The 104,211-nt window shown below is 38.8% G+C and overlaps 1 protein-coding gene across 1 annotated transcript; it reads right to left on the minus strand.

The window, feature by feature from the left end:
• Nucleotides 1–1,393: 1,393 nt before the first annotated feature.
• Nucleotides 1,394–82,933, minus strand: xkr7b (XK, Kell blood group complex subunit-related family, member 7b). Its single transcript, XM_059527484.1, has 3 exons — nucleotides 82,386–82,933; nucleotides 29,036–29,235; nucleotides 1,394–3,165 (listed from the first exon to the last, which is right to left on the minus strand). The coding sequence occupies exons 1-3, from the start codon at nucleotides 82,859–82,861 to the stop codon at nucleotides 2,195–2,197; spliced, it is 1,647 nt and encodes a 548-aa protein (XP_059383467.1). The 5' UTR covers nucleotides 82,862–82,933; the 3' UTR covers nucleotides 1,394–2,194.
• Nucleotides 82,934–104,211: the final 21,278 nt, after the last annotated feature.

Genomic DNA, 104,211 nt, shown 5'->3' on the forward strand with positions numbered 1-104,211 from the left:
GCACTGTGGCAATTTCTATACAATTGCTTTCCGCTTCTTTAATTTTAAATTAACTAAATTAATTTTAGTTGTAAGTAAACTGCTTCCTTGTCAAATTACATTGACATTTAAATGTATTCCTTAACCAGGCGTTTTTATCCAGATACAATACAAGCTGAAGGAATCAATCCAAAATGCTAACACTACACAAGTAGTGCCACTATACCAACTTTCCATAAGTATCATAGTTAGAGAATATGTTAAAAGCTAGCTAGTAAAGTGCTCCTGGAAGAGGTTTACAGCCATTTTATGAATATTTAAATGGATTCTGCTTCTCGTGTGAAAACATCTTAGTTTACCAGTAATACATCTAATTTGTGATCGGGTCCAGTTGCATAAACATAGCCCCTAAGAACTAGTTTGAACAACTAGCAGTTAGCCAAGGGATAATTAGTCTTTTAGGATTCAAAATTAGACAGAGCTACTTTTTTGTAACTGACCTTAAAAAGCTATGACCAATCTTGAAAATTTTTTTAAGATTCGTCTAAGCAGTTTGTGCAACCGGCCCCTGATTTGAGCAAGGTGTGGAAACCACCATAGAGCAATGAACAGGCACTATGAACAAAAATACATTTACTCCATGACTTCCAACAATAAAATCCATGTATGTGTGAAGTTCCCATTATAGGGCAGCATGATTACAGCCCCCAAGCATCATTTGCTCTCCATCAGTGTCTTTAGACTGGACAGCAGGGTTCTTGTCATTGGCAATTACCCACCATGACTCTGGGTTTTTCTGCTTGGTTTTTAACCAGGCAATAGAATTTCCATGCATCAAGCAAGACCTCAAAGACCTCACAGAGGGAGTGAGAAAGACAGAGAGAAACACTTCAGCTAATGTCTTGTGATGGTTTTGTAATTGCAGTGATTTCTTTACAATTGCTGTTACTCAAAAAAGCATGGAAAAGGGCTGAGCAGGGTAAGCAGTTAAAACTAAAAAGAGGTATTAAGATTTTATGAGGTGACAAAAAAGTCTTTCTTTCTCTCAAGCACTCACACAAACATTGTTGTCCCAAATAGTCGGCAGCTTTTCATGGCCAAGTAGAGCATTCACTCTTGCCAAACCACAAAGCCCCCAAAAATTCAGAATCTAAACTCCTCATAACCACAGCAATGGCCGCCCCCTTCCAAATAACAAAATAATGAGTGCAATGAACACATACAGATGTAAAAGGGTTTTGAGGGTTGTGGACGGAGCAAACCAAGACTCACTGCTCTAGTTACCATAAAGGGAGTTCACATTCGGGATTAGAATTCACTGTCAATCTTTTTTTTTTTTTTCTGTGAAATGCAACTCAAACACGTTTGCAAGTTTTATGTTCCAAGTGGCTTCCAAAACCATTTTCATGAAACACTCAAACACACATAATAGTTTTTTTGTTTTTTACTTTTCAAGGCTGTCATCTGAATCTTTTTTTTTTTTTTTTTTTACAGTATTATTTTCATCCAACTACATTAGATCACAACTTTTTGTCTTACTATATGACATTTTTTCTTTATCTTTACAGATAAACAATGCAGCATGACCAGATAACCCAAAAAAACATTCATACCAACAGACTGGCACCATTCTATTGTAGATACATATAACAAAAGATAATATCTATTTATGAATATTCAATTAGAAGAATTATATCAAAGACATGGCCACAGAGTCATAAAAAATAAATCTAATAAATAAGTCAATAATTACAGAAAAACTCTTTTGAAGAAATGGATGATTGAACTTGCTAATCTCACCATTCACAGAAGCATATAATACACAATTTGTACCGTTTTCAGGTCACTGAACATTAAACAGACCAATACAGTAGCCAGGCTGGTCCTGAGGAATACTAATTGGTCAGTTCATCTATATTTTACAAATGTCCACTTCTTCTCTTCACTGTCATTTTTATATGTTCAGTGCGTAGGCAGAAAGGACCTTTCCTAGTTTCACTTCCCCTGCAGGTCATGTAAACACCACGTTACTTGCGTCCAGCCTGATGTGCACTTTCGGACCAGTCATGCGCTCCCAGGCATCTGAATGCCAAACGTAACGTGGTCCCTCCATATAGCACCATGCTGACCATCAAGGATCAGACCATAACCTCATGGCGGCTGAGTTCCACCTCTGCATAGAGATGTCATGTGGAAGGTGGAGGTATGAACAACACTACACTGTAGTCTCATACTCTGTCACTTCTTTGGGGTTGCTGAAGCTCTGGTACTGGATGCGAGGCGTCACGGGAGATGTATTCTCCAGCACCAGGATGGTCTTCCTCAGCCTTCGGTCAATAAAGTGGGCGTCCCATGCTGGGTACCTTTTTCTTGGCAGGTCGATGCGGATAACGGGACCTTCAGTTCTTGGTGGACGTGGGGAGGATGCTGGGGGAACACTTGGAGGTCTTACCTGAAACACAGGCAGGCAACTGTCTCTATCCCCAGCCCCTATCTCCCGATCCCCAGCAGTAGTTCTTTGGAGTGTTCTGGGGGGGCTAGTAACCGGTTGGGGCAAGGGGGTTCCCAAATCCCCAACGCCTCCCAGACCGATAACCACCATTTCCTCCTCCACACAGCTCCACTGAGCTCCTAGGATAGCTCCATCTGGGTGGAGCAGGCAATAATAGACAAACATAAAGAATGTTCCCAATGCATAGCTACACACCACCACACACACAATAATAAGGGCGTAGAAGTCAGAGGTGTGAGGTCCCCTGTGAATATACCAAGCGGCGGTGAGCGCAACGTTCTCAACCAAGGTCACGCAGTAGTACACACCCAGCCGAAAGCGGGCACGGCCTTCCTTGACATTGAACCAGCAAAAGATGTAGATGATCCCCACCACCATGTTGTAGATGATCTCCTCCCACTTGGACATGCAGAAGTCGGTCTCGCCCTGGATGATCCAGAAGGTCATGGCACACCAGTGGGCCACGATAAAGATCCCGAAGTAAAGCTGGAAGACTGAAGCAAAGAGGGCAAAGGCGATGGTTCGAGCACCGATGGTGAAGAGGTGCCAGAGCATCTGAACAATCACGGCCTTGTAGGACATGGGGAGCTTATCGTCACGAGAGTCGCGCAGAACCTTCTGGTATGATGCAATCATCCATGCGAGCGAAACCAATGAGGCAGATGCAGAGAGACCTAAGGAGATAGAGCAAGAAGAACAGGGAGACAGCATGAGTAATGTCGAGGAAAGTCAGATACCAACTTTACGAAAATATACAAAAACAGCTTGGCCAATGTGGCACTGCTCTTGTAATAAACTTTAGTACCCCATGGCTTTTGGAGTTATCTTTCAAATATCTGTGCTGTTAAACTGGATTTTCATTTGATCATGTAGCTGTTTAATTGTCCACAATTTAACTAACTCTTAAGTAACTTGATCAACAATATGCACTGTTGCTCCAACATGACAGTAGCTGACTTGAAAGAGAAAACTTGCAATCGAAAAAAACATAATCTAAACCATCTAAAATTAACAAAATGGAGACAAATTAATTTATCTTTGATAGATGGCATATTATAAAACGACATATTCACACACACAAAAAAATCTAAGAACCCTGGGACTAGCATAGGCATTATGTTCACCGAAGAGGGAGAGAGAGGGGGTGGGATCAGGAAAAGTCCTCAAGCCAGGATTTGAACTCAAGGACGCCCATTGTGCTACAGCACTGCATTTCAGCACCCTGCCCACTGGGCTATCGGTGCCGATCACTACATGGTTTTTCTGGTGATGCTGAATGAGGAAGGAAGTTTTGCTAGTTAGGCTCATCAAGAAGCTCAAGAGCACCAGCACACCAGGATCCCATGCTGGGGACTAGAAACCAAAGCAAAACATATGCTGGTGATCAGCTTTTTTCTTTTTCAGTAGGGAATGCCATTCACTGGCTCAGATTTCAGCAACACACCGGCACGAGAATTAGCACTATTTCGGTAAAAAGCGATTACAGAGAATGGTTAAATAAACTTAACTTAAAATCCTATATTTAAATGTTAAGAGTTTTATGTCTAAATTGCTTGTTAAATGAGTTAAAATGTATGTAATATTGTAAACTATGCTGTATTCACCCATGTATTTTGTCCATGTGTTCTTGCTTAATAATAGATGTTCATCTTTTGATTATTGCTGTTGCCTCTAGTAATTTTTTTCAGTCCATTTTAAGCCAGCAATATAATACTTTTTAAACAACATATGACTTAAAAAAAACAAAAAAAAAACATGTTTGGTAAAGACATTTCACCCAGCCAGCTGGGTCAAAATAACCCAGCATGTGTTCTGTCCAATATTTACCCTGTGCTGGGTTGTTTTTAATCCAGCATTTTTTAGAGTGTATATTGTGCAGTGTAGCGACGAAACTTGTAAACCAGACAACCTGACTTAGATTCAAGGATAAAATGCATTTAAAATGTTTTTAGTTCATGAGTTCGCACTTACATATAATATGATGTAGCAAATAGTAAGCATAATTGGTATGCTGTCTTGAAGGAGGGCTCTGAGCTTGGAGTATAGCCTGAACCATGAGAACCCCAATAATTATTGCAACAGCAATAATCAAAAGATGAACATCTATTATATATATATATATATATATACAGTACAGACCAAAAGTTTGGACACACCTTCTCATTCAAAGAGTTTTCTTTATTTTCATGACTATGAAAATTGTAGAGTCCCACTGAAGGCATCAAGGGCTATTTGACCAAGAAGGAGAGTGATGGGGTGCTGCGCCAGATGACCTGGCCTCCACAGTCACCGGACCTGAACCCAATCGAGATGGTTTAGGGGTGAGCTGGACCGCAGACTGAAGGCAAAAGGGCCAACAAGTGCTAAGCATCTCTCGGGGAACTCCTTCAAGACTGTTGGAAGACCATTTCAGGTGACTACCTCTTGAAGCTCATCAAGAGAATGCCAAGAGTGTGCAAAGCAGTAATCAAAGCAAAAGGTGGCTACTTTGAAGAACCTACAATATGACATATTTTCAGTTGTTTCAGACTTTTTTGTTGTGTATATAATTCCACATGTGTTAATTCATAGTTTTGATGCCTTCAGTGTGAATCTACAATTTTCATAGTCATGAAAATAAAGAAAACTGTTTGAATGAGAAGGTGTGTCCAAACTTTTGGTCTGTACTGTATATATATGCTAATTAAGCTGGTTGACTAGATGAGCTCCACCTGTGCTGAATTGGCTGATTATATGATTGTGCTCCTCCAGAACCTTTTTAATAAAACCTCATATGGTTCATGAAATGTTTGTGTTTTATTTCTTTATTTATTTTTGTGTTTTGCTTTGAGTGTTTATTTGGCCGTGAATGCTGCATCTGTGCAGCCTCTGTAGCTGGGGCCATTTAAATAGCCTGAAACGGTCAAGTGCTAAATATAAAACCTAATCAAAATCATTAAGAATAACTAAATTTCCACATTCTCAGAGTTCTGCCTTCAATATTTTATTAGATCTGATGTGATTCATTCCTAATTGAACATGTAATTGAATAATTAACTTTCAAAGCATGAATAATTCAGGCCCTAATTGATGTCTATCTGGACTCATAATATATGAATGTGCAAATATACCTTTTGTCATGAAAGACACAGTCTGAGGGATTAGATTCTGATGGGGCAAAGATGCAAAGCGATCTTAATTCCAGACATCACAGTGGCTCTTATGAAACACAAACTGATGTGAGCCGGCAAAGACGCACAAGCTGCTCTTTCAAGAGTGATGGCATGAAAAAAAAAGTTCAAAGTATTGTAACTGTTGATTTTTTTTTGTTTTCAAATAATATTTCTTAGAAGCTACACCACCTGCTGAGACAACAAATCACAGGGCTTGTTCCCCAATTGCCTGAGAAGATGTCTCTCTAGAGAAAGCGAGTGTGAGCGTATGTGTTTGACTTGCTGACAGGCGCATTATATTGTGTTTGTGAGTACCCTAGAGCACATGGTAGAGTGAAAAGGTGAAGAAGAGGTGTGTGTGAATGTGTGTGATTAAGAGATACGGAGTTATCTCAGGAGATGTTATCATGAGGATCAGCTCTTAAATAGATCTCACTGCATGTTTGTTTATCTGGTGGGTCCCGGCAGATTGGCTTTGTTCTGGTGTTTGTTTCCTCTCCTGTATCACTCCTCACACACACACACACACACACACACAAACACACACACACACACACACACACACACACACACACACACACACACACACACACACACACACACACACACACACACACACACACACACACGTGTGTTTTAGGGAACTACACTTGCATCTTCACCCCATTAAACACTTCGAAACCCTCCAGGCTGGCTTATCCAAGGTCAGTTTAAGGATATTTGGATGATCATGAAATGAAAAGAAGACAGCACGGGAAAAAGTTTATCCTGATATAAATTAGTGATCGACAGATATGGATTTTTTAATAGGTGATGTTGATATCTAAGAGAGCAGGGTGGCTGATGGCCAATATAAAGCTATTTATGGTATTGCATAAATAATTACATTTAGTAAATAACAGGGTGCAATGAATTTGTTTAATTTTCCAAATATTTAGTAAATACATACTTTTAAAATGAGTCAGTAGTAACTTGAAAAAGTAATGAAATAAATGTGATTTGATAGCAACTTGTTGATTCCCTATAATAGTATTTTTGACAAATAAAGAAGAATAAGAAAGGAAATACTGCAACCGGCAGTGCATTCAGCAGAGACTCGTAAGTGTCGTTTGTGTGCAAATGGGATAGTTTTTTCCAGAGGTGTAGGACTCGAGTCACATGACTTGACTCGAGTCTGACTCGAGTCACAATTTTCAGGACTTGCAACTTGCTTGATTAAAGTATGAAAATGACTTGACTTGACTTTGACTTGAGAACAAGTTACTTGAGACTTGACTTGAAGTGGAAGACTCGACAATGACTTGAATGTACAATAAACAATCAGCAATAAAAAAAAAAAAAATTGTGACATCAGCACCACTAATCAGCATCTGTGCCTTTAACGCTGCAAAATTAAACATGGTAGACATTAGTCGAGCTCCACAAATAGGACTTTGAAGTGGACCGTTCCGATAAAAAAAGATTTGCCAGATGCAAAATATGCAAAGCAAGAATATCCAACACGACAGCATCAAATTTCATTCGACATTTCAAGAACCACAAAGAAAGGTAGTATTAAAGTAATCTATTTATAGTTAGTTTCATTAAGATCTATAACCATTACTAATGTACGTTAATGAATTAATCTTTTATGTTTGTCATAATTTGGCCTTGGTTGCATATGTTTTATTACTTATTAGAAATGTGACCATTATCATTACTGATACATCTCATAAATAGATGTATTGGGGAATTTAGCTCTTACAGTGGCATAAGCTGAATTTTAATGCCGGACACGTCCGAAGGAAACAGTTCTCGGTTCAGTGTAATGATGATCCGAAAACCGATGCAACCGGATCTTGACTTGAGAACGAGTCAATCGTTCGTTCGTTATCTGGCTCGATGACTTGATGATTAAGACTTGAGACTTGCTTGGACTTGACCATGTGTGACTTGTCCCTCTTGGTATTTTCTCAAATAAAGACCATGCACTTAATGCTAATTTTAAATACACAGGGAATATGACATAACAGCCAACTACTGTAGATATAGTGCAACAGAGTTTGAAATCAAGGATTTAAAGTAAGGGTATGTTTATACATCAATGATGTGCTAAAAATTGAAATGTTTTTATTGTGTGTTTTTCATGTAAAGATTACAACATTGTCAAAACAATTCCCATTTATGGGGATCCCTGAAAATTACTCAAAATGCTGTATAATGCATGCCAGGCCAGTAGTTGGTGATGTCACTTTGTAAGGAAACACTACGTGAACATGTTACACACATGCACATGACATCACAATTTTCACCATTTTGCGGTTTTGTAGTTTACATGAAAATGATAATGGCATTGTTTTCGAAACTTGCACTTTAAAACCTGTTTTCAAAAATGCTCGTTTTCATGCTCCCAAAACGCTGTTGTCCAGAAAATGAACAGTCACAAACCATTTTTTTCCCCATTTTATTTGGAAACGATGTTGTGTAAATGCAAATTCACACTTCAAAGGATTTAACAGCTGATTTTTTTTTTCTTTTTGCTTTGTGGAATTAAAGGGATAGTGGTACACTCGTGAAAGGAAGTGGAGACTAACCTGGAAGATAAGAAATAGTTAAATATAGTCGTTCTTTTTGTTTTCTTTGTACGCAAAAAGTATTTTCGTAACTTCATAAAATTACATTTGAACCAATGATGTCACATGGACTGTTTAAAAATGTCCTTAATACTTTTCTGGACCTTTGCATTGCTGTCTACGCAGAGTCAGAAAGCTTTTGGATGTCATCAAAAGTATCCAAATTTGTGTTCTGAAGATGAACGAAGGTACATTATCCTTTTAAAACAGAAAAACTCATTGGCTGCTGCCGATGACCAAAAAACACCAAATATTGGCAAATATATTGGTCAAGTCGACCATTAGTATAAATATTTCAAGAGATACTCTTTCACTTCAAGGAAAGAGTACTCATACTCAGGATTTCTCTTTGCTCAAGCTTGACTCTCGCTGTTTATAGATTGTTTACTCTTTTTGAGTCTCTTTTGTACCAGCATTGCACTTTCTCTCCATCTCTCTCACATTTTCTGTTTCGGCTCTCATTCTGAGCAACTCATTTGGTCCAGATCCAGATTAAGTGAGATCTTAATTAGCAGAGATCCGAAATCATTAGTCTGCTTTTTCCCACTCCGCTTGCAGCCTGCCTGCATGCTCTCCACGTTTTCTCCTGGCCTCTATTCCAGAGGCCCTCATGGAGCAATGCGCTGGCCATCTTAATTAAATCAAACATCAGACACAGCGCAAGCCCACTGCCACAAAGACTGCCTCAGATTAGAATGCAGTTTAAAGAGAAAGAGATGAGACAAGTTAAAGCCTAGCGCTGCCAGTGCTAAGAGAGAGAAAGAGGGAAGTTTGAATTGCTTCTGCCAGATGATGTGGTGCAAGAAAGTACACAGGAGATGTTTGCATAATGCACTTTAATAACAGCATTTGTGCTTTTAGATTGTATGAAATGACGACGTGAGAGTTACAGTCAAAGAATAAAGACTCTCCACGAGACCTCAAAGACCTTAAAACACACAGTGTTGAATTCACAAAGAATTAATTGTGCCTGCTGATGGTGTTGTTAATTTGCATGCCATGTCTGTGTTGCTTCATTCCCTAAAATGCTCTTCTGGGAGTTCCTTTCTTATGGTAGTGATGAACCATCCTGCTTAAAAGCAGCCCAGGCCGCCATTACTGGTTTGAAAGCATCACCTACTGTCCAAGAAGTGTGGGAAAGTAATGCTTTTGAACTACAGTAGTAACAACTTGGTTTTAATTTTAAGTATTAGAGTTTCGTGTGAGAACAACATTTATGATTACTCAAGGCTGCTCTCATTTGATTACAGAATAAATTGAGTCACATCATTACAATATTTTAAGCTGGACTACAAATTATTTACAAGCCTTTTGACAATGTTTATTATATGATTTCAACAGTAAATCATGTATATGTATTTGTAAACCATCATTAAGATCAGACAGACCTAATGTAAGAAAGAATTAAGTAAAAACAATAAAAATCATTGGTAATACTTTAGTGTAAGTACCAATTCTCACTATTAACTAGTTATTTTTTTAGCATGTTTATTATTAACATATTGTCTGTATATTAGTACTTATAAAGCACATGTTCTGCATAATTATATTCTACATCCCTAATTCTACCAGCTAAACTTAACTACTTCTTTTCTAACTATTAATAAGAAGCAAATTAGGAGTCTACTGAAAAGTGTTAGTTAATGGTTTGTTAATAGCGTGAATTGGAGCCTAAAATAAAGTGTGACCAAGATATTTATTCTATTCATTCTAATCTATTATTTGAAGAATTAAAGATCTTTAAATATCCAATATTGACCTATAAATTTTTTTAACACTTGAAAAATGACAAACCAAGATTATGGAGATTTTGAGTCATTTCTGATTGATGGCACAAACAAATCATTAAAGAGTTTTGAATCTGTTACTCAAACAGAGAGACTGAATTGATTCACTCAAATGAATCAAACCTTTCAACTCTAACAGTGGTTTTGCTTCTGTAGTTTAAATCAGATGTATGTAAATTCATGTTTATTCAGATACTGTATAATAAAACTTCTCCGTGCTCTCAAACTTGCTAGTTAATTCATTAATTTGAAGTTATCATAATTATAAAGCTTTTTATAGTGTAGGAGACTGCACACTTCACAGTCCTCACTTCAAGTGCTCTGCTCTCCATATACAGATGCTCACTTAAAAAGATATGCTGACGCAATGTGAAGGTCAAATGTCTGAGTCAGACTGCCAGGCAGGGCTATGCAATCGGAAAACATAGGAAAAAAGCGAAAGAAGATAAGAAGAACAAGCAAAAGCTTTTCTGTGTGGCAGTTGGTAACCAAACCCATGACCCAGAATTAATCAGAACATCTCTGAGTCTATTAAGTCTTACAGCGTGTCCCACTGAGCTCTCTGTCTTGCTGTACGACTCGTCCTCCCTTTCCCTCCCTTTTTATCTCTCTTTCATTCCATCCTCTTGTTTTTTTCTTTTCTTGCTTAAGCTCAAGTTTTTGTCTCCTGAGTACCGTTTTCTTTCTCAGTGGCATGTGGTGGCCTTCTGAGGAAGCAGCCTCCTCTGGTTTAAATTTTTTTTTTTTTACTTTAATGATTTATACATAATTCAATCTCAATATTTATTAATTTTTAAGAAGATAGAAATAAATATTTTACACTGTTTTTAAAGGGGTCTTATTAGGTTTTTTACACTTGCTTTAGTGCATAATGTTTCTGTGTGAGCTTGAAAACGAGTCCATTGAGGGAGTTATTCTCTATAAGTGCTGTTTCTGAGCTCCCTCAACCACCTCGATTGTAGTCATGAGTTTTCTTTTGGAATTGTACACCTCACAGTGTCCCTCATTTAAATAATTCCCACCCCAAACCATGCGAGTGAGATCTGGTTGAGTTGCGTTAGTATTGTGTTGTTGCCATGTTAAAATGCTGTTTCATAGATCTAATGGTAACACTTTATTTAAGTGTCTCTTAACTAGTTGCTTATTAGCATGCATATTACTAGAAAACTACCTCACTAACTATTAATAAGCAGCAAATTAGGAATTTATTGAGGGAAAAGTCGTAGTTAATAGTGAATAAGTGTTCCCTATTCTAAAGTGTTACTGGTCTAATATACTGAAACAAATGCAATGTCTTCCCCAACTGTGTAAATACTAAGACATAACAAACATTATGTGAACTTGTGTGTTTTTTATGTGCTTTTGACATAACCTTGTGTGTATTTCACAGCTGATGCAAAAGAGAGTTTAATATTCAGACGGCTTCTTGTGTGCTCGCTCAGACAACATGGTCTCACTCCAACTCGTCACGTATTGACTCTTGGTCAGGACACTTTGGCATCGCTTTTTGACTCACAGGGTCCCCCCTTAGCATCTTTTTGTACAGGGTCCTCCATTGCTTTAAATAAGAAATCGTTAACGTCAATAAGCCGACGCAAAAGGCTTATCATCATGATTAAATTATATAATGGGCAATAATATTGCCATTATTGCATATAAATTAGGGTTTGATTTTTCAGTGTAAACAGTCACAACAGTTTTATTTATATTAAACTATTTACACATTTATGAGCTTGATCGCTGTCTCAGTCCGCCGTGAATCTCTTCCTGTGTGCTGCCTCTGTGCGTGAATTCAAAAAATGCCGCCAGAAGAAGCCTTATGTCAGCCATTGGCTCTTTTGTGTTTCGTGATCGGCTGCATCATGCTATGGTAGTATCTTTTTGAATTAGACGTGATGTGAGCGTGTTAACTGAGCAGGATCATTTTAAGCGATGAAACCTTATGTTTTACATAAAGGTATCGTATGGCTTCAGAAGACTTGGAATGCAACACAACATGTTTGTAATGCTTTTATACTGCTTGGTTTTTTTGCAATAAATACCTGTGACTGTACTTTTATTTGCCTGTTATGTCTTGTATTGTTCAGAAGTGGGTGGGTTTTGGGTAGGGGTGGGTTTATGTGCTCCAATGAAAGTATAAATTTATATAAAATCATTTCTATTTTATACAAATGCATGAAAACCATTAAAATAAGACAAACAACCAAAAACAATGGAGGACCCCGTGCTTCAAAAAATGATGCTAAAGGGGTACCTTGAGCATCAAAAAGCGACGCCAAGGTGACCTGACCAAGTGTCAATATGTGATGAGTTGGAGTGAGACTGTATTGGTTCAGAAAACTGTATATCATAGGTTTAAACTGATGAGGGTTTAAAATACATGCAGATTTTTATTTATTTATTTTTTTAGCAGAATATTTGCCCTCTTCTGGAAATGTGGGCTTGGAGAAGCAGTTCATCTGCATTTACAGAGACACCCAAGAAAACAGTGTTTTTGCTTCTACACTCTTACAAATAAAGGTGCTTAAAAGGTTCTTCACAGCGATGCCATAGAATAACCATTTTTGGTTCCACAAAGAACCATTCAGTCAAAGTTTCTTTAAAGAACCATCTCCTTCTTAACGTTTTAGAATCTAAAGAACTTTCTTTTGACCCACACAAGGAACCTTTTGTGAAAACAGAAAGTTCCTCTTCAGGAACTCGAGCTGCGTCGAACAACGCTTTGGGGAACGCGCTTAGCGTGACCGACTTTGAATATCATGTGTAATCAGTCCAATGGAAGAGCGTGACGTCACAGGCGGGGTGACGTAAGTGACCAGGAAGCTATAAAAGCACGTGCCGCGCAGCTGGCATCAGCTTCGCGTCTTTCAGCAAGCGCTGTTTGTGAATGTCACTTGTTTGTCTTGTGAGTCTTATTTACTGTTGTCTGTCCAGTTAGAGCTCCTAGACATGCCGAAGAGCAAGGCAAAATCAAAACATAGTGAAGGCGATTCCAAATCACGTTATAGGTTGTGTGTTCCTCCCTGTCCGCGATATATAACGGGTGGGGATACATACAGCTTATGCGTGGTTTGCCTGGGAGCGAAGCACGCTCAGTCAGCTCTCGAGGGGGGAGACTGTCCGCACTGTGAGCGTATGTCGGTGCGGCTGCTTCGTTCCCCGAGGGCCCTCTTCGAGGATGGGGCCTTCGCCAGCGTTTTCCGCGGTGCTGGTCCCGCTTCTGCCGAGGCAGAGCGGCGGCTGCACTCGTGGGGTTCGCAAGTGGATTTGGTGGAGGGAATGGAGACAGGCCAGTCCCTATTTCCTTTCACTTCCACCAGATCCGGCGCCCAATCTCTGGAGTCGGAAGCACGCTCTGTGGTTCCTTCCACCCAGGGAGAGGGATCGATGCTCCACCTCTCTTCCTCCGAGGAGGTAGATGTGGAGTGTCGACAGGGATTCGCCACCCCATTCGCCGCAATATGAGGAGCTCTTGGAGGTGGTTACTCGCGCGGTGGCCAAACTAAGCATTGAGTGGCCTGTCGAAAAAACGATGTGCCAAACCTGCCAGTGTTCCAGGGCGCAGCGGTCCCCAGCGAGCATCGGTCTCAGTATCTTCCGCCCGTGCGCGTAGCTCTGCGCCGCCAATATTCAACGGGGTCATCCCGAAGATAGTCGGCCCCAGGCAGGGTCTGGTTATGGAACAGGAAGTGAAAACCCTATTAGGGAAGGAGGCCATCGAGGTGGTCCCTCCTCAAGACAGGGAGTCCGGATTTTAGCCGGTATTTCATAGTTCCAAAGAAGGATGGGGGGTTGCGTCCGATTATAGACTTGAGGGTCATAAATCGTTCAGTTATGAGATTGAAGTTCAAAATGCTCACAATCAAGCATGTTGTAGCTCAGATCAGGTCCGAGGACGGGTTTGTCACAATTTTTTTTTTTTTTTTTTTTTTTTTTTTTTTTTTTCAAGCATACAGTGAAAAAGTGTACAGTATGTACAACATAAAACAATAATTGAAAAAACACTGATGATCCAACAAATAAAATTCACCGCTGCTTGAAAAAGGAGTGGGCTGAAGTTTAACACTTGTTAATTCCCACCCCTCTTTCAAACTCTTAATACATTAGTTTTTTTTTTTTTTTTTTTTTTACAAAACACAAACACATAAATCTTCATACATTTATACAAAATGTTAGCAACAGACATTCTGGCTTAACCAACTCAATTTCCTTCATTTTTATAACGTTCAAAAATCATTTCTTTAAATCTTTTCCTGAATTGTTTTATATTTGGACATTTCTTAAGCTTCTCATTTAGGTTATTCCACAGTTTCACCCCTTGTATGGAAACACAAAAACTTTTCTTCCTACTGTGTACCATTGGTAATATGAAATTTAGTTTTCCTCTCAACACATACCCTCCTTCTCTCCAAGTAAATAACTTTTGTACATTTTGAGGTAAATCATTACACTTTGCCCTATATAGAATTTGCACAGTCTGTAAATCCACCAAATCTTTAAATTTTAGTAATTTGGACTCCATAAAAAATATATTAGTATGTTCCCTATAACCCGCCCCGTGAATGATCCTTAAAGCTCTCTTCTGTAAAATGACAAGTGGCTGAACTGTTGTTGTATAATTATTTCCCCACATTTCTACACAATAAGTAAAGTATGGCAAAACTAATGAACAATAAAGCATACGTAAAGACTTCTGATTTAAAACTGGTCTTGCTCTGCCAATTATTGCTATACTCCTTGAAACCTTACTCCTAACATAACTAATGTGTGGTTTCCAGTTCGCTTTATTGTCAATGATAACTCCTAAAAATTTTATTTCATTAACCTTTTCAATGACCACTCCATCCATCATAATTTCAATTTGCAAATTATTTCGACCATTACCAAACATCATTAATTTTGTTTTCTTTAAATTTAGTGATAATTTGTTTGTATCAAACCATAATTTAATCTTCTCTAATTCCTTATTTGTCTCCTGCACTAGCAACTGTAGATCACTGCCTGAACAAAAAATATTAGTGTCATCAGCAAACAACACTAATTTCAATACATCTGACACTTGGCATAAATCATTGATGTAAATAAGAAACAATATCGGGCCTAACACTGCCCCCTGTGGGACTCCACAAGAAATTTCCAAGCATTCAGAAAAATAATCTCCCAGCTTCACAAACTGCTTTCGCTGAGTCAAATAACTTCTTATCCAGTTTAATACCTTTCCTCGGATCCCATATCGCTCTAATTTTCCTAACAAAATTTCATGATTGATGGTATCAAACGCCTTCTGTAAATCAACAAATATTCCAATAGTATGCATTTTGTTATCTACTGAACTTGATATTTCTTCTATAAAATCTAACAATGCAAGTGATGTTGCCCTTTTTGCTCTAAATCCATACTGACATTCATTAAATATATTATTTTTTTCCAAAAAGTTGTCTAGACGAGTGATAAAAAGTTTTTCCAGAATTTTTGAAAATTGTGGAAGCAGAGAAACCGGTCTATAGTTTGTAAATTGATGTTTGTCTCCTGATTTATAGAGTGGAATGACCTTTGCTATTTTCATTTGATTAGGGAATGTGCCAGATTGAAATGATGAGTTATAAATATAGGTAAGAGGTTTTGAAATGGCATCAATAACATTTCTCACCACCGTCATATCAACATTGTTACAATCATTTGAAGTTTTATTCTTACATTTTGAAACAATTTGAATTATCTCACTTTCCTCCACCGGAGAAAGGAACATTGAATTTACATTTCTTTCAATAGAGCAATAACCATATTGATCATTTCTGGGGTCAGGAATATTCTCTGCCAGCTCTTTCCCAATATTGACAAAAAATGTATTGAAAGTATTTGCCACCTCTATCATATTATAATTGTCTTTGTCTCCCATATTAAAATATTTAGGATAACTTAACTGGCCAGAAGATTTTTTTATTACTTTATTCAATATTTTCCACATTTCCCTCACATCAGATTTCTTAGTTTCTATTAATTTATTGTAATAATCTTTCTTAGTTTTCCTCAAGATATTAGTCAATTTATTTTTATATTTCTTGTACTTATTTTCCGCCTCTTTGGTTCTTTGTTTAAAAAACTCCTTATAAAGCAAGTTCTTCTTTTTGATTGCATTTTTCAATCCCTTTGTAATCCAGGGATGACCTTTTTTATTTGAAATTGTACATATTTTCTTCAATGGACAATTTTTGTCATATAGTTGTTTAAATATTCTCATAAACTCATCATAGGCATCATGTACATTGCTCTTGTCATATACACCGTCCCAATTTTGTACAAATAAATCATTCTTAAAAACATTCAAAGACTCTTCTGATCTTAATCTTTTGAATTTACTTAGTGGTTCCTGATGAGGCTTACAATCGCTATCAAACACTGTAAATACGGGCAAATGATCACTGATGTCACTTATTAATATTCCACTTATTGCATCATTAAAGATTTCATTTGTTAGAATATTATCAATTAGTGTAGCGCTATGGGTCGTTATCCTCGTAGGTCTAGTGATTTTAGGGTACAAATTCAAGCTATAGATTGTGCTAATGAAATTTTCTATCAATTTATGCTTATTTGGATTGAGCATATCTATGTTGAAGTCTCCACAAACAATGATTGTTTTACTAGCTTTTTTGATATACATTTCCTCCATATATTCACTAAATTTTTCAACACATGAGCCTGGTTTTCTATAAATACAACTTAGAATCACATTCTTCCTATGTTCTCTATGTAACTCAATTGTTAAACATTCAAATATATTTTCAACAATGAGACTCATATCCTCCACAACACTAAATCTCAAGTTAGTGTCCACAAATAATGCAACACCTCCTCCTGCTCCATGTTTTCGGTCCATGTGTACAAAATCATATCCATCCAACTCAAAATTTTCTTTTTTCTCCTTATGCATCCATGTTTCAGATAAAGCAATTATACTAAATGGTTGTGCCAAACCATGCAAATAGTTCTTAATATTTTCAAAGTTTGCATAGAGACTTCTACTGTTTATATGTATAACGGAGAGTCTGCCATCTTTATTAATTTGATTGTGCATTTCATCTGTATAGTAGCCACAGTTTTTATTGGCACAAGTAAAAAAGTTCTTGTCCGGATCAATATCATATTCCATATCAAAACTTATGTAATCAGTATGTTCAAATATTTGCAACTCCAGACTGGTTGTATCTTCTGCTTCAGATGAGTGTCTTATTTGAGTATGTATGTCAGTCAGCTTACCTCGTATTCCAGTAGCCTGACAACCTTGTTTACTCATACTCAGTCAGCTCTTCCAAACCCCTCACCACCAATACCTTCGCATCTTCTGGGCTTCCATTTAGTTTTATAAACACTTTACAGTTGGCAGTCCATGTATGTTGTATTTTCTTCATTTTTCTCAGGTACCTGGCTTTCTTTGCGATATCTGCATTGTGCTTTGTGAGGTGCTCATTGATATAAACGTTTGTTCCTTTGAGCTTTTTTCCTTCCTTCAAAATCGCAATCTTGTGTTTTCTGTTTGCAAATCTCATGATGACAGTAGATTTATCGCTGGCTTTCCTCCTCGGCAACACATGGCAAGCCTCAACATTATTGCAATCCAGATCAATTCCTTTTGATTGTAAAAAGCTCGCCACTTGTTGCTCTGTCGAGCTGGTATCAATCTCCGCTGCTGGATCTCTGATGTTTACGTCCACCGCGCGAGCATACGATCGGGGTTTCACCGTGAACCCGGTTATTATGATGTCGTTCATCCTCGAATTTTGTTCGAGGTCTGCAACCCGATTCTCCAGCTGCACTATTTTCATGTCTTTCTCCGCGTTCTGGATGCGAAGAGACTGGACCTCCTTCACCAAATCCAAAATACGGATCTGTTGCTCCTTTACCTCCGTGAGCTGTGTTTTGAGGAAGTCCAACGTGACTTTAATGTCATCGATTTCCTCAGCCACATCACTTAACTTCTTCGGCGGCATTTTCACTCTTTGAACTTTGGACTTTGAATACAAATTTCTCTGCTTTTACTTTTGTTGCTATTTTGCTAGTCAGCTCTCGACTTGAAGTCATTCATTGTATGCACAAATTCAAAGCATCATGTCTCCATTTAGGAATTTATAAGAAAGTAAAAAGAAGAAATAAGTTGAAAGCTTAACAGCTCAACTGTAGGTGTTAATTGTTGTGCAGGCTGACATGTTAATTAGCGTCTATAGCTATTTGTACTAAGTGTAAATAGCATCCATAATAGATCTCAAAGATGCATACTTCCACATATCCATCCTTCCACAACACAGGAAGTTTCTGAGGTTCGCTTTCGGGGGCGAAGCTTACCAATATTGAGTACTTCCCTTCGTCCTTGCACTCTCACCCCGCACGTTCACAAAATGTGTAAGCGCGGCTCTGGTCCCCCTGCGCATGCAGGGCATCCGCATTCTCAACTATATCGACGATTGGTTGATTTTAGCTCAGTCAGAGCAGGTTGCGGCTCGGCATCGAGATGTCGTTCTTGCACATATGGGGGAGCTGGGTTTGAGACTGAATGCCATGAAGAGTATACTTTCTCCGGTTCAGAGAACCACCAATCTAGGCGTAGTATGGGATTCGACCGCGATGCAGGCATGATTGTCCCCTGCTCGTATCGAGTCGATCCTCATCTCAATCGAGAGAGTCAGAGAAGGCCAGTCACTTACTGTCAAACAATTTCAGAGATTGTTGGGTCTGATGGCAGCTGCGTCCAACGTGATACCTCTTGGCCTGCTGTACATGAGACCCCTACAGTGGTGGCTCAAGACCAAGGGATTTTCCCCGAGGGGCAATCTACTTCGCACTATCAAGGTCACGCAAACTCCTCTCATTAAGAGCAGTATATATTCCTGGGAAACTAAATGTGGGAGCAGACATACTGTCGAGGCAGGGGCCGAGGCCCGGGGAATGGAGGCTTCACCCAGATGTGGTGAAGCAGATATGGAGAGTATTTGGCAGGGCTCAAGTAGACCTTTTTGCGACTCAAGAGACATCTCAATGTCCCCTTTGGTTCTCTCTAGTTCATCCAGCTCCTCGGGGTCCGTCTGTCATTAGTAGCCCCGTTCTGGCCGGGCCGAGTATGGTTCACAGACCTGGCCTTGCTCCTCGACGGCTCTCCATGGGAGATACCGATCAGGACAGACCTAATCTCACAGGCGCAGGGCACTATAATTCACCCTCGCCCGGAGTTGTGTAAGCTGTGGGTGTGGCCCCTGAGGGGGCACAACTATTAGCAGCTGGTCTCTCAACCGAGGTTGTTGAGACCCTCCTCCAATCCAGAGCTCCCTCAACGAGGAAACTGTACGCCCTGAGGGGGAAACTCTTCACCTCATGGTGCAGAGACCGCCAGCTAGACCCAGCAAACTGCCCAGTTGGTACAGTTCTGGAGTTTCTACAGGCCAGGCTCTCTGCAGGGTTGACCCACTCCACGCTGAAGGTTTACGTGGCGGCCATTGCGGCCTACCACGCCCTTCTCGATGGCCAGTCTTTGGGAAGACACCCCCTAGTTACACGTTTCCTCCGCGGTGCGCTGAGGCTGAGACCTCCAGTATGGTCCCGTATTCCCCCGTGGGACTTGGTTGTGGTGTTAGAGGCAATGTGCAAACCCCCGTTTGAACCCATTCAAGATATTTCAGAAAGACATCTTACGCTTAAAACCTCCTTTCTGTTGGCTATCACCTCTCTGCGGAGAGTAGGAGATCTTCAGACCCTCTCTGTGGCCCCCACTTATCTCGAGTTTGCACCTGGCATGACCAAAGCGTTCATATACCCTCGAGCGGGATATGTTCCTAAGGTTCCCTCTGTTACACCACGAACTGTAGTGCTGCAGGCCTTCTGTCCTCCTCCCTTTCGGGAGCCCGACCAAGCGAAGCTAAATTGTATGTGTCCAGTTCGAGCGCTGGACGCATACGTCCACAGAGCTGCCCTTTGGAGAAAAACTGACCAATTGCTTGTATGCTACGGTCCCCCCAAGAGGGGTTCTCCTGCTTCTAAGCAGACTATTACGAGGCTATCAACGCCACCTATGAGTCCTCTGGTCGGGAGCCAAGGCTCACTCTACTCAGGGTATGGTGGCCTCCAAGGCCTTCCTAACGGGTGTATCCATGCTGGACATCTGCAATGTTGCGGGGAGGTCCACGCCCTCTACGTTTGTTAAATTCTATGGCCTAGACATGCCAGTCACTCCAGGCGCTTCTGTCCTCTCGTCCTAAGCTGTGCTCTTCGGATACACACTAGGCAGGGGTTTGGTAGTCTGGCGGCATTGGTACTCGTTCCCCAAAGCGTTGTTCGACGCAGCTCGAGTTCATGAAGAGGAACGTCTCTAGGTTACGTATGTAACCCTAGTTCCTCGAGGGAATGAGACGCTGCGTCTCGGAGCCATACCCCCGGCACCCCTGCCGGCGCTTGCTGCTACTCGAAGCTGACGCCAGCTGCGCGGCACGTGCTTTTATAGCTTCCTGGTCACTTACTTCACCCCGCCTGTGACGTCACGCTCTTCCATTGGACTGATTACACACGATATTCAGAGTCGCTCACGCTAAGCGCGTTCCCCAAAGCATTGTTCGACGCAGCGTCTCGTTCCCTCGAGGAACTAGGGTTACATAACCTAGAGACGGTACGTAACCTAGAGACTGTAATTTAGATGTTAAAGATTCTTTATGGGACCATTTAGACAAAAAGGTTCTTCTATGGCATCATGAAGCACCTTTATTTTTAAAGGTCCCCTGAAGTGCCTAGAAACATGCAGCATTATTTTATGAAACCGAAACAGGAAGAGAGGGCGGGACATATTGAGTAGCCAATAGTGTTTTATTTATATCTGCTCGGGCTAGAGCCATTGAGCTTGGTAAAGTCGCATTTGACATCCACAGTTTAATAGATTACCCCCTAGATTCAATATGAAACTAAAACTGTAAAAGTTTTCAATATATGCCGACTGCATATGATCGCTCCGTGCGATCGCGTCTCTGGACCGGAGCCAAAGTCCGGATCAGACTGTGAGCGCTGCTGCGGTTCTCGTGAAACAACATGAAAGCAGACCTCTTTTGCACCAATCAAAAACTCATTTACACTGTCTGAATCGTTCCCTATCACCTACACTGTGCACTACGAGCCATTTACTGTACAGAAAATACTACACTCTGTGAACAAGTGACCGATCTCAGCCTGCACTTCAGCGTCTATACGTATATAGTGCAGAGGGCGGGCACTTCAGATTCTAGAGCGTATTTTATTGGTCAGAAGATTTGATGAGAAGATGAAGTATAATGTGACGTCAAAACATTTGTTGAGCCGTTTTGGCAGAAGAGATGAACTGCAAGATTTGAATGCTTATGTCTTCTAATTGCGAATTTTGTCACTGTTTTGTAGCACACTGCCTTACAGATAAACTTAAAGGGCTAGTTCATCGAAAAACGTACTCGGTTACTAGCGTAACCTCGGTTCCCTGAGATGAGGGAACGAGTACTGCGTAAGCTAGCTTACGCTATGGGAAAAGGTCCCCTTTTCTCGAGAATATGAAGCCAAAAATTATCCTTAATTTTTAAATAATGTAAAACGCAGTGCTGCAGCACAGCAGACCCAAGCGAAGCGGCAACTGCAGCAACCTATGGTGAGGCGGCGGAGAGGAACGAACCAATGGGGGCGCTTCGCGCCCATTGGACGTCAGAGCGCGCCAAAATAGGCGTGGCTGGAACTATATAAGCCACCGCTTCACCATAGGGATCAGGTTTTAAATCGACTGAAGCGATCACCCGGTCCGAGCACATAGCACGGCAGGTTACGCAGTACTCGTTCCCTCATCTCAGGGAACCGAGGTTATGCTAGTAACCGAGTACGTTCCCTTTCGAGAGTACTCTCGTACTGCGTAAGCTAGCTTACACTTTGGGAACACAATGTAAAACGCCGTGCGTGCTCGGGAACTTCGACCTGTCACAGCCCAAGGCGAGAGCCCGGGGCTTTATAGCAGGAGAAATCCCAGTCCCAACAGCCAACCTTAGTGAGCTTTATATAGAGAACGAAAAAAGGGGGACGTGATAAGGCTTAGCACGTCTATATAGAAAGTACCCTGGCCTGCAGGGCAGGGACTTGCAGATTATAGAATCTAATAAATGTGGACGGAGAGGCCCAGCCTGCCGCCGCACAGATATCATCCAGTGGTATCCCGCAGGACCACGCCCATGACGAGGCCATACCTCGGGTGGAATGGGCTCTGATGCCGAACGGGCAGTGAAGGCCTTTAGATTTGTAAGCCAGCGAGATAGTGTCTACTATCCATCGCGATAGGCTTTGCTTCGTGGTGGCGAGACCTCGGGTGCGCCCACCAAAGCATATGAAGAGCTGGTCCGACCTCCTGAATAAGGCGGAGCGCGCAATATAGGTTTTGAGAGCCCTGACGGGGCAGATGAAGCTCGCGTTGCTTTCGTCGCTTTGCGAGGAAAGGGCTGACAGCGAGATGACCTGCGCTCTGAACGGTGTTGAGAGCACCTTGGGGACATAGCCGTGTCTTGGTCTGAGAATGACTCTGGAGTCATTAGGCCCAAACTCGAGACAGTCAGCGCTTACAGATAGCGCATGTAAATCCCCCACTCGCTTGACTGAGGCCAGAGCCAGTAGAAAAGCGGTTTTGAACGAAAGAAGCTTCATATCAACAGACTGAAGCGGTTCAAAAGGGGGGCCCTTTAAGGCCTCTAGGACCGTAGAAAGGTCCCAGGAAGGGATTGAAGGGGGTCGGGGAGGGTTCATCCGACGAGCTCCCTTAAGGAAACGAATGACCAGTTCGTTTTTTCCCAGTGATAGGCCGGCCACCGGAGCATGAGAAGCTGCAATGGCTGCCACATACACTTTGAGCGTAGACGGGGATCTGCCCGCATCTAAACGCTCCTGTAGGAAGGAGAGTATCTCCGTCACGTCACATAAGTGAGGGTCTAGGTTCCGTGTCCCGCACCAGGTGGAGAACACTGACCATTTCTGCGCGCACAGGCGCCTGGTTGAGGGCGCTCTGGCTTCCGTAATGGTCTTTAACACTCCCTCAGGGAGGTTCCCGGGTACCCGTTGAGGGGCCATACATGAAGGGCCCAAAGTTCGGGGTGGGGATGCCAGAGCGCGCCCTTCAGCTGCGTGAGGAGATCTTTCCGCAGCGGTATTGGCCATGGGGCTGTACTGGACAGCTGCATCAGCTCGGAGAACCAAGGTTGGGTCGTCCAGAGTGGGGCTACTAGCAGCATAGCACATCTGCTCTTCCTGACCCGATCGATGACCTGCGGTAGCATCGCGACCAGTGGGAAGGCATAAAGCGGGCGTCTGGGCCAATCGAGGGCCAGCGCGTCCCTGCTCTTTGAAAAATATATTGGGCAATGAGCGTTGTCTTCTGAGGCGAAGAGGTCGACCTCTGCCCTGCCGAAGATGCTCCACATCAACTGAACCGTTTGTGGGTGAAGAGACCACTCCCCAGGGGGAACATTCGCCCTGGAAAGCATGTCCGGGCCCCGGTTCAGGATGCCAGGTACATGCGCTGCCTTTAGCGAGCGCAGATTGTAATGTGCCCATGTCAGAAGACGTTCGGTCAGGGTGTGCAAGGTTTCTGACCTGACACCACCCTGGCGATTTATGTAGGCCACCACTGACATGCTGTCTGATCTGACCAGAACGTGGTGGCCCTTTAAAAATGGGAGGAAAGCTTTCAGGGATAGTTCGACCGCTATCATCTCCAGACAGTTTATGTGTAACAGTCGCTCCGGGCTCGACCAGAGGCCGGAGGCAGACCTGCCCTCGTACAGGGCGCCCCAACCGAGGTTGGATGCATCTGTCGAGACTACTTTCCATTTCGAGACAGCGCCCGTGCTTACGCCTAACTGATACCAGTTGGCTATTTTCCAAGGGGCCAGAGCTGTGATGCAGCCGTGGGTCACCCTGATGCGCGGCCGGAAATCCAGGCGCGCGCTGGAACACGGTCTCTCAGCCAGCGCTGTAGTGGGCGCATGCGCAGCAGGCCCAGTTTGAGAACCGCAGAGGCTGATGCCATCAGACCTAGCATTTCCTGAAATCGTTTGAGCGGGTAAAGAGACCCGGCTTTGAACGACACGGCTAGATGCTGAATAGTGAGAGCGCGCTGTGACGTCAGACGCGCTGTACATGTCACAGAGTCTATGTCTATCCCCAAAAAGGAAATCCTCTGGCTGGGAGACAAAGCGCTCTTGACAGTGTTGATCGTGAGACCCAGGCATTCTAAATGGCTGAGGATCCAGGATCTGTGTGTCGTCAGTAGTTCCTCGGAATGGGCTAAAACTAGCCAGTCGTCGAGGTAGTTCAATACTCGCACTCCCCGCATTCTCAGGGGTGCGAGAGCGGCATCCATGCACCGTGTAAACGTACGGGGCGCTACGGAGATGGGGTGCTATTTGAATGTGAAAGTAAGCGTCTTTCAGATCCACTGAGAAAAACCAATCCCTGGGGCGAATTTGCGCGAGTATTTGTTTGGTAGTTAACATTTTGAACGATCGCGTCATAAGCGCTTTGTTCAAATGTCTGAGATCTAGGATGGGTCTGAGACCGCCATCCTTTTTTGGTACGAGGAAGTAGCGGCTGTAAAAGCCTGACTCGCGCTGCGCAGGGGGGACAGTTTCTATCGCCCCTTTTGCAAGAAGGTTTATCAGTTCGGCGCGAAGGACGTGTGTCATTTCGCTTTTCACTTTCGTTTCGACCACGGCGCGAAAGCGCGGCGGTCTGCGAGCGAACTGGAGCGAGTAACCTCGTTTTATTATATTCAAAACCCAATTTGATATGCCGGGGATGGCCTGCCATGCAGCGGCTCGTGCGGCTATGGGTTGAATGTGCTTCGGGCACTGGCCGCCTGTTATGAGGGGACCAGTAGCTCGAGTATGCTGTGCTTGGGACACTGTGGTGACAGCGCTTATTTGTAGGGTTGCGCACTGAGAAGTGGGCACGCGCGCTACATTTAGAGCACCTCCGGCGCGAGCGGGAAGGTGGGCATGAAAGGAGACCCGATTGTGTCTTTGTGACACTTGGGGGAGTGTGTATACATGTAGGGGTGCGTATTGTGTAGTGGGCACACTGCCTACATAGAAAAAGCTCTTTTTGTGCTTTATTGAGGTCGCCGTGAAAACGGCGTTTGTGTGCAGGCGTGCGTGCATTGTAACAGGCTCGTTTACTGCAGTATAGACATCTCCAACCGCCTTTAGTGAGGGGATTGGAGGAAGCATGTGAGGTTTCTTGTGTGGTGGTCCGGCCGCAGCGGGACTTAACCACGGTCTTTTCAGCCCGAAGGTCAGGAGGGCTTCGGAGGCTCGGGGTTCAGCACAATCCTGGGCCGAGGTCCCCGTCTCTCTGGCGGTTTGCGGCTCGTAGAGCGAGAGCGGTGCTGGGTTTTGGTCGCTGGGCGAGACTGTAAGTCTGGCTGCGATGGCTTCGAGGTCTGAGGGGGCGGCGCATTTCTACGGCGTCCCGCAGCAGAGCTAGGGCGTTTCGGCAGGAAGTGTCTCATTGCCTGTGACGTTTTCTGAGCCTCAGTGAAGCGTTCAGCGAAACCCTTAACCGACTGGCCAAAGAGGCCGGAAGGCGAGATAGGAGAGTCAAGAAAGGCGGATTTGTCGGCGTCTTTCATCTCCGTGAGCGTGAGCCAGAGGTGTCGCTCTAAAACAGCGAGGCTTGCCATGCTTCGGCCGATCGCTTGTGCTGTGGTCTTTGTCGCACGCAGGGCTAGATCAGTAGCGCTGCGGAGATCTTTAAAGTCATAGGTATCTGGGGCAGACTCGTCCAGGTTACGGAGAAGTCTGGCCTGAAAAACCTGCAGCACAGCCATGGTGTGTAGAGCCGAAGCAGCTTGACCAGCGGAGGTGTAAGCTCGGCCAGCGAGAGCTGAGGTGGTGCGGCACGGCTTGGATGGATGCACAGGCTTCGACCGCCATCCTGCGGCTGAGGGCGGGCAGAGGTGTGCAGCAATAGCCTCCTCGAGAGGGGGGAGGCTCTCGTAACCGTGGTCTCGGGCGCCGTCGACAGAGGAGAGCGCTGACGAGACAGAAGTCTTCAAGCGTGCGGAGAATGGGGCTTTCCACGACTTCGTGAGTTCATCGTGAACTTCCGGGAAGAAGGGGGCGTTTCTTTGCGGAGGGGCCGAAGGGCGCCCCTGCAAGAACCATTCGTCCAGCCTGCTTTTAGCGGGCTCGTCTGGAGGAGACCAGTCGAGCTGAAGGTCGCTGACAGCCCTTGTAAGCACGCGAGTAAGCTCCGCGTCGATATCAGCGCGTTGTCCGGTGCAGCTGGATGCTGTAGGGGGGGGGGGGGGGGGGGTCCGCAATGGAGCCCGACCATTCCTCACTACTGGACGCGGCGAGAGAAAGGCTGTCGTGTCTGTCCTCTTCCGCCTCAGGCGCTCCGAAGGAGAAGGGGGCGCTGGTGAGCAGGGACTGGCGCTGCTCGTCCACGAAGAGGACAGGCGAATGAGAGAGAGCGGGCGAGGCACGCAGGGAGTGTTCCGGCGTGAGCTCGCGTGTAGCAGTGTGCTCAGGCATTCTCTGATCGCGGCGTTTCTTACGCGGCACTTGAGAGAGAAGAGGCGGAGCGGGTGGAGCATCGTGGCTGGTTTGAGCTAATCGAGCCCGCAGGGTCGATATAGCCATGTTGTCGCACTCAGGGCAGCCGCCCTTGGAGAGTGCGCTCTCAGCATGCTCGCGGCCCAGGCAGGAGACACAGATGATGTGGCGGTCCTCGCTGGGCAGAGGGCCTCGGCAGGAAGCGCAGGCCCGAGGCATTTGAAACAATGCCTCGAATTCTGGAGAAAAAAGTGTGATGCAGCGGCAAACACACTAGCTTTGTAAAGGATATAGTCACGCCGGATGGCGCAGCAGGAAGCGAGTGCTGAAGGCGGCGTCGAGATGAAGCACGAGCCGGCGTCCTCAGATCTGCGTTGCAGTGCTATCCCGCTGAGAGGCTTTTCGACGGCGTGTAGAGGCTTCTCCGGAGAAGACAGCGAAGTGCAGGTGAGATCGCTGAAGGAGATGAAATCTGATCCCTATGGTGAAGCGGTGGCTTATATAGTTCCAGCCACGCCTATTTTGGCGCGCTCTGACGTCCAATGGGCGCGAAGCGCCCCCATTGGTTCGTTCCTCTCCGCCGCTTCACCATAGGTTGCTGCAGTTGCCGCAGCACAGCCAATAAGCGCGCAAGCCGCTTCGCTTGGGTCTGCTGTGCTGCAGCACTGCGTTTTACATTATTTAAAAATTAAGGATAATTTTTGGCTTCATATTCTCGAGAAAAGGGGACCTTTTCCCATAGCGTAAGCTAGCTTACGCAGTACGAGAGTACTCTCGAAAGGGAACCAAAATTATGTTATTAATAACTCACCCTCATGTCGTTCCAAACCCGTGAGACCTCCTTTTATTTTTGGAACACAGTTTAAAATATCTTAGATTTAGTCCGAGAGCTCTCAGTCCCTCCATTGAAACTGTGTGTATGGTATACTGTCCATGTCCAGAAAGGTAAGAAAAACATCATCAAAGTAGTCCATGTGACATCAGAGGGTCAGTTACAATTTATTTTTGAAGCATCAAAAATACATTTTGGTCCAAAAATAGCAAAAACTATGACTTTATTCAGCATTGTCTTCTCTTCCGTGTCTGTTGTGAGAGAGTTCAAAACAAAGAAGTTTGGGATATCCGGTTCGCGAACGAATCATCCGATGTAACCGGATCTTTTTGAACCAGTTCACCAAATCGAACTGAATCTTTTTAAACGGTTCGCGTCTCCAATATGCATTAATCCACAAATGACTTAAGCTGTTAACTTTTTTAATGTGGCTGACACAATATCCCGGAGTAATTAATTTACTCAAACAGTACACTGACTGAACTGCTGTGAAGAGAGAACTGAAGATGAACACCGAGCCGAGCCAGATAACGAACAAAAGTGTACCCAAGAAGGGTCATTTACATGGCATAATAAATGAGCTGTAATATATTTTGAGCACTACAACTCATTCTTACACCTGTAAAATGTATATCTTGTAAAAGGGGCACAATAGGACTCCTTTTAAGAAAAAATATATATATATTTTATGATCATCAAGGCTGCATTTCTTTAAAAAGTAAAAACAGCAATAATTATGAAATATTATTACAATTTAATTGAAATGTTTGGTTTTTGAATATATTTTAAAATAGATTTATTTATTTATTTTTCTGTGATGTGAAACTGAATTTTCAGCATTATTCCTTCGGTCTTCAGTGTCCCATGATTCTTCAGAAATCATTCTTATGCTGATTTCCTGCTAAAGAAACATTTCTTATTATCAGTGTTGAAAATTTATATCGTTGTTATATATACAATATTTTTGTGGAAACTGTGAGCAGCATTTATTTGAAAGGTTTTTTTTTGTATCAATGTTAAAAAAGCTGTCACTTTTCATCAATTTTATGCATCCTTGTTGAAAGGATGAAAAAAAAATAAAAATAAATAAATATATATATATTTATTTATTAACCACAAACTTTTTTCAATGGAAGTGTATATTTGATTAATATTATGAATAATAATAATAATAATAATTATAATTATAATAATAAAAATTACATACATATACATATATATATACATATATAGATAGATAGATAGATAGATAGATAGATAGATAGATAGATTATAGCATTAGTTATTCTTATTCTTTTTATTTTCATATAATATACTACTGTCTTTTTCCCATGTTTGTAGCTGAGTCATGTCATATGTCATCGCACAGAGAGAAGCGTGTTAAATATTTTGTTTAATTCATCACAACTAAACGTCTTCTCCATGGCCGTATGAATAAGTCATGACGATCACGGCACAATCACACAAGCGTTCTGTCCTCTCTCTCTTTCTCAACACTCCTCATTAAGTATGCCCAACTAAAAGCATCTCATGTGCCCACCTGGGAAACCTCTGCATGTGTGTGTGTTGTCTCACCCTGTAGGGGCAGTATGTGGTTGCTGTGGATCATGATGCTGAGCTGCAGCACTAGCTGAGGAGCGCTCTTCAGGAAAGCCTCCAGCAGCCGCAGCATGTTGATGTCAGCGCTCTCGAACATCAGACGCCAGTAGAAATGACGCTGACTCGGGCCGCCATGCCAACGGTTTTGCAATCCCAGGCACAAGGTGTGGACATACCTGGAGACACACAGAGGAGAAATGTCAAGTGGTTATTTAGGTTCAGTAATTAAAGGTCAAATGATGGTACATGGGAATATATATTCTCTCTTTAGCCACTGATTGCAAATATACATTAACAGTTAATGATATCTTCATCTTCTATGACGGCCCAACAAAGCACATCAATTGTTTACTGTATGTACTGATATTACTAATAACTGCATAAGCCCAGCAATGTGCATACAGTACTTACAACATGACAAATTAACAATTTTGTAAATGCATAAACAACAACAGAAGTTTGATTTACCAGGCAAACACGTGGAACAAACACTGAGCTAATTATTGTGTTTGTATTAGCAACATGACAGATGAATTTAATAGAGTTTGATTAGATGCTCAGCCTTTCTCAAAATATATTTTTGCAGTCTCAACTGTGCATGATTATAATTATTTTAATTATTTTGAATTTACCTCACCACTGCTTTTTTCCCCCTTTCTTCCTGTTGTCAGTTGGTAATATTATACCACTCTCTACTGTGTAATTAACCATAGGGATAAACTGATTTTAAGGTCAATTCTAACAGGGCAATTATTTTTTTGTTTTTAAATGTAGAATTCCAATTAATTCATCGAAATATTTGACTAACTGGACAACGTGCTGTCTTATATGGTTTCAAAAAGATGACTTAAAAAAGTAAAAAGTTAAAAAGCTAAAGCTAAAAACCAGTGGAGGAAATTCAGTTTAAAATTTAGTTCAAGTTCTTATTAGCACATTCATGAGGTTTTAAACATCGAATGGGCAAGAACAGGATGCAGCCTGTTTGAATACCTCGCTTGTGCATATGCAGAAACATCGCTACATACATCTCTTAAGGTTGTATTATATCTCCTGAAATGTACCACAAAATTAATACTGCCTTTATTATTTTAGTTAATGCATTTGTCGTCACTGTTTTTGACATTTTTTACTTTTTCCCCTCGAACGCTGAAACTAAACACAGTGACTTGTCACAAAGTGCATGAATATTTAATGAGGTGAGCATTAAACGTTGGTACATTTGCTGTTTGGTGTTTTTGAGAGGAGTGTTTTTGCTCTCTTTGGCCAGTCAACATTTTTCTACAAATATATAAACCCTCTAACTACTGTGGGGGAATCCTGGTGTAAACCTGGTTGAATAGTGAGTTGGTGAGATAGATCTAGTACCTAAACTATCAGAAAACAAGCTTTGGCTGAGCTGAGCGTCTGAGCTGAACTGACTGTCAAAGTGCCCATCACAATATGACACCAGCAGAGTGGCACTGAGGGCCTTTCACCTGTCAGCAGCTTTTGGCAGGAGAAGAAAAGGACACAACCTGATACCATACACACACTCACACACACACACATGCATGGTCAATGCGGCGACCTCACCCCATCCTTTACCTAAACTATCAGAGAAGATGCACTTAATGTTTGCTTTTATGATAAATTAATGATCAAAAACATTTTCAATTGATTCAAACGATTCAAAATGTGACTGAGTCAACTGAAGGATAGTGACAATTCAGTTGAATGTCACTAAATAACTGAATGCTATTTTATTACACAGCTTATCATATTTTGCTGGATGATATCCAATACTTGTTTATTACTAATTTTGGGGTGCTGATTCCAAAAATAGTGCTTGTTTGACAAAATATGATGTGCATTTCAGTGCATTTTTGCTTTAGACAACCATTTGTAGAAGAAGTGATCACTAGAAAAAAACGTCCATAAAGACATGATTCCTACTTCTGTCTTCCCAGTTCGTTTGATTCTCAGCTAATTTAGTCCTGTATGAATGATTATGAAGACATTCTTTTTTATTTAATATTTTATTTAATCCTGATTTCAAGGTTAGAACTGTGGTAAGTGACAGAAGAAAATGAAAACATGACCTGATGTTTTCTGTGGGTGTTTTACTACATTCAAACAGCAACAGAAAATCACAGATTTTGTGAACAAGGTACACTTGTGTTTATGTAAAGTTCCTTGGCATTAAATAGAGTATTTGAAATGATTCCACTACTTTGCAGATTGGAAGCCAAATTCTTCCTTTTGAAAATTCATATTTTGTGAAAAACTATATGTGACAGAACGTTTTTAGTGAAATATTTAAACGCAGCATAATCAAATGAGGAAGTGTTAGGCTTTCTTGCACATCAGAAATACTTTTCCAAAATGCAGCGCTGTTGTCTATTTAATCTTCTTCATCTTTCTGCTCCTTTTGATTCAATCAAAGAGCTCTCAAACTCAAATGAAACTTTTCCAAGTTAATTTGATTCAAATAAATAAATATTCCATTTAATATATCTCATTGTGATGCTTTTTCAAACTGAATTCTAAAATAGAACTTATTCAATTGAAGAAACCTCTAATTCATCTGAATCGCTTCCTCTCAACCCTGTTCTCTTTCTAACTCTCTCCTTTTCTCTCTCATCGCAGCTCTAACCAGCTTCAGGCCAGCTGCATTATCTAAAGGCTGCAGAAGAGTACTTTATCCCGAGCTCTACACTTTCAGCCTGCAACGGGAGGGATTTTTTCATGCTTAACTCTGATAGGCAGTGAGGGCCAAAGATGGTATTTCATGCTTCTCTCTGATAGGCTAAAGGTTTTAAGAGAACTGAGCCTGCATGGCACTTTGGGAGATTTCGAGATGATCCAATGCCAAGCACTCCATGTGAAGCAAATGTGAATATTTTTTCCAATCGCCAAGAGAGAGTAAAAGAGAAATAAAAGCATTGGAAGCAAAGACATGCCAAATACCAAATAAAATCAAACACATTATGCTACAGTTTCTGCTGTGCGTGTGGTGTCTCATACATTTAGCTAGTATGTGCACTCCAACACATCCATTATCACAAGAATGAATTAATCTTGAGGTCTCCAGTGCACTGGAGTGGTTTGGAGTGACGAAATCTGCGAAAAATGAGAGAACCACCACAGACCTGAATCACAAGAAAGCATGTTTTTTATTTTTTACATCTAGGCTATATTTCAGATGAATGTCTTTATGAGGCTGATGCAGTTCAGCTGTCATTGAACTGTTGCAGTGAGGCTGATATAAAAGGACAGGTAGCAGTGAAAAACACCTGAGAACCTGAGAGTAGAGACTGAAGCGGTTGAGCTTTACAGTTTGAAGGACTTTAATTACATTGCGCATTGATTCCGGCATAATGAACCTTGATTACTTTATACACAAGACCTGAAGGAGAGCAGAGAGTTCCAACTAAGAAAATATACTGAGAGACAGAGAGAGAGAGAAACTGAGCATGTATGTGTGTGGCTAATTTATCCTCTGCAGTAATTAGCACCCCTGTCCCTGTTGAGACCGCCAAGCTGTATTGTTGTCTAACACGCTTACAGTCAACACTGTTTAACACAGTTTGCATTTCAGCAATAAGCAGCATTATTATCGGGTGTCTATTAGCAGATGTGCCATCTGCTGTGTCTGAAAAGAAACGTGTGATTCAACTGAAGAATTCTCAAATTTAAATTCATCTCTTACATTTGCTCTCTTGCATTACATTCTTTACTTTTATTCAAGATAATTCCTTAGTTGTGCAAACTGAATGTGACGATCCTTCAATTGAACCAGCTGATTTCTTTTGAATCTGCATTCATGTTGAAATCAACCAAAGATTTTTTAAAGAGTGGAATTCAATTGATTCTACCAAAGAACTTCTCAAAAGCACTGGATTCAAATCTAGAATTCTAATGTTTAAAAGTCCATGGATGAGAACAGATTAAGAGTGAGGAGTTGGGATGTCAGAAAACTGTTGTAGAATAGATGTAAGTAGGCTGTGTGTATATACGAATTGTGGTATAATTAGCTAAACTGATTACACCTGTGCCAAATTAGTTGATTATCTGATTGTGCTCCTCCTGAACCTTGTTAATAAAACATAATTTCATTGAAAAGATCCATGGATGGAATCAAGATGTGGGCGTCACACTCAAAAATAATTGGAGAGGGTTTAAGCAGACTACTGTAAATGAAAAATGAAAAGTAAAACAAACATGAATTCACAATAACATTTGAAACAGGCAGTTATAAAACAGATTTTGAACACTGTACAATAAACTCATTCTGTGTGTACCGTAACTAGTAATTACATGCATTACCTACACTAAGCATTGTATATATTAGAATTAGCTATACTCTCCTTCCCTTCTAATGCCTTCTTTATCCATAATTTGACTTTACTCTTCTTGTTCCCTCTCTCCAGGTGTATGTGGAGTTTACTGAGAGGCAGAACTGAAGGTAATGTATCTGTGAGATGTTCTCTCTTCCGCTCTCGTAGTGTGATATTTGTCATGTCTGGAACCACAACATCAATATTCGACTCTGTTTCTCCTCAAACTGCCCCAGCAGACCTGCAGGTCAAACTCCTATACTCTGAAGATAACAGTGCTGAAACTATGTCTAGAGATTTAAAGTTATACATAACCCCATATTTTGATGGAGTCTGACTGTTGAATCACTTTGCACCCCTTTGCAGTTTGAGATGTGATACATATATTAGTTGTCTACAAATGTGAGAGACCTTCACCTCAATAACACTCCTTTTCAAAACCTTTATGTTAACACACACACACACACACACACACACACACACACACACACACACACACACACACACACACACACACACACACACACACCTGTTTCATTTAGCCTGGTCAAAGTGTACAACCTTCAAGCCTCTATACATTTCACCTTAAGCACAAAGTGTATTTCGGTATACTTTGTTATGCTTAGGTTTTTACAACAAACTCCTGAAAGTGGATGAAAACTGTGTAGATAAAACACCAACTGTGTTCACATGCTGTTAAATGGAGTGCATGTGAGAGGCTGCTGGCAGAAAACTGAAGAATACTTTAAGAAATCTTCTTTATTTAAACTTCAAATCCTCAAAGGAATTCAATGAGTCTTTAATTATTTTTTTTTTTAATCAAAATACCATACAAACCTGTTGACCAAGACCCAAGACCAGAGAGACAATAGGCTTAAATCTTCATAAAGGCACTAGTATTGAAAAACACTAAACACTGAATCATTATTCAAAAGTTATTCTAATATCATTATTTCTAATGAAAGCTTTCAATTCCATTTCCACTTAAGATCTCACATAGTTTCAGATGAACTTCCAGAGAGCTGGACAGAGCAAAGATGGTACATTTGTGGTTGACCATTTTCTAATCTAAACCACTTGAGTATAAGGGTACAGTATATTATGGACCTTTGTGGTCCTGGGGCTCTAGACTCCCTTCCACTTACAACTATGAGATGTAATGTTCACTTGCTATAACATATCCAAACTGCACCAGAGATGTGTTAAATAAAGTGTTTATGTTGAACAGTTGCACTACAAATCTGTTTTATATGTAATTCGCTGCATGCAAAAGTGACAACAATGCACTGTAAAAAGTGTACAACATCAGAGCTGCGAAGAGATATGATTTCTTGTTCCTTCACTTATTTCACACTGTGGTGATACTGGCACACATATCAGGTGCTCTTCACTGATCTATATCAATAGTACATTTGCAGTGTCTTGTTTCCAGGAGTCTGGAGGCCCCTGACAGCCAGAGACCCCGGGGCACTGGCCCCATTGGCTTGGCCCATAATCCATCCTTGTTTAAACTGGTATGACCTGGTTTTTTCAGTAGGCAGGGGGATGAGAGCTGTGTGAGTATTGAGGGTGAATGAGTAAAAACTCTCTTCTCAGATATGTGGATTTACCATATAAAAGATGAAAAAATAAAAGATCTTTAAAATAAAAGACAGTGTGCATCTCTAGAAAATGAGTTGTTAAAACTGAAAAAAGGAGATTTAATGAATTCAAGATGGTATATGCTGTTGTTGAAAAGATTTAATGTTTTAAAAAACGTCTCTTAAGCTCTCCAAGGCTGCATTTATATGATCAAAAATACATTTAAAATAGCAATATCGGAAATATCAAATGAGAGTTTTCTATTTTAATATTTTTAAATTGTAATCTATCCTTCTGATGGCAAAGCTGAATTATCAGGAATTTTCTCATCCTTCAGAAATCAATCTAATATGCTAATTCGCTGCTTAAGAACATTATTTATTATTAATTTAAAAACGTTAATAATAATAATTTCATAAAAAACCTCAAATGCTGACCTCAAACTTTTAAATGGCAGTGTACATGTATATGTTTAATCAATACTTTCTAGCCTAAACTCAATAAAAACATGATGTTACACATCAAAAAATGTCCTGAAGCAGCCTGAAGTTCATGAGTTTTAATGTAAATATTATATTTTTTATCTTTAGTGGTCTACACATACTTGTGGCTTACTTTACCGTCATGATCTGCGCAAGTAAATGAATCAATTTTAGAGTGAGTCAAGGCTGGGAAAAACTAAATGCTCTTCTGCTTTTACTCAGTAGGAGCCACATGCTAATTCGAAGGCTGAAATTAAGTTCCCTGAGACTCCATTTGCATTGCAAAGCGATGAGCAGCGTGACTAACATCTCCTGTCTATCAGTCGGTCCCCACCTTAGTCCTCCACCATCCCAGCAGCCCCTGGGGTAGAGCTGCTGTAATTAGCGTGATTAATGCTCACATTGAGTGTGAATGAGGCATGGGAGGTTGTCCCAGCCAGAACACACACACACACACACACATGTATACACACACAAACGGAGTCTGTCATAGGTAGTCATAGGTGGTCTTTCTCCTTCTGAGTTCCTCTAAAAACAAGTATCCAGGACGGAGGGGAAACTCATTAACTCAGGCAAATACAGCTAATTACACTAAACGAGGCTTAGAGTGCATAAAATACAGAAGCAGGGAAGATGCAGCTGGCGCGCAGGGTTCGAGGTGAAGAGCCTCTCTCTCTCTCTCGCTCTCATTCACATTCATACACTTATCAGCACATACATACATAAAACAGCTGCCACCACATTAAAGCCTGACTGAAAGACTTGACAAGATATTCAATGATATTATGGCTTCTTTGAAATAAGGAATCAGCCAATTATTCAACAACCGTAACATTGAAGAGCGATGAAAGAAATCTGTCCAGATTTGAAAAGGAACGTGTTTAACTACAGCAAGAAGCAAATACAATCCTTCTCACAAGGAAATGAAGCTCTTTTTAATCACCTGTCTGCTAGGCTTCTTGTTTGTCATAAACTGCTTTGGCTTTGATGGCAGACATATATTTATGATATCTAAACTTAACCGAAACCTTTCTGCAATAAAACGTAATTTTTTTCATTCTCGTTGAAGTGAATTCTTCTGTCATTACTTAAAGATCTATGTTTCCATTCATTTAACTTATCACGATAAATTCTGTAATTTCTACTCGCTTTTATGAGTTTCATAGTTTCTCAAAATGAAGCCTATTTTACAGCCTATTTTTCAATAACAGATTCTTGGAAAGGTTTCTGCAAAGTTCTTGTAAATGTTAGTTTCAGTTGGTTTTGAAAAACATTGACCATTTCAAGAAAAGTTTAATTCAGAAATGGCAGTGTAACCAAGTCAAAAAAACAAAACAAGACATATTTTCCTTACACCTTTGATAAAGTACACAAGAGTTTACACATCTTGTGTATTTAAACAATATTTTAAAGCTTATAGTAGTGTTTTAATTCATTAATTTCCTTCATGATGATAGGAAAAAGAGGAATTGAAATTATATTTTAGTTCTTTTTTTAGTTTAGGTCTGTTTAAGTCTTGATATGTGTGAACTGCATTTTTAATATATTAATAATAATAATCAGTTTCATGATTCTTATAAAACTCTGCTTAAACGGATAACCTGAAATCATTTGCTCAACCTCAGAGTTATAAGTCTTGATTCTTTCCCCTTAGTTCTCATCATTGTAATGCAGAAAAAAAGGCAGAAATTTGAATCGGAAAACCTATACAGGATTTTAATACATAAAGTATTGCTTGTAATTTAGGCTGATTTTAATCTTTGTCTCTGCGAAGTTGACATTATGTTGGGACTATCTTGTGTGTTTGGACCAATTTGAACACTTTCATAATTTGAAGTGGAAAGTTCTCTGTAAGGATGCTTTATACGGCTGCAATAACTTTTATTGGAAGACATAAAGTCCTCAGAGAGAGGAAGAAAGAAAGAAACCAAGCTGCATGTGCTTTAACTAAATGAGGGTAATTATCCCATTTGAATGGAGAGAGTCCAGTTTAAACCATGGATTATACACTAAACCCAGGTGAGTGACTGTCTGAATGACTCTACTTAAACTGTAAATTAAACCCACTAAGCAATTAGAGTACAAAGACATCATCAATATTTAGTATGTGTACTTAGCTATAGTTTAGGAACAAAACTGCCCTCAGAAGTGACAAAGCCTTTCTCTTCTGACAAAAAATTATTCATAAATAATATCAGTGTCAGTAAAAACAACAGAAGTCAGAGGAAATTTACCTCAATTATAGAAAAACATAAGCGTGTATGCTTTCTGTGTGGATGGATGGATGAGTAAGAAGCAGATGATGAGATGACATCCATAGGAGGAAGTTCTTCACTGCATTGAATACATTATTTCATAAACCGGAGTGCCGTAAATCCCTCTCTGTCATGCGGAAAGCAGGCAGCGGAGTCGGAAAAGTGCCCAGCCCTCCTGCGGTACAGTAAGTGCATACAAGCTCAAACCTGCACAGCTCCATGAATTACAACACTACTCCAAACCACATGCTTTTTTCCTTTACTGTCTTTCTTCAAAAATATTCTGTTATTTTGTATCTGACAGAGTAATGACTGTCATTCATCTCTACCAGCATATTGACATTTCTCTATTATAGCCAGGGCTGTCTGTGCGACCAATGAAAATGAGCTGAATGACAAATAGTCCAAAAGATTCTTTCATTTGTGAGTTACAGCATTAAACATTTGTGAAGTTTAAATACTATCCAACCATTAAAAAAAAGTCTTGTCAAGAGATGTACTGTTTTTAAAGCAAATGCGGTACATTTATACTAATATAAGGCAGGACAGGCTTTAAGGGAGTAATATAAATCCATAAAATCTGTCTGCATTAATTCATATTTAAATCAGTCGCATGTTATTTCTAGAAATATTTCACCCGTGCAGTTCTAGTTTAAATTATTACATTTAAAATTTTAGTTTTATGATAATACATTTTATATATAGCAGTATTTGAATTTGAATATTTTTAAATGAATAAAAAACATTTTTAATAATTATTATACTTTTTAAATGTTTAAAAAGGTCGCAAAAACAAATCTGAAAAGTAGTCAATATTTTAATGCACGTTTTGTAAAATGTTACATGCAAATCAAATTTTATGCAGTGTGTCAAACTTTCAAGCTGTGCAAAATTTTTTTAAATAAATAAAATAAATGAATAAATAACAAGCTTGATTATAGCCCACTAGACAGGCCATTAGACAAATGCGAGACAAGGTAACTTTGTTTTTCTCAGTTAAATGTATTTTTATCAAGATAATTAAAATTCATTATTAAAACACACTAAACCAGCCAGAGGCAAAGTTCTTCTAATCAGAGAAATCCCATGAGTCACATGACACAGCCAATCACACACAATGGAACTAACTGGACAAAAACGATGCAGCCAATCACAATCATTAAACCCTGCAGTAGCTCTTTTAACTCCACTGGAAACACACACACACACACACACACACACACACACACACACACACACACACACACACACACACACACACACACACACACACACACACACACACACACTTTCTCTAGCTGACTGTGTGACTGTCTCTTTCTCTCTCATCCAGCGCTGGTCAGCAGCAGTCAACACTGTCAAAATTGCAGAGAGATAAAGATTGAGACTCTGCCTCTCTCTTTACAATAAGTCTAGTATCTGATTGACAGCTGTCCTGTCCCATGAGGCTTTAAAGAACACTTTTATAAAGTTGTGCGCTCCGGAGAGATAAGCCTCTGCAATACCAGTGCTATTTTTGAAGGTTTATTTTTTGCATAAACGGGAAAATATAAACGCTACATTTTCCATTTTCTCCAACAAAGCGAAATCAGCAGTGGAAAATAGGAGTGAGTTTGGTACGAAAACTATTTCTGACACGAACGACGGGGTAAAAAAAAATCACTTTAAAATTTTCAGTGCTGTTATAAACCTACAGTAATACACTATCTAATGCTCTTTTTATACTGTATTTCCTGCTGAATAATTTTGGGATTGTTTCGCTGTCCTTCTTCCTCCTTGTATTCAGCGAAGACAGCAAAGACGCAAAACTCAGCAGAACAAAGAGCTGGAGAGCGATAGAGACAGAGAAAAAGACACTACAGAGAAAAATCATGTCAAACTATGTAAAGCTAAAATGACTCAATCTTCAAAATGATCGACTAGAACGAATCTTCATTTTTCTGTTGTCTTCTTCACTTGTCACTTTCCTGGATGTTTGAGAGAAATGAACAAAGACCAACTTCGTGAAACAATCCCACTCATGCCCACAATCTGTCCATCTCTGCCTTCTCTCACTCCGCTTGCCTGCCAATCAAAAGCGCTGATCATTATCGCCATGGAGACAGAAGGCTTGGTGACGTCATCAAACAAGCTTTCAGAACAGCGGGTTATCAGAAAGTGACTCACTGGCAGAAAGAGAATTTACTTCACTTCTAAAGTTAACTTAGAACTCTATTGAGTCAAGGTCAAGGGACGGGCTGGTTTTAAAATGGTATGATTCTCTCTCCTTATTAGTTTATCTAGTTCTCTCTCAGACAGAGCAAATCTTTCCAATTAGTGAGGCCAGTGGTCTGGAACAAAGAGACGCACAACATGTCTTTACGGGATTAGTCAGTGTTTTTCTCCCACCCTGGCTCTTCTCTCATTAAAATGCACCGGGAATGCAAAATGGTACACATCAAAAATGAACTTAAATGAGAACGTGCCATGGACATTTGTTATTACACAAAATGTATATTAACTATTCCTAATTAACTTAAGAACTTAATTTAATACACACATTCCATGCGACAGCCGTTTGTTCTCAGAAAACCATATATCAGAAGTTTAAACTAATCTGGTTTAAAACGAATGATAGACATAATAATCAAAGCCAAACAGATGTTTTGGAAGAGTATCTGAGGTGCAGCCCTATTCTGGAAAAGGGGGCGTGGAGAAGCAACTCATTTGCATTTAAAGAGACATGCACAAAAACGGTTTTCTGCTTCCGCTCAAAATAGGCATTTTTTTAAAATTATATAATAAATGATCTGTGGGGAATTTTGAGGTGAAACTTCACAGGCACATTTTGGGGAAATCTGAGACGTATATTACACGTTGTAAAAAGTGGCATAATAGGTCTCCTTTAATTACTTTGTGTATGTTTTAGTAGTAGAGTTATATTTTAAATAACGTCTAAAAATTATGAGCAATTATGAATACATCTCTAAATGTGTAATGCATTTGAGACACATATGTTATATATAATTTCAATAAAAAAATAATTAAAATAAAATAAAATAAATTTACACCCACATATACATACATACAGGTATAAAATATATCTAAATTGTTTAAATATATATATATTTTTTGACATTTAACACTTTTATAAGAATTCTATTCATTAAACATATGTGACCTAAATGTATCTCTCTTTAGGGACATCTCGGGACAAAAATATATAAAATAGAAAAATAAAAAAATATATGTATATTAATAGAGTTAACTCACACACACACACACACACACACACACACACACACACACACACACACACACACACACACACACACACCCACCCACCCACACACAAAGTAATCAGTATTCTATAAGGAGGCATTAATCATAAAAAAAGGTTTTACACGGTTAAGTAAATATTTAAAAATAACTATTATATCTAGTCTGCATGTTAAATATAAACATATAAATGGTAAATAAATATGTTTAAAGTGTGACTGCTAAATGTAAAAGCAAGTCTAACGCTAAATTAGTGAGCATGCAAATGTATGTCGCCTTCAGGTAACATCAACCAGTGGCGCACAAAGTTGAACTAATATGATGAACTAGTGCTACAGGCAGCAGCAGAGGAATCAGGCGAAATGTCGACTCCAAGCTAAACATCTTCAGTGAGCTGTGTAACGGCACACTGCGGCTAGTTGGAATCTAGTTTCTAAGTATTTAACTTGACCTGTTGCACAGTCAATGCCTAACTTTCACTGCTAAAATGGATAACCTGAAATCATTTACTCAACCTCAGCATTGTTTTTGAACACTTTAAACTTTTTTTTTTTAACTGTATCTTATGTTGTATTCAAAGTAAGTCATACCGGTTTGGAATGACATGAGGGTGAAATGCTTGTTTTGGGTGAACAAACTGTTAAGCTGTCAATGGATTTTAACTTGTAGATTTATTAAAAGCTAAATCAGATAAAAAGCAGCACCATATTAGCATATGCCATGTAATTCTACAGTGAGAAGTCTTTATAATGCACTCTCAAAGCCATCAGAGCCTTAAAGAGAAAGAGTATTGAGTGACAGCATTCCCTGTCTTGATCAGACTGAACTGGTTTGGCTTTCCTCTGTGGGATTGGACAAACTTGGTTTAGCAATCGAGCACAGACATATGAACTGCCAAAGTCCTCTTTCTCTGTCTTGATCTGTGTCTCCGTGTCTTGCTCTCTCTCCCTCTTATTCCTTCTGTCTGCCACTTGATGTCCTCCGCTACCATGACCCCTGCTGTTTCCATGGAGATGTGAGAGTAGTGCCATGCTCGCTCTTTTAATAATTAACATGTCTGGCAAACGGAGCTGTTCCAGAGGAGCTGTTCAGGTATATTGCTGTGTTTCAAACATACCGCAGGTTCTCCTCATTGCAGTGTCCCTGCTCATCACTCACACAATCATCCACCAACTGGCCGAAAGAAACCTCAACAATGTTTCAATGGTCCATATAAAGTAATATGGTGATATGGCACGGTGATTATATCAGATAGAAATGCCATGGCACTTTGATATGTGCCATGACACTGAATAATGCCATATTCAAGTACATTAGAATCTGCCACTGTGCTTTAAAGGTACAGGGCATCTTGCAGCTAAGTAAGATATGATATATGTGACCCTGGACCACAAAACAATTTTTTGAAATTGAGATTTATACATCATCTGAAAGCTGAATAAAAATGGAATCTGAGGGTGCAAAAAAATCTAAATACTGTGAAAATCTCCTTTAAAGTTGTCCAAATGAATTTCTTAGCAATGCAAATTACTAATCAAAAATTAAGTTTTGATATATTTACACTAGGAAATTTACTAAATATCTTTATGGAACATGAGTTTTACTTAAAGGCAGGGTAGGTAAAAAATGTATAAAAAACTTTTTTTCCAAATTTGTTTAAACTTTATTTATATATCAATACATAATTAAAATGTAAGTACTCTGAAAAAGAAAGTATAAAAATCGAGTGTCTGTAGACCTCTCACGACTGTTTTAAAGACAGCTCATTATTTCCATTCACTCCACCCCCTCCCTTCTGGGCTCCTTCCAAAGCCTCTACTACCAGTGTTGGGAAAGTTCACTTTCTACATGAACTAGTTCAAAGTTCAATTCACAAATTTTAAAATGAACTAGTTCAGTTCATAGTTCAAACTACAAAATTTTGAACTAAAGTTCACAGTTGACAGTTCACAGTTGAACTAGTGAACTATGAACTAGTTCATAGTTCTTTTTTTCCATATGTTGCTGCAAGCAATTATTTTTCAAAATTATTGCCACAGCCCATATAGAATCACAGACAGCAATTATTTTATCAGTTTTAACAATGAAGCTATGCATAAGATTTCATCTTTATATCCAATTTTGAATCCTTATCCAACCAGGGTTTACATTAGCATTGAGGGGACAGCATTTCCCCATTGTTGCTTTAATGCTTTGTCTCCCATTCTCACCGACCTTGTCATAAACATCATAAAATTCTTTTAAATGATCATACGCCTTCTTGCTACATGCTGCGGTCATTTGCTGTTTTTTTTTGATGACGCGTCACGCATGCGGCGGACGGCTGGTGTTGCCAGATTGGGTGTTTTTCCGCTACATATTAAGACCTGTTTACGGTGTGTTTTAGCCGGATTTTCGCATGGAAGGCTCTATAGAAATCTGGCACCCTATTGAACGAAGTTAACCTGAGAGAGCGTGCCGTTCACAGACACCAGAATAAACGAGTTCACAGTAACGTTCATCAGGCATTAATACAGCACGTTCAGTTCACGTTCGCCCAAAATATGAACGAGTTCATGAACTATCATTCAATGAACGCGTTCAGGCACAACACTGTCTACTACGGCTCGCTAAGTAATGTTATGTTAGCTATATTACGCAGCTACGTGTGCTAATGACACATGCTTCATGAAAAAATAAACAAAAAAATATGTATGATCAAAATACAAAAAGAAAGATTTACCTGTCCAGCAGAAATAAAGCCATCAAGGAGTCACTTTTCAGCCCCTTGAGTTCCCTCAGTTCTCGCCATCGCTGGAAAGCCACGCCGATATTAACTCATGTTTTATTTCTTTGTTTATCCAAGGACTTTTTGTTTATTGCCTTTTCTTGTACTGTTACTGTCTTCCTTTTTTTGCCTGGTTCGCCTTCACTAACTGCATAGGCCGGTACTGTGAATTTTGCTTGCTGTTTTTCTGCCATTGTTTTGGTATTCCTAGGATCCGTGCCTGTTGAATTCCTCAAATCAAACATGCGCGCGCAAGTGGGCAGGTCATGTGTGGCAAAAGGGTGGTTGCCATGGTTGCGAGAGAGTGACAGTCGCCTAAACCAATCCTATGTTTCGTCCCGATTGGAAATAATGAGCTGTGTTTAATACAGATTTATCGGTCTAAAGTTACTCGATTTTTATACTCTTTTCATCAGAGTACTTACATTCTAATTATGCATTGATATATATAGAAAGTTTAAACAAATTTGGAAGAAAGTTGTTTATAAATGTATTACCTACCCTGCCTTTAATATCCTATTTTTTTTTTTTTTTTTGGCATAATTTTTTTTTATCATTTTGACACATACAATTATTATTATTATTATTATTATTATTATTATTATTATTATTATTATGTTTTTTTTTTGGAGACTGGTTTTGTGGTCCAGGGTCACAGATAAGAGTATGTGTGTTTCAATATATGAACATGACCATTGAACATTTGAGGTCGGTACAATTTTTTATATGAAAGAAATTAATACTTTCATTAATACTATTCAGCATGGATGCATTAAATTGATCAAAAGACAGTAAAGACATTTACATATGTTACAAAAGACTTCTATTTCAAATAAAGATGTTCTTTAAACTGTTTTTAAACTTGCTATTTCCAAAAGCAGGATAACTGTTTTCAACATGGACAACAAAAACTAAGAAATATTTCTTCAGCAGCAAATAAATATATTAGAATGATTTGAAGTATCATCTGACACTGACGACTAATGTAATGAGGCTGAAAATTCAGCCTTGCTAATATATATAACATATTTTTAAATATTTAAAAATACAATTTCTTTAAACTTTAGTAATATTGCACAATACTTTTATATATTTTTTATCTAATTAATGCAAAATTCTTTAAAAAACATTACAAAATCTTTCCAAACCGTTTCTTATGAATGGTCAAATATACTATAAAAAACCTCTGTGTGTGTGTGTGTGTGTGTGTGGGAGGGGGATTGGTTATAATATAATGTTTTAAGCAATTTAAGGCACAATCGATGTTAACTGAATTTCCAGTTTAAAGCTAATGATCTGTTGAAAGCATGACTTGATGGGACTGATCAAATTAGAAAAGTCTATTATTGATTTCAGCCAAATCATCTCTGGAGAAATTGTATGCCTAATTGTTAAACACATTTAGTTATATAATTAATAGACTTTTGGGATGGTAAAACATGATATTACTATTGAACGTGCAGACATATGAGGTAATTTACCATGTCAAATGAAATATCACTAAATAATACTGTACTTTGGAAGCTACCCAAAGGAAAAAAAAAAAAAATAAAAAGCTTTGTTTAAAATATGTTATTATCAATAAACTCAAAAAGTCAATAAAATCAAAAGTAACATTTAATAATTACTCTGATATATACCATTGTACTTAATATCATATGCATTTGCCATGGTGTTTACACTATACTTGTTACTTCAATAATAAGGATAAATGAGAAATGAGTGAGTGAGTGAGTGAGTGAGTGAGTGAGTGAGTGAGTGAGTGAGTGAGTAAGTGAGGGAGGGAAGCAATAAGCAAGAGCTTGAAACTCCAAAATCTGAAGCTTTGAGCAACTAGGCAACAAACCAACTAGTGTTTTTGTTATAGTAATCTTTTTTTTCTTTAGAAAACCCAAAGATTAATCCATCAAGAGGACATTAGAAAGAGGGAAAGTCAGAGAAAGAGCAAGCAGGAGAAATACAGAATGAGAAAGACAGGTATTTAAAGTGAGAGAGACACGGAGGATCGAGGGCAAGTGATCAATGTGTGCTGCCAACCTCTTCAGTTCTGATAGGATCTGTCTGTGAGCTGTACACATTCATTTGCAAGAGAAATGACATGAAACAAGAGCTGCACACATCCGATTAAATGCAATATGAATAATATATTCACGTTAAGCACATTGGTAATGGTCTTAGATTGGATGCTTGTATTAATGTGTGTGTGTCTTTGTCACAATTGTTTAAAAGTCAGACTGACACTTAGTGTGTAGCTGTCACAGTGTTGAATGGGCATATTCTGAAAAAGAAGTGAAGAGTAGGTCAGTCACAGACAAGATTGAAATCAATTCTCATTTAGGACTATAGTCACACACACACACATACACAAACACGTCCTTGAGATAAGACCAAAGAGTGCTGCTGAGTGAAAGTGTGCTCTCCCACTATAAACAAGCAAACTCACCTTTGTGTGTATGTAATAAAGTGAGTACTGTATAGAGTTATTTATCACACAGACAACATGTTGTTCTTCTGAATATCACCTGGTTGCAGACCAAGTGTCAGAGCTGATATTCAGACCAACAGCAGGACCGCACATGTGATGTGACAGCTTAATAAACAAGAAGTTAATATACAGTGACTTACATTTCTGACAACTTTTGCACAACAGAAAGATCCAAATAAAGTCAAAGCAGAAATAATAGTTGTATCTCAGAGCAACACACAGTAGAAGGCTGCGTTCAAAACCACATACCTCAACAGGTACTTATAACAACCATTAAAGCAATAACACTATTTTAGTTAGCCTAGTGATAACTAGATAATAATCCTGTTCTTACCCCTGATCTTATCCAGTTACCTTATATTTCCCAGTAGCTTATTAGGTAAGTAAACTGTAAGTACAAAAACAGTAAGTGTGTAACATAAGTGGGTAAAATAAAATAAAATAAAATACAAAAATTAAAACAAAATAAAAGAGTATGTTCTTTATTATGTTTCGTTGGTGAGTGTTTTTTAATTAAATTGATTTGGTTGGGTGAATTATTTACTGACTCATTCACACAGTCAGTTGTTTCGTTCTTGAATGAATCATTTAGTAAATCTTTGATTCGCTCACTTATAAAGACTCACTTATCACCATCACTGTTTTTTTTTTCTTTTTTCTTTGCGGTTTATTATCAGGTTAATATAACACAAAATCATATGAATGTATGATAAGTAATTATAAAAAAAGAAAGAAAATAAAAGTTTGTTAGAAAAAAAAAAATAATTATTGCAGGCTATGTTAATTATTGCAGAAATGTATCATCACAGTCTGTGAAAAAGGTTATTATCAGCATATTCTTAGACCACTGCTTAGCCAATCAAATTCAAGGACCAGAACTAACTATTAATGAGTGTATTATGAGTGTCATTACAAGCTTTTTCTAGACATAACCCTTCATCATCTCTTTATCTCACACTCTTTCCTTTGCAATTGCTTACAGTTTTTTCTGAATGCTTAAGCGCTAATCGTGATTCTTTTAGCACAATTTCTAAAACTATTAATACGTATAGCAAAACCACTCACTGAGTTTGCAAAACTAAAAGCACAAACACTGCTTTGTACTCAGTTTGCAATTTTGTAACACACACTTTGCAAAACTGTAGGCACAATTCACTGCACAACACTCTTTTTGCAGAACTTTAAACACAACTCACTGCTTACACTCAATTACCAAATTTCCAACACACTCCTAGCAAAATTATAGACATGTATGGCTATCATTAACACTATTTTGCCTGTCTGGCACACTTTCACATGTGAAAACTGTTTTAGATAATTAGTTCACTTTGCAATCAGCCTAAGCACTATAAATAAGCCACAGGTAAGCTGTCTGTGTGGAGTACAATGGAAGGAGCAGTAAGAGTGAGAAGAGTGAGAATCAGAGGAGGCCGAGGGAGAGGACGTGGAGGTGAAGAAGTTGGAGGAAGAGGACGTGGATTGCTAGACGTGGATTGCTAGACGTCCAGATGTTGGGGGCAGAGGAAGAATGTTCACTCCAGAGCAAGAGACCCATATAGTGAAAATGGTGATTGCCAATAATGCAATAAGACTGCGCGAAATACAGCAGCACATAATTGATAATGACACCATCTTTCAAAACTAAGACCTTTTTACGAAGGTGTGAAGAGTTAATTTAGCTGTGTTCGCTTTTGCAAGAGAACTACAATGTTTTGATAATTGGGTGAAAGGTTTTCTTATTTGTGTGCAGAGTTTTGCAAAAATAGCCAATAGTTACAAAAATGTGCTTAAGCAATCAGAAAAAACTGTAAACACTTGGCCATTTCTTTTTCTTTTACTCTGCTCTTCTCTTCTTTCTTCTGAAGCTCACAGTCTCTACTTTAAAGCATTCCTGTTGGTGCAGTAGTGTAAGCAGAGCTCAGTGGGCTTTTCTAATTTTCTCATTTATGGGAGCTAGACAGAAGTCTTGCACAGGGGATTGTGGGATTGACAGTGAAGCAGAATAAGTGATGAATTGAAATAAAGTTGGCATGATCTATAATAAAAACGTATATGAGTTTCACTGACTGTAATACTTGCTGTATATACAGACAAACCCCAAAGTGGCTAAAAGAAGACAGACCAGAACATTGTCTCAGTGCCTACAAGGATTAGGAGGAATAAAAATGTCCTGGTTCAGTGTGAAGAGCATGCCTGAAGTCCATAGCATGCAGTAGACTGTCATATAAAGTCCACCTATCAAAGAAAATGGGTCCCACTTTCTATTAGGTGGCCTTAACTATGTGCAGTCGTGGCCAAAAGTTTTGAGAATTACATAAATATTGGAAATTGGAAAAGTTGCTGCTTAAGTTTTTATAATGGCAATTTGCATATACTCCAGAATGTTATGAAGAGTGATCAGATGAATTGCATAGTCCTTCTTTGCCATGAAAATGAACTTAATCCCAAAAAAACCTTTCCACTGCATTTCATTGCTGTCATTAAAGGACCTGCTGAGATCATTTCAGTAATCGTCTTGTTAACTCAGGTGAGAATGTTGACGGGCACAAGGCTGGAGATCATTATGTCAGGCTGATTGGGTTAGAATGGCAGACTTGAAATGTTAAAAGGAGGGTGATGCTTGAAATCATTGTTCTTCCATTGTTAACCATGGTGACCTGCAAAGGAACACGTGCAGCCATCATTGCGTTGCATAAAAATGGCTTCACAGGCAAGGATATTGTGGCTACTAAGATTGCACCTAAATCAACAATTTATAGAATCATCAAGAACTTCAAGAAAAGAGGTTCAATTCTTGTAAAGAAGGCTTCAGGGCATCCAAGAAAGTCCAGCAAGCGCCAGGATCGTCTCCTAAAGAGGATTCAGCTGCGGGATCGGAGTGCCACCAGTGCAGAGCTTGCTCAGGAATGGCAGCAGGCAGGTGTGAGCGCATCTGCACGCACAGTGAGGCCATCTGCACGCACAGTGAGGCCAAGACTTTTGGAAGATGCCCTGGTGTCAAGAAGGGCAGCAAAGAAGCCACTTCTCTCCAAAAAAAACATCAGGGACAGATTGATCTTCTGCAGAAAGTATAGTGAATGGACTGCTGAGGATGGGGCAAAGTCATATTCTCCGATGAAGCTCCTTTCCGATTGTTTGGGGCATCTGGAAAAAGGCTTGTCTGGAGAAGAAAAGGTGAGCGCTAACATCAGTCCTGTGTCATGCCAACAGTAAAGCATCCTGACACCATTCATGTGTGGGGTTGCTTCTCATCCAAGGGAGTGGGCTCACTTACAATTCTGCCCTAAAACACAACCATGAATAAAGAATGGTACCAAATCACCCTCCAACAGCAACTTCTTACAACAATCCAACAACAGTTTGGTGAAGAACAATGCATTTTCCAGCACGATGGAGCACCGTGCCATAAGGCAAAAGTGATAACTAAATGGCTCGGGGACCAGAATGTTGAAATTTTGGGTCCATGGCCTGGAAACTCCCCAGATCTTAATCCCATTGAGAACTTGTGGTCAATCCTCAAGAGGCGGGTGGACAAACAAAAACTCACTAATTCTGACAAACTCCAAGAAGTGATTATGAAAGAATGGGTTGCTATCAGTCAGGATTTGGCCTCAGAAGATTGAGAGCATGCCCAGTCGAATTGCAGAGGTCCTGAAAAAGAAGGGCCAACACTGCAAATACTGACTCTTTGCATAAATGTCATGTAATTGTCGATAAAAGCCTTTGAAACGTATGAAGTGCTTGTAATTATATTTCAGTACATCACAGAAACAACTGAAACAAAGATCTAAAAGCAGTTTAGCAGCAAACTTTTTGAAAACTAATATTTATGTAATTCTCAAAACTTTTGGCCACGACTGTATTTACACCCAAAACAAAAGAAAAAAAGTAAAATGTACTAATTGTGTTCATATTGTATTGCAAAACACTTCTGCTGCTACTGAGGTGGGATATGGGTAAAGTTAAGGACAGGTTTGGTGGCTCCGTGTAGTAACAGCTGCTCTATGTGAAATCATGCACCTGAATGAATTTACCACTGATTAGACAACCAGCTTTACTGATGAGATGCGCATTAATCATTGGCCGATATATGTCTTGCACCCCTAGTGGTATGGGTAGGTTTAAGGGTGGGCTAAGGTGTAATGGATTCTCCAACAATGTAATAATAAATCTAATTACATAAATTATTTACTATGTGCTTTATAGTGGCAATAAACAGCCAGTATGCTAGTAATATGCATGCTAATAAGCAACTAGTTAGTATTGAATATTGCTCCCTAATCTAAAGTGTTACCAATCTTTGTTATGGAAAACACTTTGAATGTTCTTGTTTTCATTTTTTTTTTAAGATTTTCAAGATCTGAGGTAAATTATTTGTTGCTTCTTTTATTATGACTATTAGTTATGCAATAAGTACAAGTACATAGTGTGCACGTAGGCAGTGTTGGGGAAAGTTACTTTTAAAAGGAATGCAATACAATATTGTGTTAATTCCTAAAAATGTAACTAATTACGTTACTTAGTTACCTTTTATGGAAAGTGATGCATTACGTTACTTTTACTGGCGTTACTTATTTGAAAAAGTAACTAGGATATTTTCTTGTAAATTGAAAAGTAATGAGTTACTTTACTAGTTACAATAAAAGTAATCTGTTTATGTAACTCACGTTACCTGTTGTATTACAAGTTGTAATGCGTTACCCCCAACACTGCACGTACTGTAGGTACCTGAGATAATCATTGTGCCATTAGCAAGGACAAAGTAGAAAGAGAATTTAGAATTCTGTCGTTATATATTGCAGTCTTAGCTGGTTAGGATAAAAATTAACATTAATTAAAATGGAAGAGATACCTTTTGTCACAGCGTCGCATCGCATCTGGTTAGGACTTGGTGAAGACCCCATTACTGTGGAGTCTTGACTAATAGCTCTACTCACATTTTCTTCATTAATTACATTCTTTGTTTGGTTTCTTTCATTATCAAAGGCAAGTTCCTGAGATTTCAAAGTTTTGGTAATGGATAATTAATTTGTTTAGAGTTATTTTGTGAATTGTGAGAAAGAAGGGAACACAGCAATCTGCCAGTGGAAATGGTGCACACTTGAAGACCAAGTGATAAAAGAAATCATGTGAAATGCTCGATAACAGCTGAAGTCTTGACTGACCATAGCTATAGAATAGATCAGCTTCAGGACTAAAAGTGCTTTATTTGATTGGATTTTTATTATTATTATTATTATTATTATTCTACTGAATCTTGAAGTTGACATAGGGGAATAGGCTAAGCTAGCAGGCTAATCTGTTAACAGTGTCCTTAGCTAGTAGAGTGGTTGGCTTGTTAAATGTTGGCTAAGAAAATACTAAGTTTGTGTTTAATTTTGCTGATGCTGTACTTTATTTAGTGGGTGTAAAAGATAAATTCATGACAATGAGTTCTTTGAGAACTGGTCACTATCTGTTTCGGTTAGCAGACCGAGTCAGGTCTAGGGTTTTTTTATGGTTGGATTGAGCGATTGTGATATTACTGTCAGTCCATAGGAGGCATGTGCTGTAGTATGTGTCACTGTTTGTACTGGCCACCTGTCCCTCTGATTTTCCGTCTGTCTCTTTCTCGGAATGTCTGCCTGCTGTCTTGTTTATTCACTTGTCATCCTGTCCATTGTTACTTGTGTTCATTTGCCCTTCTGTCATCATGTTTTCCTTATCAGCTCTCTTTCATGATTTGCACGTATCTTACAAAGATACAAAGCAGACTTAAATGAAAGGAATTGAGGAAAATCCTTTATACTGTATGCAGGGGACATGACTCACAGTTTCCCTCTAATGGAAAATTATGTTATATACATTACATCATCTCTCAATTGATCAGTTATATATAAAAAAGTTTTGTAACTTAAATAACTCATGAAAAAAAATGAAAAGTGACTAAACCTAACCATCATTTTAGTTGCAGGAAATGGATTACAGATTATTATGCCACACATCATGCAACACATGACAATACTGCTTTGTATCATGGTTAGAAAATGAGCGAGACTATGTGTTTGTGTGGGTGGCTAGATGGATGGCTTTCATTGCAAGCCTTCTGGACTGGATGGATAAAGCCATAGAAAGTTTAACACCCCTACATGTGGTGTGTGCTCTGTTTGTGCATGTGTGTGCCGAGATGATAAAGGGTTCACTCTGAGGCTGCCATGGATACAGAAATCTCTGGCTGGCCGTATGGCAGCTCTGATCCCCAGGATGAGTAAATACATGCATCAAAGTAACCTACAAATCATACTCTGGTCAGCTTTCCATGCTTTAGCACATGTGTGTGAGTTCTTAGAGACTGTATATGCAATGTAAATATATATATATATATATATATATATATGCTACATACATACAGTATATCCTTTAAGATGCAGATAAAACTGTATTCAAAACCCATAAAACAATCAAGACCAAGCCCCTTTCTTGTATTTCAAATGGTGCTAGCTATGTCAAAGTCATGGGTTCAGTTCTGTTCACCTTGAATGCAATGTAAATGGCTTCAGATAAAATTGCATGCTAAATGCAGAAAAAAAAAACATGTCTATGTACAGTACATTTGCTTAAGAAAAAGGTGTGATTGTAAACCCTTCCTGTAGTTTAAAAAGTAGAGCATGGTTCTTGCAACACAAGGTTATGGTTTCAAGAACTGTGAAACGGTGAAAGAAAGCAAGAACTGTGTACCTTGAATGTAATGTTAGTCATTTTGGATAAAAATGACATTTAATCAAAAATATTTCAGTGGAGCATGTGGATTTTTTTTTTTTAGAATAAAGAGAAGGAATAAAATATGTTAGCTTACACATGAAGTTTTTTCTAAAGAACTTACATTAGAGAGGAGGTTTTTTACCAAATGTAATTCATTGTTTTCTGAACACAATGACTTTATGATCTTATTAAAACCAGTGTTTTTGTATGATGGAATGTGTCGATCCACTTTAACTTAAAACTTTAAAGGGTAGGTGATTTCAAAGAGGAAAGCAACAGAAAACTAGCTAAGAAAGCATAAGATCTCACCCTCTCTGCAAATAACTCTCCAAAGCCACGCCTCCTCCAAAACACATGAACGCGCTCCGGCAGACCAAAGGCTAACCAGCAATACCATGAGAGACGGTGTTGGAGGAGGGTTGAAAGCATTGCTGTAAGATTACCTCATGTCTCATTCACTGGCGAGAAAACGTTAATGTACAAAGCACATAATATTACAATAATAATGCCTTCATTCCCGTTCAGTCTGCAATAGTGTAACTCAACGAGCTGATGACATAACTGTCTGCGTGAACAGGGTGTACAGAGGAATGCAAATACATACAGTGACAGGCAGGTAGGACAATGTATCGTAAGGATGCAAATAATCGTAATGATTACTCGGACCGAATAATCTGATTGGTCAAACATTTTATGGTCCTATGCCTTCAATATAAATACATACAAATACATTTAGACCACTTAACTTACTGATTGCTATCGGGATGTGAAGAGGCTTTCAACCAGCATATCAAATATGTGTCTTGAACTAAGTTTAATCAAATAAATTGAAATTCAGTTATTGTTTTTTTTTTTTTTTGATGAGCTAAAGAAAAGGAAAACGCTGTTTAAAAATAAGTTTTCTTCCACTAACTTTTGAAAGTGTGTATCTGTTAAATAAGTAAAGGAGTAAATATAGTTTCATGATTCATGATTTGTCGTCGGTGACACAGTGTGTAAGTGTGTACACAGGTATATCTGAGCTGTTGAGATTACGTGCATGCATCTATAAATAGTTCTTCCTCCATTGCCACTCAGTATGAATCAGCTGTCTCTCCTGAAGCTGCTGGCCCATTTGCCCAGTCAACCACAGTGTGACTTCCCCTCTGACACACACATAGGTTTGGAAGCACGTGTTTGCACACACATACCTTTGTATTCACACACACTCAAGTACAGATACATAGTTAGCCGATAGCATCTCCCTTGGCTTCATTACTCTTTGTGTGAGTGCCCTTGGACACTCTCCACCTCTCTGGTGATCTTCTGCAATGCCTGCCTTTACTCAGAAGGCAGGCACCTAGTACTCACTTCTTATCACTGATAAAAGCTACTAGTCTCAGTGCTCTAATGCATACAATATCCGCTAACTAGGCTAACATATGCTAACATATGCTAACATATGCTAACATATGCTAAATGTGACTATATCGCAATAAGCAGTATTTAGCCCATAAACATTATATGATCATGTCTTCAAAAGTTGCTGTGTGGCCGCTATGCTAATATAGACTAAAAAATACTGTATGCTGCTAACATATAGTAACAGATATACAGCACTCACTCCTAACATTAGGATCATCAAGAGCCACAATACAAACCAACTGACATGGATCCATCAGTCACCTCCTCACAAATAATTATTCACTTTGCTCATTAGCTTTTTGATGGATGAAAGAGCAAATAATATCTTAGTGAACTGATACACTGAATGAGTATATCTTAATAGCTGCTATAGATTCAAAGTTCTGTCATTTAGTTTTTTAGTGTATTGTATGGAAATGGCTTGAAAAGCTTAGACTGATTGTAAGTGAAAAATATTTTCTCTGTACAGTTCTCTGTAAGTAAAGCCAGATCTTTCCCTTTTTACTCTGCAGAGCTCAGGCTGGAGTATATCGGCATTGATCAGCACAATTATTCACCTGAGCGCTATTAGAGCCCAGGAAATGAGGCTGTCTATGGCAGTGTCTGGTTTCACAGGTCCATTCGTTTCAGTTAGGGGCCGAGAGACAGCAGGCTCCCCTCCTTACCGCTGAGATCTTACTAAAGATGAACTTCTGTGGCTTGATTTGAGTCTCTGAGAGAGAGAGTTTCTGCATTAGCCCAACGTGCATGATGAATATAGAATATGTTAAAGAGATAGTTCACCCAACAATAATTCTGTTACCATTTACTCACCATCATATCACTTCAAATCTGTATGACTTGGAGCACAAAAGAAGAACTTTTCAAGAAAATACTGGTAGCTATTTTCAATGCAATATACAATTAATGGGAACTGGAGCTTTTAAAATTCAACAACATAAAAGGATTTCATATTTGCACAACATTCCAAGTCATCTGAAGTCAAATTATAGCTTGCTGTCATTACAATGAATTATGTTTTAGATGTTGTGTAACAATGATCTGTATCCAGAGTACTACTGTAAGTCAGCGAGTTGAATTTCAGAATTAGTTTGGTTCATGAATGAATGATTTAGACCTGTTTTGTAAACCAGATCAAACAACTTATTGATAAAATAAAATAAAATAACTATCCTCTTTTATAATATTTTTATGGTACACTTTGTCATGTTGGAGACTGAAAAAGTGAAAATGACATATAGTGACTCATAGTCAGAAATCGTGTTCTGCATTTATCCCAATCCAAAGTGCACACATACAGCAGTGCACACACACACAGTGAATACACATACACAGTGAACAAACGCCTGGAGCAGTGGGCAACCATTTATGCTGTGGCACCCGGGGAGCAGTTGGGGCTTTGGTGCCTTGCTCAAGGGCACCTCAGTCGTGGTATTCAGGGTGGAAGAGAGTGCTGTACATTCACTAGCCACACTTACAATTCCTGCTGGCCCAAGACTCAAACTCGCAACCTTTGGGTTAGGAGTCCAAATCTCTAACCATTAGGCAACGACTTCCCCTGTGTGCCGTGAATCTCTCTTTCATTACATTGCCCTTAATTACAATACTTGTACCAGTTACAAGGTACAGGTCATAAAACCACATGGCTAGAGAAGTTTCATTTATGGGTGAACATCCCTTTAAGAGCACACTTACCCAACCCATATATACACATTTGGTTATATTTATGAATTTTACAGCTTTATTCAACACAGTATTATTTGTCATTCTGATGAAATAGAAATGCAGTGTTCATAAAAAAGTCATCTCCACTGAAAGGAAACTGTTTACTTCTCATTGGGTGGAATATTACCTGCAAAAACAATATGTAAAACACAATTAAACCAATATAAGCCACATGTGATATGTACGAGGGAAAGAAATGAATTATAATAGTTCATATTTACATACAGACAGTGGCAAAAAGTTTGCTCTAACGATGTCCATTGTGCAATGCTATTCTTGGTTACATCTGAAGTGATTTGTTGTCGCAAAATGGTGTAATGTGCATTTTATTTATTGTCCATTTAAATTGTGCACTGTTAGAGAGAGTGGGGTGATGTGCTGAAGTAATTGACTCATCATGAAGAGCTATTTGTGCTTTCAGACACATCTTGGGAGCTGGGTAAAATAATTACCAGGGGAAGCAAAACATGGCGATCACTTCTCTGATTTATGATATATCATTATTGAGTTAATAGAGCAGAACAATATCAACAAGCTGGTACAGGGCCTACAGAGCAAACATTAGGAAAGTGTGTGTTTGAACCAAGCGCTAGGGGGGCTTCAAATTAGCTGGTAAATGAAACACATGGCTGAATGCCATTAGCTCGTCTGTGTTGCTGCAGGAGAGGGAAACTTTATATTTGCACTTTCCTCCTGTTAATCATGGGGTCCATATACGTAAACATTAACACCAACGTTTCTATATTCCCTTATACTTTTCACTTCCTTAACAACTTCACTTTGAATTTGTTATCTGGTGTCAGAAAATATATTCATGCAGGATCCTTGTTTATCTTGATAGTGTATGAGAATTCTAATTAGCTACAAAGTGCCAGATTGTGTGTCAAATTGATTAAATAGAGATACATACAGTACAGTCCTTCTTCATCCACTTTTAGACCATGAATATATTGCAAATTAATGAAACACTGTCTGCTAATAGTGAAATGTATGTACAGGTTAGCATACTTGTGTACAAATTTGTGTCAGTGTGTCCATTTGTGTTTTAACCAAACCCAGTGAAAATATTCAGACTATAAGCAGAAATAAAGTAATGAAAACAGCAAATTACACACAGTATCTCATCCTAAGATCGCAGCTATACATCATTCTCGAGAAACTAGACTAGACCCAGAGTAGCTTACACATACTGTCTTGAAACAGTTTGTATAGATTCTGTTAGCAGTATCATTGTTATTTTTAGCTGTTATGAACAAACCCCTGGACCCTAAGTATTTACATTTGCATTGTTTGTGTTACAGACATGATTCATACCTCAAATCATGTGGCTTGTTGGGGAAAGGTGTGCTATTATTTTTCTCAGTAATCAGACTTGTGATTTTCACCTGGTGGATGATAAACAGCAACAAAACAAAGTCGAAATACAGTGAAGGAAGGACCTTCGGAATGAGCTCTTTTGATTCAGGCCAGTGAGGAATGACCTGACAACTACACAGAACATAGTTGCATACAGACAGACTTTTGGACAAATGGCAAAAGTTCATATTATTGCATATTTTAGTTAAGAATCATGAAAAGTATATGCAGCGGAAAGAATAATACCTGAATTATTCCTGGTCTTAGCTCTTGGCTCTTCTCTTGATCCCATTTCCCTCTCTCTTCTATAATCAATTCCTGACAGTACTGCTCTCCTCAAGCCTTCCAATCAGTGAAATAAAGAAACACAATTAATCGATCGATTGGGTTTCTTTATTTTAATCAATCAATCACTCAATCACTCAATCAATCACTCAATCACTCAATCAATCAATCAAAATAAAAAAAAAGAAATAAAAGGCAAAGGAATTAAACAAATAAAAATAAATAAATAAACAAGAAAAATTGTTTATTATAAAATTGTAAATTCAACCGAAAGAAATAAAGAATAACATACAAACAAACTACCTGTAAATAAATCTACTCAAAGAAAAAAAATAGCAATTAAACAATTATAATAATAATAAACTCAAATATGAAAAAGAAACAAACAAACAGCCAAACGAAAACACAAAGAAAACAAACAAGAAAAACAATCAAACACCCAAGGAAAGAAAGGGGGGGGGGGTTTATTTAAAGTGACAAATCAGTTTATTTTGTTTTGTATTTTTGTGGGTTTATTTAACATAAATCTTTATTTTGCAATAATGGTACTCCCAATAAAGGTGTACACTATTAAGTACAGTACAGTAAGTACAGTGCAGAGAATAAATAAGTAGAGATTATGTAAATGACATGTCTAAGACACACGGAAGCAGGAAATACTGTTCTGCTAGCAGTATGGATATCTTCTATTTCAATGCCTCAAAAAATACAAATAAAATAAAATTCAAATGAAAAAATCTCTGAAAATCTTTCAGGTTTGGACTTTGGCATATCCAGTGATTATTTCACCCCTAAATGATTGGCAGATTGATTAAAAACAACTGTGACTGAGGCTTAGTACACACTTGCAATCGCAAAGCAAGAACTGCATGCTGTTTGTTTTGCAGTTTTAATGTGAGTGTGTGTTTCGAACTCTACATCTACAGCACATTATTAAAACACGTTTTCTAGAAGAAAGAGAGTGAGAGAATCTATAGGAAGTAGTGAAAAAAAAATTCACTTTTGCTAAAATAAAAAGATTGTACTGGGTGGTTGCCAAGTGTTTTGGTTAGTTTACTCATCTTTTATTAATCCTCAACTCAAGAGTGTAAAATAGCCTCTATGATACACAAACTTGCTGCGCACATATGACGAATTCATGAGTCAGCAACTGCGCACATGAATTATTGTAAAGTAAGCCAATGACTCCAGTATTAAGTGAACAAACTTTAATCATAGGTGCCTCAGACACAGAGGAAAGTAGAAAGTCAGCATTATAGAGCCAAATATAGAGCTTCTGTTGCTTTCTGTGCTCTGCTATTGTTTCTGTTCTATCTTTCAGTCGTCCGCTGTTGTCCAGAAACGCTCTGTGGGTCATATTATAGCTGCAATATTTCCATACCCCTTTAGAACTGGTTTCTCAACTGTGAAAAGCAACTTCTTGTGTATGGTTAAAACAAAATGAGACTGTGTTTGCATCTAAACATGCATAATGATGTGATTACCTCATCTACCTCAACTAAATGTGCAAACAGGGCTAGGTATCAGTAGGGCTTTGAATCATATAGTTTATGATTTTGATTTGATTCCAATTCTATATATTAATTATATTATATTAATATTAAATATATATACATTTTGTACTGTATGATTTTGCAAGAAGTCACCAAAGCTATATTTATTTGATCAAAAACACAGCACAGACAGTAAAATTGTAATATATTACTGTTTAAAATAATTGATTTTAATTGATTTTTTTTTTTCGTGTGTAATTTATTTAGGTGACGCAAAGCTGAATTTTCAGCATCATTACTCCAGTCTTCAGTGTTCCTTCAGAAATCATTCTCATATGCTGATTTACTGCTCAAGAAACATTATTACTACCAGTTTTTCTTCTGTGTGTACATTGTGTATATATTAGAGAGAATGGGTTTAAAAGCATCATTTGATTCTGAATGCAATGGTCACACTGTATAAATTTCGGCATACTTGCAGTAAAAATGCATCACATTTGGTTTCAGGGGGCTTGGTGTCACTGTCTAGTTATTGGACGTGTCAGAAAACAGCTAATGAGATCTGGTCTGCTTATTGAGAAGAAGTGCCTGTTACTGTTCTCAGCAAGTGATAAATAAGTCCACATTTTGCATTTAATGGCCTGGTGAAATCAAATAATTTAGGGTCTAAGAAGCTACTGACAGATTATTATTATATATACTGTATATTTTTTTTGTAGGTTTAAAATACAAGCTTGCAAGATCTCAATAGACTGCACAAAATAGATGACAAAAGTTGTCAGATAATTTCATAAAAACCTATTATTGTTAGATCTGAATTTTTGAATTTTTAATTCTCTTATTATTCCTTCACTTTCTGTGTTTTTGATTAGCCTTCTCTTTTAGACTCAATTAGAGTTCATTAATTTATTGGAAAATCAACACAACTTTCAATTAAAAAAAAAGTAAAGAATTAAGGTTTCAATAACCGCTGTATTTTGTCTGTCTCAGGATAAGAGAAAAACATATTCGAATGAGCTGTCAGTTATTCGTATGACAGAAGTAGATTTGTCGGACGCTGAGGACAGGACGCATGCACATTTGATAAGTTGTGAGTAGTTTAGTGGTTTGTGGTGCTGCTCTCACTGAGGTGATTTAGAAACATGGCCACTGGAAAACCATTCCTGAGCCTTTATATCCCAAACAAACAAGGCTAATCCCAGCTGACAGCTCTCTGTATGCTATTTTACCCAAAGAAATGTTTGGCAGGGAAAAGGGGAGCTGGAGTACCTGGAAAGCTGTGTGTTATTTTATTTTGTCTTTGATCCAGCATTGTTCTATGGATGTGTCATTTTCTGTACAATCTGCTGCCCTCAGACACTAAATTGCAGCAGCATTCACCAGTTTGTGACGTCACAGACAGCATGTACGTGCCTCCCTGATCTGTGATCTCCATTGGAGGATGAACTCAATCCTGAAACACTGAAGGTACCTATTTTTTTCAAGGCTGGCTTTTACGTCACAGCATCATTTACTGCAATGATGAACAAGCAATATATGCAATGTCTTCATGTAAATATCTGGTCTCTTGTGGAATATTTGTTTATTTCTAAGTATAAATTGACACAATTTATTAATAACATTATTTTGTAAATTTTATTTTCAAAATGTGTTCTTTAAAAATTTTATTTTACAATTGTTTATGTATATGTGATCAAATCACTTTTTAATGAGAGATTGGTCTTGGAAAAAATAAACAAATAATAATAATTTTTAATAATAATAATTCAATGAACCAAAATCCATAGTGAATTCCAATACATTATGTAATGTTCAATTTACACAATTTAAGTAAAATCCTTCACAATAAAGTCCTTAACCACTGAATATCCTGTTTTCCCTCGTAATATTTTAGATTTAAACATATGACAAGTTCACTGTCAATGGGAGATTTATCTTGAAAAAAATAATTAAAATAAATGTATATATATAACAATAATAATAATAATTATAATTCTGTTAAGAAATTAATTTTGACAAAAAATAAGAAGTGTCAGATGTGGTGTTACAGAATGGTGTGTGCTAACGAAGGACAAAAGTGCTAGAGGAGGATAGTGATCAAAATAAGGAGTTTACTGGATGACGAAGAAGATTAAGTTACATTTACATTCAGGATAGGTTACAATAGACATTTACGATACATTCAACAAAGCTAAACAACAACGATACATCAACAATCACGGAACAGGAGGAACTGAACAGAACGGGCATTTATACACACAGAAGGTAATGAGGGAACTGGAAACAGGTGGGGATCAATCACTTAACTAAAACAAGAAAAGGAAGGTGACCAAATAAGGAAACAGACAGTTCAGAAACGTGACAGTTCCCTCCTGGAACGGTGCGTCCTCGCACCGCAAGAGGAATACCAGCGGAGGGAGGGTGGGGGTTCTGGAGGCGGGCGAGGAGCAGACCAGGAGCAGGTGATGAGGGAGCATGGAGGTAGGGACCAGGGCGGAGTGGATGGAGGGAGGAGCCAGGGAGGAGCCCGGAGCAGGAGGAGCCAGATGGTCCACCAGAGACCAGCCAGGACGGAGATCCATGGTGGAGTCGACGGCGGGAGGAGCCATGGTGAAGGGGCCGACGACATCAGGGGGCCGACAGGCGGAGACTGCACTGGTGGGTGAGGAGCCCAAGATGGAGCAGCACAGCCACAGAGCCAGGGTGACGTCGAGGATCCGGAGGGCCTAGGTGGAGCAGAAGGCTCAGGCGACCAGGGTGGAGGCGGGGTCCTGGGAGACCGCTGTGGAGCCGGAGCGACCGAGGATGGAGGTGGAACCAGAGGGAAGGAGGAGCCTGACAGAGCCGGAGGGATGGAGTGACGAGGTGGAACCAGAGGAGTGTAGTCCCGAGGCGGCGGATGGTCGACGACTGACCAAGGTGGAGCCGGAGGGAGGAGGGAGCCCGGTGGAGCAGGTGGGATGCCAGGCCACGGTGGAGACGAGGGAGCTAAGAGCCAAGGCGGAGCCGCTGGGTCGAAGGACCGAGGAGGAGTCCAGGGCTCGGAGGCTGGAGGCGGAGACAGGGCCTTAACACGCCAAGGTGGAGCTGGAGACTGGCAGTCCAGCGGCGAACCATCGCGCCCAGATGGCGCGGACTGAGGGTGAGCTGCGGGACTGACTGGCACCAGCGGAGATGAGGTCGATGAATGGGCTGGTCTAGGAGGAGGAGGAGAGAGAGGAAGGATGGGAGGAAACACAGGAGGATCAGGGCTGGACGGAACCAGCGGAAGTGGAGCAGAGGGACTGGCAGGGCCAGGAGGAGGTGGGAGAGGGAGGCTGGGAGGGAATACAGAAGACACAGAAGATTCAGAGCTGGGCGGAACCAGCGGAGACACAGAAAACTCAGGGCTGGGCGGAACCAGCGGAGAAACAGAAAATTCAGGGCTGGGCAGAACCAGCGGAGAAACAGAAAATTCAGGGCTGGGCGGAACCAGTGGAGATGGAGCATAGGAACTGACTGGAGGAGGTAGGAGTGGGAGACTGAGAGGGTATACAAGGGGATCAGGGCTGGATGGAACCAGCGGGAAAACAGGGGATACAGGAATTACCTCCATAGACCAGTCCATTAGATCCATAAGTTGCTCCATATTTCCCGAGACCGTATACAGCTCACCCTCAGTCGCAGGAGTGTGGGCAGGGCTTTCCTCCACGCCCTCGATCTCCACGAGGACTCCCACAATGCACGGTGTTGCCGGCTCACACACCTGGTCAGTCGCGCTCTCAAGGTCCTGCTTTGGCTCGGGCTCTGCGGCTTCGGTGGGCTCTGGCTCCCTGTGGCTTGATGGTGGCTGGCTGGTCTCTGGGTCGGGAGTGGGGCTGGAGATATCCTCTTCGGCGGTGCTGATGGTCCACGAAGATCCATTTTTCTCCAGCACCCACTCCACAAAAGCGGCGAAATCCTCTTGGGGACCGTTCGCTGGTAGGCGTGCCTTACTCCGCTCGCTCAGGCTGGTATAGAAAAAGTTAGAGAGCGAGCGGTCGGGGAAGTGAGTAAGGCACGCCAGATCTAAAAAGTCCCTGGTGTGGTCCTCCAGCGAAGGTCCAGTTGCTCCAGGCTTAGGTCACGGACTGCTGGGATGGCCATTCCGGGAGAGGAGGAAAAAAAAAGCAAAAAATAAATGAAAGAAAAAACGCCGCTAAAGTCCGTGATTCTGTTACAGAATGGTGTGTGCTAACGAAGGACAAAAGTGCTAGAGGATCAAAATAAGGAGTTTACTGGATGACGAAGAAGATTAAGTTACATTTACATTCAGGATAGGTTACAATAGACATTTAGAATACATTCAACAACGCTAAACAACAACGATACATCAACAATCACGGAACAGGAGGAACTGAACAGAACGGGCATTTATACACACAGAAGGTAATGAGGGAACTGGAAACAGGTGGGGATCAATCACTTAACTAAAACAAGAAAAGGAAGGTGACCAAATAAGGAAACAGAAAGTTCAGAAACGTGACATGTGGTTAAAAATCACAAGATATATTTCACAGAATAATTTATGCATGGAAATAATATACATGTATTTAGGCAGGAATCACAATTGCTGGTAACAATTAATGTTTTTTATTATTATTTTTTTTAGCAACATCTAGTTAATTTCATCCAAATAAAAAAATATATTAATTTTAATAATAGTTAATGAAGAAACCGATAATTTAAATCATTTCTCCATACAGTTTTTTCAGTGTATGTTTTTGATGTGCCACTATAGGATTTTTACTGCGCTCCTCTGGCCTTTAAATGTCCTGCATGCGCCAATGAAATCAATGCAGACCTGGAGGTAAACTCACACTCAGGTCCAGCTCCATTCTGCTATGCAACATTCAATTTACACCATTCAATCAAAACCCGAATAATAAAATCAAGTTCTGTCTCAATAAATATCCCGTTTCACTGGGAAACACACCACATTATGGAAGTCATTTTTTGTGAATATTGATTCATGTAGACTGCAAGGTTCAGTACATCACCTTGCGTATCTCTCAGACTCTGACTCTCTGCTGAAATCATTCTACAGCCAAAACACATCGTTGTTCACACTGCTTGCAGAAAACTGACAAGAACCTTTACTTGTAATTAGCCATAAGCTATTTTATCTTCTCAAGCATAGCAGGGCAGAGAGGCTGAAAAGGGGAACTCTTAGATAAGACACAGGCACAGACGCCCTCTCTGTTTGATTTAAGCGCTATTAAGCAAATACTTAATTCCCTAATAGTGTTTTATAACAAGAAGCGGTTCCAGCAAAAAAGCTCCTGTTTCCACAAAACCACTGCCCGCCTATGGGCTTATGTGACATCTTTAGTAGGTCAGAATACATCAGCGTTAGAGACTCACAAAATGTGCATGTGTGTGTGAGGAGAGAAAGAGAGAGAGAGGTTAATTAGCTCAGCTGAACAGTTTTCCAGTGTGGTTTCCAACTCGATCTACTCTCTTGCCTGCAGCATGAGTGTTCACACGTGTGCAAGTGTGTGTGTGTGTGCTTCATGTGAATGCCTGAACTGAGCTACCCCATCCATCTTTCTCTTTCTGTCACAATTCTGGTGCTTTGATTACATAGCTTTCATCTCAGTGTTAAAGCAAATGAGACAGGGCAGTAATGAAGCTGAATTTCCTCGATCCATTACACTCACTCACACATACAAGTGCTGGAAGAACATAGTCTAGTTTGCACAGGCTGCCAGAGCGAAATAAGAGCAACGGAAAAGGAAGCATCACTGAGACCTTCCCCAAGCAATTAGCTCCCCACGCTTAGACAATGAATGCACTTGGGCCAAAGCAGACAATGTATGTCACTTACAGAATCAAAGAACTAAAAATGGCAGCTTAGCTCTCAGTCTCCTCTGACTTCACTCTGTATTGGCACAGTTTGTCATCTCCCTGCACCAGTGAGATCTCATTTCTTCCCCAGTGTAAGCAAGCTGCTCTCCACTATTCTCATCCATATGCTTCTTCAATGGATTTTCAACCATCAATAACTACTTTTGAGTATAAAGAGACTGTTATTGCAGTTAGGTTAAAAAGGCATTATGAAAAGCATAGAACTGGCACTTCATAGCCTACTGTAATTTTTTCCCCTACATTGTCAAGACATCTTCTTCAGCGTAATGTAGGTCAGGGATTCCCAAATGTTTTTTGGCAGCTGAATTTACTTGATGTACCCCTTGAGAAATTTAATATTTCACTTTAACAAACCATTTGCACATTCAAAGCAGTGTTATTAGTGCTGAATAAAACTGAAACTATTAGAAACACACACACACACACACACACACACACACACACACACACACACACACACACACACACACACACATATAAATAGGGAAAAAGTCCTGCCCATTTGTGATGCTCTCTGCCCTATTAGCATAGATACAAGCCTGAGTGAGATGCAGCAGTCCGCCATTACTGGAGATATACAATGTCAGCTACGAAGAGGCAATACAAGTGATGTTTTGGTATGCACCAATGAACATAGGAGCCATGCCATGCCAATCATATTACACCTGACTGCCTCAAAAACGAGGGTCATTTCAACGCTGGATTTTCGCAAAGTCTGATTCTGAAAGAGGGATCAATACCAACGCTTCTTGCGCGAACATCAGTTCAAGACAAAGTAAGCACTTCATATTTTGCTGTCAAATTGTCTTTCTGAAAGAGCTTCTTTGCACTCTGTAAGGCTAATGTTGCTAAAGCTACCATGGTCTCTGCTTGTTTTCACTGATACTGCCTTCAAGTGCTACCAGAATGATTGTAAATAGGAATGTGGTAGGTAAAAAATGCATATGAAAGCAATGTGAGTCGATCGCTTGATAGTTTCTGACAGTTTCAGTGCGTGAGATTGTTGCGTATTGGCGGTGGGAACATTAGCTTTTGAAGCTCCACCTTCTTGTGAAATGGAGGCTAGGAGTTCCAGCTCATTTCCATTTAAAGGGACAAAGACAAAAACGGCTCCTTTTGGCTCATACCCTAAGAGTGGCAACTTAAACAAGCTATAAAAAAAATTATCTATGGGGAATTTTGAGTTAAAACTTCACATACATACTCTGGTGCCATCTATCTATCTATCTATCTATCTATCTATCTATCTATCTATCTATCTATCTATCTATCTATCTATCTATCTATCTATCTATCTATCTATATATGTGTGTGTGTGTGTGTGTGTGTATACATATATGTGTATATGTATATGTATTTATAGGATTTTGTGCATCTGTAAAATATCATCCAAATGTAGGTTCACTGATTAAACTTTCACATATTTTATACCTCTGTGTTATGTTAGTATGCTGTGTGTGGATTTTATGATATTTATTCTGCCTGTGCAACCTGCTGTTATTCATCCCAAACCTAATTAGATCAAAAAAACATCCTGTACATACAACACATCACAATGAAGATTTGATACTAGCAGCAGGACATAAATTTTGTATGTATTTCTGCTGGGCAGAATATCAGACAGAAACTAGATATTAAAGACGTTCTGAAGCAAATGTGATTGGTTCTTCCCATAGCTCTAACACATTCTATCAACACTTGGCACTAACAACGCCAAGGTCATGAGATTTGATTCCTATGGAAAGCATGAATTATAGTTTGAATGCAATGTAAGTCAGTAAGAATACATAATAAATAAAGCATCTGCCAAATGCATAAAAGCAAAGGAAAAAAATTATTACGTAAATCTGCCACAGTGCTTTGTTGTGTTCTGAGTGGTTACGATGTAAATCACCTGAAGCCCTACCTATTGTGAAATCAATCCTGTTGATTTTGACACACATATTTGACAGGAAACTCATAACAATTCAGGACAGGAGTGAGGAAGATAAAAGTTCACAGCATCTTCCCTGACAAACAAACTTACACTCATTTAAACAGACCACATGAAAAAAAAAACACTCACTTCAGCCAGCAACCCAAAACCCTAATCAGAGGTAGAATACAGAATCCCAATGTAATCGATATAAACATTTCCATACAAGATGATGGAAATGCAGACTTAGATTTAGTTATATCACATATTCAAGAAAAATAAACAATTTCTGAGCGCAGAAGAGAGACATTGAAGTCTGTATAGTTGAAGACAGCAGGTAATTACTGTACTCAATAAATGCAACACAGGTAATACTTGAATGCAAACAAAGGCCATGTCAGGTATGTGCAAGTGTAATTCAATTCTTAGTTCTTTTTCAAAAGATTTCATTTTATTTTATACTTTTATGCAGCAAGGTCACACATTAAAGGTGCCATAGAATGCATTGATACAATATTTTAAATTGTTCTCTGATGTCCATAGAGAGTGTATGTGAAGTTTTATCTCAAAATACCCCACACATAATATTTTATAGCTTGTTGAAATTGCCACTTTTAGGGTATGAGGCAAAATGCTCTGTTTATGTGTATGTCTCCTTTAAATAAAAATGATCTGGTGCTTCTGCCTCCCTTTTCGGATGAGTGCTGAGCTTCAAGAGCTCATGTTCGCGGACATACCACCAGTGTTACAGTTCAACCGGTGATGACCGTGTTACTGACATTGCTTCCAAACACAATTTTTATCTTCCACATTCCTATTTACGATCATTCTGGTAGTACGTGAAGGAAGCACTGGTGAAAATAGGCAGATACAATGGTAGCTTTAGCAACATTTGCTTTACAGAGAGCCAAGAAGCTCTTTTGGAAAACACAATATGATCCATGATGCTTACTTTGTCTGTAGTCTGGATGTTTGTGCACAAAGCATTGGTATCGATCCCTCTTTCAGAAGCAATCTTTGCACAACTTCAGTGCTGAACTGACCCTCTTTTGTGAGGCAGTAAAATGATTAGCACAAAGTATATAACTTTTCCGTTATTTTTGTTGGGACATTCCCTTCAAAAATGAAAATTAACCACTGTGTCATCAGCGGTCTATGAACATTGTATCTCCAGCAGCTACAGCAAGAGAACAGTAATGGCGAACCGCCGCTTCTCACTCAGGGCTGTGTATAGGGCAGAGATCGTCATCAATGGGCGGCACTTTCACTGACTAAGTCCTCATAGTCTGGAACTGCTCATGTGGAGAGACTGTTTATGTTTTTTTGGGATTATATAACAATGAGTGGGTGGATTTTTACCATTATAGACGGGTTGTTTTCACACACTGCAGCATGTGTGTGTGTGTGTGTTTGTATATGCCAGAACATAATAGCATAACAAATAAACATAGAATTCATTTACCATTAAAAACAGTATTCCATTACATGTTTACTGTTGCTTCATACACATGATGTCACTATGTGTTGTCTATTGGTTAACATTTGTTTGGACACACATATTGTAAGCTTGAGTAATACTGTACTTAAGCAGTGAATTATATTTTATGGCTAAGGTGTTTAATGACTGCTAAGAATGTTTAAGGTATTTATTGATATGTTTAGGCTAAACATGCAATAAATAAAAGAGTAAATGCCATATACATCTATAAATGCTTAGGCTTGTGTCATTTTTTTTTTCTAGGCTAAACCGAATTCCATACTTTCAGATATTCTCTTTTTATGTACGTGTGCAAGCAAAGGTTTGCTGGTCTGCATGTGTGTTTATGTGTTTTGTGTGTGTGTGGGTGGGAGTGTGGTGGCACTGTGTGAAATGCAGACTCTTCACTCTGTATTGTTTGGCCTGTGAAAATGCTTCCACAGCAAACTGCACAGCAATGGGAATAACTCTCCCGCCTTGTAATGCCTCCATGTTCTTAAAATAAATGTGTATCCCACTATATTTATATATAAATCAATGTATATCTCACCAGTGCCTATTAAAAAAAAAAAACAGCAATAAAGCCATCTGTTAAATCAATGCTCCTGTACTTGTAGTAAGTAGCAGTTCAAAGATCAAAATGTCAAAATGTCAGGAAAGAAACTACATCTCTGACGCATTGCTTTTACTTCACAACCAACTTTTGTTTCCAGTGGACACTGTTTTCTTAAAGAGCGCAAAAGAAACACTGTTGTGATTAAAACTGCTGTGGCACACCGAGCTAAAAAGTGCTTGTGAAAACCGCTGACTATGGCTTGCGGAAACAGTCACATTATTTCCGGATGTCACACCTCTATGAAGTTATCTTCTACTCCAGCTCTGTGCCTGCTCAGGAAAATAACTAGAACAGAGTATTCTTCTGTTTTCCATTTTTCATCCCTGACCCTCTGAAATAGTGGAGAAAAATGAGGCGAGCACAAGAGAATAAAGGAATTCAATGCATTCATCAGGAGGCCGGAGAGAGCGTGTAGTTGAATTATTAAATCACAGGCTCTTTAGAGGAATCAGACTATGGAAATGGAAGACAGTGTGAACTCGGGACACTGGTCATTTTAAACATTATGTTGAATCAATAGCATGACTAATGGGCTTTGTGTTAGGCTGTTTTTGTTGGAAATAATTAGTGGTGCTTGCTGAATGAAACATGACTGTTAATACTTTTCAATGGGACAAATCTATAACCTTTTGTAGTACATTATAACACATTTATTGGTATGGGTACGAATAAAACCGTGCCACATCTAGGGACTTGAATATCATTAAGATATGTTGTTAAGCTCTTTTGACTTGGGCCAGCCAATAACCTCTTAGAAACCTTAGCAACTACAAAGTTACACCCTTTGAAAAGTGTTAGAAGTATTTGGGATGCTGTGTTCCATACTGTGTCTGCTAAGATGCTATGGGAAAAAGCTATTTTTTTCTGCTGAACTAAAAAATTTTCAATAATCCAGTGTATTTGCACAGCCATTGGTTTGTGCAGTACACTTAAAAAATAGCTAAACCCATGGCTACGAAGCCTGCCAAAATGGGCAGGGCCTTCTGGCTATATAAGCTGCTGCTTTGCCATAGGATTCAGATTTCTTATCTTTCAGTGATGATGGCGTTCTTCACTGATCTCCGCTGACTGAATAGCCTGCTTGCTGTTGACATGCCTCGGAGTGGAACAGTAATCTTTCTGCTTAGCTGATTCGCCATCTTTAGCCATCTAGCAAGCCTTATAAGAGCAAATTTCTGTAATATCAAATTTCCACAGCGTTGTTTCAAATGCTGTTCTGTTATTGCTGTACATGCAGGTCTCCACTGCACGCAGATGATGGCCACCATGAGTATGTTTACTGCTTGGGCAAATCCCATACGGAATCCGAGCTCACCGAGACGGACTGTTCCTATTGTGAGAACATGAGTTTCACCTCTCTGTGCTTGTGGACAGCTTTCTTTTCAGAAAGCGACTCTGCCCCTCGCCCCCTCCTATTTTCTTCCTCCCAGGAGCCTGTGAGGAAAAAAAACAACATGACAGAGGATCACAGCGCTCAGATGCGAGTGAGCTCACACCGGCTCAAGTCCTGTGTGCCTTGCTTAATCCACACAGAGAGTCTTCCCCCATCCTCTTCACCCAACCTGACCAGCATCCCTCTGCCAGCGCGAGCGATCTGGTCTTACTCGGTTGGAGGAATGATGTAATTAGCAGCCTTGGATGCGGAGGAGCTGTCGGGCTCGAATGCCCAGCGACATTAAGCCTGGGTTGGACGCTAAATTATTCCATGTCCTCTTGAAAGCTGTCAAGGAGCTGGGATTGGAGCCGTCCTGTAGCTGTCTGGATGAGTGGTTCCTGCCAGGGTGCCATGAAGCCCCTCGTCAGCGATCCTCTCCTTTTCCAGAGGTCCATGATGAGCTCACTAGGTTGTGGCAGTGGCTGCATACCTCAGCCTGTCCTCTTCTATCAGCTGTAAGGCAAAGGCCGCCCATCCATCCAAGCCGTGTAGGATGGTGGTTCTCACCAGCACGGACGAGTCTGGCCCTGACCCTGCAATGCTCAGGAGCTGTGAAGCACGATGGACCTGGCTTTGAATGCCACCAAAACCACAGCTCAGCTTATAGGGCGTTTCATGGCCAGTCTGGTGGTGCTCAAAAGCAACTTATGGCTGACCTTGATGGAAATCAAGGATGCTGACAAGGTCTCCTACCGGTTCAGTTTAGAGCATACTTTGTATATATATATATATATATATATATATATATATATATATATATATATATATATATATATATATATATATATATATATATATATATATATACAAAGTATGCTCTAAATGTCAAATGCAGAAATGTTAATTCATGCGTTCATGACCTCAAGGTTAGATTACTGTAATACTCTATTGAGTGGTTGTTCTACATGCTTAATAAACAAACTCCAAATAGTTCAAAATGCAGCAGCTACAGTTCTTACGAGAACCAGGAAGTATGGCCACATTAGCCCAGTTCTGTCAACACTGCACTGGCTACATATTAAACATCATATAGATTTAAAAATCTTTCTTACTACTTATAAAGCCCTGAACGGTATAGCACCTCAGTATTTGAACGAGCTCTTATTGCATTATAGTCCTCCACGTCCACTACGTTCTCAAAACTCTAGCAATTTGCTAATGCCTAGAATATCAAAATAAACTGTTGGCGACAGATCCTTTCCCTATTTAGTGCCCAAACTCTGGAATAACCTACCTAACATTGTTCAGGAGGCAGACACACTCTATCATTTTAAATCTAGATTAAAGACCCATCTCTTTAACCTGGCATACAAATAACACACTACCACATTTCTAATATTCAAATCCGTTAACCACTTCAGCTGTTATTTTGATTTTTTGAGAATTAGGCATATGCAATATTGGACCCACCGGTGGGTCCCCAGAGTTGATGTGGTTAAAGGATTTTTAAGCTGCATTAATTAAGAAAACCAGAACCGGGAACACTTCCCATAACACACAATGTACTTGCTACATCGTTAGAAGAATATCATCTATGCTAATATTAGTCAGTTTCTCTCTTATTCCGAGGTCACCGTAGCCACCAGATGCAGTCTGTATCCAGATCAGATGTTCACTGCTCCAACACGCAGAAGCGGTGTCTGATTCAAGAATGAACTGATTATTTTCAGTGAACCTTTTAAATCGGTTTGCAAATCGCATCAAACAATTAATTCACAAATTAAAATGATCTGACTGCAGCTGTTCATGAGTCGACACCTCACTGATTCAAATGAACCATTTAGCGTGAGTCTCCAGTGAACTGAATTCACAAGTAAGAACCGGGAGATCGTGTGAGCACGCGCGACTGATGCTGCTAAATGTAAGTTACTAATGTCGAATTTTAGGACTAATTATTGTAACGTAAAATCATATTTAGGTCACAACTGTCAGTTGTTTGTGAACTAAATCTGGTGTAAAAGGTGATCTATTCAAGCCCACTGAAATCCTTGAATGCAGACACATCAACATCAGTGTTTCTATGTTTTAGGTAAAAAAAAAAATCATGAAACATTAAAATAACACAGACTAAATAAAATAACTCATTCATGTTCAAGTTCCCTTCTGCTGTAACATTAACAGTTTTATTAAAAATGCTACACATTTAGCCCTTTGTGATGTCTTTTTTATATTGTTTATCATTTTTATATTGTTTGGAATAACTAGCCAAGTAGACAGATATGAATGTTTGTTCATAACCATACTGAAAATAAGAAAATATTGTTAGCTGATGCTAACTGTCTAGCTAACAAGCTTGCTGGTGCTAAGTTGATGTAATTTTTAGATATAAAGTACAAATATTTTTTTTTCAATCACCTAGATAGATTACATCTGAGGGAAAAGAAAGAATGTGATGTTCAGAACATGGTAAATACAGTGATTACTGAAGTGGGTAGTGATGCCCTCTGGGGACATTTGGCCAGGGGTGTTTTTATACCACAGACAAGGTTTGAGAAGAAAAAACCATTATGAAGATATATCTATATTTTCTTCCTAACCTCAGCCCTTATTCTCATGTCATTTATATAATTTTTTCTTACTGGTGAAAATCAGATTCAATCAAATCTGTTTTCTCTCCGGTACATCGCAGTGTAAGCTTCACAGTGAACATTACTACATCACTCTCGTCATCATAGTCCATATCAACAACAAAAATATATCTTGACTCCATATAGTGGTTATGTGCTAATAATAATATAAAAAATAATAATATAAAATTAAATTAAGTAGCCTATATAAAATTTCTAAATAAATCTATCAGTACTTTTTTACTTAAGTACATTAAAAATCGAGTACTTTTGTACTTTCACTTGAGTAAAATTGAAAAAGGAGTACTTTTATTTTTACTGAAGTAATATTTTATTATACGTACAGTATCTGTACTTTTACTCAAGTACTTGATTTGTGTACTTCGTCCGCCACTGGACGAGGACAACTACATGAGCCCCAGAGACAGATCCGTATTGTTAAAAGCGCTATATAAATAAAGGTGACTTGATTATATGTACAGTATATACACTCAGCATTCTATTATTGTGGTCTAACATCTAAACATGACAATAGCACGTTTCTAAGCATCTCTAAACATGACATAATATAAAAATGACCTGTGGGTGGATGCTTTACATGTCACTCAGACAATGCCATTTATAGCTGAAATCAACTGTTAAACATGTTAATGCTGGCCTGCCCCCTGCTTCTCCTGATTGGTCCATTTATTTTGTATACTGTCAGTAATAAGCTGTGCCCAAGAACTTTTTTTTTTATACTTAACAAAGCATCTTAAATGCAGCATTCAGGTGTTATACGCTGAAAAATGGAGTCAAGGCACAAATGTATATCTAGGGCATGTTTACATACAAAAAAAAATTAAAAGCAGAGTGAAAAAAGCAGGCTCTGATTGTAGTAGTAGTATCAAGTAGTTCTTGATCACAATAAACAGGAAAGCTGACAGTCAAGTGTCTGGTTACTTAAAGGTCCCATTTTTCGTGCTTTTTTGAAGCTTTGATTGTGTTTACAGTGTGCAATATAACATGTGTTCATGTTTCACGTGTAAAAAAACAGTATTTTTCACACAATTCACCTATCTGTATACCGCTGTTTTCACTGTCATAAAAACGGGCTGATGACTTCCTTGTTCTATGAAGTCCCTCCTTCAGAAATACGTAACGAGCTCTGATTGTGCCAGCGGTTCCTGTGCTGTGATTCGACGCTGCCCTCCTGGAAACGTGATTGGGCTAGTATTGGAGTAGTTTTGAGAAGCAAATGGGCAGGAGCATGTGCTGGAGATGTACTTATAATAACAGGAGTGTTTTTACTGACGAGATGCGCATGAAAATCGCATTCGATTTTTTTGCACAGCCCTAACATCTAGTTAACAAATCTAAACAGCGTTGCCCTTTGTGTAATAAGTCACAGAAACTGTTAAATGCACCAACTTAAATAATAAAATACACTTACTGGTTGTGGTCCATAAACAACGCCTTCTCCAGACAAAGAGGGAACTGCTCCATCTTTCAAGAATAATCTTTGTGCGAATCCGGCATTAAACTGATTGAGATTGAGGAAGCTCGCTGTCCTCAGCAAAATGTGCTGCACATAGTTTTACATGTGGATTATAATTTTCGGGAACCGAGTTAAACATAAATTGTAACCATTGATCTCCAAGTACAGCGTTACTAGGAAGCCCAAACAAAGGTGATTGGACTCCGAGATGAAAATAACAGCGTTTCGACGACATGGCGACAAACACAAACACAGCTCTTCCTTCTTCTCCGTCGGAGCGCAACAAGACCACGCCCCCCTGTTTGTGTATTCATGTGGGCGGAGGTTAGTCAAAAAACTGTTTTAGTGACGTCATTACTGCAGGAACTAGAGGAATGTAGTCCAAACGGCTCGTTTTTTGTGGGCGAATTCTGTTAAATAAAATATCTCGCTTGGCATTGAACTTTAAACTTTAGAATTTTACAGATATTATTTATACTCTAACAACAACATTACACACTAACTAACGTTTAAAACATGGGATCACGAAGAACGGGACCTTTAACATTTTTATTTGCACATTATCCTCTCTTATAACTGAGTTTCTCACAGCTGGCTCTCACAGATAACCCCAGTGTTACATCCATTCTCAACTCAAGCTTTTCAGCACAGTCTACAAAAAAACAGAAGACAGAATCAGAGGAAGACTCTATTAAACCTCTGCCCTGATCAGCATGGATATACATATCATAAATGAATATGGAAGCAACCGAGTCAAAGAGAGGTTACACACCTGGGGAGCTTCTCTTCCCTTCTGCTCCTGATGTGACATTATTACACTTGTTCTGCAATCAGGAAATCTTACACTCAGAATAGAAATTAAAATGCCCTCACAATGCTCAGCTCCATGTCTCTACATTTCTACTCGGAGAGAACAGCCAGCACTTCTCTCAGACTCCTGCTCTTTCTCCATTCCTTCCATAGTTTGTCGACAGAGATAAAATATATGTCATGTGACGCTACAGGGGAGACACCACCGCTGAAAATTATATAAAATACAGAAGTGCAAAAACAAAATAACAGAAAAATAGAGGGGGGCTTCATGCGGTGAATGCTGATTTATAACACATCCATGCTGCGCATGTCTCAAAGTTTCACTTTTTTTCTGGTAGTTTAGGACACAGTGTTGAATATCAACACAGGCTGACAGAGCAAGGCATCCTTTGTTCACCATCTGTTGGATTTAACTTGTTTTCTACATCACTTTAAAAAAAACTGAAAAGGCTGTATATATGTGTTCCTGTGTGTAGACTAGATACACATAATCAACCTGCAGTCATAGCCAATCCAGATGTTCATAACACTGGCGCTGCCCAGAACTGTCACAGCCAATCAGATCACAGTAACACGATTGACAGGTGTAATTGCGCAGGGGATATATCACCACCAGAGCAAACAGGTAAATCAATGTGCGTCTTCCTGCTGATATAAAACTCTAAGACATAACCTATCTATCAGTCAAGGACAATCAAAATATATTATTAAAATTAAAATTTCAATACAAATATTTGTTTGTAAATAAAAAAGCCATTTCCTGCCAGAGACAGATTGCTGTTTGATGGATAGATTAATAGAGACAGTAAATTAATCGCCGCCTCTTAAACACACAAACATTCATGAGTTGCCTTTTAAATGAGATGCATCTTAAAGTTTCACTGCGACTGGGTTGACCCCATGTCCTGTGTGCATCCATAAAACAAAACACATCCTTGTAAGCTCTGATGACCTGTCAATGGATTTCAGATAGAAGCTGGGTCAGTGACAGATTGCCATGTCCAAGATGATGTAAAGACTAAGAAATGGGTCTCACTTAATATTTAAAGTAGCATTAACTACTATGTATTTACATACAAAAAATAAGTACATTGTACTTATTGTGTTTATACTGTATTGCAAAACAGTTTTGCTGTTATTGAGGTGGGATACAGGTGATGCTAGGGACAGTTTTGGTGGTATGGGTAGGTTTAAGGGTGGGTTAAAGTGTAAGGGATGGGTAATTATAGTTAACAGCGTAATTATATATTATATAATAGTGTAATTATATAAACTGTGTATGCACACAATAAGTGAACTGTATCAAATGATTAATTCAAATGTTAATACATATATATATATATATATATATATATATATATATATATACAGTATATGTATGTATTCATTTCAAGCTTGTGGAAATGGTGCTTGTGATGTGCTTGGTTTATCATGTGTCTCTCATCACCATCTGCTTTAGGTGTTTATTAGTGTATTACAAAGCTACTTAACAGATTGCAGTATTTCAATAGGTTGGTATATTAATATTAACCAGAATGACCAAAACTAAAACAATACCAAATTTAATTTAAATCTGTTAAACCTAAAATGATGCTGCCATATGTTTTGTGGTAAAATTCTGGCAACCACAGCTGCCAGTTTTTTTTTTACCATAAATTTTACAGATTTTTTCTTTTTCGTACATGTGTTCTGCAACAGAACAAATGCTATAAGGGCATGAGTGTAAGTCCTGACAAGAAGACCTCTCCAGCTCTAAGAAACATCCAATATTGAAATCAATATTGTATATGTGCTGCTTTTTGTTCTCGCAAAAGTTGAAATAACATCCCTGGACATAAGTACAGTCTCTAAATCCGCTCTTACACACATCTGCTGGCAAAAACTCTCTTTAACTCCCTCTGACAAGCAGATGGGTACACAGAGGCATTCACATACAGTATAAACAGCACTCAATGTAATTTATATTCAGCTGCTGTGTTTAGGAAACATGTGAACACTCGCTTGCCTTCACAAATACACACACAGTGTATCTGTCACTCCATTGTGAGTATATTTCCAGCATCTGCTGTGAAGAATTGGGTCAGCTCCAACAAGACAGACAGCATCAGGATCTTTAGGAAGGGAATGAGACTGCGAGACTGACAAGTGGATAGAGGGATGGCAGGGGAGAGGAGACAAAAGACAACCTCTCGTCCTCTAACCTGTTCTTAATGACGGCCCTATCTAATAAGGAATTATTTTCTCCATTCCCAACCCTGGGAAAATGTCACTTTGAGGTGCGTAGTTGAGATGGACGAGGTGTTTTCTGCTTTAAAATGCTCCTCACGCACGTCGGCTGCGGTGTAATGCCTTCAGCTCGGTGAGAATATCCCGATCAACTCCCTTAATGGCCCAGCGGATACACTCCACTGCCTCACACACCTGCAGCACACATATCACAACAGCTGCTCTGTGCTTGAGTGCATCTGTGTGTGTGTGTGTGTGTGTGTGTGGGGGGGGGGGGGTGTTAAAATAGGTCCAACTAAGCCTTAACTTCAGCTTGGCAAAATGTGCTGTTTGAGATAATGTAAACTTTATGTAGCCTCTAAGAGTCTCTCAAGTAGTTCTAGTGTCTCACATACACTACTGAGGATTGCAAAAACCATGCTGAATAATACAGAATTGCTCCAGATTGAAGTCTGTATTTTAGTGTTGAACACTCAAACAGCTATGAAAGTTTTAGGATACACTACTGTTCAGAAGTTTGAGGTCAGTGAGAGTTTTTAATCATTTATATAATGCGTATATTCAGTAAGTATAGCTTAAATTTGACAAAAGTGACAGTAAAGACATATATATATATATATATATATATATATATATATATATATATATATATTAAGCAGCACATCATTGTTTTATACATTGATAAAAAATTGGCATCACAACAATTTATTTTTAATTGTATTTATAAATAGACAAATAGAAAACACTTTTCTCAAAATATAATAATATTTCACAAAATTACTGTTGATACTGTATTTTTTATTTTGATCATAGTAAAAAAAAAAAAAAAAAAAAAAACATTACCTACCCCAAGCTTTTGAACAGCAGTATACAGTACATTTGCATAAGTGTCAGTATTAAAAAAAAAAAATCAAATCATGTGAAATTAATGCAAAACACCTGAATGATAAATGTGATTTAACTCACGTGAAAGAAAACTTTATTTTTCAACTATTTTCAGTCATTTTCTTCCACATTTCTCACTGGATTTGAAGTTGAACTGTCAGTTTGTTAATTAAAAAAAAGTGCTGAGTCACAGTTCCCTGGTGTCATTATTCGCCTATAGAAGCTAAATTGATATGTGTTTAATGGTGTGTGACATTAAAATTCATTTATTTTTGCACCAGATGCAATGAAGTTGTATGTCACTGAGACAAAAATGAAAGTGCATTTCATGCTGCTATGTAGTGCCTCTTTTTTTAAAGTTCACTTTTGTTTACAGTGTGATTAGCTGTCACAGTTGTTTATACTTGAATAAATTAATAAATGGATTATTTGGCTGCTCTTCTCTTTTATACTTGTGACATTCACTGCAAGGTCAGATCCTTCAGTAAATTTGGAAGTATTTTTTTAAAGAAGTTATCAGACATATCATTAGAAACTTAGTTCTACTTACAAAATTTTATCACATTTAGTAGCCAGCAAGTACTCCTTTCATGCTTCCTTGTTTAAAACTATTTGTGCAAATTTCATAGATTTCTGGTTTAAACAGGTTGATCTCTGCAAAATTCAAGACGACAAGATGAATTCACCACGATCTATTCACTGATCTAGGAAAAATCTAAATAAGATGAACGTATGATCTCAGCCATTGTGAGCAACAGATCAAGAACCAGTGATACATCCGTAAAATGCAATCTCACACACCACATGCTTCACACAATAACTGAGCTATTTGGCTTGCTTTGTAAATCTAGATCCAGCTCTCTGCAGCTGATTCAGGCTCTTCCAGTTCTGGTTTATGCGTTGATCTCGACTTGAGTCAGAATTTCCAATAACTCAATGTTATCAGTTGGTTTTTGCCTCTTTAATCTGCTCTTTATGACTGCAAGAGTAGTGCTAGTGACTAGTGATATTCAAAAATACTGTCGACCTGCCAAGTCCACCGAGGTGTTGCTGTGAATACATCAGTTTGAGATCAGGTCACGTGGATTTTATCTGAGACAACAGAACCTCACTCAAACAACAAACAGACCGATAAAGCACTGCACAGATGTCCTAATTTGACATGATACTGTGTAAACGTGCACACACACATTCACAAATCAGGCCTGTGTATATTACCTCTAAAACAGTGATTCCCAACCAGTGGCACAAGGAGATTCCAGAGAATACTTGAAAATGGGGTTGTTTCTTTTTTTCTTTATTGAAACATATAAAACAAAAATTATTATGCATTAATAAACTAATAAAAAATAAACAATTCTAATAATATATTAAATATATATTAGGGGTGCCATGATTTACGAAAATATATAATTTAAGAAAACAGTATGTATTGGGCTTGTCTTTTAAATTGTCATTATTTATAAAGACAGTGGACATCCTTCTTCACAAAAATGTAAAGCTCTGTTCTATTTTTCTCCCATCACATCTCAGTCAGTTAAAGCACAGAAACTAATATCTCAGTAGAAGCAGTTATAAAGAATCTATATTTGTCATTCATTGACATTTATGCATTTAGCAGATGCTTTTATCCATAGCTTTTATACTTTGCATTCAAGTTACATTTCATCAGTTCCTTGGATGTCAAACCCATGGCTCTACAGAAATACAGAACAAGGAACCCACCACTGCATTCGGTGCTTTTTATTTATAAAATCTAAAATAATAATATACCAAATTAATTGTAAAACAAAGAAATTAATAAAAAAAAAATTAAATAAAAAAAAAAGGTTTGTGTGTCTGTGCAGTACACACATATATATATATATATATATATATATATACTGCACAGACACACACAAACTTTTACACATACCAAACTAATTTACAGAAGAAAAAGAAAAAAAAAACATCACTGCATGATTACATTTTGTTTTTAATATCATTCATAATGCTAAAAATATCTGATATGCATAAAATATAATTTTTGGTTTACTGAAAACTCTCTTAAGACATATAGGCAAATCACATTCAGATATAGACAGGATTTTTTTTTTTCTTGAGGACTCTTTATAATAGATTTAAACATGTTGTATAAATATCTGGTAGCATAACCTAGAGTTAATAAACAAATGTGCAAGAGGCAGAAGATGTTCAGAACTGATGCTAGGTAGTCTGCAGAGATTTTTGAGGACATCTTCAGGCACTGATTTTGTATGGACCTGGTCACTTATGACAGAAAAACAGGTTCTCGCTTACATACAGACATACCTATCAACCCATGCAAATATTCAACATTCCTGTTACAACTGTTCACAATAATAAATCATATTTAGAGAATTCAAGAAGGAGGTAAGGAGAGTGAGCGAGAAGGAGAGGTAACAGGAATTTGTTGTGGAGAACGATGGCAGGAAATGCTATATCCTCTCCCACACAATCACTGAGACACACAGTCCTCCCTGGCCCTGTGTTAATAATTCAGCACTTAACTACCAGTAAAACACTCACACACATGTGGGAGTGAATCGCTTCCTCTGTCCCTGCTCTGGAATAAAGAGAAGCAGCATCTGACAAGGGAAAAACATTCCTCAGATGCAGTCTATCCTCAAGGCACTTTCAGCAAAGCCTATAGACCTCTATTGTCATTAGCAAAACAAACCTGCTCAAGTGTCCATCTGGTTTTCTTACAAACACGCTGGATGCCCATTCCAGGCCTCAAGAAGCACAAAAGTCATAAAGCACAAATAAAATAACATAATTTGACTGTTTTCTTATTACAGTTGACTGCATTGTCCCAGAGAGTATATGATGGTTACAGCGATCTTCAAACCAGCCTTGGCACTTTTGATAACTTCTCCAAGAACAATTGGAAGCCCTCCACGGAAAGCCTAAAACAAAGGCATGAAGGCACATAGGCAATGCAAGAATGAGTTATGATCCTCCCCAGACAACACCGGCCTGGAAGTTGTCTGTACTCTCTGTACTTAGCCAGTAATGAACCTGTAGGGTTACACAATGCCTGTTTTGTCTGAAGAGGGCTCAGATTTTTCAATTGTTTCTAAATCTGTGGACTATTCTTGCAAGATCCACTGTAGTTTTGAGAAAGTACAAGCACAAACTGTCTCTTTATAAAGCAGAGGTTCTCAACTCAGTCACAGGTCTGTTCTATTAGGAAACGGACATGAGGGTTCAAAAAGAAACCACTCTGTGTGGAAAAACAAATTATGTTAGGTTTTAGTTCACATTTAAATGCAACATAAGCAGAAGCACAGAAGCACAAGCAGGTTGCAAAATCATCATCCTTCTAAACCATGCATGAAAAATTATTATATTAAATACAGCCCATTTGGGTTGCAACATATATTTGTATTCAGACCCACTGTTTTAGGATTTATTTGAACACATTTGGGTGCCATTGCACAGCGCAGTTGTATTGAGAATCAGAATGCACGTTTATTGGCTACTGAGTTGCTCTTATTACTTAATTGTATGCTCCAAAGGACACAGTGAACGTAAGCCAAATACAACATCCATTTCAAAATAACCTGAGGGTGACATGACTGTGGGGGCACCAGAGATGGCACCGGGCGCTTTGTCCACCTAGGCACACCATCTATGTTGGCAACCAGCACAGATGCGCAGCCAAGAGAAGTGAGTTGGGATGTAGACAGACAGGGATGCAGTTCTTTCCATCTGCTCCCAATGAATCACCAAGCAGAGAGCCACAATAAAAGTAACATCCATTCCAAGAAAGGAGACACTATGCATGGAAACGAACACTGACTGGCCAGCGCTCATGGGCTCTGGGAGAAGTTCTGGATAATAGATGTAATGCATCTTACCTCCAGACCTGGCCGAGCTGCAAGATGTGGATGATGGACTGGAAGAGCCACACAAGTACTCGGCAGCATTTCCTCGTGCCGTTCGCAGGCAGGGTTCTGCCGCTGCCGCTCCGCCGGTCGCTGTCCTTGGTGCTGAAATCGCATCTGTCCCCGCTTGGGGAGGCGCTCATCTCCGAGTAATCATACACGAACCATCTGAAACTTAACACCTGAACCACCGCGGAGGGAACCACAACGAACACTAACGTGAGCCCGAACCACCAATAGTCCCGCCTCAAGTAGTAGTCCGCTGCCAGCCACAGGTCGGTGGCTCCGTCGCAGAAGAAGACCAGGAGGGCGCACAGCACCCAGCAGCAGTCCAGCAGCGAGAAGCGCTTCTCGGCGCGAGGGTGCACAGGAGCCGCGCTCTGCTCAGGGCCAAGCAGACACCGAGAAGCGCTCTCACACACGGCTGCTCCATCCGATTTAGCGGCCATGTTTGTTGTAGAAAGAGAGTGGGCAAAGGAAAGCGAAGTACAATGAGAGGGGAGGGGATGTGTGTGCAGCAGTGTGTGTGTGAAAGCTCATGAGAGAGTTGGGAGACAGAGAAAAAGAGAGAGAGAGAGAGAGAGAGAGAGAGAGGGGGGGGGGGGGTATGGGGGAGGGATAACGGACAGACTTCGGGAATATAATTGGTTTGTGCTGGGATACAATCAGCCTTGTTTTACAAACCGTTCGTTGGAAGGACTACAAAGACATGCAGCGTCTTGTGAGAATTTAGGCTTTTCTTTATAAACGACAAAAACGTGTAAAAAATCAGTTTAATGAAAATGAATGACAACTTGATAATAAAATACTAAACATATAACCTAGTGGAATGAATAAATGAGCTTTTTGTAACATATATTGTGTCCAGTTTTTGCTACATTATTATTATTTTTTTCATATTTATGGTTCATTTTAATACATATTAAGTATTTTTTTTAAATAATTTTTCTGATTATTTTTCTGACATCCCAGGAATTCCTTAATTCCTTAAAAACATTAATAGCCTAATTGTATAGTCACGATGTGGAGTTTTATGTTCTGATTTATATTTAGAAGGAAAGTAAGTAGAAAGTAATTTGACAAATGCCAAGTGTCATAAAGAAAATCTAATTTGTATCCGTGTTATGATTTTTGACCAGAGGGAAGTTAACAACATGCTTCGAATTTCAGTTTTTTGTTTGCAAATCTGTAGAGTCAGAATTTAACAGTGCATAATTGTGCGCCAAGTTACTGATGAATAATTAATCAAACTAAATGTTCAGGGGTGCGTTCTCCGAAACTACCTTAACGCTACGTCGTTCTTAAGTTGTACCTTAAGAAGTACCTTATCGTTAATACGTGGTTTCCGAAACCTTCTTAGTTAAGTATACCTTCTGTAAGTCATGCGTTCGTAAGGTTGGTCTGGAGCGCTCTTAGCTATACCTTATCGCTGCTGACGGTTCATACCGCTAGTGGCCACCACTATGCAAAAAGATTTTTTACATCGCAGTTTAATTACACATAGAAAATGTTATATTATATATAATATATATATAATGTATAATGCACTAATTTAATATTATTAATTTAATATTATTAATATTATTAATGTAATAATATTATAATAATATTATATTTAATATTTATATTTTAATATTTAATAATATTATAATATATTATAATAATTTAATATTATTATATTTTACTTTACTTTAAAATTACATTTTTACTTTACTTTAAAATTATATATGCTGAGTAAGACCTCAGTGTGGCTTGGCGATCTCTTTTTGCTGACTTTTTTCCCCTACATAGTGAATGTCGGCATGTCTCTCATGTTTGCGCTTTTATTGAGGAAATCATCAAATTACACAAATGAGCGATTTACGCCAATAATGTGATACGGCTGGTGGATAATAAGCATACGTTGTGGAGAACATTAACACACTTATGGCCGTGAGGGTTTGGGATTGTACACTTGCTAAATTATAAACACATACTCATATTTATTTCTGCATGTACTTATTTCAATAAGCCCCGATAAATGCAGTTTGTACTATTTCTAAAACGCTTCTTTATAAAGAACATTGTTTTCTCAATACTTTACCTATACCGCTGTGAAGGAAAGAGCGCACAATCGATCATCGAGGCGTCGATATCAACCTATTCAGCACCTCCACCATGGACAGCAACTGCTAAGGTCGAACTTAAGAAGGTTTACCTTAAGCAACATCCTAAGGTATAGTTCGGAGAACACACGTAGCAAAGGTATACCTGTAGTTAAGGTGTACCTTTTGAGTATTCGTAGCGCGCTAAGAGACAACGTTATCGGAGAACGCACCCCAGAGCTGTTTAGCTGTGACGTCAACTCTTGAGCAATCTGAAAGGTTAATTATTAATGGTTCCCTAAAAAAAAAAAAAGTTTTTTTTTTCGATTTATAAAGTCTTTAGATTTAAGGACTTAAACAGCTTGTTAATCAGATAATTTCACATCCTTTGTTCCTCCATTTAGCAGCTTGGTAGCACTTAACGGTAGCACTACGCATAATTATATTTCGAATAATGTTTAAGAAAGATTTTACTCAAATCTAAAATTACTTAAAAAAAGTAAAATATAATAAAAAAGGCGACACGTTACATGTTTCAGCACTTATTTTACTGATTCCATGAACTCAAGACAGTTGAATCTCATTCATCGAGACGCTTTCCATGTGCTTCCAGGCCCATAAATGGAGCATGAAAGCACTCGTACTTTTGTGGTGAAGGATTGGAAATGGTTTATTGATTAGTGGAATGGGCGCGAGCTCGCGCTCTCTGGGATATTTAATGTTTGACAGCGCGAGGAGAGCACGCGGTTATGCTGGAACTGTCACTATGACAGCGGAGCTGCATGCTACCACCCCAATTTAATGTATCATACCTAAAACACAAGCAGTTTGGTGGATGTTGACTCACAACAACAAAAGAAATAACAACAACATAAACAACAGCAACAATAATAATAATAATAATAATAATAATAATAATAATAATTATTATTATTATTGACAGTAATGGTGACCAGTTATCTAACGCAGTGTTATTATTGGTAGGATGCAAACTGTGTTAAGTAAATTATTTCAAAACAAGCGTTTCAGTCGAATATAATTCACACAATGTCAAAACTCCGTGATAAAAAAACAAACAAAAAAAGCAACAACATTTGGCCACATTTTAAAGGTAATGCAATTACACAGGAAAACCCTAAACTTGGCAACCCTACATAGATCATAAACATTTAAACAATATTGCACTAATATGTAAAATATGGAATGAAAATTGAGAGCAGTTTGAAATTTGAAGATTGTCAGTGAAAAGTGACAAAAATTCAACTTGTTTTTCAGAACACTGACCTTCAGAAGACTTAGCATACAACAATCGACTTATATTGACAATATATATATATATATATATATATATATATATATATATATATATATATATATATATATATATATCATGCTATCATTCATTTTATGGAAAAAAAAAGCTTTGTAAAGATTCTTAAAAAATTCTGTTACAACATGCAAGTTTGAAAAAACATAAGGGTCAGTAAATAAGGATAGAATTAGATTTTTATGGGAACCTTAAAAGTCAGTCGAATCAAAATGTCCACACAGAGCTTTACAAAAAAGAGAAAGGATAGGCCAACATGTTATTGAAATTGTGAAAAATCTATTCCAAGGTCATTTTCAACTTAAAACCCCTTATCTGACAGAATGGAAGTCCAAACGCATTGCTCATGGACCGTAAGAAATGAGCAGCAGACCTAATTACACTTATTCCATTAAGTCAATTAGTGTTCTAGCTTACTTTGGGATTTGTACTGGCAGAGTTGCAGGGTAGGCTCTTTAACTTCCAACAGAGATAAATTACGCTTACCATTACGGCATGAATCAGATATACAGCATCCGCTTTGACACAGAACAGACTCTGACCTGGTCTATCCACTATATTACTGTCGGAGAGGTGCAGTGAAATCAAAATGAAGTTCACAGAAGCAGTGTAAAATTTCAGTTCCCTTTGAGACTGCTGTCCAGTAAATGATATCTCACCCAGCCCTTTTGGTTCAGAAGACATTATTGTCCCTTTCTGTGTCAGTTACTATTGCCTGAGTGACTGACTGAGTCTTTTGAAGCATACATGCACCTCTATCTTTGTGAGCATCTGTCTGAATAATAGGCTGTTTGGTGGGGTCAGAGTACATGAGCATTAATCAAAGCTTTTTCAGGTGAGTCAGTGCTTTCTTATGCTGGTGTTTCCATTGCCAGCAGTTGTCTGAATAGTGCTGTGAGACTTATTGTGTTGTGAAGACCCTGCTGTGGGAAGCCTCACATTAGCACCTTGCTTTCGTCTGCTTTTTCACCCCTCTGGCATAATCATATGGCCAATGAATCTGACTGTATTCACTTTGTATTGGTTCTTGTGTCAGCGGAATTTCAAATTCATCTCCTCAGCTGTTTCCATCACTTTTTTCCTGGGATCTCATCGTGCTGATGTTTGTGAAGTGAAGGAAATGATTGTTATGTGGCACTGTATGTAAGTGTTTCCTCTTAAAACAAACACACTCATAAAAAAGAACACTCTAGCAAATTTTACTCTGCAAAAAATCACTATGATGGTAATTTCAAGTCGCCATATTCAATTAAAGAGGCATTGACACTGTTTTCAACTAAAAACTGAACTTTTTATGCATTTTGGCTGTACATGATAACAGGATTTGTGGAGCCTGAAATGCAAACTTATGATAATTTCAAGTGCAAGTTTTTGAAAACAATAGTGTTATCATCTCCATGTAATCTAATAAAAACATAATTTGTGAAAACGGTTATGTCAAGTGCATATTGCATAGGAGTCTATAGGAATATGTATTTAAGCTGAACTGTAGTGATTTACTACTGGTCTGGCATCCATAAAACAGTATTTTTAGTCATTTTCAAAGATCCATATGGACTAGATAATTTTGACAACATTGTATACATGATACTCTTTCAAAACCAAAAAACTGAAAAGAAAAATCTAATTCATGGAATTATTAACAACAATAAAATGATCTCATGACTGGAGTGGAAAATTGATCTGAAGTTAAGCGCAGTTTTCAGCTTTTTAGCTTAGAAACAAAACAATGTTGAAAGTATAGCTCAATGAACATAAACAACTTGACCAAAATTGGGCTTTGTCATTTGTATTTACTATTTATTATGGATTCATAATATCCAATCTGCTTGAATTTATAAGTAATCGCACCATAAATATTGTATAAAAACACGTTTGGACATGTTATGTGTGATATAGCTTGCTTCAATCACTTTTTGTGTTCATAAAGCAACACCCCTTTGATTCAGGTGTTGCAACTCTTGGTAAGAAATCCTGTATTTGTTCTATTAAGTCCAGTAAAACCTATTTGGTGTAGCTCTTTCACAGTGCAATTCATTTCAGAGCTGCAATACAGGGCCATACTGTTATTTTGGCCCTTAATGCTTTAACATTAAGATATTAGGGCGATATGATGGTACAGTATGTTGACAAAATGCGTGATCAACTGGCTGAGATCAAGCTATAAAGTGTTTATTATATTATCTGGCACTCAGTTATTAAAAACTGGAAAAAAAATAGAAGGTGGCTGTATGCTGTGTGTATGTGTCGTGTCATGGCCACAGGAATGAGAGCTTGAATGAACGCAAGGGATTCAATTAGTCCATTTATTCTAGGCAAGAGCAAGCAGCTCTTAAAGATATTAACGTAAATAGACTCTTTTTCCTCTGGTGATTTGTATTTGTTGTTGTTACCTTGAAAGTGGCAAAGGCATTCGGATCCATCTGCAGAGCTTTATTTCACAGCGTGATTACAAAACAGGCAAGGGTCGGACACTAAAGTAGTCCAGTAAACCGGCATGGTCGATCTCTGGAGAACAAATTTCCAAGGGAATAGCAAGAGAATAGGCAAGAGAATAATCCAAAGACAGGCAAGAAATCTGAAGACATGACTAGACTAAACAGGTGGGACTTGAAAGGACTAGAATACTGGGAATGATTCCTTATACAGTAGCTATTGCTAAGCAGAGATAAATGCTAACAATACTCAGCCCAGAGAGAATGTGAATGAGTGTTAAATAGTCTGTGTGATTGGTGGCAGGTGTGAATGTAATCAGTGAAGGGAAACGTTGTAGTGAAAAAACGGAAGTCTGTAGACTGGATTTGTGACACTTGTCATTGTATGCTACTTAGTGTGTCCTAAAACGTAACCGCAACTACCCATAATGCAATGCGTAAGAGAAAGATTCCCATTCTCTGTTGCATTATGAAGAAAACTGGACAACCAGTAAGATTCACACTTTTGGTCACATGCCACAGAGACACTGCTGTTACAAAAAACTACAACTAGGTGACACACAAGAACAGACTATTCGGTAAACACCAGTGAATGGCAGAAGAAGAATCTGGAACTAACTCTTGAACTTCTTGGCATTCTAATTCTTGAACTTATTGGCAAAAATAGCTCTGGAATTCAATGGGGACCAGAAACTGTTTGGTTACCAACATTCTTCAAAATATCTTCTATTGTGTTCAGCAGAAGAAAAAAAAATCATACAGGTTTGGGACAACTCAAGGGGGAGAAACTGATGACAGAACTTTCATTTTTGGGTGAACGATCCCTTTTAAAATATAAATATAATGAAACATTGATTCAAAATGGTTGAAATCACTTCCATGTTCTCCATCATTCAATCACACAAAAATATCCAAGGTTTGCAGCAGCTCTAAAGAAATCCTCTATACAGAGATGTGATTTTCTTCACTTTTAGATGGTGCAGGATAAAAGTCATTGCCATTTTAGTCTTAAAGATGCACTGCTGGATTAATACAATTATCATTATCATTATTTTTACTTGCACAACTCTAACAGCATGTGCTAAGCTTTTGTCACTAGTCTCCTTAGTTCATTTTAATAGATATAAGTATAACTGAAGGCTCCGGTTCAGGTATTACAGAATCTTACATGTCACAAGCATTAAAGCATGTCAAAGCATTGTCTAGGGAAGGCTACTTTACTCACAAAAGAAGACTGAGTGAGTTAATATAAATGGTAGTTATCACAGGATGGCATTTAACAGGAAACACAGATATGTTTATGATGTGATACACTGAAGACTCGGTCAAGACGTCTGTCATATTTTATCTCCACCTCTGTCACAACCACAACTAGGGTCTTAAAAACCACAAAGCACTGTGAATTAATAATATTATGCCACATTTATATAATATATAAAATCTATTTCAACAAATATGACAGTCCAGGATACCTGAGCGGCTGTTTGTCATGATATGCACGAATGTATTACTCTGTCGCTAGAAGGCATGTGATGTTACGCTAGTCTTGTGTTTGAAACACTCAGTTTGTTTGTGTGTCAGCGGCAGGAATCTTGTGCAGGCTGTCAGCTGTCATGTCTGCTCGCCGTTGTTTGTCTGGTCCTCTCACCCCAGTAAGACGACTGCCAAGCCACTGCTGCCGCACCGATCTGGTGATCCGCCACGACAGGCTGACGTTGAGAGAAGATGTGTTCAAAGAAAAGGCATGAGGGGACTGAAGTCAACTCTGAAAATCCAATGGAGCAACGACACAAAAGAAAACAGCGTGAAAAAAAAACAAAAAACAGGTGTCTTGGGAAACTACTTTGAAGCTGTAGCCAGCCAAGCGACACATAATTTGAAGCAGTCAAAGCTATGGTTTTGAAAAAGTATTCAGCTACACTCAAAGCTACTAAAATTGACTGAACTCAATACTTTCAGGCAGTCTCACTTAAATAATATTACTAGTAGTAGTTCTCCTAAAAAAGATTAAGTACAGTACATCTGCTTTTTATAGTGTACACAAACTATTTAAGAGGTCGATATCTTTTAAAATACAGTACATAACTATCAAATTCTATAATCTATAACTTGACGACTGTCTAACTTTTTGCCAAAGAACAAAATACAAATGACACTGCAAAAAGTAATCTGCCACCTAATAGAAACCAAGAGCAGCAGTGAAACTGCCTTCAAGTGCATCCGGGAAGACTTCACTTCAAAGTGGGCACACAATATTATAACATCAATCACAATCAGTTGTGGGAAAAATCGACAGAAGTAGCCTAAAAACACCAGACAGAGTTTCCTACTACAGTATTTCACAAATTAATATGATACAATTATTTAAATCACATATTTATGCATGGCATCTAGCAAAACCTTTTATTTTGCATAAAAAAAAACATGAAAGTTGAGTAAATTTTTGAGTAAATAATTTGCTGTTTAGAAGCTCTTTTGTATGGAGCTAGACGAGTCTCAAAAAAGATAAATGCACACACTACATTCACATATGCACACACAAGATTCATACATGCACACACATGATTCATAAATACACACACAGGATACACAAATGCGCACAAAATTCACAAATGCACACACAAAATGTAAAAAGCACAGAAGATTCACAATTGTAAACAAAATTCACAAATGCACACAAAATTCATAAATACACACACAATTCAGAAATGCAAACAACATTTACAAATGCACTCAAGATTTAGAAATGACTTGGCTCGACACACAAATGGATTTTTTTTAAACGGGGAATGATCAGCAGCCAATCAGATATCTCCCTTGTTTTAGCCAATCACAAGAACGCACGCCACGCGGGGGATTGTTTTCTTCTAAGCCAATCACATGAACGCGTTCACACAGCGCGATATGCCTGTGTCGCGAGTGCGAGCTAGCGCAGTGGAGTTCTGTCTGTCTGTTGATTGAGACCTCAACATGGCTTCTGGCAATGACAGGGGAGCGGTATAACTTAAAGTGTTTAGCTAGTTATCTCCTTGTTGTGAGATGTTGTTCAATTGTTAATGTTAACCGGTTTAATTGTGCAACTATCAACATAAGCTAGCGAGCCGGCTAGGGTCAGGCTATTTGTGTATTGGTGTTTGATGGTGTTGAGGATGAGATGTGTCTCAAGAAAGAGTTTATTTATGAATTTGGCAGTTGACAAATGTCAAATAATGTATTTCGTGTAAATTATATTGTTATGCTGTATGAAGCACACGTGCATACAACCATGTACATAATATCTGTGTATTTTATTTTACTGTACTGTAATTGGTTCAGTGTACTGCTGTTGTTGTATCTGTGTACCTGAAAGTGCTTTCTGTTACAAAACAATTATTTAATTATCTTTACAAACATATTTGGCAATAAAGGTCTTTCTGCTACCTCTGACTATAGACTGTAGTGTCCTGATGACTCTTATAAAATATTTAACTATTTAGAATTGTTTTCAGGCAAAAGCTGTTTTATTTGCTACCAACACTGATACTGTCCATCACAGAACCATTTACACAACCCCAATTCATGTTATGTTACTCTTCTGTTGGCAGTTATCCTAATAAATGTACTTTTAGTACCACCTTTTCATCATATTTTTATTATGATTTCACAGTTCTGTTGTGAATAACATGAGATGGGAAAATCATTAAGTGTTTTTATTTACAGTTTACACAGTTTTACAATCAAATAGAAATTACAATAAGCAAACATAATATTTTCAAATAAAACTATAAAAGAAATAAAAAAGCATAAAGTTTACTGGGTCAGGGACCAAATAAACTCATTCTGGAGGCACATCTCATCCTGTAGAATATCTGCAAAAAAGTGTTTAGATTCAATAATAAGCATTTAATAAAGGGAAGTATGAATTCGCTGAATTCATATGACATTCTATTGATACGCTCTATGTATAAGCACAAGGTCTTCACAGCGTTTCAATGTTATCAACATAAGGGCAGAGTAATTAAGGCAGATTTAACAAAACTCCTGAAATTGTTCTGCTCTCTAACAAACACATTTTGTTTCATGAAAAGGAATATTGCAATAGAGAAAACGAGCAGTTTTTTTTTTGTTTTACTGCAGTAAAACACACAAACGACAAAAGCACAGCTAGACAGTCCAATCTGTAAATCAGATACGTTTAGTTAAATACACGATCAAACACCGATACACAAATTGCAATTTATTACTTACGACTGTCTGTTTTCGCAACTGGCGCCATTGTATGACGCCATGCGCGTGCATGCGAGGGGAGTCAGAATTAGAAACACCTGTTTCACATAAGTTAACACAAAATTAGGGCCAATAACTGCACAAAAACCCGAGCTGCTACCTCGGATTAGGGCGACAGACCCTGTCAAACAGTCACTTAATTCACAAGAATGTCAACTTTATGGAAAGATACTAGCCTGACCCTAACCAGCTCGCTAGCTTATGTTGATAGTTGCACAATTAAACCGGTTAACATTAACAATTAAACAACATCTCACAACAAGGAGATAACTAACTAAACACTTTAAGTTATACCCCTACCCTGTCATTGCCAGAAGCCATGTTGAGGTCTCAATCAACAGACAGACAGAACTCCACTGCGCTAGCTCGCACTCGCGACACAGGCATATCGCGCTGTGTGAACGCGTTCATGTGATTGGCTTAGAAGTAAACAATCCCCCGCGTGGGGTGCATTCTTGTGATTGGCTAAAACAAGGGAGATATCTAATTGGTTGCTGATCATTCCCCGTTTAAAAAAAATGCATTTGTGTGTCGAGCCAAGTCAGGGGAGTCTCAAAATTCACACACAAATGCAGTGAAGTTCACAGACCGCAAGCAGTTTGTAAATCAAGGTATATTTGTGTGTGCATCAGAAATACATTTCTGAATCTTGTCCTGTGCATTTCTAAATCGTGAGTGCATTTGTAAATGTTGTTTGCATTTCTGAATTGTGTGTGTATTTATGAATTTTGTGTGCATTTGTGAATTTTGTGCGCATTTGTGTATCCTGTGTGTGTATTTATGAATCCTGTGTGTGCGTATGTGAATGTAGTGTGTGCATTTATCTTTTTTGAGACTCGTCTAGCTCCATACTTTTGCTATTAAAATAACAAACATTCACAATAGATTTAACATGATAACTATAAAGTTTGGAGTCCATTCTACAGTGTTAATGACACAGAGGAACAATATCATTGGGACTTTTTTTTAGCTAGTGAAGAATAAAAATATTGACAGCCAGTCACCTGATTTTCTATTATATGTGACCTTGGGCCACAAAAGCAGTAATAATGGTTGATTTTTTTTAAATTTAGATTCATCAATTTCATTAATGTATGGTTTGTTAGAATCGGACAATCTTTGGCTGAGATACAACTTTTGAAAATCTAGAATCTGAGGGAGCAAAAATCCATATTGAGAAAATTTTCCCAAATGGAGTTATTAGCAATGCATATAATAAAAAATTCAGTTTTGATATATTCACGGTAGGAAATGTACAAAATATCTCCATGGTCTGAGATTTACTTAATATCCTAATGATTTTTAGCGATAATTTTGACCCATACAATGTATTGTTGGCTATTGCTACAAATATACCCATGCAAGACTGGTTTTGTGGGCCAGGGTCACATATGAGGTCTTTTACACCTCTTTTGGTGTAATTGGGGTGATATGATCATATTTTCTTGACCTGGTAAGGACTCTAGCCGCTGCATTTTGGACTATCTGTAGCTTGTTTGAAGATGCAGGACAACCCCCTAGCAGTGCATTACAATAGTCCAGTCTAGAGGCCATAAATGCATGAACTAGCTTTTCTGCATCAGAAACAGGTAACATATTTTGTAGCTTGGCAATGTTTCTAAGATAGAAAAATGCTGTTTTTGTAACATTGGAAATGTGGTTTTCAAAAAACAAGTTGCTGTCTATAACACCCAGATTTTTGACTGTAGAGGAAGTAACAGTACATCTGTCTAGTTGCAAACTGTAGTCTACTAGATTCTGTGTACCGTTTTTTGATCCAATAAGTAATATCTCTGTCTTATCTGAATTTAATAGGAGAAAATTATTGGTCATCCAATCTTTTACATTTTTAACACACTCTGTTAGCTCAGATAATATAGAAGTTTCATCTGGTCTCATTGAGATATATAGTTAAGTATCATCATCAGCATTTTATAATAATATTACCAATTCATTCATATTACTCAGAATATATGTAGGCTAATTATACCCTAATGTGAACTTTGTACTTTCAATGTATTATGTGACTCTCCCTCTCAAGCAATAAAGGGAAAATGTGTCATTTATAAGTATTGATCTTTGGTGCAGAATGGGATGTGGTTGTATCAAACAGTTTTAACAACATATTAAAAGAAAACTCCACTTTTTTAGAAATAGGCTCATTCTCCAACTCCCCCAGAGTTAATAAATTGAGTTTTACCATTTTTGAATCTGTCCAGCCGGTCTCCGGGTCTGGGGGTAACACTTTTAGCATAGCTTATCATACATCATTGAATCCTATAGGACCAGTAGCATCGCGTTCAAAAAATGACCAAAGAGTTTTGATATTGTTCCTATTTAAACCTTGACTCTTCTGTAGTTATATTGTGTACTAAGACCAGCGGAAAAAGAAAAGTTGCGATTTTCTATATAACCAAAAAACATAAGACATTTTAAAAAAGGTAATACAGCCCTACATAATTCTTTCCAGATTAATAGACCCAAAGTTGAGCCATCTGTTATAATCTTAAATGATTACATCATCAGTGACAGATGGCCACTGTCACGGATGGGCCAGGCTCGCTCACTACCCAATCACAGCGCACACCCTCACCTGACTTCTGATTGCACACACCTGATCAGTATTATCACCTTCATCAAGACTGCTTCATCAGCACACACCCCACATCACTCCAGTGTCCGGTCTTGTTATTGTAAAGTGGCTTATGCTATGCTTCCCTTCCTTGCGTACTTACTGCTTGTGCTCCACTCCAGTGTCTGTCTCCTCTACTGTCTTTGAGTCATGTCCTACAGTGAGGTGTGTGCTACTATCTATTCAGCTATCAGCCATTCCATGAACTCTTCTAAGATCAATAAATATTATTGCAGATCGCTATCATCTGTTTGACCTATCCATTTATCTTCCCACTCACCTTCCATTTTCCATTTGGACTCTGTTGCCATTAATAAACATTCCTGTGTGATTCTAATCCACTGTGTGAGTCTCCTTCCATAACAACCACATCACAACTTAATGATCAAGCTTTATTCCGTCTGTTCAGCTTCAGACTTGACATAGGCCTACATAAATTAACATAATAGACAATTTTAATGTTTTTTATAAAGGCGTTTAGTTATCATTTTGGAGCAACAGACACAATTCTGCTTTAATCCGCCCATAATTTTTCAGTGAACATTAATGAAAGGCCAATGTCAGAGCTCAGTATTCTAGTAATAATCTGAGCCTTACGAAAATAAACCATGGTTTCGTAAGAGTGTTTTCTATTCAGGTTGCAAACTGCAGTTTACATCATGTATAAAGTATATTTCTGTATAAAGAGAAGGGAAGGGAGAAAAAGAGAGAAGGCTTCTAAATCCTTAGAAGACAAAAGGAGGTGAATGTGAGAGGGAGATGAAGAAGAAAGCAGAATGACTAATTTTAATGGACAGGAGCCTTTTGTAGAGGGAGAATATGGTAGCGTATGAGTGTTAAATAGCGAGACAGGAAGAAAGCGAAAAGCAGCGAAAGTGAGGGAGAAGTGCTATTTGCTCGGCAATGAATGAATGTGCCGTTAACAGAGAGAAGGGAGAAGTTTTTATCAATTGAGGAAGATTAGCTTTAGGAAGCGACGGATGCCCCCGTCAGCAGTTCTGCTGCGTTCAGGCCTATATCCTAATGAAAATAGTCTCCTGACTATCCTCGCCAGACACACACACGAGCAGACGTATGCACCTCCTGGACTCTCACACTCAGCACTCTTTTGTTATCGAGTGGTGTTTTATTGCTCCCTTATTTATTTCATTTTGTGTTTTCATTTGCCTTTTTAATTCCTTTAGTTTAATTACTCACGCTAGCTGTTGGGGGATCTGCCCAGAACTGATGCTGCTGGTTCATCAAAAGTGTCTTCTTCCAGTTAAACCAGCTCAGCATGTGAGAGATTACAGGAGGGAACACACACAGGCACTCAGTGCTAAGTGTTTTAACTAAAGAGTATTAAATAGAAGCTACTGGTCTGTGCATATCATCTGCAATGAAATATTATTTTATTCAGAAGAGTCTGTCTGTCTGTTGGTCTGTCAGTCAGTCTGTCTGTCTGTCGTTCTATCTATTTTTCGATCGATCGGTCGGTCAGTCTTTCTGTATATCTGTCTGTTTGTATACTGCTAATTTTAAACTTTATAAGCAGGTTTTCTTAAGTCAAAAACAAGTTAGTCTTTATATTCAAATTTTTTTTGTCAGGCTGGTGTATTATTATTATATTAACTATTTCAAATATACTCAACCCTAAACCACATGTAAAAACAAAACATATTTTCTATGAGCTCGGTCGGAAAAAGTCTGGCTACATGAGACTGTTTCTACAATAACTTGGATGCCACTCAACTGCCACAGACATTTTGATGAATGAGTTTAGACTTAAGAAGATATTGATAGAGAAAATATTATTTTAGGTGTGCATTACTGTATGGGTTTAAGAATAGATGCTAATTGGAAACTGTACTATTATTCTAAATGTCTTTTGATTATATATGGGCCAACATCACAGTCATACTGTGAAATCAAGTGTCTGTTGTTCCCTAATGAACCACATAATGATTTCAACAGTAATTCTCTGAACTTCAACTGGGAAAGTCTTAGAATTCACATAGCAAAGAAACCAGCCCGTAAGCTTGTGTTTTTAACAACAAACACAAATATTGATCAAAGCCATCAATGTTACAACCTTTGCAGTTAAAGCTGCATTTTATGCTGCACATTGATCCAATATCTGGCAAGCGGAGTGACATTACTGAGAGAAATTAACAGAGGCAAATGCATAAAGGCACAAAGAGCAATGTGTGACTGCAGAAGTGACATAGACACCACAAAATCTCATCAAAGCACTGAAGCAGAAGACTATCGTCATTCACAGACAACCCCAGGAGGACAGAAAGAGAGAGAGCATTTACTCAGCTGACTTGGGGAGGGAAGGAGGGGAAAGTGAAAAGAGAGACGAGAAAGTATCTTTATAAAGGACCAGGTATGTATGTGTGTGTAACAAAGAGATGTGAAGGAGAATGACATCATAATGGCTTGGCCTATATGAGTACACACTTCACCCATGCATACTGCTTCAAGTGTCTTGTAGTAATTCACAGATATTACCCAGTCATCCTGTAATGTCCTAAATGAAGCTTTACAGACCTTAAGATGTAACAGATGTAACCCTCTGGAGGAGAGGAGAGTGAGGTTTACCTGCACAGATTATGCCAGCTGGCCTCCCTTACACAGCCACCATATGTAATTTTATATAAATGAAAATGAGACCATTCCCGTAAAGCAATCCACCCTGTTCATGGAATTTCATACCTGTTTTGAAACTTGTACAGTTGCTTTAATATAGTAATATAGTAAAATCATGTTCATTTTTATGAAAGTATAATGTGTTTAACATTACATTTTAAATCACTTTGTTTAGTGTATTTTACAGAATTAGAGTTTTATTTTCTTGAAATACAAATATAATAAATATATTTATATACCACAAAACCAGGTCTTACGTCTCTGGGGTATATTTGTAGAAATAGCCAAAAAAACAAAACAAAAAAAAACATTGTACGGGTCAAAATTATAGATTTTTCTTTTATGCAAAAAAATAATTAAGATAATAAATACAATTCATGATCATGTTCCATGAAGAAATTTTGTACAATTCCTAAAATAAATATATCAAAACATAATTTTTGATTAGTAATATGCATTGCTAAGAATTTATTTGGACAACTTCAGAGTTGGACAACTTCACACACACACACACACACACACACACACACACACACACACACACACACACACACACACACACACACACACACACACACACACACACACACACACACATATTTTTTTTATTCATATGTGTGTGTGCATGTGTGTATATGTATGCATTAGATTAGGTTAGATTAAACTTTATTGTCATAGAAAATGTAAGGTACAAGGCAACGAAATGCAGTTAGCATCTAACCAGAAGTGCAATAAGCAGTAAGTACAGGATATACAGTGGCTACAATTGATACAAATGTACAGTAAATATACAGATTATATAAAAATACGGTAGTGCAAGTAATAATAAGTGTAACTGTTTTTTGTTGTTGTTGTAAACCAGATGTAGTGATGAGGAGGGGTGAGGATTGTGTAGTGTTGTGTGTTTGTGTGTGTAGTGGGGTGGTGGTGGTGGTGATGGGGGGGGGGGGGCAGATTCAGAGGGCAGAATTCAGTAAGGAGACAGCTTTAGTGAAAAAGCTTTTCCTGAGTCTGCTGGTCCTTGTCTGGAGGCTCCTGAAGTGCCTCCTGGAGGGCAGGAGGTGAAACAGTCTATGGTCAGGGTGAGAGGAGTCCTTCAGAATGCTGCGAGCTCGACGTAAACAGTGTTTTCTCTGGATGTCCTCAATAGCAGGAAGTGGTGTCCCTGTGATGCATTGGCCGGTTTTCACCACCCTCTGCAGTGCCTTGCAACTGGTCAAGATGTTCTCGATTGCACACCGGTAGAAGTTCGCCAGGATGGCTGAAGACAACTGGTTCTTCTTCAGTGTCCTAAGGAAGAAGAGGCGCTGGTGAGCCTTCTTGAACAGGCTGGAGGTGTTTATGGTCCAGGACAGGTCCTCCGAGATGGTGGTTTCCAGGAAGCTGGAGACACGTTCAACAACCATCCCATTAATGTGAATGGGGTCATACGTGCTTCCTTTCTTCTTACCGAACCCCACAATGAGCTCCTTTGTCTTACTGGTGTTAAGGAGCAGGTTATTGTCAGTGCACCATGTGGCCAGGTTCTCACTGTTGTCTCTGATGAGGCCAATCACCGTGGGGTCATCTTCAGACTTAATGATGGATTTGGATCCATGCACAGGCTTGCAGTCGTGGGTGTAGAGGGAATAGAGGAATGGGCTCAGCACACAGCCCTGTGGTATACTGGTGTTGAGTGTGTTTCTGGTGGAGCAGGCGTGGCCTGACCTAACATGCTGAGGTCTGCTGGTCAAAAAGTCCATAATCCAGTTGCACAGGGAGGCGTTAATTTACAGGTCTCCAAGTTTTGTTGTCAACTTGGAAGGAATGACGATGTTAAATGCTGAGCTGAAGTCAAAAACAACATCCGTACATATGTGTTGTTATTGTACAAGTGTGTGAGTACAGAGTGGAGCACTGTGCATTCTGCATCCTTTGTGCTATTGCTACGGAAAGCAAATTGGTGTGGGTCCAGTGTGGGTGGGAGGCAGTCCTTGAGGTGTGATAGGACCAGTCCCTCAAAGCACTTCATGACAATATGTGTGAGTGCTATCGGGCAGTAGTCATTCAGGCATGTCGGGAAGGAGTGTTCTGGCACTGGCACAATGTATGTGGACTTAAAGCATGTTGGCACAGTTGCTTGGGTGAGGGACAGGTTGAAAATACATATGTACATACTTAACAGAAAAAAAGATAAGAAAAGTTTTCAGTGTCACGTGGTCTTCCAGAAATCATTCCATTTTTCTGGTTTGATGTTCGAGAAACCTTTTGTGTGTTTGTGTATGTGTGTGTAAACCATGATACTTTTCAGGATTATTTCATTAATAAGTAAAACAACATTTGAGATCAAAATGTTTCATAGCATTATAATGTATTTACAGTACAGTCACTTTTGATCGATTTAACGAGTCCTTGCTGAATAAAAGTATTGATTAATAATTATTTTTAATCTTAATGACCCTAAACTTATGGATGGTAATGTCAATTATGTACTTATTAACTGAAATATGAGTTCACAGTCCATACATACACAAACACATTTATGCAACTGATTTACTTTGATATACCTTACACTGATGCTGATCCATGCACACTGAGATGCTGCCACACTGTGGTTGACATTAGAATGTACACCTGCTCCTGCTCTCTCTCTCTCTCTCTCTCTCTCTCTCTCTCTTTCTCTCTCTCAGAGAAGGAAGTTCTATGATTAGCTCACTCTAGGAGTCACTCCATCTGCCAAGGTCAAGAGCTCTTATCAGTTCTGCTGCAGCTGCCTGTCCAGTACAACACAACAGAACACAACAACTGAGAGAGAAAGACAGAGAGGACAAATGAGACAGAGTGGCATATTGCCAAAAGGCTAAGTGTTTTCACTCCATCACTTCAGGTTCAGAACAGAATCGAAGAAGTATTTGCAGATTTACAATGACCAAAACAGAATAACTGAAAGTGTGAAGAAAAAAGAAGAAGGTTGAGGTGGAACATTTGTCAGATATGTCCAATTATAATGAACCTGGAGCGGCGATGAGATGTGCAGCCTGTCCATATGCCATTCTCATAGTCACCATATGGCCCAAAATGCCCTCTGCTGGGGAGAGCAGTGCATCATGGTCCTTCTTGAATATGCACCCACACTCAACAAAATCTCCATCCAGCCTGGTCTGACATTGCTTTCCTTTCAGGATCAAACCTCTTCATAAGTTTTTCTGTGAAGATTTCATTGGAATTTGGCTTCAGAAGTGGAATGTGATGTTAAATGTGTAAAACACCACAACATGTCAGCAGTGGAGTTGACCAGACTGGACTATAAAACATGATAGGGCATGATCAAATGTAGTCCTGGGCCCTGCAATGAGGGTGGCCGGCTAAGATCCTCTATGATATTGCACTGTTAAAATCATTTTTTGCATTTTTTTTTTCTGCTCAAAAAAAAAACAAAACAACAACAACAACTACAACAAAAACAACAACCAATAATGATTTCTGAAGGATCATGTGCATTTTATGTGCAATTTATGTTGTATAAAAATGTATTTAAAATATAAACATAACATTTTCCTTAAATATATACATGCATGTTTGTGTATTTATAAATAAATATAAAATATAAACACCAGAGACGGTCGCTGTAATTTTGCCAAGTAAGACATGTTCCTGGATCAACATCTTTTGATGATCCTGGATCAACATTATTGTCCAAAAATATAAACTTAACCCAATCCCTGCCCCTAAACCTAACCCTACCCATAATTTAGTCCTAAAATCAGTGAGAAATGATGGCTGATTACCAAGAGTGTAGAAGCACCTAACACGTATTTTAAGCCTAAAACAGACATTTTCTTAAAAGTTATATCTCAATTCTGATTGGTTGATTGGAATGTTGTTCCAGGATCAACAAGGATGTTGATCCAGGAACATGTTGTACTTGGTGAAATCACGCTCACCCATCAGGGACACATATATTATGTACAGAAAAACTTTTATTTTGGTTTGACTATTTTCCTATTTAATACCGTAAAGTTACTTTGACACAATCTGTATTGTTAAAAGCGCTATATAAATAAAGTTGACTTGATACGGTTAATCGTTGCACAGCACTATTTTTTTATTTAGAACTGTTTTATCTGCACATTTCAGCGCAACAAAAAGCTTTTTTATTATTATTATTATTATTTTTAAATTGATTAAAAGTTACAGTAAAGACATTTAGAATGTTTTTTTTAAAAGCTACTCTTTTGAACTTTCTATAGAAGAGAAGAGTTTTCCTCTAGAATTTAAAAAAAGAAAACTTAAAATGTTCTCTCAGGCCCTGTGAAGTTTAACTATGGTTACTCATGATTATTAATACAAAGACACAACAAATGCTTGCTTGCATTATAGTCTTATTAATTCTCTCTCACACATGTACACAAAAATAATAGTCTCTGCAAGACCTTTTCCTTTCTGCTGAGATGAGGAGGTGTGATAACACTGTCTAGACATAATATCAAATATAGATGGGCTTCATTGTGAAACGGCACATACAGAAGCATTGTGAGATCAAAAGAAATGCCTCTAACAGGTGTAAAACTGTGGATGGAACATATGAACCAACATGCATCATTAACTGTACAGTAAAACAACAAGTAGATGATGTGAAAAGAGTTTTTAGCTTGTGCAGGCCAGTTTAGCTAGTTGCTTATGGTGTATTTGGTTGGTGAATGTGTGTGCGTATGTGCGCCTGTGTTTTTTCCCGTAAAGTTTGTTGCTGGGTCTAGGGAGAACATCCTGTCAGCAGACCCTCAGGAAAGGCTTGTGTGTGTCTGTTTAGACAAAGGTTTGTGTATGTGTGTGTAAAATAGATAAAAAGACTAAAACACCTGCTGTACAAATACATTTCCGTTTAATGCAGGAAGCAACAAGTTTCAAGCTAAAATCATAAAGTCAACACCTTCCCTCACTTATAATTCCCTCACTTGCAACACTCGTCTGACCCTCAGATAACCTCAGCGAAAGTTGTCAATTTCATTGGTTGTATTGTGATACAGCTCATGCAATGATGTAACACTAATTATATAAACCTACTGTTGTTAGATCTTGTTTTAAAGTAAAGTGTGCACAATTCTGTACCAATAGTGGCACAAAAAATAATCCTAAAATAATACTCAAAAAGCATTTTACCATCTGCCCCAAACTTTCACCAATAGTGGAGTCTTTTAACATAAAAAGTGTTTTAGCATAACATTTTTACATGCTGCCAAGAAAAAATTACACATTGCAACAGTACACACTGGATAGTTTTGAGACTGACAGCTGTTGTTTAAAGTGGGTCCAGAACTATTTTTAATGTTTTTGAAAGAAGTTTCAAAAATTCAAATTTATTTTGATTTAAAAATGTTATAGTCCTGTGACAGAAAATCTACATTTTCAGCATACATTACTCCACTTTTGTAATTATATTTACTGTCACTTTTGATTAATTAAATTGGTCTATTAATTTACTTCAAAAAAAAATCAAACTGACCTCAAAATTTTGAATATGTACAGAACTGAATTAAAGGAATAGTGTACCCAGAAATGAACATTATCTGAAAATGTACTCTCCCTCAGGCCATCCAAGATTCAGATGAGTTTGAGTCTAAATCAGAACACATTTTGGGGAAATGTAGCATACTTGCTCACCAATGGATCCTCTGCAGTGAATGGGTGCCGTAAGAATGAGCGTCCCAACAACTAATAAAAACATCACAACAATCCATCAGTTAACATCTTGTGAAGTGAAAAGCTGTGTGTTTGTAAGAAACAAATCCATCGAGGCATTTTAACTTTAAACTGTTGCCTCCAATCTATAAAAACACTTCCTCCAATTAAAAAAGTCCACATACATATTTGTTTAGAACTGTTTTGGACTGTTTTCTTTTGTAACAGTGCTTGACTTTTTGACTGGCAAAGCAATATTATAAATAGATGACTATATTTTAACCACAAGCAATGATTGAAGCTAAATTTCTTCAAATATGTTCTGACGAGCAAACAAACGAAAACTACATCTTGGATGGCCTGAGGGTGAATACATTTTCAGCAAATTTAAAATTTTGGGTTAATCACCCCTTTAAGCGCATTAGATTTGATTAGATTCAAAGTGGACTAACAAGCAATTTTAGCTGCAGTGTGTATCTGAAATCAATGGACAGAATGCACACAAACAAGTATCTTTCCAAGTGGTCAGTAGTCCGGCAGCTGTTCTAATGGCAGTGTGAGCTATAATCAGTGTGAATGAGATTGCACAGAGCGCCGGGATGGCCTGATCTGTGGTCCGCAGGTCAGCATGGCTGCTCTTATGGGCTCCCGCTTGCAACACGCCACACCACAGAGCTTCCTTCAGAGGGAGGAAGAGAGAAAGGTAGAGTCATATATACAGATATAAAGTGGTTCTGGTGTACCGCTGGAGGACGTTCCGCTGGGC

The sequence above is a fragment of the Carassius carassius genome, chromosome 37 (assembly GCF_963082965.1).
Source record: "Carassius carassius chromosome 37, fCarCar2.1, whole genome shotgun sequence".
NCBI classification, from domain to species: domain Eukaryota; kingdom Metazoa; phylum Chordata; class Actinopteri; order Cypriniformes; family Cyprinidae; genus Carassius; species Carassius carassius.

Bases quoted from the DNA above. Each gene is read 5' to 3' on its own strand.
- xkr7b (XM_059527484.1), bottom strand. From the start codon at position 82,861: ATGGCCGCTAAATCGGATGGAGCAGCCGTGTGTGAGAGCGCTTCTCGG. The intron at 29,236-82,385 runs GTAAGATGCATT...GTGTGTCTCCAG, and splicing joins CAGCTCGGCCAGGTCTGGAG to GTATGTCCACACCTTGTGCC. The intron at 3,166-29,035 runs GTGAGACAACAC...CTATCTCCTTAG, and splicing joins CCACATACTGCCCCTACAGG to GTCTCTCTGCATCTGCCTCA.